This window comes from Populus euphratica, unplaced genomic scaffold (genome assembly GCF_000495115.2).
Source record: "Populus euphratica unplaced genomic scaffold, PopEup_1.0 scaffold20.1, whole genome shotgun sequence".
In the NCBI taxonomy this organism is placed as follows: domain Eukaryota; kingdom Viridiplantae; phylum Streptophyta; class Magnoliopsida; order Malpighiales; family Salicaceae; genus Populus; species Populus euphratica.
The window spans coordinates 1,513,993-1,655,881 of NW_011499854.1; the positions used below are offsets into that span (position 1 = coordinate 1,513,993).

The following is a 141,889-nucleotide window of genomic DNA, read 5'->3' on the forward strand; positions in this document are numbered from 1 at the left end:
AGGGAAAGGTTATACGACAATAGCAAGAGAAGAGTCCAAAACAGAGGGAAAAGAAAAGTACTAAAGATTCACGACAACAATAAAAGAAGCTTTCAAAGCAAAGGGTAGAGAAGAAGTTTGCATGTTAGGCTAAGATGAAGAGTCCATTGAAGAGAAGAAAAAAGAGTTTTAAAGTCCGTTAAGAATAATACAAGGTTTAACCTATTAATTAATCAACATTTCCTATTTATATATGTAGATCAATGTATAATAGTTAATGTAAAGATTACAGCACAAGAATAATAAACATTTCCTAAATATATACACAAGCATTTAATAATATACTATAATAAGAATATAAATGCAATAGGGAGTCAGATAAAAAACTGAACCTGCCCTTGAAAGATTTTTATAGTATTTTTTATAGTTTATGTAACATTTTTTTTTATCTAAGGGGCCAAAATGTATCAAAATATCTTTGACTCTTTAAGTAGACTTTTTGAGTAAAAACATTCATAATTTACTAAGAAATAACATATCTTTAACTTATAATCTAATCATGGAGTCAAAGATTCTTGAAGTAAATAAAAAAAATAACCTTCATGCTTGACTAGGCTTAAAAATGATGTTTCTAACCATTCGCTAGGCTGAACCTAAAAACCTAAAAATTATGGATCATCTTCCTATATGTAGTAGAAAAGAGACTCTAGTAAAAACAAAATACTCTAATTAATCACTAATATCTTAATTATCCTACCACTACATCTTGGTCATCAGCCAAACGTGTTTTATGCCCTTGAAGAGCATAATAGATCATGGGATTGTACTATACATGTGGTTTTTTTTTTTTAATGATCACAAATCTACTATTAGGTATGAAGTCTTTTTGGTCCTTGTTTGGTCTTGTGGTGTGTTTAGAAGCAATTGGTTGTTTCCAGATCCAGTTCAGAGATATAATATTGTTCTCTTATAATGAGCACAACTGAATTTTACTGGATTCAAATGGCTTTTAAAGATTTACGTATCTGCATATCTTTTCTTCCTATTATTCATGTGATGATCCAAGAACTATATATCTTTCTTGGTTCAAATTCATTGTTTCATGCCCTCATTAAGCATGTAAAAAAGTTGATATTCATTTCATACATGAAAAGGTTCAAAACCAAAAATGTAAAGGACCTTCATCCTCTCAGTTTTACCCTCTGCAAGACAAGCTCATGGTTTTTGAGCCCACTATTCACTTACGAGGGATGTTAGTGTAAGCATTAAATCTATATGTATATCAGCAACACCTTGATATCAGTTCCACACAATTAGCAGCCATTTGATAGCCATTTTATCTTTGTATTTAGCAAAAAGATTAAAGGAGAATAGCAAATGAAGTTGTTTGCAAGGATAAACCTAGTCTCTTTTCACCGAGAAATCAAGACGTGGTGGAATCTTTGGAGATGTTTTAACTTTAATAACCATGCAATGTACAATCCATATTAGATCTGACAAACTTATCTCCTTTGTATTCTTAATCAATATCTTTACCTCAATCTTTTAAACCAAATATTTTGATCATTTTTTTATTACTCATGAAAAGTAACTCGCAAGTTAGGTGAAGTAACAACAAAGGGTAGGTATATGAAATTAGGACAAATCAAGGTGAATGGGACTGAACAAGAAGAAATTAAGAATAAAGGGACCAAAAGCACCATCAGACATGTGTGATGAGGTCGAAAAGATGTTAGGAAGACCCCAAGTACTTTGGTAGAGAACACATCACATGGGGAGAAATACAATGAGAGCTAGATGTGTAAACTGTGCCAATCTGTCAGTGAAAAGGTTGTATTTCTTTATCCTTTAAGACTTAACGCTTACTTCCACACGCTAATTATTTGTGTTATCTCTTGTTTCCTTCTCTCATTTTATTTGTCTTAAATTTTACTTGTTCTCTTTTGCTACTCTCTCCCAACTCTTGTGGGTATTTGTCTTCATCATCCCCATCATTACCCTCCACATTACATCACATCATCATCCTCTTAATTACCTTTATAGCTCACTTCTTCTTTCTTCCCCGCCCCTCTATATCTCAATTCCATCTTCTATAAACGTTTCTTGGCTCTAAATTTCTTTTCATGTGACCCCATTTGCACTTTCTTGAATTTCCTTTTGATTTGAAAGATTTATACTCTTTTAGGCTTAGTGGGTAATGGTCTTGAAGTTTCAGAAGAATTCATGCTAGTTACACCAATAAGAACAGTTTCTGCTGCAAGAATATACAGTGCTAGTACTAATCTTGGAGCAAAACTCTGTGTAGCCAAGGAAGCAGACACAAAGGTGAATCTTGGTTTTGATGAAGATGATTAAGAGTGTAGTAGTCCTAGCACACCAAGGTCACCGGCTTATGTTTTAAAGTCACCACTGGTATGCCTTCCAGTTTCGAAGAAACCGAGGCCTCCTAAGAGGAAATTGAGTCCTCCTCCATAATGGTTCTTTAAAATTCTAGTACATGATTTAGATTCAGTTTGTATGGTGTTCATAACAAGTAATTTCAAGAATATCAGAACAACTTAAACACATATTATAAATCATGTACGTAATTATTTTAGCTAGTGTTTTTCTTGTTTTTACTGTTGTTTTATAGCTTGTATCCATTTTTTTTCCTTAGTTTATGAAAAGGTTCAAAATTGGAGTCTTCAAGGGAAGGGGGATGATGGAAAATGAATTGGCTATTACTTGTATTACTATTGTTCTCTTCAAATTGCCTTTTATTTTTTCCAATTCAAACTGTCATGAGAAGAATAACATGGTGTAAAATATAAACAAAAATCAATTATTAATTTGAAACCATTGTTTTTTAATTTTATTCTTATGTTGGATCGTGTACTGATTTACAAGTTTTAATGAACCTTTAATTAGTTAGTTGCTGACCATTTGACGTTTGAAACTTGCAAGCACTGATTCACGATCAATGACTTGACTGACATGGCTAGTTTAATTGGACCACTATGAATTCTGAGCTAATATACATACATAACTAGGACAATAGAGAGTTAATGATGCTAGCTCATGGTGATGGGTAATTTTTGAATGTTTATTTATTTTTGTTTTTAGATTTTTTAATATTTTTAGTTTAAGAAAAATATTTTAATAGTTTTGATATTTAATTTTTTTAGTTATTTTTTAACATTAATACATGAAAAAAATATGAATTTTATAATTTTTATAATAAATATATTTTTTAAACAAACACTAATACAATCACAAACACAAAAATAAACAATGTCTTACTAGGCTATACAAGTAAGGGATAAATACGTCAAAAGTGTGTGTGTGTAATTTTTCATAATTACAGTAATATTAAGGAAATTAGCTAAAAACATATATATATCCAAACTTTTATTCTTATTGGATGATGGTGTCATGGGCACCATATTTTTTAAAGATTGATTCAAGATATATCTTTTGATAAAATAATTACTATTATTCCTTTTCTCAAAAATATTAATGATAAAGAGAAAAAAATTAAAGTGTTGGTATGAAGCTTTCTATGAATTGGATCTTATGCACATGCTAATTTAAGATAGCGCTACCCTACTCAAATTTTATACGGTACAATTATTTTTTATTTTTGTAAGAACAACATTATCAATTATTAGTGTATATTTGGTAATGTGATGTAGAGTTTTTTTTTTTAAATATTGTATAGAAAATACATGAAAATAATTTTTTGATTTTTTATATCAGTATGTTAAAATCATCAAATAAACACTTAAAAATATCAATTTAATGTTTTTCAAATAACAAATAATTTTAAAAATAGGAGTCACCACAATGTCAAACTAATAATTAATTTGATGGTCCAACCATTTAGCTAAGTGATAAAGTCGCACAAATCCTAGTCTAGAAAAAGAGTTTTCAAGTTGGATAATCGGTTAAACAATTGCTCCTAGTAATCTCATACATTCTCTCTAACTAAGATAGTTGATAGTTTATACTTGGTGCTTAGTAGATCACAGCGGCTTGTGGCTAGTATATGTAAAAGATCTTCTTTGATAGAGGTACAGACTCTTTGATGTTTGAATAAGTATTTTTTTTAGAGAAAAAATACAGTAGTATTCTAGAGAGAGATGCTCTGAAAATTATCAATATTTGTTTTGAAGTTCTCATAGTGTATTTATAACCTATAAATTTTGTTTTTTGCGGAGAGAATGGACTGAAGTGTAATTTTATATTTGTGATATTTTGAGTTGTATTTCACTCATTTTATACACCTAAAAAAAAGATACACGGTAGACTATGAAAAACCTTAATACACTTAATGGTGTTGGCGGAGTGTAACTATATTTAATTAAGCCTATTTGTTGAGAAATCAATTTTGTAATGTTTTATGTAAAAATATATAGAATTAATGGTATTATATTTAAGTATAGTGCTTGAATTCATGGATGCAGCGAATCCAATCATGCTCAGGTTATGATGACAAAAATTTCCACGCTCGACATTTTTAGAAAACACTCATTAGGCTCATTCTCCTGGCTTGACAACACCTACTAGACTTGTATGCCAACTCAACACACTTAAAAATTTAGAGAAATTATACTTGATTATTTTTCTTAAATTAATATTTTTCTAATAAAAATATATTAAAATATAGTGATAAAATCTTATTCCATCACTAGCATTTATCAAATTTGATAAGTTTTGTTTAAAAGTCTTGTATGTCTGGTCCTCCACGTAAACTCGGATTCGTTGATGAGGTGGGCAAATCATGGACTTGGTTTAGCGTAGGCTTAGTAATGTTGCTTTATGCATACTTCTTTTAGAATCAAGCTAGTTTTTGACTGGATCAGATCTCTTAACAATCCACTACAAATTCTCTTAGCCCATGACCCGATTCAGTGATGGGCTTGGTCGGCTGAAAAAATATCCTTAATCTATTCAGTACTAGTAAATAATTAAATATGTCCATGCGTCGAGGTGAGGTTGTTTGCATTATTTATGTAGACTTTTGAATAAATTATAAGAAAAATGAAATTGAACCAAATTTAATTTGAAGAAAGTATTAATTTAAATACTGAGTAAATACCCAAAAATCACATCATACATGCATATGTAAAATTATCCATGGCATTAAACGCACAAGAATAAAGAACACGTAAAAAAGTAAAAGAGAAGAGACTGCAGGTCTGCAACCATATGATAAAGAACATGAGAGTGCATGCAACATGCTCTCTGCAGCAAAACATGTAAATTAGACTGTGCTGTTAAAAGGAGTATGAAGCATCCTCTCATCTATTTCTATAAATCATTATCTTTAAAATACTATTTATTATATCTACTCGTTTATTTTGAACTCATTACTTAAGTAACCAAGTTCTTAATCAGTTATAAATCTTAGATCCATTTTAAGCAGTAATGAACATATCATCAATGCACAGAGAACAAACACCACTGTCATGTCGATTTCTGAAATAATCGCAACCATTAACAGTATCGCACCGCTTTGTTATCATTTGTTTTTTGTTTTTTTATTTACGTGGAGTATCCGGACCAACTTGCGAGCACTACGACTAATCTCCACGGTCCATTAAATATCCTATAAACTTAATAAACATATAAAACATCACGAAAATAATAAACATACATATCACCACTCGAAACCATAACAATAAAAGAAGACCAGCTACTTTCATTGCTAGGTTACGCGCTGAAATGCCACTTTTCTGGACGATCATGAGAGATGATGATAAATTGAACGACAAAAAAATAGTACCGGAACTATATTATAAAAAATAGAAGGACGAAATAAAAACACTACTGCATTGCCACCTGATGACGACTGACACTCAAGCTCCACTTTTCCATGTTCAAAGTCCAAGTCCAAAAGGATGGCTATCCCCCTTATCGTGTCTCTCTCTCTCTCTCTCTCACACACACACACACACAGCAGAAAAATCTAAGGTCATTACTTGCTTGCTCTTTGCAGTATATTACAAGAAGAAGGGAAAGGAGAGACAGAATACAGCAACGGTTAATTAATGGGCATTTGTTGCAGCTGTTTAGCTCATAAACCAGCAACAACCCTAGGATTTCAAGACCCAACACCAAGCACCAATGACCATGTCAGTGCAGGTACCACCACAATAATTTTCAACTTGTTCCTACATTAATTTTAGTATTCATTGAATGTTTCGAATTGGGTTTCGTTTGGTTTTGCTCTTGCACTTCTGAAATCTGACTTGGTTTGATAGAATCCACAGTTTTGGTTTAATTTATAACGTATCGTTTGCTTATCTCATGTTTGTGGCTGTGATCAAGTCTTTCTTGTCGGTGTCCCTTCACTCTTTTACTGCTGTTATTGCCTTTTGGAAGAATTTTTTATTTTTAAAATAACAAAGTTTCATAAAATAATACTAATGGAGAATGATATGGTTTGAAAAAATATTTAAAAAATAATATATTTTCAACATAACAATATTTTTAAATATTATTTTTGTACACAGTAATTATATAGGCAATAGTTGTTATTTAGCCGTGTTTCAAAATGTAATCTAATAATTAAAAAAGAGAGAAAAGATAAGATGACAGGATTGAAGAAAGAAATAGTAAAGGAAAAAAAAAATAACAATAAGTTATCAGAGACATGTTAAGGTTCTATTTTTGATATATTTGACATCTTTAAAAAACATCATTACTAAATAATTCTAATAACACCTGAGAAGTCCACTAAATAAATTAAATTAGTTAAAAAATTTGTTCAAGATTAATTATAAATTTATTTGGTGCTATGTTAAAGTGTTGTAATAACTTGTTTGCTTCTACCATATTGCTGGGGTTTTGTTAGGGATTAATTATAACATATTTGGTATTTTTAGAAATATCTTGATGAAACAACTTAAAAAATCATCAAATGAGTTGTAATTAATTAAGGATTTTGTTCGAGGTTAGATATAAACTTATTTGGTGATTTTTTAAATTGTCGTTAAAATCATTTTGTTGATATCATTTTAATAATACCAGGGATGTAAAATTTAGAGTCTTGATGTGTTCATAATGATCCATTCTTTTTATCTTTTTTTTTCCCTACCATATCACCTTATCTTATCTTTCTTTTCTTTGTTAGTCATTGGATCTTAAATGTCATTTCTTAATTATTGAATCTTTATAAAATTTTGGATTAATTTTTATATCTGTTAATTAATTTAAATAAAAAATAACTTTTGATACAACCACATGTTATGTATAATTATTATTCTTAGTAGCCGTTGTGTGAAAATTATATTATTTTCTTAATAATTTTTTAGCCTGTATTGTTTTTCAGAAACTTTTATCATGTTAAAATATAAAACACCTCATTGTCATTGATAGTTGTGTCCAACCCTTGAAGCAATGCAAAGGTGGCATCTTTTTTTGCCTTCTCCATTGTGTTAAGACTTGAGAATATTACTAATGGAACGCAACTCTAGTTGCTTAAGTGGCAGAAAGATAAAGAAAAGGAAAAAATAGAACTCTGCTTTCTGAGTGCAAAAATGGTCACATCATTGGGGACATGTTGGCGCTTCACTTTTTATTGCTTCAAATTTGGAAAATATTGGTTGCGATTTTCTGATTATATGAGTTTGGTTTGCTTACGCAATGGTAATACATCTTTTGTAGGTGGCGATGACTTTGACAACAGCAGGTTATCTATGATAAGCACCAGCATTACAACTTGGATATCTCAACCAAGTAGCAGCTTCACAGCTATTTGGGGTAAAAATGTCCCTGAGAGCAGCCAATTCTCAGATGCAACTGGAAGTGGCGATGGGACTTTACCAAATGGGCAAAGCGCTACCAACTTGAGAGTTTTCACATTGGCACAAGTAAGAGCTGCAACATATAATTTTAGGTCCGATTTGCTGCTGGGAACAGGAGGTTTTGGCAACGTCTATAAAGGTTGGCTTAAGGAGAAGTTGCCTCCGAGGGGTATAAAGAAGACAGCCGTTGCTGTCAAGAAATCGGGTTCTTACAGCACACAGGGATTTAACGAGTGGAAGGTATATGGATTTTCAAATGTTGTATTCACTACCTTTCATACATTCGTACTGTTCTTTGTTGTGTTTGAAGATAACTAAATTCTTTCTTTGCTCAGCCTTTCAAGATCTCTTTTGGAAGAAGAATGTTAGTTCAAAGCTCCTTTTTAATACTTATCCCCTGTAAATATGTAAAATGACTTGGGACTGACAAGTTTTGTTTCTAAAAATTCTGTCTGTTAACTTCACATAATTGAACTGAAAATTCCATGATACTTGAGATTTCATATATTATGCCAAGTTGTCTTTTGAGTTGGTTACGAGATTTTTGGGGGCTAGTTCTTTCTTTTAGGCATTATAAGCTGTTTGCTTAATTACTTGTCCATGTGTTGGTGCAGGCAGAGGTGTATTTCTTAGGATTGCATTCTCATCCGAACCTAGTAAAGCTATTGGGATATTGTTTGGAAGGTGGAGATTGCGTCCTTGTCTATGAGTTCATGAAAAAAGGAAGCTTAGATTTCCATCTCTTTGGAAGTAATAGACATTTACCACTGCTTGGAAATTTTAACATTTTGCAGAACTGGAATTATTATGCACATCTAAATCTTCATTTCCTACTTGTTTTCCATGTTCGCAGAGCGCTCTGTTACACCACTTTCATGGGACATAAGGCTGAAGATTGCGATAGATGCTGCTCGAGGTCTGGCTTACTTGCACACATTGGAGAAGCCGGTGATTTACAGAGATTTCAAGTCCTCCAATATACTACTTGATGAGGTAAGTTCATATGAAGCTTGTACATTCTAAATGTTATTTCAAGACTCCACTAATGATTGAACCGATAACATTCCTTTAGCTCCAGCCTTTAGTTCTTGCCGGATCTACTGAAAATAGTTATGGGAGAATGCAACAAAAAGTTTTCTTTGAGAAAGTGTTTGTTGAAATATTCAAGACGACTCATTTCCTTCCAACTTCTTTATTTTAGTACTATAACGCGAAGCTAGCAGACTTTGGCTTGTCGTTTTGGGGTCCCTTGATTGATTCACATGTCAATACAAGAATCACAGGCACGAAGGGTTATATTGATCCTCAATATCTTGCGACAGGTGCTTATTATTCCTTCTGAACTCGACATTGATGTTGGATTATTTAAGCTAGTTTTGAAGAACTTTGATCATGACTGATTTAAATTTTTTTTTCATGAACTTGATTTCATGCTCTAATTGATAGCATGTTGGTTGGTTAGGAAATTTGCATGTAAAGAGTGATGTGTACGGGTTCGGAGTTCTAGTGGTCGAGATGCTAACTGGCTTACGAGCAGTTGACACGAAACGTCCGAGTGGGAAACAGATACTCGTTGACTGGGTGAAGCCTTATCTGAAAAATAGAAGAAAGTTGAGAAAAATAATGGACTCCCGGTTGGAAGGAAAATATCCTCCCGGAGAGGCTTCCCATATAGCTCACCTTGCTATTAAATGTCTTCAAATTGATACCCGCTTCCGACCATCAATGACAGAAATTGCTGAGACACTTGAACAGATTGATGCCATCCATATGAGACTGGGAGAGCGTAAAATTCTTTCTGGTTAACACAGCTGTTAGTAGCATTTTAGTTTTATTCTCCATCAAGTGTCAACACAGGTGAGAGATCTCTGGTATACTTTCATGAAATGTTTTGAGTTTATGTGACTAGCTGTGGCAGAAAGAGATGGGAGTGTTTGGCTGGTATTAAGGGCACATCCCTACCACGCGCACTGATACATTTTTTGGTGTTTAACGCAGTTGTTCATTTGTCTTTAGCATTGTGTTACAATTATTTCTCTCAGCCCCTGCTGGACTCGCTTGATAGAGTATTTTTAGCAAGGAATCTGTAATTATGGGAAGCCCGTCTCTACTTCATTGGAAAAGGGTTAGTGGTTCTCTAACCTAACTACAAAAAGGTATAATCAGCAGAAAGTTTGTTAATAAACCTGCCACTCTCTGTGTCCTTGCTTGCCATTTGAATCCAATCTTTTGACAGCAATGCGTATTTTCCTGGTTCTCTCTGTGAGCTAGCCCTTGTAGACACTGACAAACCCTCTTTTCACATTACGGACATTAATTATAAAAAAAAAAACCAACATTGGATAACAAGCAACCCACCAACATCGAAGGTAAAATATTGAAAAGATCAAAACACACAATTAGCGCAAAATCTGTACATTAGCTTAAATGATCTCATTGTTTTGGAAACAACAAGGCATAACCAAAAAGAGTTCAACTGCTTTGAGAAATGATTTGATCATTTTTCAAAATGGCTAGTTCTTTTCTAAAAACATCCAGAAATTCTTGGGATTCTTAAAAACTAGGTTGATAGATTATAAAAAGATCTAAACAAATGAGTATAAAATTATTTTTAAAGACTAGTTTGTTTTCTAAACTTAGGAAAATAGAAATGATATTTTAAATACTTATAAAAATCTTCTAAAGACAAAATTATGAGTGGTTTAATATTTTTTTTTAATAAGTATTGATAAAAGATTTTTTAGTAAAAAATTAAGGATAATAATTTAAGTCTAAACCTGTAAAATGATTGTATTTGGTTTTATATTTGCAAAAAATCATGTAATGGTTTGATTTTACAATTAAGAAAGACAAGTGTGTGATAATAAAATTCTTGAATAGAAGTTCAAGAAAAAAAAAAGTCAAATCTTTATAAATTTTGATGCAATCTTTCTAAATTCCCGTTTTTTAATTATTATTTATTATTTTCTCATTTTGTTGGATATTTAAGATTGCATTTTATTAAAGAAAATTTTTTAATTTATAGTTTTACTTGTCATGCTTAATTTACCCTTCAATTATGTTTATGTCAACCCCTTAATCCTAGAAATGCAAAAATAAAATTGAAAAATTACAAAAGCCTAAAATCATAAGATATTTATTTGAAAGATAATCTAAGCCACCCAAGTGGGTTTATTGAAAGCTAGAATAAATTTTAATTAAAAATTATATGAAGCTCGGAGAGTTCGCAGGTACTTGATTGAAAACGGCTCATGGCCAAAGATTTATGTAGAAATGTGGTTGAAAAACACCACATAATAAAAACCCATAAAAGGCTGGTTAGAAAATACAAAAGGCCAACAATGATGAAAGCAATTAACCTACAATGATCGATGACGCTCTCATAACAAGAAAAAAAAGAGAGAATTATATTAAACAGTAATGTTAAATTATTAGATATGTCTATGTTTATATAGTGAATATAATAAGAGACACTATGGCAACAAATTAAATCAAATTATATTCATAAATAATCTGATCTTCTTATTCTCCTCTGATTTCTGATCTTCTTATTCTCCTCTGATTACGATCTTCAAATAATCCTATCTGATTTCTTGGTTGGTTTTAATTGCTTTATAATCTTTTTTATATTATATTTTCTAATAAATCCTAAACCATTTTTTTGCAAACGATTCCGAGAATCCTCAGGTCAAGGTTTTTTTTTTTTTTTTTATGTTCTCTAGCAACAGGGATTCATAGGTTTTTAGAAAAAACAGAGCATTTTAAGTTCAAATAATGTTTTCATCAAAATCAATATTCAATGAAAATGTAACTATTTAGGTGGTGCTCAAGTGATAAAAACTTGAGACTAAGAGGTTTGCTCTCTCTGTAGTTTCAAATTCGAGTCCTTGGTTGCTCATATGATGGCCACTGGAGGCTTACATGGTCGTTAATTTCAGGGCCCGTGGGATTAGTCGTGGTGCGCGCAAGCTGACCCGGTCACCCATATTAATAAAATATATATATATATATATATATTCAATGAAAATGAGCGGAATGATGTCAATGGTTAGAAACGGACCTTCCATGAGTTGTCCAGGAGAGGAGCAGGGTCTGGTTCAGGGAATGGATCCAGGGCTAGTGCTGAAGCTGGAGATGGGGCAGTTGCAGCAGGAAGGGCTTGTGCTAGGGTTGGATTTGACTAAACACGACAGCAAGTCCCCTTAAAAGAATTGTATCTTGAACCAATGATCACACAAATGTGGACTAGGTAAAGGGCTTTTAAAAAAAAAATCATCATCAACAACGTACTTATCACCCGCTCACTTGTATTAACTATTATCTCTTCTTTTCTCTACATTATTTTGCATTAAATACTGATAATTTGTTGCTGGATTCACTGTAATTGTTCCCTGTTTATCTTCTGATGATTTCTCTTCATACGACAGATTCCTGTCACAGAATGCGTTCATTTAATCTGTATTTTTTCTCAATCAACCGGATGGAAATAAATAAATATCCATTTATGAAGTAATAGATCACACAGGAAAAAATAACTTTACGCAAGCATCCTAAATGGGATTTTGATTTGACAATTGCAGAGCTAAAGGGAAAAAAAAACATGCAGCGGAGGTTTAATCCTTATATGAAGACATCTAATAATAAAGCGAGCAGAACTATTTTAAATGTCTTTGTTCTGATGTGAGGTATGGAGGTTTAATCCTTCTAATGTATCGGCAACTTCCTTCATTGATGGCCGGGACATAGGAACTGGGTTAAGGCATCTCAGAGCAAGCATAGCCACTTCTGAAGCTTGTTTGGTTGCATACTTCCCCTGCAACCTGGGATCCATTGTATGCCTCAACTTTGTTCTATCTGATAGAATTGGCAAAGTCCATCCCAGCAGATTTTGTTTCTCAGGTGGGCGATTTTTTATCAATTGCTCGTAATCCTGTCAGCATCTCGACCAAAACTACTCCGAAACTGTACACATCGCTCTTCACATACAGTCTTCCTGACCAATCAACAAACTAAATGTCATGGCTTTGAAGTGAAGTAAGCACAGATTTTGTGATCTCTTTGAAGCAAAACATCATTGAACCATCAAGACATCCAAAGCTTAAAAGGTGCAAGAAATCAATCACCTCCAGTCTTGTATTCAGGGCCAACATAACCACGAGTGCCCAAAACATTTCCTGTTACATATTGACTGCCATCATTGGGTCCCCATTTTGCTAAGCCAAAATCTGACAACTTTGGAATATAGGACTGCATGCAGAGACTTTGATGTTAGGAATAATCTTAGGGGTGTCTTTTCAGTTTAAATTTTTTGTCTGGTCTTTTGATTGCTTTAAAATATAATTATGGATTAAAAAAAGAAGAAGAAGAAGAAGTAAGTGAACTATGAGACCTGTTGGATATCATTTCAATTTCTATCTTCATTTTTTTTTGTCTTCTTTTCATGTTTTGCTTTTGATATTTATTTTCTTAGACGATGACAATTTGTTTGGTAACAAAATGCTAGTTTTTGCATTAATTATTGAATTAGTATTTAGCACTAGTGTGATCTCCTTTTGCCATCAATGAGAGGTAGGATTATAATTTGCAGAAAAACTTAAAAAGAGAAGGCAATGTTCAAAGATAAAATAAGGTAATTTTTATCTGTTTACAGTTGGATATTCAGAAACTACACAGAACTTTACCTCATTAAGCAAAATATTTGAGGTCTTGAAGTCTCTGAAAATTACTGGCCTCTCCATTGCATGCAAATAAGACAAGGCTTGAGCCATTCCTGCAGCAATCTTTACCTTTGTTTGCCAAGGAAGTATGCGGTCTGAGCGCTCTGCACAGCACAGAGGTTTTTGATCTATGAAATTAATTACTGCATAATGAATCTCTTGAATAACTAGATTTTCAACAATGCAGACTGCAGGTTCTTACTCCCAAACAAATGGTAATTTAAACTGCCTTTCTCCATGAATTCATAGACAATAAGCAACTCTTTATCTCCTTCAGCCTGACAGTATCCTAGCAGCTTTACAATGTTAGGATGAGAAACCCTTGCTAAGAAACCGACCTCCGTCTGTACCAATAAATTTCCACAAGTTGTAAACAGTATAATTAATTATAATACGCTTACAGGAAACAATAGGAGAATTTGAAAGCTAGCAAAGTTTAGGTTCAAATACGAGGCTAAATAACCATACGTCAAAACCAAACATGCAAGGGTAAGAATAATTGAATATACCAACGCGTATAGTCGTACCAGAAATTAATAAAAGGATATCCACCTCTTTCATTGTTGATTAAGTTACTCTAACAACGATGAAAGGGTTTTCTGCCGATACTAGTTTATTTATTTATTTATTTTAAATGGATAACTAAGGCTAGATTAGAGAACTTTTTTAACCTAATTTTTACAATTTCATTCATCGTATAAGTATCTAGTCATTACTTGAATTTAATGTGTTTCATTTATAACTATAAAAAATATATTTTTATTCAAAAAATTTAAATATTTAAGTTGAGATGATATAATATTAGAATTTTATTGATTAAATAATTATAAGTTTAAATTTTATTATCTTTATTTTATATGATAAAATTAATAGTAGTGTAGTATAAGTCTCTGTATATTTTAAATTTAAAAAGATTTCACTTTTAAAATTATATGAAAAAATAATATAAACTGGATATGATGATATTCAAAAAAATAACTTCATCTATGATATCCATAGAAAATAGAAGTACTAGCCCATAAGGCCTAACTAATCTTAAAAAATACGTTAAGAGATGAGAATTGTCCATGAGCTTTTAAGGGACTTCATATCCATAGATTCTAATATCATTTAATATATATATATATATATATTAATTTTAAATTTTAAATTAATATATAAATTATATTATTTTGTAATAAATATTTCAAGTAAAAAGATTTTAAGTTTAAGATTTGTATAATCTCATCACTATCTTATATTTAATTTTAACAAATAGAATGTGGTAATAAAATTTAAATTTATTATAGCTTGATTAATAAAGTTCTAATTCTATAAGTTAAGAATCATCTCACTTTAATTTTTTTTTTTAATTTTAGATTGATATGGTATGAATATTATTTCAAATAAATAAATAGATAATATAATATAATGGAGAATTACTTGCCACTGTCGAAGTCCGTGCTTGCTGTTTGAATCCAATTTCTTGACAGCAATGCGAAGTTTCCTAATACCCTCAATCGGCAGCTTTTGGTTGAGCAAACCCTTGTAGACACTGCCAAACCCTCCCTTTGCCAGCAACATATCACTTCTAAAATTGAAGGTTGCTTCCTTCAATTGCTTCAGCGTGAAAACTATCTTAACTCTGACACAATCTTGAAAAGCTGAGAATTCAACTTCCTCCTCTTAACTCTGACACAATTTTATCTTGAAAAGCTGAGAATTCAACTTCCTCGGGGACAAATTTACCCCGAATAGTTCCCTTTGCTTGAGACATCCTTGTTGTGACATTGGTGGTGGCTATAGAGAACCAGCTGTTGCCGGAGACGTTGTTAGCCAGCGAAGATATATCACCTGAGTCCAAGTTATACAAAATGGTAAAACAGAGGCCCTGCAACATAATGACATTGATAACGAGCAAGAATAAGGACGTGGTTATGGTCAACATTCAGAAACCAACCTTCAGTGAGATTTCCAGGGGAGGTAGGAACTATGTCTGGGTCAGGTAATGGATCCAGGGCTAGTTCTGGAGCTGGAGTTGCAGCTGGGACTGTTGCAGGATCTGTAGCTGCGGCAGTTGCAGGAGCTGTAGCTGGGGCAGTTGCAGGATCTAGGCCTGCGGCTGAATTACAAGAAATGCAACTGCAGCAAATCCCCATGAAAAGAAGTCTATCTTTCTTGTATCAATAATCACAATGTCTCCGGAAAAATGAGTGAGAGAGATTCATTGATTTAGATAAGTTCATTCTCAAGCGCCGACGAAATGTCTCCCTGGCAAGATGGTAAGAAATAAGTTAAAGGGCGCGGGGTCGCACGCCACCGTTTTATAGATTGACATGGTGATTTACTTTTTAGTCCCTTTTCTTTCTTTCTTTTCTAATTACATTTTTATAAGCTCCAATTGATGAACTGTTAAAATATATTTATTAAGGAATGAAAAGATTCAAAGATAAATGATTAAACAGAAAAACACAACAAATGAGATGGTTTTTCTAAGCTTGGGCCAAAACACACTTTGATCCTCTAACTTTACAAATTATAAACTTTTAGTCCCTAAAAATTTATGAAATTTTATTTTGATCCTAAAATTTATTTTATTCATTTTTTGGTTCATGATTTGAGAGATGAAAGAGAAAATAGTTGTATTTAGATAGTAGAGAAAAAAATCACAATTGAGATTGAATCTAACTATAAAAATAAAAATAAGTGATGTCATTATCAAATAATTTTTTTTGTTAAAAAGAGTTTATCTAATGTTTTTTTTTAAAATAACTTGCTTGAAATGATAGATTTGAACCCGAAAAAAATTTTAGTTTTAAATTGATGGTAGATTTTGAGTTAATTTTTGGATTATTAAGTGCTATGAATATGTTTTACGAGGTACATGTTTATGATATTGTTTTTTGAGTTTAAAATAAGTGTTTCTTGGTCTGAAACAAATAAGTCTGATTTTTTAATAAGTAAAAATCACTAAATTTTGAGCAGAGTATGCAAGGCAAACCTTAAATTTTTCTTTTAAAAAAAGCCTAGATACGCGGATTGCTCCAAAATCACACACCTTGGGCTTTTCTAGAGGTGAAGGAGCTCTAAATCACCTAAGCTTGAGAGGCTAAGCTTTTATTAATTTTTTTTTCCTTTTGTATTGTTACCCGTTACATTTGATATTTAAAAAAAAAAAACTTTTTTTAGTTTCATTATTTAAAATTTGATTAATTATTAATTGGACAATGAAATTTGTTTAATTTTATTTTTTTAATCACTTAATATTTAGTTATTTCTTAATTTTATAAATATTTATTTTAGATTTAAAAAATTAAAAAAAAATTATTAAACCCTAATTAAAAATATAATTCAGGTCATAATTTTGACTAGTTAATTTCAGATGGGTATGAATCAAGTTTTATAATTGTTTTTTTATAAATAATTTTTAATTTATTTAATTACATATATGCATTAAATTTTTAAATCTTGTTTATATCTTTTTTATGTACAAAAATACATCATAAAAGTCTACATTTTTTTTTTTGAAATAATATATATATAGAGAGAGAGAGAGACACACTCCTTTCACTCTCTTACCCTTCTATTTGATAATGATGTCTAACAATAATAAGAATAAGAAAATGATCTACAAATAATTTTTTTTTATACAAATTGATGAAAATATAAGTGTAATAAATATGTTGAAATAGCTATCCAGATTTTTTTGGAACTTTTTGTCTTTTAGTTCTAGAAACATGTGGGAGGTTGTACTTGCGCTTGAATATTAAGCTATGTAATCTCTAAAATACTTGGGAAGGTTTCGTTTAAATATCTTGTCACACTGTCCACTTGGTAAGAAAGATCTACACTAACGTGCATCGAATTAGCAGCCTCTTTGTGTGTGATTGTTGCCTTCATTGGACAGGTGTGCATGGGAGAGATGAAGAGTGTTTGTAAACTGTGTTTTTTTAATTTTTAATTTTTTTATTATTTAATTTATTTTAATATATTTTTAAATAAAAAATACTTCTATTTTAATATGTTAATATTAGAAATAATTTTTAAAAAATAAAAAATTATTTTAATATATTTTTAAATAAAAAATACTTTAAATCATTATCATTATCACATAACAAAATATACTGGAATCACGCATGCTTGTACGGTGAGTGGTAGCAGTACAGGACTTCCACTTATAAAGAGAGTAGTGTTTAGTGTGTAAATGTGACCCACCATTAATTAATTAATTAATTAATTCTTTTTTTTCTAATTACATTTTTATAAGCTCAAATTGATGACCTGTTAAAATATATTTATTAAGGAATAAAAAGATTTAAAGATAAATGATTAAACAGAAAAACACAAAAAATGAGATGGTTTTTCTAAGCTTGGGCCTAAACATACTTTGATTCTCTAACATTGTAAATTATAAATTTTTAGTCCTTAAAAATTTATGAAATTTTATGTTGATCCCAAAATCTATTTATTTATTTTTTGATTCATGATTTGAGAAATGAAAGAGAAAATAGTTGAATTCAGATCATAGAAAAAAAAATTATAATTGAAATTGATTCTAATTATAAAAATAAGTGATGTCGTTATCAATTAATTTTTTTTATTAAAAAGAGTTTATTCAATGTGTTTTTTTTAAAAACTTGCTTGAAATGGTAGATTTGAACCTGAAAAAAAATTTGGTTTTAAGTTGGTTGTGAATTTTGAGTTAATTTTTGAATTATTAAGTGATGAATATGTTTTACAATGTCCATGTTTATAATATTTTTTTTTGAATTTAAAATGAGTGTTTCGTGGTCTGAAACAAATAAATCTGATTTTTCAATAATTAGAAATCACTAAATTTTTGACAGAGCATGCAAGGCAAACCTTAAATTTTTCTTTTAAAAAAAGTCCAGACACGTGGATTGCTTCAAAATCACACACCTTGGGCATTTCTAGAGGTGAAGGAGCTCTAAGCTTGAGAGGCTAAGCTTTTATTATTATTTTTCTTTTTGTATTGTTACCCATTACATTTGATATTTTTAAGAAAAATTTCTTCTTTTTTTAACTTTCATCACTTAAAATTTGATTAATTAATATTATTATTTGGACAATAAAATTTGCTTAGTTTAATTTTTTTAATATTTAGTTAGCTCTTAATTTTATAAATGTCTATTTTAAATTTAAAAAATTAAGAAAAATTATTGAATTCTAGTTAAAAATATAATTCAGGTTATGATTTTGACTAGTTAATTTCAGATAGGTATGAATCAAGCTTTATAATTATTTTTATATAAATAATTTTTAATTTATTTAATTATATATATTCATTAAATTTTTAAATCTTGTTTGCTTCTATTTTATGTACAAAAATACATCATAAAAGTCTACATTTTTTTTTTTGAAATAATATATATATAGAGAGAGAGAGAGACACACTCCTTTCACTCTCTTACCCTTCTATTTGATAATGATGTCTAACAATAATAAGAATAAGAAAATGATCTACAAATAATTTTTTTTTATACAAATTGATGAAAATATAAGTGTAATAAATATGTTGAAATAGCTATCCAGATTTTTTTGGAACTTTTTGTCTTTTAGTTCTAGAAACATGTGGGAGGTTGCGCTTGAATATTAATATTAAGCTATGAAAGGTTTTAGAGCTTCTCTTAAAAAAAAAAATATACCTAATAGTGTACACTCTTAAATCTTGTAATAGAAATAAAACAAAATCGTTATTGAGATCTCATGCTATAAAATTAATAAATGGCAATGAAAAATAATATCTATCAACTTATATATTTTTAAATTTTTATTCCATAAATAATGTCTTTTTATTTATTATTTAAAAAATTCATAATATCCCAAAACACATTCACAATACAAATACCTACTCTTCTTTCATTAAAAATTATCTTTAAATTTTATCTGCAGAACTCATTACGATGCAAGTTATTTATTAAAACTCCAGGGTAGACAACAATTTAAAAATAGTACTATTAATTTATAAGCATTATTATCATCCTATTTTATATATCTACACTTGTGTTATGCTGTTAGTCCACATTTGCTTCTCAAAAAAAGTTATTTTTAGGTGCTCCAATGTGGAAAAAAAAAAATTAATGGCTTGAGTTATAATCATGGTGATGTTCATTAAGTTGATTTTATTTTAATTATATAATAAAAAAAATATAACGATAGAAAATACATAAAAAATAAAACAAAACATAATAATTATGATAACTAAAAAAAAAACCTTAAAAGTATCAAATTAAATAAAAAAAACTTGACTAAAACTAAGTCAAAGTAGCATGAAAAACATATAACCTAAATAATAAAGATTGAGCCAACTTAAGTTAATTTGTCAAATATATGACTAGGTTATAAGATATAAATAACTCAATAGAAAAGAAATCAAAGGAAGTCACAAAGGTAATTTTTTTAAAAAATAAAAACTAATTCAAATGGAATTAAAAAAGAAAATTTCAATCCTTGACAAATCTAAGATTAAAGGATATAAATTGAAAAAAAAATAACAATACAAAAAATTAAAAAACCAAAAAAATTAATTAAAAAATGAGGATAAAAAATAAAAATTAAAAGAAGAGATCATATTTGATATAAAAATCAAATTAAATAAAATTTCAAAGAATAAAATGTTTTAAAAAAAATACTAGTTAAAAGAAGGAGGACTACATTTAATATAAAAAACAAATCAACTTAAATTTTAAAGACTAAAATTAAAAAGAAAAAAATAAAAACTAAAAGAATGAGATCTGAATCTAATAAAAAAATTAAAAAAAAATTAATATAAAAAGATAAAATTAAAAAAAAACTAATCAATGTGAAACAATTAAAAATTAATTAAAAAATAAGAATTATAATAAAAATAAAAATAAAATGGGAAGATGCATTTTTTTTTCCTTGGCCAACACGCGTCCTGAGGCCATAAAAGAGAAAAAAAAAAAAAAGGGGGAATAAAAATCCACCCATTGTCAAATCATCGAGAACCACCATAGACCAGCTAGCCAATGGAAACCTTGATACTTGCCGGAGATGGTGACACGAAGGTACAATGTTTTTTGCCACTGTATCACATGTCATGCGCTCCATGAATGTGACGTATCAACCCACGTGCAAGTGCTTTTTCCCAAGAGGTCTGATGTTTTTTTAATTTTATTCCTCCAAAAAAACCAAACTAACCCTTATTCACATTGTTTTAACGCAAAAACCAGGATAAAAGTTCCAAAACGCCCTTAGATGGAAGCCTATAAACTTTCGGATATAAGGGCATAAAAGTAATTATGTTATATATTAAAAACGAATTTACGAATCCTTTATAGCCTAAATACTGTTTGGAGCATGATTACATTTATTTTTTATTTATAAAAATATTAAAATAATATATTTTTTATTTTTAAAAATTATTTTTAATATTAGTATATTAAAATAATTTAAAAATATTAATTTAAAATAATTTTTAAAAAATATTTTTAAAATATAAAAATAAATAAACAATAGATAATTTTGGCCATAAAGGTTTGACCATAATTATAGTGTGCAACCAAATATAACATAATCAAAATACCCTTTACTGCAATGTTTATTTTTTTTTTTTGTTTGTAATGACTAATCTGATAAATACAAATCAACAATAAAAATTAAAAGTTTGTTTAAGAATATAGTTATAATTATTTTTTAAAATATTTTTAATTTAAAAATATATTAAAATAATATTTTTTTTATTTTAAAAAAATTATTTATAATATTAATGTATAATATTTAAAAAGATAAAATTTTTAAAAAATATTTTTAAAACAGAAATAAACAGATAAGATACCTTAAACACCAAGGATAATATATTTTTTTATCAGTGGAGGTAAAATATTTTAAAAAATAATATTAATGTATAATATTTTAAAAAATAAAATAAAAAAATAACTTTTATCACAGGAAACAAACAGATAAGACACCTCAAACACCAAGGATAATATATTTTTTTTTATCCGCGGAGGCAAAATAGTTACTTTATTACAGACATACAGAAAACAAACAGACAAGACACCTCAAACACCAAGGATAATATATTTTTTTTTATCCGCGGAGGCAAAATAGTTACTTTATTACAGAAATCCAAAATAATCTGTATGTCTACAGTGAAATAAGCAGGCCTTCAGAGTTTGTTTAAATTATTGATATTGTTATTTGTTTAAATTATTGTTGGGGAGAATTTACTTGCTTGAGATGAGAACAGAAAAGTTCTCTTCCCTATCTTTACCTTCGAAAAGTCTCCTTTTCGACTTATAAACCCCTAGAAAAACCAAACCACATCAAACAAACCAGCCTTAAAAACGAAAACCCAAATCAGAATATCGACCTGAACAACACAAGAATCATCGAAGATGGCGTATGTCGATCATGCATTCTCAATAACTGATGAGGATTTAATGGTGGAGACATCGTATGCAGTCAATAATAAGCCTCCAATTAAAGAGATTGCTCTTGCTGTTTCTCTTCTTGTTTTTGGTGTCGTTGGTATTGTTTTGGGCATTTTCATGACTTGCAACAGTGTTGGTGGTGATAGAGCTCATGGTAATTTCAATTTCTTTTTTTTTAATAGTTTTTGCCTCTCTCTGTTTTTTTTTCCTTTTCTGTTTCTAGATGTTTGAAGTTAAAGTTTTGTGCTTTTTTATTGGAGTATTGAATGCAAAATTAAAATTCCATTTTGATTTTTACCTCAATTTATAAGATTCCTGATTTCTGATTTTTTTAAGTGGGTTTTGTGATTTTTATTTATTTAACTGAAGGGTTGAATGCAAAATTAAAAAAACCCTGTTCATTTTTAGCAGAATTAAAAGATCTCTAATTTAGCTATTCAGTTTTTAAATTAGGTTCTTTGAAGACATTAAATCTTGGGGTTTGTTGTTTGGTTTTGATAGTTTTAAGAACAAAAGAAAGAAAAGATGGGTTTTTTTTAATGGCTGTAATGTGTGAAGTTTATTTTTCTTAAAAAAATAATGTGACCGAGATGCGATCTGAATTGAATTTTCGTGATCGAATCAGGGCTTTTCTTTGCAATATTGGGAGTGGTGCTGTTTATACCAGGGTTTTACTATACTAGGATTGCATATTTTGCATATAAAGGATACAAGGGCTTCTCTTTCTCCAACATACCGCCTGTTTAATTGATGATAAGCAAGATCAAAAAGTTGGGATCTTGTCCTCCACGCTTGTACATATCTTTCTCGAGTTGTGCTTCTTCTTTGATGTGCCTTCTCATGTTTTCTCTTTTTAATAATTATGTGTATTAGATGGTAGTTTTCTAAACAATTGATTTGTTATTTGATGTAACGGGTTGTTTTTTCACGTCTATTAAGGATGTAATATAGTGTTCACAATCTTTAGTTTCCATGTATTTCATGAGGCTTGAATCTTATAAAGCGTTGTACACCCAATTGGCAAATACGTATTATCTAATAGTTTTGGCTTGAGCGATCATTCACTTGTTTTTCATGATGCTCAGATCTTAGAATGGACTTATTTATGTCTCCGCAATTTATTAACACGGTACCTTTTATGTTTGAGATATGACGTTGGATGAAAGTTTTATTATAAGGTTATATAGTCTCGGAGGATGGTACATAATGAATCAGTGTTGCATTTAGAAAATTTATGGTAGAAAACCCTGTGTTTGTCGGTGTTTAAAAGTGGGAGTCTCATCTAGAAAAGTTCTATGTTTTGCTAGTATTAAGCTAAGCAAATCATATCTGTGTATGATATCTATTACGTAACTTCCTAGGACTTGGTGGCATAACGTGTTTGTCTTTCAAATCTTGATAGAATTGGGAAGGTCTAGGGTGGGATTTTCTTCAGATTCAGCAAAGCTGTAATCGTACTGTCAGTATCTCAATTCATTTTCTTCTACAGGTGGAAATTGTAAGGTCCAAAAATCAAGTTTGGAGTTGTTGTGACTCTTTATTCTGTAATAGGTTTTGAGTTCTGGTGGCACTCTAGTGTTTTATCCTTAAACCTGTAAACGGTTGGGTGTTATTTGAGATTCCCAGGAATGTCATGGTCCTCTATTTCAAGTTATTTCTGTCACTTTTTCTAATTGGGAATGCTTGTATCCTAAGTTATGCTCCTAGGATGGTAAATGATGGTCAATTCTCCACAACTGCAGGTTGGTATTATTCCATTATAGCTGCTGCACTCAATGTTTATACTAGTTGTTTCGTTAATGAGAAGTATTTTTCGCCTCTTTCCTTTAACTTGCACTGGTTTCGGCAAGCATTTGAAACCTACTCTAGCAGCGGGCAGGATTTTAACCTGCCTAACCACAATGTACATCAAAGTTCTGGTTGGTGGCATTTGCACCATGACAAGTATTGCTACTTACGCTGTGTTTTTCTGTGACCATAAAATTTGACGATGATAGCATGCACCATGCAGGTAGCTCCCCAATTATCATTTGCGTGGCTGCCCAAAAGCCATGGTAGTATGGATTTACTTTGGTTGTGACTCGACTCGGAAAATATTTAGAAGCTGACGACAAACATTGATTTTACCTTCAACTCAAAAGGGCAAAGCTCAATTTGCTGCGTCATCAATGATGTTCATGAACTCGACATATACACCAATTGATGCTCATTGCAGCGGTTCCCGCATGCTTTGGAGAAGACATGTACACCAATTGATGCTCTTTGCAGCAGTCCTCACATGCTTTGCAGAAGACAATTTACTTCGTAATTATTATAGAAAATACTAAAATGCATGCCTAAATCACTGTAAAAGGCGCAACTATAACCCCTCGCACAATTTATTTCGGATGGTTAAAGTAATTTTTTATTTGCTGTTTTGGTAATCCAACTTTTTACTCATCGTATGACTTTCTTTATGGCTAAATTGATGATCAATTACTTTTGTTATGTTATGAAAAGACAAGATTGAAAGATAAGAGGGTCAAAGGTTAGGGAAAATAGGTGGCAATTTAAAAGTTTGCATGAAAAGTTTAGTTTAGTCCTTAAAATTTCTAATTTCTAGATTTTCTATCATAAAAATCTTAGTTGATGTTGATTTTGATAAAAACAATTATCAATATTTGTATCAGTAAGTTTTATTTAATGAGATGGATTCTACTACGGTGTTGTTCGTCTTCTATCTTGTCAAAGATGATAGAAACAGGCTCTCGGAAAGATTTTTTAGTTTTAGCGTGGTTTTTGAACCAATTTTTAGCTAATTTGAGCTCATGGAAGGGTTTATTTAGGATGCGACAGTTCTAATGCTACCAACGGCATCGTTAGCTACTTGACTAGCGTCTTCATACATCACCTATATGATTTACATCATCACTGGTTTACCCAAAACATATCCATTGTTTGTGAGATTACAGAAGATATGGGGGAAGACCTACCTCTGCATCAGCACTGAAACCCTGCACAAACTTTGCCTGAATATACCATTGGATTAAAAACAAGGGAGATATAGCAATAATCATCAAGGATAACATTTGCTGCAAATGCTATAATCAAGGCTGTCAAGATTGATGATGTATTCTCAATGATCTCCAACAAGACTTCTAACTGCAAATGCTATAAGCAAGGCTTCCAAACAACGAAATTGGCTCCTCGGGCTTGTTGACGTATAGAAACCGTGTAATCGTGTTCATCGTCATGGACGCTAAGTGTTAAGGAGCGTTGGCTTCCTGTTGAAACTCCGGTAATGGATCTTCGAAAAGAATGTCTCTGGCTCAGAGAAATAGAGCCATACCTGGCAATGGACTTACCGGTGTCCAAATTCTTTTCCAACGTATTTGGATCAATATCCTGAGACTCTTTGGATTCCTTGGCTTCTTCTTGGAGGCGAATTAATTGGGAGTAGGCCCCTTCTGGATCTTTTATCAGTCATCATGGCTGCCTACAATGTTTGAAGATTTAGTTGGGGAACGATATAGAAATTTAAAGATGAAGCAGCAAGTATAGCAATACCTTTCTCTATAATTTTTCCCAAATGAACCACGCAAATGCAGCCATCCTACTCAATTGCTTGAAGCATAAGAGTTATGGTGATCGATCTAGATGTAGATTAATTGCTAAAAAACTTGTCAAAATTAAAAATAAAATAAAGAAAACTAAGTTGCTCAAGAAAACATCAAGGAAACAACATATTACTCTAAAGAAAGAGGTTTACCTCGGGCATTTGGTCAATGAATTTGGCAGCATTGGCAAGTTCAATTGCTGTTCTAGTCTCTTGATCAGGTGCATTTTCTTTTCCATATGAAATGTTTTCCTTTATGCTAGTTGCAAATAAAATAGGTTCCTGGCTGCGAGAACAATCTTCTCCCTTATCCAACGAAGCTTCAGCTTCTTTGAATTAACACCATCTGTAAGTACTTGGCCGGAATCAGGATCATAAATCTCTCAACACGACTAATAACAGTTGACTTTCCTCTTCCACTTTGTCCAACTAAAGCTGCAGTTGTGCCACTTGGATCTTGTAACGAAAATGCAGAAAAGATTAGAACATCAGGCCTGGCTGGATAGCTGAAATACACATCTTTGAGTTCAATTTCTCCTTTCACATCTTCCAATTTGATGCACTAGTGTCATAGGGATCAATCTTCGGTGTCCGATTGATTGTCTCAAAGATCTTGGATATGCTGCAGCTTGCCCTGCTGTAAAAGCAGCCATGCATGGAGAACTCTGACTCGATGACCTAGTCAATTGAAGATACCTCAAACAAATAAGGTTGTTGATTCTATCTAACTGGATATCTAACACCTTTGATTCTTCGTGTTGAGACAATTAACACTTACAATTAACTTTCAGCTCGCCTGTTATACTTTCCAATTGCATGTTTCTCCCCCGTGAAGGACACAACTTTGTAGACGCAAGAAACATAGAATGAAATTGATTCTATGATATACAAGTAAATTAATGATGTGTATGTCTTACGTTTCTTATGGCTCCAATAGTTTGCAAAACAACATTTCCAGCCTCTGCATAAGCAAATTTTCCGCAGCTTGACATTTACCATGCACTTGAGGTCTTGGATCGTTCATGGTCTGGTAGAGGAAGAGATTTGTTATATATATATATGAGTTTAATTGTTTGATTTTTTTTATGCATGTTTATCATTTATCCTGTGATGCTTTACCCTGTGATGCTTTGTTTGAATTTTTTTTATGCATGTTTATCATTCATCCTGTGATGCTTTACCCTGTGATGCTTTACTTATTCACTGAATTTATATGGTATTTAGTGGGATCAAAAGTTAATCTTGACATGTATAAGCTAACCCGAATACCCCAACTTATAAAAAAAACATAATGATAACTTTATTTTTTAATTTTATTTCTTCATGATTTATTTTCAAGTGAACATGTTTTGCAATTTATTTCTATTTGATTTTTATTGGGTTATTAGTGTTTTATAAAAATGTTATGTTATTGGGCCAATAAAATAAAATTTAAAAAATATATTATATTATATTATATTGATTTTAATAAATTTTAATTAACTGATAAAATGGTATTGGCGTAATCTCAATTAAACATAATTTTTTTAATTTAAATAATAAAAAATAATTAAATTTTATTTTAAGTTAAATAAAAAGTTAATTACAGCGAATGGTTAAATTTTATTTTTTTAAAAAAGAATTGAGGGGAAAATGCATTAAAAAGAAATTAAAGCTTGAATTGTATCTCTTGACCCGTTAAAACTTTGATATGTGTCAATGATCATTTTTATTTTATTATATTTTTATATTTAGAAGGATAAATACCCATTATTTCTTTGGAACTTCTGACCTAAATATCATATTGATGCAAATCTTATCTAGTCAAAAAGGCTAATTTAGATGTTCACAAAGCCTTTTTTCTTCAAATTCAAAGTATAAACTCTTGAAAGGTATTTTGAACCTATAAAATCTAAATGTTTTCATGTGCAAATCAAACCTAGAAAAAATAGATTGGAGACACATCAAGTTTTTAATATATTGGATATAATTAAACATATAAAAATACATTGAACATGACATATAAAATATAAAATATAAGAACATGTGGAACTATTTTTTTTATAAAACTATGTATTAAAATAAAATTTGCAATATTGATGTTTTTGTGATGCAATGCTTTTTAATGTTATTTTTGTCTTTTAAGTAAAATAAGTAACTTTTCATTTCCAAAGGCTTACATCTCATTTTTAAAGAAAAAGCTAATACACTAGTAGACGTGCTTTCATAAAAAAACTCACTATAAAAAATTAATAAATGTTTAATTTATTTGAAAAAAGCTAATATACTGTTAGAGAAAGCTAATTATGTTTAATTTTATATAATTTTATTGTAGAAAAACTATCTTTTTTTTTTCATTAATGTTTCCACATTATTTCTGTTTTTTTTTCTTCTTTTTTCTATTTCTGTAAACTAAATAAATTAGACGATTATGTTACAAATAAATTTAAATTTAAGAAGTAAATAATTAGTTATTGATATTAATTTATAATTTACTCCCTTTCCTTCTTAAGACTTCTCTCTTCACTGGTTTTTACACCTCCAAGCACCAAACCACTAAACACGCACGCAACAAACAGAGAACTAATAAGAGAAGTTGCTTCTGTAGCAACTGAAAGATGAAAATGGAGGAGCACCAAGAAAGCAGCAAGAAGAGAGCCCGCAAAAGAGAAACGAGAAAACCAATAACCGCTTCCGCTTCCGCTTCTCTCCCTTAACAGCACTACCACCGTATTCCCTCTCTTACTAGCTGCAACAACCCAACCCGCCAACACTCAAAACAACACACCCAGTAATAATTTCGAAATCCTAATCAATACACTCTTAACCAAACTACACCACTCTCTCCTTCCAAACAACCAAACATTTCCCATTTCAGTCCTCTCCTTGTTTCCTATCCTCATGAACTCCAAGTAATTATTTCCTCTCTCCTTTTAATTTGGCTTACTTTATGGAGCAGTTGGTGGGCGTTGCTGATTCTTGGAAATAATTGTTTCAGGTGTGCAGCAATTGCGTGTCGAAGTGCGGAAATTGTTGGGTTGGCTTCGCTGGTGTCAATGGAAATGAATGAACTGGTTGCTTTGGATATGGGGACAGTGAAAGGTTTGATCTTGATGATAGTGATTAGAAAAAGGAAACTTTCAGTGGCTGCTTGTGATGCCCTTTTGGACTTGTCCACTACTTTGATTGGAAGACAAAGGTTATTGAAGTTCTCAGCTTTAGAAAGGCTTGTGTGATTATTTTTAACTATGGTCTTCATTTCTTTTCAAAGGGTTTGGTTTCATATGAAGTTTGGTTTTCTTGATTGATTTAAAGTATCCCAATTTCCATTTATGATGGAAAGAAAATGGTATATCTCATTTGCTTAAAAGGTTTTATTTTTCTAAAAAAAAGGAATTTGGACTTTATTGTTTTTGTGATTTTAAGTAGTGCTGAAAATGTAAATGTTTCCATTTGTATATTGACTTAACATCCATTAGTTTTGGATTTCTTCAGGTTCCTGTATCTTCGATAAAGGTTTCTTTATATAATGAAAATGGGAGTAGTATTGCCTGTGCCAGGATAACTTTTAAAGAAGATGGAACATTCAGTGTCACTTCTTCATACTGCTATTACTTTCATTAATACTTGCAACATTGAGCACTTGGAAAAGATCCCATCGAAGCTGTCTGAAAAATTCTTGGATTCTATGAAAAGTTTGTGGGAAAAAGTGCACAATCAGATGTTACTTGGCAATGCTTGGATGTCCTTTCAAGAGAGGGATTTAAATTTGGGCAATGTTACAGTTAACAATCTGGCAGAAAGTATTTTTAACTTCTCTATTAATACCAGTGAACTTGTGATTCCTTTGCCATCTGTGTTAGTTGAAAGAAAGATCTTTGGTTGAAGAGAGCTAAGTTTTGAAAATTTCGTGTTACATCACTGTGAGCCTCTCCTTCTCATGTAAGAAGGCTGTCAGTGTCCTTAATTGAGGAAGATGACATTTTTAGTTCAATTGCACAATCGCTAAACTGAAAGAAGCATCTCCTACCTTTGTTTCATATGTACTTCAAAGTTTAGTTTCATGTGTACCTATTGCTTCAGATGAACTGAACATCTTAAGTTTCCTGGAGGAGGTGAGAAGTTAATTGGGTTGTCCTATAATCAACCAGGAGGACATATGAGTAGTAAGAACAGAGCACCCTTCAAAGAAAGAGGTGCATTTCTTTCAAAAGAAATTTGATCCATCCTGCTTTAGGAAACATGCTTTCAATGCTATGGATATTATGAAATGTGAAGAAGCATTTAAAGAGGACCATACAATAGCTCTGAGTTTTGGCTTACAAGTATTGCAGCTCTTGCAGATGGTTACAAGTATATACTGGACACCACCTAATTCTCAGGGATGGGATAGTCACTGTGATGACGATTGTGTGTTTGTATGCCAACTCTTTGGAACCAAGCAATGGACAATCTATTCACAACCAAATTTGCTGTTACCTCGTTTGTATGATCCTCTTGATAGAGAAGAATGTTTTGCGGAAGAAAATTCTTTGGCTGGACATAGAAAGCTCCTGTTGAGGGAAGGTGGCATTTTGTATATTCCAAGAGGCTTTCCTCACGAGGCATGTACACATGACGTTGGGTCTAGTGATTTAGCTAGATTTTCCTTACGTCACATCTGGTATTGAGGTGGAACCTCCTTTTGAGTAAGTAAAAGTTCATCCTTTACTTTTCTCTGCAATAGATTTGTTCGGTCTTACATGTTGAAAAATTATGTTTGCTTAGCAAATTTGTTTTTCGTCTCTAATTTGGTTGATTTATGAAATTAATGAGGTGGGGTTTATTACGCATGCACTTGCTCACAGCAGGATGACATTAATCCCTTGCACCTCTCCCCTAGAAGACAGATACACGTATGACCAGTCAATGAACTACTGATTTTTTCGGTTGATAATATTCAAGTTTATCCTCACCTACATGTCCCCCAGCAGTTACCTCTGACTGACAATATCTGCCAAGGGCCATTTATCCGTTGGAGCTAGCTAATATCCGTTTCCTCAAAACAGAATAATTAATTACTTTGTTGGGGCATTCAATTTATGGGTTGGATTCTAGGTAACTTCTGTGATGGCCTGTGAATGGCCAATGCACTCAAGAAATATGGCTTCATTAGGAGTTTTCATGAATCCTGTTGGTTTTGGGAGAAGAGAGTACTAGTTGTTTAAGGATAAGGAGTCTATTGAAGTTCACTATATTTGCTGTGATATGGAAATCTTTGGGTAGCTGAATTTAAATAACCAGTCCTTATCAAGGCAGTTATTTGCAATATGATTGTTTTTTCACCTTTTGTTCTCTTTTAAGGACTTTTGCTTCAGACGTATTTAGGAGGTTTTTTTTTCTCAGGTTAGGAGGCCCTTTTGCTTTGATTTTCTAGTTATTGTCTTCTAAGGAAAATAACTTGCAATCATAGTCACTTTTTTCTCCAATAAATTCTTTGAAAAATAATCACCAAAAAAGTTCCTTTTGTGTTTGCGGTAGTTGATGTACCTAAGATTTTATCAATGCCATTTCTCATCATATGGATTTCTTTAGTCTAGATTGAAAAGTTTTTTGACTGATTCAATTGATGTTGTTTACAAAGCTGGAAACTCAGCAGCCCATGTGGACTGGCCCATGCTATTGACAAAATTATTTAATGAAGACATTTTGTCTCTGAGACAGAGACATAGTTTTGGGCTAATGTCTCTGGAAAAGCTAACTCATGGACATGTCTTTAAAATATATATAGGGCGCACAGTAAGGCTTGTGCCAAGGATTATCTAAATGATAATGTTTGAAACTGATGTACAAGAACATTTTGAATGATTAAATTGTTTCAAAACTATATATGTGGTTAAAATTTCTTATTAATGTTTAGATTGTGTTATATTTTTTACTGCTCAAGGAAAAACTGAAACGAGGACAGATAAAATCTGGTGGTCTTTTATGCGTTAGTATTCCTGCCTGATGCTGTTCACTAATGAAATGTTTATGGCATGCCAAACTCATCAAAAACTAGGATGGATATTCTATTTGGCGTTGCTTCAGTGGAGTTTAGATGAATTGAATCATGGAATTTCAAGCTCTTGCATAGTTATTATATATGAATGTTCTAATTGACTAAATTTTATGTTCCATGTTTCCAAAATGGCATGGGAGGACATGATTATAGGATCTTATCAAAATTGGAATCTTTGATGAAATTAAGATTTATGGCTATCTTGAAGACCATTTCTCATGTGTCCTTTGCTGTATTTCACTTAATCGCAGGTGGGAGGGCTTTGCGCATGTTGCACTCCTTTGCTGGTACCGGACCCAAAAACAGCTGCATCGTGCTTCATTTGAGCCATTGTCTGGAATTCTGGATCTGATGCCTGTGACTTTATTGCATGTAATGATTGAAGTAATTGGGGCTTCTGATTCTACCTCGCGGAAAGCTTCCTTAGTTGGTGCTCATTTTTGCCTTTGGAAGCCAATGATCGGCTTAATTTGGACCAGAAAACCACATTCAACAATATTATTGATCAATTTATTAAGGCATCGAGGTTCTTGGAAGTATTCAGTTGTGTGGAAGTAGCTATTGAAACGAACAAGGATCCTTTTCATCGGAAGAGGTGGCTCAGGCTTCTCTATTAGAAGACAGAAACCATTCAAGAACATGATTGGAATTTAGCTTTCTACGAATTTCATAATTTATTTCCTTCAAGTGCTCAAGTTAAATCTAAGTTCTGTCATGAAGTGTTATTTGAGGATGTGATTGATAGCTGCAAACTACTATTCGAGAAGTACAAGAAAGCCATATATGAATGGAATGCGCTCGCTACATTGTAATGTATCTCTTTCCTCCAAATTAGATTTAGATTATCATGTTTTTTCCCCGAAAGTGTTCTGCCCTATCAGATTCGGAGGGCAGCCCATACCAGCAATTGGTTTATTGCATTTATTAAAACAAATCACAGGTATAATTGATCAGTAAAGCCTGTTGACAAAATAATGTCTGTCACTTTTTTAGTCTGTTTATATGCTACAAGTACAATTTGATTAGTAAAACCTTGAGAAAACACAAATGCCGCTCATATACTGCCAGCAGAAATATATATTCATCCTAATTGTCTTGGTATAATTAATACATCGTCAACTAGTTGATTAAAAATGAAGTACATGAATGCAGCATTTCTTCATCTGAAATCTTAAAGAAAGATATTTTAGGGTTTGGGATGCTTTGGAGTTGGAGTTGGATGAGTTGTCACGCCATGGTAATCAACGTGGTAAACAAGATCATCTAAATTATCACTGCTGCTTGGATACGCCGGTTGCCTAGAATCTTCCTTGATTGTTGCTTGCTCAGTCTTTTCATCAAGAACCTGCAATCCGCACATCCGTACTTGTTACTTTTGGAATATCAATTTAGAAATGGAACGGAGAAAAACAAGTGTCTAAAGCTATTGTGATTGTTCAAGATCTCCATGTAAAGTTGGACGGACAAGGTATTTCAATCACCAAACCGTTAGTTTTGTTGCTTCCAGGCACGCTCAAGCTAAGGATCAGAACGTGGACACTACTGTTAGGCACAACATGGTGAAGTTTGAATACCTAGAGAACATACGGACACAAGTTTGGCACGTATACAGAGCAAATGATGGCAACGTGTGCAATCAGAAGAAGATTTCTGCAATGTTGTATTTCGAAGCAAAAAGGGAAATTCAATCAAGCTTCAGATCCTACCTTGGTATTCTCATGCTCATCTCTGAAGGTGACCGATGACATCCTCTGTTCGCTCATGGATCTCTGTTCTCCCATGGATCTCCTTCCTGTGAGGAAAAACATGGAAGGGGAAGAAGAAGAACTGATGTTCTGGGAAAAGAAATAAAAAGCAGTTGTAAGCATCACCAACAAGATAAGATTTAAAAGTTTCATTATTCTTGCTAAGGACTTTTGCGTTATCTCCAGGATGAAAGAAAGTTGTGGAAGAGCAAATAAATATACACAGAAGAGCACAGAAGGCAGTGCCAAGAGATAGAGAGAGAGTCAATTATTGGTAGAGGGGCAGGGGGGACATGTTTGAGCCCATGCCTGTGATTCTGTTGCTTGTGAGATTGAAAAATACCAGAGACCATGCCAGGACGAACTTTGCAGCCTCTCCTTGATGCTATTATCACCCAAATTTACACCATTTTCCCCTGTAGGATTTGACAGTGGAATCATGGTGTTTTTTTTTTTGAAGGCTGGTAAAGCAAGGAATTCCTTTCATGAGTGTGTTCAATGTCAAACAAAACCAAGTGTGTTTGAACCATTAATCCATGTTTTGTCCTCACCATTAAGGACTCGATGTGGTCATGTCATCATCCTTTTGCTGTATTTGCTACTCTCTCCCCTACGCACCATCTTTACAAGGCATATCAACATGAATCATGAATTTGCTGTATTTTTCTTTCTGCCTCTAGGGAACTACTTTTGCTAATATTTGCTTGTCATCTCTCTCTCTCTCTCCACACACACACACACACATTCACCAACCTATTTATGTTTTGTCGTGGGAGAAATTAAAATTCAATTTTAACATAAAAAATTATATGTAATGATACAAATCTAATTATATGATCATGAAACCAATAATTAAGATTTAAATTTAATTTTAAAAAACCAAAAAAAATATGATAGAAATATGATACAATAAAAACTTGTTTCAATAAACCATTATTATTGAAATAAAATCGAATAATGTCACGAAACCAATTAGTCTTTGATAAATTAAATTCAATTTATTTAAAAATAAAAAAATATAAGAATTGCCCTCACATTTTAAACTGAAAAGTTAAGAAGTATTATTGATCAAAATGTTATCAAAACTTAGACTTACAAGAATTTAAGTAGAACAACAAAATATAAGAATTGTCCTTACATTTTAAACTGAAAATTTAAGAAGTATTATTGATCAAAATGTTGTCAAAACTTAGACTTACAAGAATTTAAGTACTTCTGATAAATTAACCTTAATATATCTATCTTTAATGGGCTGAATAGATTCACTTATAAAACTAACTCAAAATCTATACTAGTAAGCTCAGCCTTGATTCAAATAAGCATTGAATCTTAGCTGAAAACAAATTATTGACTAAACCCAAACAAGTCTTAGGCTATAATTGAAATAATAAAAATAAAATTTATAAATTAATTCCATATGCTACTATGAGAAAAGAAAATAATAATAATAATAATCTGATATAAAGTTTATTCATAGCCTACAATGTTGTCTAAAGGTTATAGAAATCAATCTGTCATTAAATATCACCATTTTTTTTTCTTGTGTAACTAGAATGAATAAAAAATTATTGTAAAAAAAGATTTTATAACATTAACGAATCATCGCCACACTTAAAATTATATTGCAGTCCATTAAAGACCATAACTAGGAATTTTTAAATTAATTTATGCATGAATTAAAAGTGTAATTTCTTAAAGATACATCCTTATATTACATAATTATAAATCTCAACTACTAATGGCTTTAAAATTCCAACTTTAAACTGATAAGTCTATTTTTAATATAATTAACAAATAATTGCCCCTACCCACTAATTAAGAAGTGATGTATAAGATGGAAAATTTTTAAACATCCTCTATATAAAATTTCAACCTTATAACCTTAATAATAGGTTTCATAAAAGGAAAGTCAGTACGTCTAAATTGAACCCAGTCCCTTTATGATACATGAAGAGATCTAGTTTTGCACAATACCATTGATCATCTTATATTCTTAAAATCTGTTTAATATGCATAGGAAGCATTTAAGATTTTAACCATTAAAAAAATAAAGGGAAAAAACAACACTCAATCTACAAAATTGATCTTATTAGTGATGGATACAAATAAAATTGATATAAAAACCCTTCAAATAAGCTCAAACAATCACCTAAAACACTAAAAAGATATATTTTTAGACCCGAGCTACCATACCCTAGCCCAATTGCAACTAAAATACATGAACTCGAGCATAATTACCCAAGCTCATACTAGACGTGTTGTTATGCTCATCCTTGCTTATTAGGCATGACCTTGCTAGGCATGCTACACCTAGTAAGAGATAAGGGTACAGGCGCCAACACTCTAATTACTTTTTTTTATATATAAATTTATTAACTTTATTCTTAAAAAGTTTTTATATCTATTAAAAAAGATATTTTATAAATGTTATTTATTATGACTTATCAAACATCATCTGTTGCTACCCTGCTCATGCTTGGTAGATATAGCCCACTACTATCAACTTTCTAGGTTTTTCATATCAAACAATCAAATATGTAGACTAGGAAAATTAAATTATTTAAACTAAAAAATTAACTAATTATTTAATATATTAATTTTATCCCTGAATAAGCTAGATTAGCATATGTAGCAATAGATCTTTAGCCAGATAATTGTTACCTCACTTAATGTGTTTCTGTCAGCGGTGGACCCTCTCAGAAACAGGAAGGCAGTAGCCTCCCCTAGGTTTTCAATTTTTGCCAATAATATATGCATTTAAGTCTTTGTACTTTTTAAAACTATTCAATTCAGTCCTTGTTTCTCAAAATTTCCTTGCACTTGGATACTTGATTTCCCTTTTTTCTCTTTCTTTTTAAAGCTAAAAAGTCTCTCTATGTGCATATATATAGATACATGGCAAACATATTAGTTGTGAAGGAATCAAATTTAATGTCCAAAGTTGATATAATTTTAGTTATATTCTTGTTTTTTTCTAAAATCTTGTTCAAGATCCGCCATTGGTTCGTGTGTTTGTGTATATAAACCAAAGATCACTCGTCCCCTTGAATATGAGAGACCTGGTCTCATTTATCTGACGTTGAACAAAGTATATGTTACACCCTTTACTTTAATAAAACAAATCAAGTAGTCTTTTTAGTTTTGAAAAATAAATAATCAGCCCCTATGCTTTTAAATTTATTCATGATTATTTCTTCAGTCATTTTATGTTCACTTTCAATTTGTTTTGTTTTTTATTTAAAAAATCAGATAATATGGAAATGTTAATAAGATGAAAAGATATTTTAAAATAAAATAATATTAAATTAAGTCGAGCCTTTGCTGGTCGAAGAAGTGATTAATTAATTTTTAAAATACCAGAACGATTTAATTACCTCATTTATAATTTATTATGTATGAGGTTGTGCACAAATACGCTCTCTTCACGTGTTCAACTTGATATATTATTTGAGTTTGTAGTTGTAATTATTTTTAAAATATTTTTTATTTTAAAATATATTAAAATAATTTTTTTATTTTTTAAAGCAATATATAAAAACAATCCAAACTATTTAAAAAAATTAATTTTAAAAAAAATTATTTTTTTTAAAATCTAACCCTCGTTTCAAAAAGCTATAAAGTCTATTTGTTTGCATGATTGCTTCTGTGTTTGAAGCAACCACAACAAAACAAAATAAATGTATGATAAAGTTAAAAACATAATTTATTTTTGGTGGTACCCACTGCATTTCATGTTTAAAACATAGGTTTTGTCGAAGTAGCTCTCGCCTGCACTGTAATCTTAATTTTATTTCTGATAATATTTCATCTAATTTTATTGTAAGCTCAAAAAATAATGAAAACTGTAGTTTTTATAGGATGAATTTTATACGTTATGGAATTGTAGATGATTTAATGAAATAATAAAAAATATTTTATATAAATTATTATTTATTTCATAATATAATAATAGTGATTAAATTTACAATATTTAAATTTAAAATTATATATATATATATATTACTTGTTTTATAACTTCAATTTAAAAAATATTTTTACCATACATATTAAACTACTTTTTATTAAATATTAATTATAATTATAATTTTAACTAAATATATATAAATATCAAATCAACCCAACTAAAAAAATTTTTATAAAATAATTTTTTAAATTATAATCATAAAAATTACCATAATACCAAATACATTCTCAAAGCGTCCCGTTCGTTTCGTTCCTCGACTAAAAGAAGTTTGGGGCTCCTCAAGCCTTTGAGAAGAATTGCTAAGATGTTGGCAAAAGCTAATGCAACGTGGCCTTTTGTAAGAGGAGAAAAATGATTGTGGAAAATACTAGTTTGTATGTCCCCGGCGTTCTGAGGGGGGAAATGTTTTTTAATGAAATAAAATATTCGGAGTTCAGGAATTTTTCAATTGAATCTTAATTAAAAAAAACATTTTATGATTGACAGCTACAAATATCATAAATAAAATAAAATATTGTTCAAAATTTATTTAGAAAAATTAAGAATAACAAAATGATTTTAATAGAATTTTCATGATTATTATTATTATTACTATTTTCTTCATATTGGATACATAATAATTGGAACAAATTATTAAAATTAAAATAATGATTTTTAATAATTAAAACAATGTTAAAGTTAAAAAGTAAATGAATGTAATAATTTTTTTTCAAAGTGCTAAAAAGACACAAAAAAAAAAAAGAAGGAAGGAAAACGGCTAGGCCTAGCACCTAAGCCCATCAATAAATGGCAAAAAATGACAGCCTCAGCACTCAAACCAGCAGCCTCTCACCTCAATCTCCCACGCTAATCAACTAAGTTACAACGCACGTTATCAAAGTGATTAAACAAATACATTAATTTGCTTCGAAACTTTATCTTTTTAGTATAATAGTATAATAGTCAAAGATAGTATCATAGTCAAAGACAAGGTTACTTCGTGTGCTCCGTGCAAGTCAAACAAAAAAAAACATAAAATAAATACTTAAATTATAAAAAATATTTTAACATTGCCATTAAACTTAATCTATAAGTATTAAATTTAAATTAAATTTTATGAAAATTATCTTAATATTACTTAGTTGACTTAACGAGTTCAAATGCTTTTGAAAAACACAATCTAGTTTGATTTTCTTTTAAAAAATAAAGATGTTATTTTTTTTAATATTAAAAAAATAATATATTGGATTAATTCAATTCAACTCAAGTTAATTTATTAAACCCATAAACCATGATATAGACTTCATTGGATTCAACAATTACATGATAAAAAAAATATAAAAAAATATAAAGTTAATTAAATATTAAAGGATAAAATTTTAAGAAGAAAACTAATAAAAAAATTCAATATAAACTTAATATTACAAGTAAAAATTAAATTAAAATAAAATAAAAAACTCAATAGCTCAAGTTGAGTACCCCAATAAACATGGACTTTTTAAAAAAACCTAGGTGAGAGGGCCATATGTTTAGCTATTTTTGTTCCTTTCTTTTGCCCTTACTTTTTTATATATAAAAAAAATGGTGATCCGTTGTTTGTTAAAATTTAGAAGTTGTGAAAAAATCAATAGAGAGATTTTATGGTAAAAAAATACTATTTTTACATAAAAATACCTCAAAAACACTAACAAACCCTAATAATTCTAAAACATCTTAAAATCACTCAAAAAACTAAAAAAAAAAAAAAATTAAACCACTCTCATTTGCCAAGGATGTTCAAATAAAAACACTTTTTTTATCTCTATATTATTTCCAAACCACTTTCTCTTCCTTATCAGAAATTCAAGGATTGAAAAGTAAATAAAATTAATTTTTAAATCAAAAATAAAAATTATCCAGGATATAAAAGGAGTTGTGTATTTTCTACTTGTTTTTTATAATTTCAGTTCTCTTTATTTTAATTTCCTATTGTCTCATAATTCTAAGCCTAATTTTATCTATTTAGTCTATATACGAATTAAAATAAAATAAATAAAAAAGAATTTCTTCTTTTAAATAAAGCTTAAATGTTCATATAAATTTAGTGGAGCATGGATTTTTTATTATATTAGGTACACCATGGATAGAATTCTAAGTTGATTTTTAATATAGTAAAAAAATCTATCAATGTTATGAATGATTTTTATTATATTATTTTTTTAATTAAAAAATATAATGTTATTTATATTTAATAAAATAAATTGAAAAAATAGATGAATCGATCAACTATGAAAGATTTGTCAATACTAATTAAATATTAAGCATATAATTTAACATTATATACCTTATTTCCAAAAATAAAAAGGATCTTGAATGATTACATGTAATTATATTAATCATAAATAGTTTACTAGTTAACACATGTCACTAGTATGTTTAATAGCATAATTGCATATATACTTTAAATTACATGCATGTTTTATTAATTAGTATTTTAAATAGAAAAACAATATTCTTGAGCAAGTCAAATTCTTTGTATAATTTTTTCCAGGAAGTGATTTTGCAAGTTGCTACAAAAAATTTAATAAGAGAAATGTTTTTCTAATATAAAAGAAAGATGAGTCAGGTCAGTATTCAGTGGGCACAAACTAGTGAAGAAGACTTTTTATTCAATTCGACTAGATTGAATGCGGGTAAAATGGGGATGATCAATATGATTATAAAGTTGTCTTATGAGTGTGGTTTTAATTATTTTTTAATATGTTTTCTTGTTAAAAAATATATCAAAATAATGTATATTTTTATTTTTTAAAATTTATTTTTAATATAGTATATCAAAACAATTTAAAAATATAAAAAACTAATTTTAAATAAAAAAATTAAATTTTAACAAATCTCTTTTAAACTATATTACTAAAAGGAGAAATGTCAGGTGAGGCGCGGGTATATAGATAACGTGAAATAACACGACTCATTGCCATCCTATGTTTACTTCCATCCAAGACTCTAATTATTTTATTGTACCAAAATAAATAAATAAATGAAAGTGTAATTTTGCCTCTTTCACCTTAAGATAAAACTGTAATTTATTTATTTATTTTTTAAAAATAGAAGTAAGGTGAAAAAATAACTAAATTACAATATAATCAGAGTAATTTTTCCTATTTAGTTATTAAAAATTAGAATGTTTTTGCACACCACTTACAAAGGAGAGAGAGAACTTCATTCTCGTCAATAATTATTTTCTACTCACAAGTTACCTCAAAAACACACCTTCAATCACTTAACCCTCCACTAATAAAACAACTAATGATGAGCACCAACTTCTATATTAAGTATAATTATTTTTAAAGTATTTTTTTATTTAAAAATATATTAAAATAATTTTTTTATTTTTTAAAAATTATTTCTAATATCAACACATAAAAATAATCTAAAAATATAAGAAAATATTAATTTAAAGTAAAGAAAAAAATAAAAAAATTTAAATTTTTTTCAAAAACATTTTTAAAACACAAAAACAAAAAGACTTCACCATTAAAATTAGCATTATATAATTTAAAGCAATTATAGCATTACATTGATAAGGAATACAAAAGTTATACATAAAAAATCACCTAATATTATAAGTTGTTTACTTGCTATTATGATTAATCGTATTTTATTAAATACTATTTGTTTAATATATATATATATATATATATATATTATGTATTTTATACCCTTTTTATAAAAAGAGCTACTATAACTGTCATCAACAATGGAATAATAACTAGGCTATGAATCTACGATACTAGAGGAATACCCATATCCCAAATTCTACACAAACAAATTTGTTTAAAAAACTATGATCAGAGTCTTTGTTTGAATAATTTCGAGGGGATAAAGTGAATTCCTCGCATTTAGGATAATAAAAAAAAAAACAAAAACCCAAAATTCAACTAAAAAGAGTTAGTCAAGCACCAAGTATTTGAAAAAATGGTGTTTTCCTTATCACATCAGCTGAGACATAGAGGGAAGATTATTACAACTTTTACCACCAGGAAGTGATAAAAGCACAACTTTAGCTGTCAAATGGAGTCCAACCCTGTGGGTTAGCTAACCCCATGACCCCTCCACTTAGGTTGAATCAAGTTTCTAATTGAACCTCTACATCGTTGATGATCTGACCTACCCTTTGAGAAGAAACAAATAATAACTTTTTTTATTATTTTATTAGAAAGAGGTAGAACCCAATCAATATACGATGTTGATTCGATGACTTCCGAATTGATAATTTAATTTCTCAATTTAAAACTATATTACAAATATCTCTATTCTTATATTTATATAACAGATATAATTAGCTTATAAAATACCTTCCTTCCATAAATATAAAACTAATATTTTTCCGATATTCTTTGTACTATATAGCTTGATGAATTGAAATCATAACTAGACAATCTATAGGTCGTATAAAAATATATATAGATTAGATTTTATCACAAGAAGATCTCTTTTATTTATAAATTATTTTCTATATAATCCATGTATAAATTATGCTTTATCAAATATATTATATTTAGTATAGTATATATCATGAGAAACCTGGATGATAGTAAGAAAAAAATATTATTATGATAATAAAATTTTTTAGAAAAATATTAAGATTTCTATATATATGTAGGGGTGGAGATGAGAGTAGAGGCCAAAATTAATATAATAAGTTATATTATTAAATAACTTATTTATTTAAAAGAAAAAATATTATATATTACATATTTAAATACTAAATAATAAAAAAATCAAAATATTTTGCAGGTCCAGCCCTGCTTGCCTGCCCCTAGTCCGCCCATATATATATATATATATATAAAGCAAAGAAATTAATAACATCACTCTTGATATTATTGAAGAAATTAAGGTGGGAAGTATACTATGTTTGCAGATGCGTAGACAATTGACCCCAAATTCAAAACAAAGAATTCTTTTGTTTTCATACGCAGGGAAATTGTTTGGAAATATACGGTCTGGGGGAGAGTAGACTCAAATCAATCAAAGTCTAAAATTAATTATCAATTAATATTTAAAACCCTGAGGAAATTAATCGCGAGGTCAAACATGATATGGAAGGAATGAAGGAAGTTTTGGTTTCCCTCAGAAAGGGTCATGCATGGCTCTAACGCACCCATTAGGACACTCTATCACCATGTTTAATTGTCATTAATTAGCACTGTAGTTATTCACAAAAAAATTATTTAAAATCATTTATATATTCCTAAATTATATCCAAAGACTTGAATATTCTTGTATAAAGTCACCTCCTAACCCCTTCTCCTCATTTGCAAATTACATTCATCATCTTCTCTTTCTCTTTTCCCTTTTCCCTTCTCTCCCTCCCCCCCCCTCTCTCTCTCTCAAACATATGGAAGAAGAAGGGTACTGTAACACAAGACTTGGGCTTGGACTAGGTGGTGAAAACTATGTGCCATGGCCACAGAAACAGAAGGAGAAGCCTGTGGTACGTCTAGACCTCTCATTTACACTCTGGCCTGATCAAGAAGATTCCAGGAATATAGATCGTCATGACAAGGCAGAGGGGACATGCTTCAAGTCTGAAGAAGATGAGGATTATGGAAATAAGAGAAGTGATCATTCCATTGATAATAGCTGCATGTATGGTACTGGTAGAAAGAAACTCAGGCTTACAAAAGACCAATCAAGCTATCTTGAGGAGAGCTTTCGAAGGCATCCCACTCTTAATCCGGTACCCTTTTTTGCTGCTCTTTATATATATTTATATCATTTTTTCCCTTCCCTTTTGTCAGACAGTTTGTGCTGCTGACAATCACTCTTGATCATTGATTAGATATCAGAAAATCAAATTATACACATGTTCTTTTAATATCATTATTGTAAGTACTTGTAAATTATAATATATAATTTTGCCTGGAAACTTTAATTTTTAGAGTTACAAATAAACCTCTCCCTGAATGAGCTTTTTTGCTTTTGCTTTTATTTATAATTTGCTATATAAATCCTTGATTCAGTTATCAAAAACATTGTTTAATTTCAATTTATTTGTCTTTTTTTTTTCCCTCTCTCGTCTTTAATTTATTCATCCAGTGACTAAATAAAGGATTCCACCTCATGCATGCAGGCTAAGAAACATGCAATCGCTGAGCAATTGAATTTAAAGCCGAGACAAGTTGAAGTCTGGTTCCAGAACAGGAGGGCAAGGTAATGATCTCCATAGCTCAGCTTGTGCATTTCAATCCTTGTTGTCATTTTTGCATTGGTTTCTTTTTGGGTATTCGGTTTCTTCTCTACAGTAATAATGGTGATAAAAATAAAAAAAATAACGTGCATGCAGGACCAAGCTGAAGCAAACAGAGGCAGACTGTGAACTCTTGAAGAAATGTTGTGAAAGTTTAAGCAATGAGAACAGGAGATTGAAGAGAGAATTGCAAGAATTAAGGTCACAAAAAACTGGACGGTCGTCGTCGTCGTCGTCATCGCACTCTCAACTTGCAAAGGATATTGGCACAATCACAAAGTGTCCTTCATGTGAGGAAAGCACCACAACTGATCAGAAAATATGTAGCCGTTTTTGACATGGTCCATAAGAGCTAGCTGGCTGGCTAGCAAGCAAGCAAGCAATTTTAATTAATTGTAAAGCGGCTATCGATGATCATGGTAGTACAAAATTAATGATTCTAGTAGGTTTATAGCTGAAATATTTCATCAACACTGCTTTATGTAAATCAATAATAATAATAATAATAATAATTATTATTATTATTATTAGTCAGACTATAAAATACTAAATAATTTGAAGTGATGAATAATTCAACAGGGGAGGGGATGCCCCAAGTCTTGTAACGATTAGGAAAGAGAGCTTGTGGTAGAAAAAATTAACAATTTGTTTGTGGAATTCTATGGGAACGTGATTCGATATCCTTCTACATGGGTTCATTTTGACCAACTACTTTTCTTACTCTATCTCTCATTTTCATATATACAATAAGACATTATTTTAGTAAGAATTAATGTTTATTCTTTACATTATCATCACTTTGTACATCCGAAAAAGATTTTTTTGATGAATGTTTTAATTGAAATGTGTATGTTTTGTTTAGAATTTAATTATAAAAAAAATTGATTTTAATATTAAGGTTAATATATATATATATATATATGTTAGGGCAATCATGACCGTTTGTGCAATGATGGGGTGGGGATGGCGGACCTCATCGATATATCTCTTTAATTTTTGTTGACTAGGTTAAAGTTTCAGTGTAAGCTTTATTTGAGAAACTTCAAATTAATATAACAAGTAATATTGAATGGCTTATCTATTTGTTTATGTGCTCCAATAAATAAAAAGATCGACGTGTATATTTAATGAAATGATGCGAGGAGGATTGATAGAAGCTTCATCTAAAAAGAAATGAATTATATATATATATACAACTTAGTTAGCGCAATAAACATATTTCTGCCATTAATTATACTTAACGAGGCAGAGTAACTGGCCAAGCCAAACTACAACAGTGTTTTTGGTCACAGTTGGGATTGATTCTTAATTAGTTATAAATAAAACGAGCAACATGAAAGAAGAAATCCATGCACTCACATAATTATGAAGTTTGACTTTAGCATTTAATTTCGCTTTATCATAATAAAGATTGCTTAATAAGTTGCTATGTCATTAATATATATATATACACACAGACACACACATAGTTGGCACCATAACGCCAACCTTATGATAAACTTCAATTAATTCTCTATCAAGTCAAGTTGTAGAATTATAGAAGCCAAGTCTTCGAAGTAAGTTTAATTGACGGACCAAAAACATTATGATAATAATATCTGCCATTTGTTTTAATTCTCCACCCTTATTGTGATTTATATTGACCGAAAAGTGTGTGTAAAAGGACTCGTGCAAGAGGAATTCCATCGGTAACACAACTCCCACCAGCATGTTTATTATCTATGAGCATACAAAGATGACGTTTATTTTTATGCTTTAAAAATATTTTTATTAAAAAAATAAAAATCCATTACTTTTTTTACTTCAATGTTTCTGTTCTAGATTATTTTAATATATTGATATAAAAAATAAATATAAAAAAATGTTATTTCAAAAGTAGCGGCTAAAAAGAAAGATCTATTTTCTTTGATTAGAAAAGGAGTGGCATGTCAACGTTTCCAGGAACCTTTTCATACCTTTCAAATTTTTTTCCATTTAGTTAGTGATGACCATTGGATGAACTCAGTCCAATCTTAACCCAGAATCACAACAATCATTTTCATTGCTTATCCGCTTGACTTTTCTTGTGGGCAAAGAATTGAAGAGGTGTACAAATAATTTTGGCAGATTGACCCAGTTAGCTGAAATTAGATTAAGATTATACGATGGACCCATGTTTTATGGTCCAAGCCAAGAAGTGGAGTTTGATGGTTGCTTACAGCTTGAAGCTAAGGCATTACTTTATGTAATCTTCTTAGAAAAAGACCTACCACAGAAGCAACCCAGAAGCAACCACATGCGTTGAAAAGGTAAGACCAGACATAGCAACCTCACCAATCATCAGCACACTTTTCTCCTATATATATATATATATATATATATATATATATATATCATAGATTCAGAAATGGTTGTCAGAAAAAAAAAATATATTCTCCATGACTTGCAAAGCCAGAGTTCACATTGCAAGTCTTGAACAATACAAAACTTGGAATTCTCCATACCTGGTGAAACTAAAATTATAAATATTTTTTTCTTTCCCCGTTGAAAATGAGGAGGGAAGATTGTTGTTTCAACTCTTGGAAAGTCAATGTTGAACGAGGGTTGCATATATTAGCTCATTCCATGCATCAGGGACACCTGGAAGACACCAATGGCTGCAGTCCTGGCGCCTTGTTGAGACCTTTATCCCAGCAGTTACGTTCTTGCCAAAGATTGAAGGATGCCCATCCTTTCGAAAATTGGTCAAACTAGTGACATTTAACAGTGTAACTGGATTCTTCATTTCCTGGATTACCTCCTCCACTATCTTCATTTTGACAGGATAGTTGTTGAGAATTGACCCCCTCAAAACTGGTTCAGTCTCCCCGTTGCATGTCCCTCCTGAATCCCAATCTCCGCCTCTGCTTATTATATAATTAATGTAGAAAAATAAATAATTGCAGTAGTTATATCTATTTCAACAAAATATTTGCTTTTCACAAGAAAAGTTTCCAAATATGGAAAGAGTTACAGAGCTGATCCATGCTACTGCTATAAATTAACAGACTCGAGGTATTAAATAAAATGAATTTTCCGCATTTTGTAAATCTGAAAGAATGCAAACATTAACAAAATATACTCTCCTCCATACCATTTAGTATTCATAATATAACCTAGGTCTAGGGATGAAAGAACGGTTAGAAGAAAATGGAAGCAAAAATGTACCTGAAATGGGCTGAGGAGTATCCACGATAGAATACTAACTGCTTTTTTGGATTTACATTTTTGTCAATCCACTTTCCCCAGGTCCTTAGAGCCCTTCTGTAAGCCTCAACTGCATCAAACTTTGGATAGAGATAGTCACCTTCTTTATAGTAATTTTTCCTGCACAATTAAGCAGTACTATATTACAAGGGAAAACAAACATTTAGATAGACAAAATAAGCACGGACATCAATTTCTGAATCGAACTATTTACCAGTATGATTTCAAACACACATTCACACCCGTCTATAAACCAACTAAAGAATCTGGATGTAAGATAGGGTTCACAAAATATATTTTCCTGCAATATGCAGGGTTCAGAATCTTTGCCAGAAGGGACTAATTTTTTTGTTTTAGAAATGGCTAATAAAAAGGGATTCCTACTCAAATATCACTGTTTCTTCTTGTTCAATACTGGATAAAAGATAAGGTTCACAAAAGGGATTTTCCAGCAATATGCAGGGTTTAGAATCTTTACTGGAAGGGACTAATTTTTTTTTGTCTTAGAAATGGCTAATAAAAAGGGATTCCTACTCAAATCTCACCATTTCTTCTTGTTCAATACTAATCTTTATTCTTCCTCCTCTTTTTTGGTTGCTATTAATAGAAAAGGGGGAAAAAAAAGACTGAAGTAGCTCTCAAAATAGAAACAGAAGAGTGTGTGCCAACTAGCTTAATTTATAAAGCGTGTCCCTATTGTCCAGAGTTAAACACCACTCACATCTTTACTAAGAAAAAAACATCTTCCTCAAAATCAATGGCAAGGATCATGGAAGACGGAGGCTTAACATTGTCATGTAACCTAGCTACTGAACCAAAACGTGCAGAGACAAGTAACAGTAAACTACATTTTTGCACTCATTGTTTTATCAATGTTCCACTTTTACCCCTATAGTTTAAAATGCCCCGATCTCACTCCTATAATTTTGACAAAGTTTTGATTTTTCCTTCTGCTATTAAATAACTAATAAAAATCTCACATTTTTGCTACTTTATTTTAGTTTTCCTTATTTTTCTCTAATTATTTCCTATCAAATTCCCACAAATGTTATAACATTTCACAAAAAACACTTACAAATATTTTTTTTTTTAAAAAAACACCCAACCAAATTCAAAAAAGCAGGTTACTTAATGGTTAGGGGTAAAATTAGAACCTTTTGAAAACACTTACAATAATGAGAATGTTTTATACTATAGGAATAAAATTGGAAGATTGATAATTTCATAGAGGCAAAAATAAAGTTTACCCGAGAAATAATATAAACATGGAAAAATACCATCCTGATATAATAACAAAGGCAGAAATTACGTGGAACTACAATTTAAAATATAACAAAAACAGCAATTCGAACATACCCACGAGCTGTCTTTCCATGAGTCCACCAGTGCCCAGTATTAAAAACCAGGATGTCAGCCCTCTTCCATCGGCCAGCTGTCTTGTCAATTACATCTATAGATAAAGTTGGATTTGAGCTTCCTTGTGCATTTATGCGCACCCCTTCTTTCACAAGGAAATGTGACCTCACAAATTCCACAGTACACTTGAAATCCTGCCCACGCAATTATTAAAATCACCAACCCTCTTCTTTTTTCTTTGGAAGAATAAACATTGTTGATATACCATAGTTACAACTAAGTCTATCTAAGTAGATTGTTGTGTATTCAGAAGGAACTTGTGGATTCCAAAATGAGAAAGAATTCACGAGTAGCACAGCTGCCTTAGAGCTACTTCCGGTTACAAAAACCACGACTTTTTTGAACCAGAAACAAATGAGAAAAAAATTGTAAAGATAATTTTTATGGAAGTATAGCAGATTTATTTCACAATACAAGCACATTCAAATTATTTTCTTGAAGAAATGGATGCTTCCCAATAAAGCCAAGGTATCATTGCAGCCACGAAGACCTTTACCACTCATCTGTAACAAGTCAGTGCTCAAGAAAGAATGCATAGACTACTTTTTTGCAATTTTTTGCTCTTTTTCTGATCCTCTATCTTCACTCAATTTAACTACTATAATATTGGCTAATGCTGTCTTCTGCCCTTTATAGATGACTAAAATATAGAAGCAGCATAACTATATAAAATCTGTAATTACCACAAATTTGAAGACATAGTAGCCTCTTCCTTTTGTTATTCTGCGGCCATGGATCTCAAACATTTTGCTCTTATCAGGCAGGCCTTCACGAAGGAGACACAACATTGATTCAAACTGATTTCGGTTCATGGAATCTCCAACCAGCATGAGCCTCTTACCTCTCAATCTTGTCAAGAAGTCTGTTGCATTAAACCTACAAGTGAAAAGCAAATGCAGAAAAGAAATGCATTTCTGATCAGTGTTGTCAAAGGCGAAAGGCGCTAAAAGACGCCAAGCCTATAAAATGCTGAAGGAGCTAGGCGCATGCCTATGCACTTGCCTGAATGAACCAAGGTGATATGCCATATATGTGTGTGTGTGTAAATACAGTATAAATCTAAAATATATACCTTCCCAATTAAGATTAGATCATTAGAAAATATAAAATACCATAACATAACATAGTCATATAAAGTTGTATTTTTCATCCTTGAAAAAAAAGATAATTTAAAGTAATAAGCAGCTAAATAGATTAAAAAGCAAACTTAAATATCATCATATCATTATTCATTAATCTTCAAAAACATCTTCATCCATGCTTTCCTCTCTTGTACTTGTGTTGTTTTCTGACTCCGACTGTTGAAAAAAGAGAGTGTGGCTGGTGTTACTCTTCTAAGGTGTCCTTCCTTGTCTGTTTTTGTTTCCCAATTTAATGATTTTTTTAATTCTTTTTTTACCCTTATCTTTGTTTTTTTATATATATATATATATAAAAAAAAATGCCCCTAAGTTGTTGCTTATTGTAAATTTAAAAAATGGAAAAATAGAACAAAACATAAATAAGGTAAGAAAAAAAAGTAAAACCCAATAGAAAAAGAATTACTTCATGCAGCTGCTAGCTTTAACGCCCCCACTCACAAGGCGGTCGCCAAGGCAGCGTTTCATTGAAATTCATAGCCTAAGGCTAATTTGCGGCCTCACCTCGCCTCGCCTAGAGTGCCTAGGTGCCTTTTGACAACATTGTTTCTGATAAATATGTAAAGTAACTGAAAAGTATTGAGGATCAGCATAAAATTCATATCACTGTAGTTAATATGTCTCCATCAAGGCAAAAATCTTTGAAACCGTTGCTTAAATAGTGTAAAAAGAAAGCAAGGATTTTCCTAGTGGCAATGAATAGTCTAACCAAATGAGCGATCAATAACACATTAACGGATGAGTCAACAAATATTTGTTTCTGATCTTATCTCTCAGACCAAAATGTCTTGCCCTGTTTCTAAGGTATTGGACTCCAGTTTCATGAACCTTGGTATAGTTCTGCTTCAATGATGGAAATACATGATAGATTGGGGAAAAAAAAGAAAAAAGAAAAAAGAAAAGAAGAAGAAGGTGCTCTTGCTTATAAAATTTCACGTTATAGAATGCATCAAAAGGAAGAAGAGAAAAAACAAGCACCTTGATAGTGAATCTCCACCTCACACACATAGATTTAGTATTCAACATTCCATACAAGCTGGAGTAACCTAGGATGTAGCAAGATCATCTTATAGCAAGCCACCAAGGTTGGGGAAGCACGCATGAGAAACATTTGGAAAGCAAATAAGGCCCAAAGACCGTAAAAAAAAAGAGTTGATTGCACGAAAAACAACTAGCAATCTTCCTTTCAATAAATACATATCACAAAGTATTCCAGGCCTAATTCTTGCAATATCTCCAAACTCATTGACATGCAATTACAATATGCACTTGCAATATATATATATGTACACAAAAAAAAAAATTAAGCCAAAAAACAGCACAAACCTTGGAAGATCACAATCATTAGGCTTCCACCGCCATTTAAGATAATCGGAATCTTTCCTTCCATTACCTTGGCAATCAAAAGCCTCGTCAACATAAGGACAAGAACCCGCTTTATAAATCGGATACTCTTCATCTTTCACCCAAGTACCCCTATAAAGATCACAACTTTTCAAGCTCTCCATCAATTTATCACCACCATTGCCACTCAAGTCCCCACCAGACTCCAAATCCACATCTAGGTCTTTCTTATTTTCACTAGACACCTCCACATTTGTTGAGTTATAAATCAAATCCTCACCAGAGTCCACACCCCCATCTGGGTCATCCTCATTTTCAGGAGACACCTCCATATTTCTCGAATCATCACCGGTTTTGGACTCAATTGTCTCATTTTGAGAAACGGGTTGGTGAATCACTGAGTCAACGGGTTCTTCTGAGGCGGGAAGGGTGAAATTAGGCAAGGAAATGTGAGAGGCAGTCGTTTGTGGAAAGAAATCTCTGTAGAAATAAAGAGTGGGCTCAAGAGCTCGTTTGTTGAAGAGGAAAATTGTTAAGAGGAAAGAGACGACGAATAATGAGGTTATTACAGTGTAACGGTGGTTGAAAGAAGAGGAATTTGCCATGTCTTTATGGTGGATTTGGAGAACATGTTCTTTTGTTTATGTTTTGGTGGGTTCGTCTACAGAGATTAAAAAAAAAGAGGAGGGAGCTGTAGCTGTAGCTTTGGAGTTGGGCAGAGAAAAAAACTTTTTTTTGTTTGGAATTTCAGAAATAAACATATATTTTTTTAAATAGTTATAGATATATTAAAATATATTTTTTATAATTTTAATTCAATTAAAAATAAGTTATTCAATTAAGAGATTCATAAGAATTTTTAAACTTACTAAAATTTAAAAAATCCTAGGTATTTATATCCAAGAATAATTTGGTCAAGCATCAAAACTTGTTAAAATTGTGGCTATGTAGTCAATATGGTTTTGGTAAGTCAACATCATGGTTAATCCTTTCTGCAATTGATCGTTTCTTCTTCTCAATATTTTCAATATTAGAGGATTCTATGTTTATTTTATTGTCAAATCTTATCCTTAAATATTAATACTTTTAATTATAATAAAAATAAAAATAATTACAAAAAAATTTAAAAAATATCAATACTAATATTTTTTACATTTATTAATTATTTTTTTAATAATATTAATTATAATAAAAGTATTAATATTTATAACACAAATAATAATATTTTTATATGAAAACTTCGAATTATATAATAAAAAATAATATTTATAACACATATTATTATATAAACACATGTAATTGAACGCGGACGCATTCAAACTCGAGCATTACATGGTGGTAGGATTGCAATAGCTAATCGAGCTTTTTACCAAAACCTAAACGTCAAGTAACACTTGGGTCTGCCTCTCACATTAGAGTTGTCCACGCGCTAAATGGTACTTTAGTGTGTCCAATCACCATGTGGCGCATGGTTTATAGCGAGGGTCCCGATTATCTTAGATCTAAGATGGACCTGATTGTTTTAAGTCTGTTATTATATATTAAGCTCAATAAATTTAACGTGACTTAATTTTATTGAGTCTTGTATGATCCAATTCTATTTAGCTCTTATGAAGGATTTTAAATATTTTAATTTTTATTATAATTAAAAATATTAATATCAAAAATATTTTATTTGTATAATAAATAGTATTTGTGTTAAAAAATATTATTATTGTTATTAAAATTTAAAACATTCATATAAAAATAGTATTATTTATGCTATAAATATTATTATTTTATTTATAATTTATAACATCAATACTAAAAATATTATGATAAATAATATTATTTTTATTATAAATAATAATACTATAATAAAAATGAAAATTGCGCTTGGGCTGCTTTTGCGGCACATGGTAATTGGGCTTTCATAACCAATCGAGTCCTTTGAAATGACTTAAGTGCTAGGTGGAGCTTGGTAAACCCCGAGCACCACCTAGCACTTGGATACACTATAACCAATTAATATACATTAAAGTCGTTCAAGTTTGAGGTGGCATTCAAGTTTGCCCCACGTAAGGGCATGGTAACCTAAATGTTAGGTGTTTTTGTGTGGATAGTATTATTACTAGGTGCTTCCTTTTTATAACTTGAAGCCTCACCAAAACTAGTACTAATTATTTTTTTAATATCAAATATATTTCAGTAAAAAAAATAACCTCACCTCCTTTTTAATATCCTTACAATTTTTTACATCAAGAATTGGGTTGTTATAACACTACTTTAATTTATACAGTGCTTTATATTTATGTAAATAATAACAAAGATAGTGAGCTCTTTTGATATATTAGGAATTTTTTTTAATGACACATATATATTTATAATTTTCTCAATTGACTCTCACTCAGCTAGTAGTGTTGGGTTCCAACTCCCGTTTCTTCGTAGTAATAATAATTGAAATATATATCTTCTACTTGTGGGCGCCACACTCTAAAATTCTGAACATTTAAATCACGCATTGAGAATTTAAAATGGTTTTTATTTAGAAATAATTTTTCTAACATTAATATATTAAAATAATTCAAAACGTAAAAAAAATAATTTTTTAAAAAATATTTAAATTTTAAACAAACAGCATTTTAGCTGCTTTGCCAAACATTTCTAAAGATATGGTACCCTAAAACTTCTATTTATTTTGTTACTAATTTTGTAAGAGAACCAAAGATAAAAGAAAAAGGAAATGAAAAGCTTTCTAAAATCTGAAGGGTATTAAACCCACAAGGAAAATTTATTAGCCTAAAATTGGGTCATTAGCCAGATTCGTGAGTTCAATTCAAACAAACAACACATCAGGATGGCTATATTTTCATCGGGGATTTTTTTTTAACCTGAGTTCATCGTTAAAAAAAACAAATAAATAAAAAAGTATGAAGTGTGTTTAATGCAGAAGGCCGGAATTAATGAAGCCTCAACTGTTCTTGTCGTCATTCCGGCAAGAGCATCAGCAAAACTAGCTAGCAGCAGTTTGTCTAACTAAAAACCCACCTAGCTAGCTATCTAGTTTTCATCATTTATTCAATCAAGCACCTGCACCCAACCAAGCAGGAATCGAATTGCTTCACAAGACAACAGGAAAACAGAACCATATGCATGGTCTAGTCAAAACAATCCATTAATATTTTTCCTTTTTTCTCGATATATTGTCAGCTTTTATTTCTTTAACCTTGCATAGCCATTGAGACCACGAGTAAAAACTACATGGAAAAGAAAAAAGAATAGAGAAATCTTAAAACTCGGTGGACTCTTGAGGGTTTTGGAGAGGTAGTTATATAAGAACAGATCTCTCTACCTTAGTCTTTCTGTTTTGGTTTTTTGAAAAAAAAAATTATTTCTTTTACACTTCCCAAGTATGTCTTCGCTCCATTGGAACTGAAAGCAATTAATAAGGTTTGGTGAAGGTTCAGGTCAAAGAGATGTTGATATGTCAAAGCTTTTCTTTACCTTTAAATCCGAGGTTTTATACATAGTTCATGTCACTTTTATCATCACCGCTCACTTTCTCTCCTTCTACAATTAAGCAGCTCAGCCATTCTTTTGATCTGTTGCTCTCAGCAGTATCTCCATTCCTTTTACCACTGAAATCCCTCTCCGGTCACTTTCCAAGTATAAAACCTCTTGTTCTTTTCAGGGTCAATTTGATCCAAAGTTTTCTTCATTGGTGCAATGAGATTATTAGTTGTTCTTGTTATGGCATCGTGCCTTACGATTTTTGCAAGTACTGGGTCTGATGCAGTGCCAAAATCAGCTTTTCTTTTTCCTGTTGATGATGCCAATAAGAGGAAAGCTTCATCACATGTGTCATCATCATCATCATCATCATCACTTGAAGCTGTCAACAAATTGATCTCTAACTCCATCAAGAACAAGAATCTTACTTTGGATCAATTGAGAGTCGTTCCTACAGGTCCAAATCCCTTACACAACAAGTAGAAATAGAGGGCGTGAAGATTCAGTCTTCCAAAGATTTTCAACTAATTACTCAATGCTTGATCAATTTGTTGCAGTGGAAATTCAGCACAGATTTTGTCTAGCAAATCCTTCATCGTTTTCTTCCTTCCTCCTCCTTCCTTTTTGTATTTTTTTTTTAGTTTGCTTACTTCAATCTCTGAAGCTCAGTTATGTAAATGGTGTCCTGCTTCTTGATCAATGTTATATCTGTGATCATACTTTGTCCAAAATCTCAGTCACAGCAAGAAATATGAAAGAGTAGTGGATAATTTCTTTGTTTTTTCTTTTTCTTTCTTTGATTAACTGCATGAGAATATCAATCATATATACAACATATATAAATGGTGTCATTCTCCTTCTTAATACACAATAATCCCACTCTCCACCAGTTGAAGTAATTACTAACTACAAAAAAATCAATTAATTAATCTTATTTACCATTTAATATTTGACCACAAGGAGTAGGTAATGGAATTTATTATGAATAACTGTTTGCATGGTTCTGGACTGGTTTGAAGTTGGAATCGGTGAAAGCAACCCTATCAGTTTCTGAAAGTATTCTGCCATTTTTGCGAGTATAAATTAGGTAAAGAATAAGATAAACGGGGGGCAATTTTTGGCAAATATATGGATGGGAAGTTGGCAAGAGAAGAGAAGATAAATATTTCTGAGGTGTGGTCCAAAGGAAAATAAGTTCTTCTGTTTCGATTCGTTGCCTTTATTTATTAGATATGTTTACTGATGAGGAAAAGAGCATTAAATTTGTGTCAGCATGAACTTAAATGCTACTTTTTTTTTCTATAATTATTTTCTTGTGGGGTGAAAGAATTTAATGGTGATTGATTACCTTGAGAAAGAAGTTCTTGAAAATCAAAGTCTATAAAGCAAGTGCTATATTGCTTTAAATTTATGGTCTTTTTATTTTATTTTATTTTTACATTTTAAAAATAAAAATTTCCAATGTCTGAAGAGAATACATTGATAAAAAAATTTTATTTGATTATATATACACACACATTAGGGTTGTTTTCCTTTGAAAAGTTCCTTCATCAAAGGAAAGGTGGGTTGATAATAACTTGCTCTAAATAGTTTTAAGGCGTGCATATTTGTTCATTACCTATAACTTAATCATTTCATATTCTTCTTCAACTTGTTTCATTGTTTTATATATATATATATATAAATTTAATTGTATATTTTATTTACTATAAATTAATTTTTTAATATTTTTATATCGTTTTAATATTTTAATGTTAAAAATAAATTTTAAAAATAAAAATTTCCAATGTCTGAAGAGAATACATTAATAAAAAAATTTTATTTGATTATATATACACACACATTAGGGTTGTTTTCCTTTGAAAAATTCCTTCATCAAAGGAAAGGTGGGTTGATAATAACTTGCAATAAAAAAATTTTATTTGATTATATATATATACACACACATTAGGGTTGTTTTTGAAAAATTCCTTCATCAAAGGAAAGGTGGGTTGATAATAACTTGCTCTAAATAGTTTTAAGGCGTGCATATTTGTTCATTACCTATAACTTAATCATTTCATATTCTTCTTCAACTTGTTTCATTGTTTTATATATATATATATATAAAACGAAATAAAATAAATTATTTAAAGAACAGTTAAATTGAGGATGATCATCCAACATGAATAAATTATTAAAAAAATTTCATTACATGAATTAATTATTTTTTTATCAATATAATTTATAAGGAGTAAATGATAATTAACTGAAGAAAATAGTTAAAAACCGCTTCGACATTGCTCTCATTTCTCCGGAATCGATTCACTAATCTTTGATGACACTCCAAGGATAATTTCAAACAATCATTGTCTCATATACAATCTCCGGCTTATCCCCGCAACAACATTACATCAAAATTAAATCTCTCTGTAGTTAAATCGTTTCTAGTACATTTATATTATTTTTTTATTGGTATTCTTTACCAGAAAAAGTTGATAATAACCCTCCATAGAACATCTCAATAACACCATTCATAAATCCGGCTGAAAAATTTCAGAGAAAAGCAACTGGCAAAGAGCTAGTTTTGTTGTATGCAGAAAAAGAAGAGGAGCAAGGCAAAACTCCAAAAGGAAGTGACAAACCCTGCGGCAGAGGGCAAAGTGCTCAGAGTAAATACAATGAAACAAGGCCTACCCTATCAAACAACAGTTCAAATTAAAAGCAAAGCCTAGCCATCAGCTAAATGCTAGGGAGCTGAGAAGCACTGCAGACCTAAACACTGTTCTGATTAATGAACACTGCACTTTGGAACAATAACATTCGAGCTTGCCAAGAGTTGGTTTTTTCACCACCTGTTATGACTTCTTCAGCTGTCTCTCACTATTATGAATTATCATATGGTGTAAATCTGCACTCTTGCTTGACGAGGGATCTAGACTTTCAATTGGATCGGATATTTCGTGTCTGAGTTTTTAAGGATCCAATTTGGCTTGATCAAACCCGATAAGGTCAAATGTCTTGTAAGAAAAACTTTGGAAGTTCTAATAAAAATAATCGACTCGATGAGCTAGCATTTCAGGCCCTGTTTTGGATCATTTCCAGGTCGGTTCTACAACTATGACTATTATAAATTCTATAACAGCCAATTCAAATATATCACTTCTTTCCCTCTACAACAAATGGTAAACGCAGGCATTCCACATCTGGGACTAATTTGAGCGCTATAATTTCAAATTTCAGCCCTGCACCATTAATTTTGTTTGTTATCTTTACAAAACATTGATAAAAAAGTAAGATGCCAGGCTCCACTGTGCCCAAAAGTACTCCTTATGGACTATCATGACCAAATTTCATCATCTGCCAACTTCCTAGCTTATCAGAAGCCTAAACAAGCACCTAATGTAGCTTGTATTCATGACTAGGTTCAAAGAAATAAAGCAGGATAACAGTAAAATATGATTCTATTGTAGTGATCTTGAAGAAGTTTACTCATGTTTGACAAATTCATGGCTCTTGTAAGAAAGTTTGTAACAGGTTGTTGAATCCTCCCAAAGAAGAGAAAAGACCTAGTGATTAAAAAAAAAAAAAAACCCTAATAAGTACCAGTAGGAATTATATTGGCAAAGTCTACCTGGCTGCATCTATTGTTCAATGCAGATAAAATCTTCCTAGTGCAGCTACAATGCTATATATGCTCCTTTTCTACTCGGACCTATATTTCAAGTTAAATTTTCATCAGAAATTACATTACAAAAGAGCTATATCTAATGATTCTATCTTTTCATTTCTCCAATTAAATCAACCTCAATTTTGTGGCCCGGGCAACGAAGGGGACTCGGTCCACAGAGGAGAAAGAAAAGCCTCAGATATGGTTATCCCATGAGAGGTTGCCATCTTTTTTACGACTTCTTTGCAAGAAGACTGGCCTCATAGGTGTTCCAACCATTTCAACTTTGCATGTTAACTGGGCAACAATTCTTGACATAGGAGGTCTCAGGTTTGCAAGAGGCTGAAGGCATAAGAAAGCTACGTGGATTACTTGCAAGACATCTTTCTCCACAATTCCATGTTCTAGCAATTTCGGATCTACCAGATCCATCACACTTGACCCCTCATATAATTTCCATGCCTGAGAAAATAAATATTATTGAAGTCAATAGAAAAAGGTCTGAATGAAAATATTAAAATTTTCAGAAGAGAAGGGATATTGTGGAAAGGTAATGGCATGTACATATTCAGGAAGGTACTGCATTTCTGATGGTAAACTAAGATCTGTGTTTTTCCTGCTGCTGATAATTTCAAGCACAAGCACTCCAAAGCTATATATGTCTGCTTTTTCGGACAATTCTCCTTTCATGGCATACTCAGGAGCTGTATAGCCTCTGAACAGGAGAGAGTGGAAAGTTAAGAAGAGAATATGTTGAAAGCCAATCAATGGCTCATAGGGTGCTTTCTTTCATTTGGACTCCTATATTTGTAGAATACTTACAAAGTTCCAGCGAATGCAGTGCTGAGATATGCTTGATCTTCAGGTAAGAACCTAGCCAGCCCAAAATCACTAATCCTAGGCTGGAACTTATCGTCAAGAAGAATGTTGCTTGCTTTGATATCTCTGTGAACAATTCTGAGGTGTGAATCCTCATGCAGATATTGCAGTCCTCGAGCAATGCCTAATATTATTTGGAATCTGGTGTTCCAGTCCAGGAATTTATCACTATTTCCTGCAGCAGAGGACAATGAAAGAACATTTTAAAGTTCACTGGAAGTTTTAAAAATTATCATCTTGTTTCATAATCAAATGTAAGACGAGACGGTACCGTGTACTATGAGGTCCAAGCTTCTATTCTTCATGTATTCATACACAAGTAACCTTTGTGGACCATCTGAGCAGCATCCTAGAAGTCGAACCAAGTTCTTCTGTTGGATGCTCGTAATCATCTTTACCTCCGAAAGAAATTCTGATTCTCCTTGCTGAGATTTGTCAAGAGACAATTTTTTTACCGCAACCAGCCTACCATCATGTAACTTCCCCTATGAAACAAGAGGATGAATCACAAAAGCTGCAAGTACCAGAACGTGAACTAAAGTCTTGCTTATGAAATTCAGACTCTGACACAGACTTGCCAGAAAAGACATTTTGGTTTACAAAATGTACCCGATAGACAGGCCCAAATCCACCTCTTCCGAGTAGATTACCAGGATGAAAATTCTTAGTTGCTTTCTTCAATGTCCGAAAGTCGAAATAGTTTATTGTTTGCAGATTGCCACTCCAGAAATCCTTGGTTTCTGTCATTAGATGCAAATTATGAAAAAATAGAACTTCGATTGACTTGGTAATAATAAACAGTAATCAGAAATTATATGACCTGTCAGACTTCTATTTTTTTTCAGGAATTTCTTCAATTTTTCTGTCTTGTTGAATTTCCAGAAGTACAATACAAGGATGAGCAGTATTATGAGCACAGTCATCCCGCCAATGACAAATAGTAAGGTTGAAGAATTCCCTGATGAGGGGCTCTGTCTATGTAGCGCGTTGGGTGCTGGAGTAGTCACTGCATTCGATAATGGATTAGAAGGCCTACTTCTATCTGAAAATTTATGGTCAAAACACATACTGAATACATGTCACAGGAATATTTATCAAGAACAAAAAGAATCCATTGAAATGACCACTTAACCCAGCTGTTCTAATCCATATTTTGTTGCCAAGAAATAAAAACAAGTCTTCCCTACATCCAAATGATGTCAATAGCAATTCATGTCTACTCTTCCAAACTTTTTAGGTCACTGCATTTCATTATTAGAAGGCAGGTAAGCTACCCTAAACTTCTGACGAGACACATCGCGCTCAACGCACCCTAATAAGACCTTACAGGCTTCCTTAGTTGCCTAAACGTGATCATAACACAGAAGACAAGAGAAATATAATTAGCGAAGAACTTACCTTCTACTGCTCGGCGTGCCATTCTTAACCGTCGAGAATTCAATGCAGAAAGAAAGAACAATAATTTTCTTGTTCTTTTTCCTTTTCTTTTGTTTAGTAAGCTCGAAAGTTCCAAAGGTAACATAAGAAGAATCGGAGGAAGGGAAAATGGGACAAAGGAAACTGTCTTGTGTAAAATGAAACTTTGGGGACAACGAGAAAGATCCAAATGTTAACATAGTGAACATTCCTCTCAACGTCTTTGTTACTGTTAGTGCAATGGCAGGCATATCTATGACTTTGGCAACTCAACCGACGGTTTACTTATTACTGTTATTATTATTTTCAGTTAAGGGTATATGTTAGCTTCTGCAAACCAAAATAAAATCCACCATCAATCAAATTTTAGAATCCATCAACTTGTATTCACAAGAAATTATATTCTGATAACATCCCCTGATAAGCAAATCTGGACGTGAAGATATTATACACGGTAATCTTCTAACGATAGTCCGCCCGAAATTCATATGTGCCTAGCATTACAACGTCGGTACGGATTACACTGCCAATGACAATAAGAGAATTCCCACGGCAGAGCACCGTTATGATGGACTATCTCGTAATAGAAAAGTCTTCAACGTACCATCAATTGATGAATCTCTCCACTAAAAAAGGGATAGGAAAAACGAGGAATGATCAGGAGGCAGCCAGACGCTGTTGCCTAATGGAACTCTAAAAGGAAACCAGCGTCAATCAATACATTTGATGCCAGAAAAGGAGGATAGTTGATCAACTGGCTGGTGAATAGCGAGAGCCCAGAGAGATTTCTGAAGGTAGGGGTTGAGATGGAACCCCTGGTCAGGAATGAAATTGAGGATTGCTTGAGTTTTTTAGATGCATTCTTAGAATACCATCAAATAAATAAAGAAGATCGGGAGAAACAATCGTTCATCATAGATGTAGAAACTCTCTGCTATCGGGTAATGTTGTTCGGATTGAAAAACACATAATTAATTTCATTATATTATTTTCTTAATTGTTAAGAGTTCAATTAATACGATAAAAATTGGTATAGTTTTTATATGAATGTTGGTTCGGGCTGAATTTTTGTTAGATAACTCTGAAAGCTTAATTATATAGAGGAAGTTGGTTTACCAATTGTTTTCATTTTCATGCTTAAATTCAAAATTTTATTAATTTTACTCGTTGTATTTTATTCTTTTTATTTAGATTAATTTCAATTTAACTAGAATTTTACTAATTACAATACTTTTTTTATTTTCACACGACCTCTTATAGTCTATCTTTTTAAAAAAGAGATAAGTGAAAAAAGAATTACCTTTAGAAATTTATCAAAGTTTTCTTTATAAATGTGTTCTCAATTTTGATGTAATTCCTTTCTTTGATGTTAATCTTTTGAAGAAGAGATTCATTAATTGGTTCTTAGAGTTGGAGGCTTATTTATATTTCAACAAGATTTCTTTTTATCAAAAAATAGAACTTATCGTGTACAAACTTACTTATAATACTAAAAAATAGTGGTTAGAAGTTTTAGAATATAAAAATTGCACGGATAAGCCTTTAATTTTATCATGAAAATTTTTTAGAAAATCATTAATTTTAGAGTTTGTACAAGGGGAAAAATCTATTTTTACAGTTCAAAGAATATCTAAAAACAACAAATCAATGACATAAAACGCTAACGTTGCTTTCCAATTGCAAGTCATAGGCCAGTAACTCGAGCTCATGTTTAAGACGTACAAGGATATGAAAAATGAGGTGAATTAAATAAAGCAACAAAATAATAAGGTTGATAGTTGAGGAAATATGGTCGTAGGGCCATACAGAATATCAGATTTGATTCTGAAAAGTTTATTAACAAAAACATAGATAAAAGTGAAGACGACTATGATCTTGCATCTATTAGCCCATCAAGTTTCGACCAAATAGAGTTAAGAGGAATATGAATTTCCATGGCATGGGGAATTATAAAGATGTGGGTGGGGACTTGGACTCCATTAACTAAAAATTACTGACTTCCATGATAAAATCAATCCCAAAGCTTATTTGGAATAAGAGAAAAAAATAGATTGAATTTTTTTATTGTTGTAGCTATTCTAAACAAAAGAATGTGAAATTGATCGTCATTAAGTTTATAAAGCATGCATTGATTTGGTAGGATTACATTATAATCAGTAGGAGAAGGAATGAGAAGCGACCCGTTCAAACTTAGAAAGAGATAAAAGTCTTAATGGAGAGATGATTTGTACCAAACCATTATTACAAAGATTTATATATGAAGCTATAAGGTTTAGATTAAGGTTATAAAGTCAGTAGATGATAATCATAAAGAGATGAAGATAGCAATTATTCAAACCATTGTTGTTGAGGATAGAGAAGCCACCATAACTAGATTTCTTAATGGGTTGTATCGGGACATTACCAATATTGTTTACAACACTATGTGGAGCTAGAGGACATCATTCACATGGCTACAAAAGTAGAAAGACAACTTATAAATGAACATGTTCAGCCAACTTTAATTCGGGTTCATTATCATCTTAGAAGTTGAATCTAAAAAGAAAAGGTACTCTTCAGCCAAGGTCTTTTGTTCTTTTCAAAATCAAACCACCAAAGTCTAAAGTTGATGTCCCTGCTGATGTCAAAAGTAAATTTGAAACTCAACCTAAATGTATTCATGATGTTAAATGTTTCAAGTGTTAGGAATATAAATATTATGCTCATGGATCATTTTTTCTTGTCAAGGTAGCTGATGAATAATACTTAATACCCATAAAAAAATCTTTTATTATGAGTTTAGGGACTTTCTGATACTTAAATAAATATCATCTAAGAGAAAGTGCAATCATTTTTTAGAGAAGTACACGAAGAATAAATATACCACAAGAAGTGAAAAGAATAAAGGACTTGTTAAAGAAATTCTCCAATTTCTTTTACATATCCCAACATGTTTATTTTTAAAAAAAAAAATTGTTAAAAAAATAGGTGAAATATATCTAATTCATTAGATTAATATTAGAGTCTAAGATTACTTAGAGTTTAAAAAGATCATAGGGTCAATGCTTAATTAAGCACGAAGATGGAGATTTGACAAACCGTCAAATCTAAGTATATTTAAGTTCAGTGTTTAGATAATATCATGCATAATATATTTAGTAGCTTGTCAAATATATATATATTAGCTGAATTTAAAATCACCTCATTATCACCCTATTTGGATAAGAAACATGCTAAGAATAAATATATCATAAAAAGTGAGAAAAAAAGAAGGGAGATTTTCTGATCTCTTTTCATATTCCATAATACTTATCATATTTTTTTAGAAAAGAGTTTAAAAGGTGAGTAAAATATCTATATTTTATTATAGTAAAATATCTTTGTCTTATTGAATAATTATAAAGCCTAAGATTCTTCAAAGTATTTTAAAAAAAATATTATAGACCTGAAAATAATAAGTCTGGTAGCTTGCAGACACATGCATGTCTATGGTTAGAGTTGTCCGGTGAGGCTTATGGGAATGCTCGGAAAACTGAGAAGTTTTAGCATCAAAAGGATCCCGAGTGTGGAAATTGTGTAGGCTGATGCATTGGCTAGGTTGCATCTACAATGTGTGCAGTACGCGCAAAGCCAGTGATTATGTCTATAAAAGGTACATTGCACACCATGCCTGCACACACTAGAATAATAATAAAAACATAGATATTCATATGGGAAAAGAGAATTGACTTGACCGTCGGAGGGGCTGATCCGAAATCAACCTTCGATTTGGCGGGGGAATCTGCAACACCAATATTCAATAAATCCACTCTTAGAACCGCAAATGCTGGTGTGAAGGTCAACATATTGATTGCTATGTCTGTAAGACTGTCCATATGAATTTACTGATATAACCTTTATTATTAAGAAATTAAATAATTGCATCAAACGATGTCCTTCAAGATCCCCAGATTCAATGATTATTTGTCAAGTTTTGATTGTCTTTGGCATTTTATGATTATTTTTCTTATGAATTTCAATGGATTGAAATTCATGGAATCTTTTTCGTGGGGTTGAGCTCTTTGTGTGACTTTTTGGGACATCAAGATTCAACCATCATCGTCATTCTGTACACCTTCTTGCCGACGCCCATCAACTGTTCACTCCGAACAGGCCTCGCCCTTACTTTGACCGCAATTGGACTGGCCTAGGTACGAAATAGCTGCTACATATTTCTTTTATTTCCTTTCCTCTTTCTTAAATTAGTATATAAGACAAATTTAATCTTATTTTTATGTAGGATTAATGGGCATCTTTCTCGTGGAATTTTACAGCATTATGCAGTGGCAATTCATTAAGCAGAATAACGTTGTTATTGCTGTACCATAGCATTATTTCTTATTAATATTCCTCTTCAAAATATTTGCTAAAAGCTTTTCTTTTTATAGTGTAGCGAGAGAGGTGTGCGTGTTTCATGTAAAATCTGCTTTAAAAAAAGGATATACATATTCTGCTACTAATTTGATTTAGAATTTAAAAATACGTTTTTGCTACCATTAATTTACGTACGGCAAGACATTTTATTGGTCGAGATTCAAGAAAAGAATATAAAGGGCATCACAATCTTTTTTTATTATTATTTTACAAAACGAGAATGATGCGTCGATGTTGAGAGTAATTACAAGCTCTATGTTTTGCTTCATGCCATTGAGCATTCCGGAGGCGGTCCTTGTGGGAATCGCTTGGCATCAGTGCAATAGTTATAAATCATGTAGTTCTTTTGCACCCATTTTATTCTTCCTTGGCCTGTGCTACCCAGCGACTGTGATAGCCAAGAGTTACTGGAGGAGCCAGAGGAGGAGCAAGAGGAGGAACCAGAGGCCCAAATGCATGCTTGAGCATTAAAGTTCCTGTAAGAAGCTGTAAACGGTGCTTGGCTCCAATCGGTTTTGATAAGACCTCCTCTTGTAGCCCAATCATCTGCATTCCAGAGGCTTGAGTATATCCACATTGGTTGGCTCTTTGGGTATGGGATGCCCTTTGATTCCATATTCTTGAACTCTCTAATTGGAGTCCCATCCACAGAGAAGCTGAAAAGTACAGGAAGATGTGTTAGCTAGGAAATATAAATCTATAATTTCACTGTACCAAGTAATAAAAACTCTCTTTTTTTCGCAAATGTTTTTGGGGACTCACACGATGCTAAGAGGATTCCAAAGAACGGAATAGGTGTGGAAGTCTTTGGTGGGGTCGAACCAAAGATAGAATTGCTGCTCTCTGTTTCCTTTTCCTTGAGTGAAGACGTTGGTGTGAAGAATATAAGGGTCTCCACTAAGGTTACCAAGGAACTCAAAATCTATTTCATCATGCGCTGATCCCAAAGAAGATAGCTGCACCATCCACAATAGTTAGTTTATCCTTCTCTCCAAGAAATCTTAGATTCGAACGTCTTCTTCATAACAACACACACACATGAAGAACGATTTTTTTTATTAAAAAAAACTCACATAGTAAGCGGTGACAGTTCCGGCAGAGTTTCCAGGCACCAACTTTAGTTGCATATCGATTTTCCCAAACAAGTATTGGTTCTTGGACTTGAACCCTGAACCAGAGGTTTTGTCAAGAGAGAGTGTAAGAAGTTGGCCATTTTGAAGGACTTTAGCACGGCCATCACCCCATGTAGTGTCAAATTGCTGGTTGAAGTTACCAGCAGCCATGGCAACTGCCATAAATAAAAAACTTACTATAGTAAAACAAGTAAACATAGGAGAGAAAGTCATGGTTTGTTGAAGGAAAAAGGGACAAGCTTAAGAAAGACAGGACAAGGTAATAGTTGAACGATTTTGCATGTAAATGTTAAGGCTATATATAGTGGAAAGAATTGCTAGAATTTAGAAGTGCATGTAGCGAGCTAGCTAGGCAAAAACAATGGATGCTTTAGAGTTGTTGGGAAATTATGCAGGCGTGCTACCAAAATTGACTTGGCTTCAGGTAGGGGACCTGACAGCTAATGGAAATGACGTCCCTCAGGTTAATATCTTGGGAACATAGATTTTTTTTTTTTTTTAAATCTACGCGGTAGTGATTTATCGGTGGCTGTAATAGTTTTTATTTTTATTTTTTAAAGTTACTTTTAAGTTATTTTATATTTAAAAAATATTAAACTAATATTTTAAAAAAGCTTGTTGTTTTTAATGGTTATGATATGTTAATATTAAAAAATTAAAGAAATGTAAAAAAAATATTATTTTAATGTATTTTTAATTAAAAAATTAAAAAATACTTTTTTAAAAAAATTTCACTGTATTACCTTGCAAACACCTAGTTTTTTCCTTAATTATAGACGACAGTGTCATGAAGTATCCTTAATTAATTATTCCTGTTAAAATGATCTTATTTTATCTTGTTAATTCTTTAAATTGTCTCGATTAGATTTAAATAAGTAAATCAAAACTTAGTTATATCAACATGATTTCACTAGATCAATATTTATTATGATTTAATTTAAGATTTTATTCAAATTAACCTTTAATTAAACAACTGTCTTTCGATGATAAGAGTTCAATCCCTGCTAGCTGTCTCATATAAATCTTTGTACTATCCGAGTAGTTAGAGGTCCTCAAGCTTTAATGCCATATATTTCAACCCTGAAAAGAGAAGGTCCCATGCCTTTACGTCCTTGTAAATAATAATTAAAAAAAAAAATTATATTATAGCAGGCGAAAGCTATAGCGAGTTCATACCTTTTCAAACTCGTAGCTGGAAACTTATGAAAACATTAACAAGGACGTAGCTAATAAGATAATTAATGAGCTGGCAAGATGATCCTTTAATTATATTTTATTTGATTACAGTGGATTAATCATGGTCAAGAACACTTCTCTCCCCGTATTATTTATTATATAGAAGGTGTTTGGTAGTCTAAATACTTTTATTTTTTAAAGTGTTTTTTTATTAAAAATATTTTTAAAACTAATATTAGGATGAACAAAACACGTGTAACTTGGGATGAAGTGGAAAGAATCAGAAATAATTCAAAATTCAAGAGTTCTTGGTGGATAAATGTCGTTCCTAAGTTCAATAATTGTCGCCAACGCCGGTCTAACACAGGTCAAACGCTGCTTTCGTGCAAGGCTGGTGTTTATCAACCAGGACAGGCCATGATGAAGGATGATACCTAATGCTGGAAAAACGCCCTTCTGGAAATTGACACTGAAAAATGTTCCATTCTTATCTGTTCAAACTCGAGCGATAAATTATAGAGGATCGAATGCAGCTTCCAGATGCTTGGAGCTACAAGAAACAAAAATCAAAGACACAAAAGTCTATAGCAAATTTGACTTCTTTCAAGCGTTGTAATGGCAATTATAATCGTCCGGACAATTGAGGCATTGACCTTTCTTCGAACACCAAACTTCAAACAGCTGTAGAGGCCTAAACAGTCTCTCGGAGGGAGTTTTCGAAACAGCTGTGTGTGGGCCTAACAGTGTTTTCGAGGGAGTTTTCCACTCTGTGTTTATCTTTCTTTCTTTCAGTTCGTGCGATTGCTTGAAGAATATTCTCATCACCAGATTTTATTTAATTTTGTGGTGATTAAAAAAGTTCTTGAAAGAATATCAATGATTTAAATTTTAGAGTAAAATATGTATCTCTTAGTCAAAATTCTCTTTATGCATTTCTTTTTTTTATTTGATGAAGACATGAATTTCTTTCTTTTATAAACAACATGGTTTTCTTGAATAAAAACTTAAAATAATAAAAATAAGAATTCATAAGAATTTAAAATGATTTAAATTTAAAAGACAATTTAAGGTCTTGAGACTGGAGTACAGGTCCTAAGAATCCCATAAATTGTAAGTTAGCCAGGCACATAGACTCGTCAAAACAAGGCCATAGAAATACCAAAATTGCTAACAACATGGCCCAATCTAACTGCATGCCATCTAACAATCATGACTCCACTTTATTATTTACCGTCGAATTATTTTTTTAATATAAAAAAACTATTCAATTATTAATAATATGTTTTCTAAAAAACAAAAAATATTAATCATGAATTCAACATGTAAGGTATACTGAATAATATATTTTTAAAATATTGTTATGATGTATATTAAATGCTATATATTTTTTTAAATATTGAAACTTGTTATATTAGATTGACTTGAATTAACCTATTAATTTATAAATTAAGTCATGATAATTTGATAATTCTATAAAAAATAAAAAATAAATCAAAATAAATTATAAAATTTAATTTTTAATTAAAAAAACCACCCCCACCGCTTAGCATATCCTCCTCCAGAAGCAGATGGAAATAGAATAGAAGATCAAGAAAAGGGGCCCTTAAAAATGCCTATAAAAATTGTAACATATAGGAAAAAAGGGGCTTTTTTCCTATGAAGTACCAAGCTTGGATTTATACTGGGACTTGCATTGGATAAGTGATGGACAAAAATAAAGTAAGAAAGAAGGACTTGGAATCCTTAAGTAGATAATTAACGGATCATGATAATAAAAAAAATGGTGTCATGAATTGACAGGTTTTTGTTTAATAATAAGCTCAATTATAGAAGCGAAGAAATGATAAAGCATCCTGTCGTTTCATTTAGATAAAGACATCTAATTTAAATTCTAAAGGAAAACAAATATATCCACGAAATTTAAGACAACAAATGCCATATTGGAGTGGGGTTGGGGGGGCTCTCAATCCCCGTCACTAGAATGATGTTCCATGGCTGCAGAATTCACTCTTTGAAGATTTTCTTTCCAGCTAAATCTTAGTGTATGACTATGTGAAAGACTTCATATTACATATGTTCTTTTCAAAGCTGTAGGTCTAGGTTGGTGACTGCTCTATAAAATAAGTCTTTTGTTGATACACGAACCATTTCATATTTAAATTAGTAAATAAAGAAATTGAGTGCATGTAGAGAATGTGTATTGAAGAGATTGTTTTAGTTTGTAGTTCTAGTCCTCAGGACTTGGAACTTCTTACCCACACGGTGACTAGGTCCTTGAATTTCCTTAAGAAAAAGAATTGATTATGGTGTTGGTTATATTATTGGAGGCGAAATTGATGAGTGACTATGCGAGAAAATACCCATTGACAAAAAAAAATGATGCTTGATCTGTGTAGAAAAATATCATGTGCATGAAGAGTTTAAATGCATGATTCTTGAGGGAAAAACAACATAGAAGTGTATGCCAGGATATCATTGGACAACCCAAGAAGAGTCAAGGCTCAAGTTTCTAACTTTCTGATCGATTAGCAAGCCCAAAAACCAACAAGTAAGCCGCTTGCAATCTTTAAACGGCATGTGAAGCCAATTCTAGCCTTCAACAATGACGTTCTGAGATATCATATTTTATTGAAATCTTTCCAATGATATTGGAATGTTGTCACCGGCGTTCAGCCTCATCATTCCATTTTTCTTTCTGTTTCATTCCATTTTTCTTTCTGTTTCATTCCATTTTTCTTTCTGTTTCATTCCATTTTTCTTTCTGTTTCATTCCATTTTTCTTTCTGTTTCATTCCATTTTTCTTTCTGTTTCATTCCATTTTTCTTTCTGTTTCATTCCATTTTTCTTTCTGTTTCATTCCATTTTTCTTTCTGTTTCATTCCATTTTTCTTTCTGTTTCATTCCATTTTTCTTTCTGTTTCATTCCATTTTTCTTTCTGTTTCATTCCATTTTTCTTTCTGTTTCATTCCATTTTTCTTTCTGTTTCATTCCATTTTTCTTTCTGTTTCATTCCATTTTTCTTTCTGTTTCATTCCATTTTTCTTTCTGTTTCATTCCATTTTTCTTTCTGTTTCATTCCATTTTTCTTTCTGTTTCATTCCATTTTTCTTTCTGTTTCATTCCATTTTTCTTTCTGTTTCATTCCATTTTTCTTTCTGTTTCATTCCATTTTTCTTTCTGTTTCATTCCATTTTTCTTTCTGTTTCATTCCATTTTTCTTTCTGTTTCATTCCATTTTTCTTTCTGTTTCATTCCATTTTTCTTTCTGTTCTTTCTTTCCCTTTGTTTTTATATGCGAGTTCATTCTCTCCTTCTTTGTTCCTAGGTATTGGATTTCGTTGTTTCTGTTGCTAGCCATCAGATTTGCATGAAAATTTTACATGAGTTGACTTGGAATATATAAGAATGTTTTTGTTTTTGCTTATGTTTTTATAGTTGTTGTGAAGTGCAATTCTCCACAGCAGACAAAACACACGAGCAAAAGCAGCAAAAGCATGAATCTATTGTTTTTGCTCGTGTTTTTTTACTGTGAAGGTTATACCTCATAACAAATATGCAAATATATAAGCAAAAACAAACACACCCTAAGTGATGGCATTTGCTACTGCTTTCCTGTGGAAGAAGCGACGCTTTACAGCCGGATCATTCAAAGCAATATATTAAAAAATCAATCAAAATACTTTTATAAAAAATAATTGATGGCTGCATTTTTATTTTTTAAAGTAGAGGTCCTTGTGGTTCAATGACAATCACATTAAACCTTGTATTTTCAATAAATAAATAAATTGGATCCTTGGGATTTTGAATCTGGGACAAAGTTAGTCATTCCTACAATTTTGTTAAAAAAAAAAGAAAAAATCCCTTGATCAAAATCATTAGCTTAAAGTGGACACCTGGAACATGCTGATGCATTATGTGTTTAAGGCTAATTTTGTTTATTTCAAAGTTTAAATTGACTCCGATGGAAGATAAGGAACATTAGTCATCCTATTTTTATTGTTCTGGCTGTGTGTGGGATGTTGTGAATTGTTAATGCACCTGCATGAAGAATTATTTAGTCGCTGCTGTTTGAAGAACTTCAGACGGGCCCTATTGCTGGTTTTAAAATGCAGAATCGCTTTCCCCTCCCCCCTGACTATTTTTGTTTTATTCTTCAACCCATGATCTTTACTTGTAAGGTCTGTGAGACAAGATCTATCAAGACAGTTTGTCGTGAATCAGACGAAAAAGTTGTCGTGGTGGCGCGGTGTGGTGGTTGCAATAACCTGCACCTGATTGCAGACCATCTTAGATGTTTTGGACAACCTGGAAGCGTTAAGGAGGAAATCCTGGCTGCTCGTGAGGAGGAGGTGAATTTAGTGGCAATAAGAGTGGAGTGGAAGTTGGCTTTAGGCACCTTTTCCCTTTTGAGTTGAACACTAATCAAAGACTTTATTACAAAACTTAGATCCCAAGTCTCAAAATCTCTTGTTAGAAACAATTATTCTTTTAACATTTTAGAATCTTAATTTCATTCAATGAGATCTCAGACTCAATTCTTTTATACTCATCACAATGTAATATAATGTAGTGTACAGAACCATACGTTTTAAGGTTTAAAATTTATAATATATATATTTAAAGGTTATTGAACGCTTGATTATTTTCTCAGTTGTCAACAGAAAAGTATCATCTCTTAATAGAAAGATAGGGAAAAAAAAAAAAAAAAAGGAAACAGATGCACTGATAAGGACAATAATGTACCTCCCAACTTCAACTTTCCCTGGAAGTCATCTCATTTTTCTGCTTAGAATAGCCACAGCAAATTAAGCTTTAGATAGAATCAGATCGCACGTAGTTCATCTTCGAATCAGAAGAAAGAAGAAGAACAATGACTTCCTCTTTTCCAAGCTGTTCACGAGTGTCCTTAAACAAACCAAAGCACAAGAAATCATCATCTGTTGAATCGCAACAATGACCAGCAAAACTCCTCGGTACTTGAAATTTGAAGAAAGTGATAGATTCCAATTCCTCAGCAGAAATGATTTCCTGCAACGAAGATCTACTCATCCAAATTCTCATAAGATTACCGGCAAAACTTAAGATTACCGGCAAAACTCCTATCAGACTCAAATATATATCCAAACACTGGCTTTCTATCATCTCCAGTCATCAATTCTCTAGCCTCTACGCGCTCCAAAATCCAAGCAAAAAAAAAATTCAGGCGTAATCTTGCGGAAATCACTTGAAGAATTCCAATCCCTCTCTTTTGAAAATCCCAATAATTCCAGATCCCTTCCTCCCTTCACTTCTCTTGATTGAGTTCACAAAGGGCCCTGCTGGCGTCGAGATTTTGCAGTCTAGCAACGGGTTGCTTCTCTGTTCAAGGTCATCTAAAATGGGCACAACTTGTTGGCACTATATCTATTACCGTTTAGGATTGGATTGTGCTTTCCATGGCTACGTGCTACGTTTTGGTTTGAAGTTTGCAGGGGCAAGGATGCTGCTCTCGGCTTAAATTGCCCTGCAAAACAAGTCTGAAGACAACATAAATCCATTAGACATAAATCCATTAAAAAATTTAATGAAAAAAAGAAGATATATTACTGTTAAACATATATCCAATAAACATATTTTGTGATTTCTTTGGATTATATGATGTCTGAAAACAACATCGTGAATCCATTAATTTAGCGTTGAAAATGGAATTGAAATCTTTAAATTGATCACCAATAATGGAACTCTTAAAATATATAATGATTCCATAATTATTGTTCAATAGTTAAAAAAAAAAAACTATTGAATAATTAGAGAGAGCACAAAAATTACACACACGTATACAAATATACATATTAGCGGGGTGATATTGGGTTCTAATATGCTTTCTATTATAATAATTAGGAAGAGAAGCTTGGGCGGGATGATGTACAAGATTGCACGTATTTTATATGCCCGGTTTGGTTCACATGTAATTTTCTTTTATTTACAAGATTACAAACGAACTAAAGACGACTTATGTTGGATACTTCTAGTAATTAATTAACAATTAGTAGTGGAAATCGTTGTTGCTCTTCTCCTCGTAAATTATTATTGTAATAATATTTATTTTTTTAGTGTTACATTTTTTAAAAAATAGATTTTATATTTTATTTTGATTTATTTTTTATAAAATTATTTTAATTTCACAATACAAATCACAGTTTTTATAAATTAATCTAATTAACTTGAATTTTTTTTTTAATTTCATCTTTCACTATTTAAGTTGATTGTGAATTAAATTTTATAATTTATTTTAATTTTTTTTCTATAAGGTTATCTTAATCTCATGAATTAAGTCAAAGGTTTGACGGATTCAATTGAATTGACTCAAGTCTTTTTTGTTTTTTTTTTAAATATTTTTTAATTTCATCTTTTAGTTTTTGATTAATTAGGAATTGAGTTTCATAACAAGTTAATTGAAGTTGACTCAGGTTTTTTTATCTCTTTTTTTCTAGTTGATTTTTTAAAAAATTATTTTTAATATTAGGTTGATTGATAATTGAGTTTTAATATGTCTTTTATTTTTATTTTTTTCTATGAGTTTATTACAATCCTGTGGTTTATGTCATAAATTTTATATACCAACTTGAGTTAATCTAAATCAATTAAATATAATTTTATCTCAATATTATTTTTTTAAAATATCATCTTGAAATCTTTTCAGTCAAATTATTTTTTTATTATCTAAATTACCTTCAAACTTACTACATCAATGGTATTGTATTAAATCAATTTTTATATAATTATTTTTTAATATATATTATATATATATTAATAACAACTAAATATTTTTTTAAAAAAATAATACCATCCTAGGGAAAACTACCCTTAACTAAATTGCGATGGTTATCCTATTTGACTCAATATGATGGTTGATTTTCTTGCCTTTTCTTTCAATATCCTTCAGGTACCCTTTTCAAATCAAAACTACCTTATAAAAATATCGGATTTTCAAATCAAAATGACGTTAAGTGGCATCAATTACTAAAGACTATTTTTCTGACAATCTAATCACAAATGGCATGAGTAATTAGAGTAGTTTCTTGATATCTACCAGCAAATCATGAATTTAATTCTTAACTAATGTCAAAAATTAAATTTGTTACTTTCTAAAACAATTATTATTATTTTAACTTTATTGTGCTGATTAGATTGATCTATTTTCATATTAATGGATTAGATATTATAAAGGTGTTCGTACACATAATAAATATTATTTTTTAAAATATTTTTTATTTAAAAATATATTATAATAATTTTTTAATTTTTCAAATAATTATTATTATAATTACTGTCTAGTATTACAATTTATTCATACGGTTAGCAAGTTTTTAACATATTTATTTTTATGGTAGATATTATATTTTAAAATATTTTTTAAATTATTTTTTATTTAAAAATATATTAGATGTTTTTTTAAGTTTTGTCTATTGTTTTAATATACTCATATTAAAAATAAAAAAATATTTAAAATAGATTTAAAAAAAAAATTAAAAATATTATACACCACGCTGATAAACACATGCATGAATTACCTTGTAGTGGTAGAATTGCCGACCGAACACACGGAGAGGGGGCCACTTTAGAAATTCTAAAAACCGCACGCATTTATGTATGTTCTATGCAAGAAACTCAAAGATATTTGGCTTCCTTAATCACAAAGATACATCAAACCACATATAATATGAGATCGAACTCTTTGCAGTGAGTCTAATTTTATTCCACGAAGAGAGAGGGAAAAGGGACAAACAAAGAAAGGAGGGGAGGTTGAAATTCTTAAGACAGAAACATCTCATCCAAGCTAAAAGTATCCAAAGAAAGAGGAAAAAGAAAAAGAAAGGTGAAAACAAGATTCTTCTCCGTCTGACAGATTCCAGATTTCTAGGCGTAAGTTTCTATGTTTCATGAATTCTTTTTATTTTTTCATTTTCATTGGTTTTCTCTCATTCCCAATTCGTCCCCTCAGGTTTTTTGCCCTTTCTCTCTTTGAATCTAATAAAATAAAGATTTCTTCTTCTTCTTGAATTAGATTCAGATTGAGAGCACCCCAATTCTTTATTTTTCAAGAAAAAAAGCCCCCCCAATTTCTTTATTTAATATGATTTAGCAAGCAACCCCTTTTGTTGAATTCTCTCTCCCATTTTTATTTATTTCTTGTAAAAATGTTCTCTTTTTAATTCTCTGAAAAGAAGAGAGCAAGAAAAGGAATCTTTTCAGATTTGGTCTAATTACTATATGCTTTTTTAGCATGGCATTGAAGTTTTTATTTGAATTTTAATCGGTGTTTATGATTTAGATTTCTATTTATTCAAACAAGTTCATTTCTTTTTCATTGAATTCCAATTCTGTTTTTTTCTTTTTTTTAAATAAAAAATAAACTCAGGGACTTTTTAGTTTGTCAATTCATTTCAGACAATACTTCACTTTGATTTATGATAGTTTAAAGAAAACATAGTTTTTAGTTTCCCATTTATGTTAAATCACAATTTTTCTTTTACCACCCTATTTTAATTGTTGTCTGTTCTTATGCAGGTTTTTTTGTCTCTCTCTCTCTCCCCCTCAACGTTGCAATAGCAAAACATAGTAAAGAGAGGAGAGTGGGAGAATGGAGTATGTGAGCAGCAGTTCGATTTGGGATGGAGTGTATTACCACCCACATCTGTTTGGAGGACTAATGCTAACAGCTGCTTTGCTTGGATTATCAACTAGCTATTTTGGTGGACTTGGGTACTCTTATTTGCCTTATATGTGGTCTGATCTGGGAGTTTTTTATAAAAAGAAGAGCGAGAAGAAGCGAATTCGGGTTTACATGGATGGTTGTTTTGATCTTATGCATTATGGACATGCCAATGCTTTGAGGCAAGCCAAGGCTTTAGGAGATGAATTGGTGGTTGGTGTTGTTAGTGATGAGGAGATTGTTGCCAACAAGGGCCCTCCTGTTTTATCTATGGAAGAGAGGTATTTTAATGCAGTGCTCCTTTCTTTTTTTTAAAAAAAAAAATTCCTCTTTTTTTTTGGTTTTGAAATGGCTAGACGTTGTTAATTACCATGCATTTTATTTAATTATGTGGAATTAATTTGCAAAACCTTGCTGATCAAGAAATGGAACTGGTCAAATTGTACGAGTTAGATTGCATTTGTGCTATGTACTTCTTGAGGGCCACAGACCAGTTCATTCAAAAATCTCTTTTGTGTCTATTTAATTATAATTGCAATGGACAATAAAACATGAATAAGATGAAATATCCGTAGTTAGGCTAACTTTTAATGGCAATACATTAACTGGACTGTATATGTTCCACGTGATCATTCTTCCCAGGCTGGCCCTTGTCAGTGGATTGAAGTGGGTGGATGAAGTCATAGCCAATGCTCCTTATGCCATTACAGAGAAATTCATGAACAGTCTCTTCAATGAGCATAAAATTGATTATATCATACATGGCGATGATCCTTGCTTGCTTCCTGATGGAACTGATGCCTATGCCTTGGCCAAGAAAGCTGGGCGTTATAAGCAGATCAAACGAACAGAAGGTGTCTCCAGCACAGATATCGTAGGTACTATTACTTCTCTTGAACAATCTCTGCAGTTATTGGAAGAAAATTAAATGTTGACTAGTTTGAAAAAGAAAAAGAAAAAGATAATACAATTGCAACAATATGTTTGGGGCTATCTATGAATAAGCTCCATTTTAATTTGAGTTGAGGGCATCTCATCAGTTCAAGTGTTTGATATATATATCCCACTCTCCCCTTCGTATCATTATGATCATGTCAATTGTACTGGAGACTTGAACTCATTTCATCATCATTTTCACCAACAAAGATAACTTTCTTGTTTTATTTTTGCTTCTAATTGCTGCTCTACTTATTTGAATGTAGAGAGAATACTTTCTTCTTTGAAGGATGCAGAAGCTTGTGAAAATCATGATAATACATCATCTTTGCCTGGTGATGATCATAAAGGAAGTCAATCCAACAGTTCCTGTATATCTCAATTTTTACCAACATCCTGGAGAATTGTACAATTTTCAAATGGCAAGGTATCACTTGTTTGTTTTTCTGAATTATATTGTCAAGGCAGTAAAGCATGAATTTGTGACCACAAACTGGAAATAATTATATGTGGTGTATTTGATCTTCCTATCCAAATTTACTTATGGTATATGTTTCATACCTGCATTTCTTGTTTGGAACTGAAAGGGAAATTAAGGTGTTAATCAGATATCTTGTGCATGATTTAAGGGCATAAAATAAATTTTTTCTTGCTTTCATGAGTGTATGTGGATCTTATTTCCATAAGTAACATTGTTGTATGTAATATTAGGGACCTGGACCAAATGCTCGTGTTGTCTACATTGATGGAGCGTTTGATCTCTTCCATGCAGGACATGTAGAGGTATTATCAATTATCTGCAATTTACGGTCAACCTTTTTTGCAATGATTCTTGCAGTTTCAAATTCACAAGGAAAATGTTGTGATTGTATCTCCTTGTTGCCATGCCAAAACTCCAATATACTTAATAATTTTCTAGACTGGTTCTATTATACATTGGCTTAATGCATTTTAACATGGCACTATCAGAGTTGATCCAATCAGGTCTGAATCCAGCAGAATGGTTTGTCAAAAGCTTTCAACAAATTTAATGTCACCATCATGGCTGTTGGGTGATGAAGCTCTATCAGATTCATTACTTTTTTTTGGCATGTGATTGGCTAGCTTGTATCTCTCAAGACTCTAAAGATTGATTCCCTTGGTGGTTATCCAAGTGGATGCGTGATGCACACATTAATAGTATATGTCATTTACAAAATGTGGCTGTTTCCTTTATTGCTAAAGGTCAACCATCTATGAAAATTTGTTGAGAAATTTTTTTCTCAGATTCTCAGGAGTGCTAGGCAGCTTGGAGATTTTCTGCTGGTTGGGGTCCACACTGACCAGATTGTAAGGTATATCGACTTGCTGCTTGATTTTACTTGTATACACTGTTCTTACCACACTTGATATTGGCAATGGTTTGCACCATGGATGTTTGATTGCTCTGCATAAGACTGTATCTGCACTTCTGCTGTGTCAATATAGCAAAATACAATGTAACTTAATGTTGTTTTGTGCAGTGAACACAGAGGGAAAGGTCACCCAATTATGCATCTCCATGAACGTAGTCTTAGCGTTCTGGCTTGCAGCTATGTTGATGAAGTTATCATTGGTGCGCCTTGGGAAGTTACCAGAGACATGGTGTGTTAATTGTTTCTATTTACTTCCTCTAGAGTGTTCTAAGTATTAGAGCCACTAGGATGTGCATACTCTTTGGCTAAAGCATGCAACTGACCTTAGTTTTGGCACAAATAATGGTTTATTGTTAATGCATCACTTGCACATGCACATGCACACAGAGATGGTGCTGATGCATGCCAGATGCAGAAAATTGATTTAGTGTTGGAATTTTGAACCTCTAGGGATTTGATTCTTGGTTATAAGGACATGATTTTACTGTGTAATTGCTTTATTAGTTGAAAGATTCAGGTTGATACTTCTACAGATAACTATTGAATATATGCTTGCTTTTAGTAAGTTTGTAAATTTAGAACCTAAATAACTCGTGTGCTGAGCTCATGAACACAAGTGGTATATTTTTGGAATCATGAAAATCAGCTTCAAATTAACTAAGGTAAATGGCATGATTTCGATTGTGGATTTTGAACTCTATCCATAGGAAGTGCTCCTAAGGAATAGCATAAACCAAATTGCTGTATTCAGCCAAAATTTGCTCCTTCCTTCTCTAGAGTAGTTTCAATTCATTGATCAAACAACTTCCACCTTAGGTTTCAAATCTCCTCCACCTTGCCGGATTTCTGTTAATAGCAGATGCATTTTTGAATCGTGTATCAAGATATGAAGCATGACTGACTAACAGTAATTTGGATGATCATTGTTGTATGATATCTAGTTCCAAAAAAATCATAAGGTCTTTCTTTATTTGCTTGATCAGGTCACAACTTTTAACATCTCCTTGGTTGTGCATGGGACAGTAGCAGAGAGCAACTCCTTGTTGGCTGTAAGCTAAATTCTTTGATTTCTCAGATGGACTCACTCATCTTTTCTCACTTTTCACGCAACTTAGTGTGCGCGTTGAGGGACTGGGAAATTGAAGAAAATATTTTTCTTTATGCAGGGTGAACCTGATCCATATGCAGTTCCAAAGAGCATGGGAATTTTCTGGATGCTTGACAGCCCTAAAAATACAACGACCACTTCAGTGGCCCAAAGGATAGTTGCCAATCACGAGGCTTACTTGGTATTCCTTGGTTTCTTATCATTGCTGTCCTTGAATGAGTTCAACGTGATTCTGTTTTTCGTTCTGGATTCACTTACCATTCATGCATTTTTGGACTGTCAACTGTCAACTAATCTTCGCACCCCCACGCATTTTTAAGAAATGGTCAGAGAAAAATTAATCAAACGTCATTGGATCCTTGCTAAATTCACTCGGCGTAACTCACCAGTTTGACTCGTAATGTGAGCGATAGGATGGGCCTGTCTAGTGCGACCCACCCATCCAATGGCTCACATCATTCAGCGGGTCAAACTGTTGAGATACAATCAGTTGCAAGGGATTTTCAAGTTTCGTTCAACCGTGAATGAGTTATCATTCGATTTCTTTGTTCTTTCCATCTGCTATTTGAGTTTTAGATCCAATGTCCTTGATTGTTTTCCTCAAGCATTCTACCTTTTAGGATGTTTTGTTGATAATTAACTGCTCCTCAATAAAGCTATGGAAGAGTTCTAACCTTTCTTATACCTCTCAAATAGTTCTTTTTAACAATTTTATGATAGTATCATTGTAACCACAGCTCGCTGCATCATTCTGTGATGTTTTGCTTGCAATTAATCGTCATCTTGAATGCAGAAACGCAATGCCAAGAAGACAGAAAGTGAGAAGAAGTACTACGCAGAGAAAGTACATGTGTCAGGAGACTAAGCAGAGGGATAGTTCCACCGTAGCTGGTTTCGTACAGTTATTTATGCAGTGCACCTCAACCATCATAGAGACGTCCAATCGTTTAATATACATGACAGTCCCATCATTTTTGTTTTGGAAGTTGGGAACACAATTGGGAACACAATTAGATCGACGTAAAAGACCCTCCGGAGAGGCCTTGGACGGGTCATTATATTTTATTCGTCACTTGTTGTAACTTACTTTCAGAATAGAACCGAACCCCCAATAATGTCACTGTTTAAACAGTTAATCACGTCAGGCCTTCCCATCTTTCAAGTTTTAAGCAAATTCATTTTGAAGTTTGAGCTCTTCTGGTTCAGTCGATTACTCGCAGAATCAAAATGGGGGAGGAACTGTTTAAGTGAATTGGATTTGCTTAAAGAGTCGATGCTTTACTCTGGTTTTAACTTGAAAACAAAACAAGCAAAGTGAACAAGACGTGATAAGCCACCATTGAAGAAACATTAACTGGAAGAAATCAAGAATTTCCGAAGCATTCACCATTTTACTATTTCATCTAAACTTTCTTCTTCCAATGAGCTTCTCATCTTGAAAAAGAAACCCTCAAGAGTCTTGTCATGCAGGGAAGTCTCTGTCTCCAAAGAACCATAACAAAATAGGGTTCCCAAAAATAGCCAAGAAAACCAGAGCAACCCTTTCGAGTAGTCTCCCCACTCCATCATATATACATTCTACATTCCCCAATTTCTGACCCTACTTCCATTGCATTCCAGATGAAAAACACTAGCAAAAAATGGAGGCAGATGATAAAACAAGCAAGCCTTCTTTACTGGAACCAAGTAATAGGAGTTGGGTTGGCATTTTGAGCAATCTGTGGCATCATGCAATAATGTTGCTGGGACCACTGAGAAAGGCCATCGCTCCCTGCTCTTATTCCACCAAAGTTGCTGGGACCACTGAGAAAAGCCATCGCTCCCTGCTCTTATTCCACCAAATCCAAATGCCTGGTTCCCTTGTGCTTGCCCTTGCCCTACACTTTCACTATAATTGTTAGTATCATTGTCTTCTTCAATGTCCATTCTTGCCTCTCCCATTTCCTCAAAATCCATCAACTCGACAACACCCTTAGTTTGCGGAGCACTAGCATTATGATCCATCATTGCAATAGCATGCTGAGCATGAGAAGGAACCCAAGGCACCACAGCCATGCTATAATCCCTTCTTGCTCCTGCTGCTGCTGCTTCTTCGTCAGGAGGTTTTACTTGACCAGATTGGCTTGACCATAGAAACTGACCTGCAAACACACAAATTATCTAATTTTAGCGACAACCCATCAATTTTTAACCATCAAATTCCACTTACAGACAAAAGCCCATCAAAGAAATTGGCTGAATCACTTACTTTTGAAGCCTGACATGATGTTGGAATCAAGAGAAACAGAGAAATCATTAGGAGAATGATGAAGCATGTGCAGGTTATTAACAGGCTTGAATAAAACAATGGCCCTCTCTTCATTATCAGAAATTGATGATGATGATGGCGGCGGCTTGATCAATTCCTCAATTTGCACTCCCTTGTTCTTTTTATTAATAAAACTACCGGTCCCTTCTTCTTCTTCAACAAACCCAACTGGCACCGTTGATCCCTCTTCTTCCTCTATTATTGGCGGTAAATCAGCACCCTAACATAAAAACAACACAAAACCCACGATTATTCTAGCAAAGAATCTCGAATTCTCAAAACAAAAGGAGAGGATAGTAAGTACCAGTACAAGACGGCGAATCTTACGAGCAGGAGCGGAGAGGGAAAAATCAGAGAAATCTTCACTGACTTCATCTACTTCTTTTCTCTTCAACATCTTCATTGAACTGTCCAAACTGCTAGATGTTTTGTTCCGTTCCTATGTTTCTTCTATTTTATTTTACTTTGGGTGGTTATATGAAAAGAGGTGGGGAGAGGAGAAGGGTGGAGATGTTTCTATGAGTTTCTGGAGGGATCCAGAGAGCACAACTGATAATTGAGAAAGAAAGAAAGAAAGCACCGGTTTTTTGTTTTATTTACGGTTTTGCCACTGCTTCTTCTTCTTCTTCTATTGCCCTCCTCTCTTTTTTTTATTTATTTTTTAATATGGTAGGGCATGCAGAGGAGAGTATAATAGCATAGTTTACTTGATGCATCTAAAACAACACCAGCTCTACTCGCTCAGAGGGGAAGACACGTTCGTCAGTGTGGAGAAGATAATAAATGACGGGGGAAAATTACATCAGTATCCTATAATTTAGGATATTTTTCATTTACCCATTATAGTTCATAAAATTACAATTTAGGTATAAACCCTCGTATGAATCCCCCATGAATCCCACAGCCTAATCTCGACCTCTACTACTTGTACATGAGGTGCTGAAAATTTATTTTAGTGAACATGACTGAATTGATAAATTAATTTTAAAGAATAATTAGTTTTTTAATTTACATTTTTAAATCATTTTGATTTATAGGATGTTAAAAATATTTTTTTAAATAAAATTATATTTTTAAATCATTTTGATTTACAGATATTAAAAATATTTTTTTAAAATAAAATTATTTTGATATATAAAAAAAGAACACTTTAAATTACAACTCCAATCAAATTTCCAAACACTATCTAAACCTGTAATCAAGAGTCTTGAAACCCACTTTACCAGGGAGGATGCATATAACCCATAAATTATCAGGGGAGCCCCTCGAATTATGTTCATGGTCGAATAAGAAGAGCAGCAACCATTAGCAATTTTAGAAACAGTAAATAAATTCAAGCGCTAAACAAACAACTTAAAGCATAAATGATTAAACTCATACAGGTTGGTGGCAACCTCCAGAATGATTCCCGTCAACATGATCTGCTGTGAAGAAATCACACGCTTATTACGATGAAAATTATACACAACTTTCATACTCCCACCTCTAAACCATATCTATACATTATGCTTCCAGCATCTAGGGGAAACATTTATTGCCCCAACTATATCTGAAATCCTTGTAAGCTTCTTTTCTTCAACTTTCAACGGTTCTTTTCCCGCTTCCATACAATATGAATTATACACATTGTTGGTTCCAGGTTGAGACAGTTAAGCATTGCCGTTGGGAGAGAGTACGAGGATGATGGAAGTATAACTAAGCATAGGGTATAGATTGGCCTCAAGGAAGTGAGAATACTGTTTAACTGCGAGGTCTCTTTCTGGGACGTCACTAGAAAGGAAATCAAACGGTGCAGGCTTGCCAGAATCTACCAGGGGCTCCCATCTGTATCCTGGCCGTTCTGGCAGTGTAATGGTAACCGCCAAATGGCTAGCATTGAAGGCAATGTAGATCTCGCCCTTCACCGAGTCAATCTGGCTCAAAGCATATCAAGAAGTGATAAATCATATAAACCAAGGGTCCTGAACTGACAATAAAATAAAAGAAAAGGGAACCATTAATGCATAAATTAGTTTGAGAATGCAAAGTGGCAAGAGGGTGTATGCAGAAGATTGAGGATCAATGGCAGAGACAGTAATAAAAAAAAATCCACTCATTCTGGGACAGAACCAGCTATAATTAATGTGGAAAACCTTGCGAGACTTGGAATTATTTCAGCAAGTCTTCCCTTATTTCATCTTCCTCCTGTGTCCTCAGTACTGTTTGTTATGCATGAGTCCCATCTTTGGGCTCTATTAAGTTCAACTTAAAATCATGAAGCACGCATTTGTTGGTTATGCCAGCACTCAAAAAGGTCACAAGTTTTGAATGCATAGCCACTCCTAATATTTCCTTTTTCTTGCTTAATCACATGCCCAGAAAGTATAACAACAAGAAGTGGCATGCTAGTTGCAGTGAGAAAGCATACCAGTGTAAAGGCCACAAAACGGCTTGTTTCTGACCAATCTGGTGTACCAGGAGCATGACCATGCCATTGCAGCCTCTCTGCTGTTGGGAAGTCATTCAAGCCAAGGGACTCACATTCACTGCAAGTTGACTACTCATAAATGAATCTGGGGAGAGAAACGAGTGAAAAGAAAGGAAAATGCATAACTAGAGTTCACATCAAGGATATACTCACTGGCGGAACTTGGTCACGAGGCGGCAAAATCTAAAGAAGTCTGATGAGGATTCTTCCTTCTTATCCCAGCGGAAGTAGTTAATCTGCATAGTAGTGGACAAATAGTGAACATAATCAACAGTAAGCTTTGATAGGGGATATGAGCATCTAAGTAGTGGTTGGGTGTAGAAAGTTACATAGTTATCATGGCAATACGTGTTGTTGTTTCCCCCTTTTGTGTGACCATATTCATCACCCATGTATATCATTGGAACACCCTGGTCAGATAAGAGAAATGTCAATTGCTAAACCATCAGGCTAAAAGATATGTAAATGCAAGAACAAGAGTAGAATTTGAGCCTTACTTGTGAAACCATGAGACACAGGAAGAAATTTCTCATTTGTCGTTTTCGCAATTTCTTCACTGAAATGCTGGCAAATTCACCCTCCTATGTAATCATTTTGATGAAACAAAATGAATCCACATAAACCATGCGCTTTAATAGTCTAATGCAAGTACTAGGAAAAACAACAATTGTCATCACAAAACCTGAGAACGGGAGTATGAGTAGCAGCAAGAGTTGTCTTGCAATATTTAACCATTTTGTCATGTTGCTCACTTACTACAGCAAGAAATGAATGCTTAATTCAATGCAAATGAACAAGTGTACAAGTTAGATAAATTATAATGGTCTCTATGTGCCCTAAACCTCATATACTTGTGCATTCCAGATAAATTACATATGACATGGCCCAAACAAAACCCAAGTACAAGCATAGAGTACTTAGTTTTTTTTATTTTTTATTTTTTCAAGATAAAAAGCAGAGTTTTTTTGTTAGTGTTAATACCTGCCCACAATTCCAGCTATTGTTATGATTTTCTCCATCATTGTTGTCTTCACCATTTGCCAAGTTATGCTTCTCGTTATATGTCACTAAATCAGCCAAAGTAAAACCATCATGTGCACATACAAAGTTGATGCTGTTCCATGGTTTCCTTCCTCCTTCCTGATCCATCGACTCATTTAGAAACCACAAAGTACAATGTTGCGGAATAGAGTTTCAAAATAACATGCTCAAATGGATCATAGAACAGAGTATGCTCCAGGAATTAGAATCTATCTTGTGTTACATCAAGTATCCATGTCAGACTAGTCCATATTTAGTAGAGTTCCCTATGAACAGTCCAGCAAGTATATCATTATATACCAGTCAAGTACGGAGAGTGCATTAAATGGTCTGGTAACTAAACCAAGACTATATGAGTGCAGGTACACATTACGAAATTGGTTACATGAAGAGGACACTTGAAATAAAAGGTCAAGAAGTAGTAGTTAATTACAGTTCAGTCATTCTCCTTTCATGTCATATAATAATATTCGCATACACAATTTCATTATATAAATCATTTTTGAGACAATAAATAGTGCACTGCAAATTTGTCATTTAGAGAGTACAAAGGCAAAAAAGTAATTGCACAAATTAAAAAAAAAAAAAAAGGTTCATACCAGTAAACAAGATTAATGCTGTCCAATAAAAGGTTAACAGAGATGAGAACTGAACAAAGAGAGACTAAAGACACACCTGGTATAAATTCGGGCTCCCACAGAGGCATTCAGCAAAAGCCCCAGAAAAACCATCTGTTCCCTTAATGAACTGCCGCACAATGTCTCGATACTAGAAAAAGAAACAGATTGTAAATCAAAACAAGCAAAAACTTGATAGAGATAGAAATGAAAATGCTAAAGTTAAAGTTGCTGAACTTTTTTCCTCTTAATAACAAGGTGAAAGAAATGGAAGGGGTATAATAGACTGCCTATGTATTTTGGTTATACATGCAGCATCGCATTGAGAACCTTGAGTCACCAATTGGAATGATAGAATTGACAATTTTAAATTCACACTTACCTTCCCATTCCATTCTGACCAAATACACCAATGGGGAAACATCCCAACTTGATACAATCCTCCCGCATCCCATGCTTCAGCTATAAGCTATCCAAGACATTTTGCGAGAATTTAAATTGATGTTGTGAGCTTAACTGATCTGAGCACACTTCCTGGGGAGCATGGAGAAAGAAATAAAAAAAAACATGTACCTTAACATCACGGAGTATGGGATCATTACTCATCATGTCAATCAATGGAGGGCTGCTGAGAGGAGTGCCAGTTGTCAGCAAGTCACCTTCTATGGGACTCCCGAATACATTAACTGCATCCCAGAGACTGGTTAAGAGGAAAAAAACAAACTCATCAACATAAAAATTGAAATGTCCAGTCTTCAACACAAGTGAACAAGAACAGGGTCTACAGTGAAAAAATAGGTACAACCTGCTACTTCTAGTCATAATAGAAGCAAGGTCAAAGCGGAAGCCATCTACATGCATCTCTGTCACCCAATATCTGCAAGACGAAAATGAAATAGTGAGACCTGCTCATACCACAGTAAAGAAGAAGAATTGCATTTAAAGAATAACAAACATAGAAAAACCAATAGTGTAAGCAAGGCAACCAAAAAAGGCAACCAATCAAGAATGACAGAAGGAAATAATAGTGTAAGCAAGGCAACCAATCAAGAATGACAGAAGGAATAACGATAAAGCATACACATGTTTAACAACTGGCATACAGTCCTTTCACCCATAGAAACAGGATGAGGGACAAAACAAAGAGACCCTCAAGATATGCCATTTCATGAAGCATTGCCAGCATTTAAATGCATTAATAACATCCACAGCATTATCAACTGAAATAAGTAAAAAAATAACTTTGGATTTTAGGAAATTCCTTTAATTGATGATCCGAGGCTATTTTAATGGCCTCATGGACCATCAGCCATCCGAATTTATTCAACAGCAAACCTCATTAAGAGAAAAAAAAATTCTTAAGAATGCTTCACCACAAAAACCTCATGTGAAATGAAAACCTTCCACTTACCTTTGTGATGGGTATTTACAAAGCTGAAGGTACACTTAAGCACAACATTTTCATGGAGCCTAGACACAAAGCGCAACGAACAAGTAACATGTGATCCAAGTAACTCACAGTTTTAAACCATGACCTTTTCTTATGTCGAAACTAAATTCATAAGGTGCAATCAAGAAACATAACAAAGCTGATAAATATCTCCTTCTAGTTAGTCCATTTTGCTTTACAGATTAGCCAGAAATTCAGAATAGAAAGCTCATGTGCTTCTACCTTAAGCAGTCCAATATAAATTGACGCACAATAGGATGGTTGCAATTGAATGTGTTGCCACAACCTGAATAATTATAGAACTCTCCCTGAAACACCATAAAGTAAAACTTAGCTCATGATAAATCACAATAATAATGTGTTAGATAAAAGATATCACAAATTCTATCTTTTGAAAAGCATCCAAATTCTTATACTCCTTTTTCTCATTAGTTTTCTTCAAACTATCAGGTTTCGCCATGTTGTGACAGAGACAACATAAAAACTCATAAGCGGGACATGGAGACAGAACAGGTATCCATAAAGCCAATACAGTATAATAAAGTCAAAAAAAAAAAAATATGGGCCACAAAGCAATGTTGTGATACCATTTCAGCATATTTTCAATTTATTGTTAGATATTTAAAAACAGAATAAAAAGTAATGGCTTCTTATTTAAGTGATGAACTGAAGAAGTATTGATTGCACCATAAATCTTAACAAATATGAATACAGAAAAACTTGGGATATTAGAAACATGTTTTTCTCCCACAAGATGAAATTAACATATAGCAGCAATATGTTGGTATGTTTCGTTAAATATTTTGGACCAGAATTGAATTGCTACAATATCAAGAACTATACCTTAGGAGCAAGCATGTAATAGATACTGTTATCAACTCCTCTGAAAGACAGAATGGGACCTTTCTCATTTCCTTCTGCTGTGTGATTGAAAACAACGTCCATGAACACCTGCTTGAGTAAAATTAGAAACTAATATTTGATAAACTCACCAAAGACATGCTTTATCATATATCATAACGCAGCAAGTTGTCACCTCAATTCCTCGTTTATGTGCTTCTCTAACAAGAAGCTTGAATTCATTAATTGCATCTTGGCCACAGTTCCTTGTGCCAGCAGATGAGTATCTTGTCATAGGCGAAAAGTAATTGATGGTAGAATATCCCCAAAAATTAACCCTGTAGAAGAACTGTTGGTAAGCATCATATGAAATGTAAAGCATCATTATGCTGTTCCTCAAACATCGTCAATCATCAATACTGTCATTTTATTTTCCAATAGGTGAAAGAAAAGGAAAGAGAGAGAGATAGCAAAAAAATTACAAACAGGAGAATAAGGTGGACATCTCTAGGGTCGCAATAATTTATCATTTTTAAAAAACTGAAAAATCTTTGACAAGTAAGCATTCATAGGCTACAAGCAGTCAAAGAAGCACATTGTTAAAGATCTTGATGAACTCCAAATATGAAATTTGCCATACAAGGACTCGCTTACGAGCTGTTTAGTTATATAAAATGTAACATAGATCTTCTAGTAAACACTCATGAGCTAATAATCTTCAATAGTATCCCAAAGAAAGTCATTGACAAGAAGGAAATTATCATACTTGTAGTCACCCAAGACAGAATTGTAACTGTAGTACTCAAGCTCATTGAATTCATGGCATGGCATTAACTCTATGCAGTTGACACCAAGTTCCTGAAAAATCAGTAAATGGTTAATAAAAGCATGCAGCTATAGATTACTCATAATTGCACTATTTCCAGTGGTGCAAGTAAAACAAACACAGCTTCAGCAAGAAAATACACAGTTAAACATATCTGAAGGAACATACACAAGGTAAAATTCAAAATGCACTAAAAGAAGAATTTTGGGGTCCATTAATTGTAATCCCCAAAACAACAAAAATGAGGATTTTGTGCAACTATGAACAACATTTTTTCTTAAAACAAACGCAGAGAACTGCTTGTGAGATAAAACATACGAGTTTGAAACATACCTTCAAATGATCAAGCTTCTCCACTACACCAAGGTATGTACCAGGGAATTCGGTCCTGCTTGATTCATGCTGTGTAAACCCTCGAACATGCATTTCATATATTATTAGATCTCTTTGTGGATACTTTAATGGTGAATCTCCCTCCCAATCAAACTGAAATCAATGGCCAAATGCTTTAACTAAACTTAGGGCAATAGTCAAATAAACAAGGAACAGGTAGCAAAATACAATTGGAAGCCATTTTCAAATTTAGCAGATTCCCTGCCTGCGAGTGTATAATAATACAATTCCTTGCTAATTTCTTTGTAAACTGACTAGTTATTTAAGGGATAATGCTTGGTAGTCCCTTTTGAGTAAATAAGGCATCAAATTTACGCACACATTAAGTAAGAGAATTATGCCTCAAGTACCTTGTTTTCTGCAGTAGGTATCATGCAGGCCATTTGAGGCCATCGATTATCATCATGCCCCAAAACACCAAACTCCCCTCTGCTAATAACTGACTAGACAAATGAATAGAGTATCAGAGCTCACAGCATTTGCTTATACCTACACTAAAAGGAAAACTTTATGAACAACGCCAGATGATGAAAACGGTAACGGAAGAAACTAACTTTTGCATAAGGGTCCAATACGATCTTAGAAGGATCATAGTAAAGTCCCACTTCAGGAGAAAAGTTCCCATCAAACTTGTACCCATATAGCATATCTTTAAAGTCTCCTTTCAAAAGCACATGCCAAACATCTCCAGTCTTGTTGGTCAAAGGATCAAGAAAAATCTGCTCAGTCACTCTATTCTGCATCAGCAAATGGCCATAAAAATAATCATTCGAGGTACCCTCAATGAGAAGCTTATTAAGCATGAAACTACCAGACAAAACAACTAAAAGAAAAATGACAACCACAATCATTCTTCACCATTATAATATACCCTCCACTATTTATTCACAGCAAAAACTCTTAAAAACGTTAACCTTAAACCAAGAAAACAATCGAGGACCAAATGAGCGTTTCCTATTCCATAAAAATGTGAACTTCAAAGTAAACGATAAACCTATAATCAAGAATCGAAATGGGTCTTCAACTCAATCAAAAAGTATGAACTTAAACAAACAACAAAACTACTACTACAATCATTCTTCACCATTATAATATAGCCTCTACTATTCATTTACAGCAAAAACGCATTAAAAACATGAACTTCAAACCAAGAAAGCAATCGAGAATCAAAAGGGCGTTTCCTATTCCATAAAAATGTGAAATTCAAAGTAAACGATAAACCTATAATCAAGAATCGAAATGGGTTTCAACTCCAACAAAAAGTATGAACTTTAAACAGAACTCTACTACAATCATTCTTCACTGTTATAAAAATAGCCTCTAGTATTCATTCACAGCGAAAACTCATTAAAAATCGTGAACTTCAAAACAAAAAAGCAATCAAGGATCAAATGGGTGGTTTCCAACTCCATAAAAATGGGAACTATAAAGCATATGATAGAGCTACAATCAAGAATCAATTCAACTTCATAAAAACGTGAACATTAAACCCAATGATAAAGCTACAATTAAAAACTAAAATGGGTCTTCAACTCTGCTAAAAATATGAACTTTAGACAAACAACATAGCTGCTACCGAAAACCAAAAAAGGGTTTTGAATATCAATCAACCTCAGGCAAATCAGAGAGTGAAATCAAGCAAAGAGTAGCAGAAACTGCGTTGGCAGAAAATATAGCAAAATTGACACCACCATCACGAACTGTTGCACCAAATGGTGCAGGATGGCCTTCAAACACCTGAATTTTTTTCAATTGAGGCTCCTCCTCCTCCACCACTACTACAGCTGTATCCACTCCTTCACTTGCTGCTTTAATGGGAATCGATGCTGTTGAATTACTAAAAATGTTACTGCCAATTGTTTCTAAATTGGAAGTGGTAACTCTTTTTGGAGGATAGAATTTTGGGGTATTTTGGAAATGGGAAATGAATTTGGGGAGTTGTAGTGAGTGTGAAGGAGAGTGAACTAAGTTCATGTTTTGCAGTTTGAGGGGGGATAGAAAGCGGTTGCTGCTAATTACTGGTACATGATCATGAGCGGCAAGAAGTGGTACATCTTGGTGATGGTAAGCGGTGTGTGTTTGTTCGATGGGGACACAGAATGTCATATATATCTGATCTTAGACATGTGGAGTACCTACTGTTTATGGCATTTTCAGTTGCCTTCGGAAAACTGATTCACATGATCTGGTAAACTATATTTTGTGTCTTCGCGACGATGCTAGAATAATTTTTCGCGCAAGAAATAATGTTTGTGTATCAAAAGCATGATTTGTTTTAAAAAAATCTGCATCTGGTGTTATAGATGATATCGATCAAATAAACTAGTTTTATTTTAATTAACTAAAAAAATATATTACATAAATCATATTTATATAAAAAAAATGATGAGAAAAACTTGGAGAAAAATATTTTTAAAAAAAATAATAAATGGTACATCTTAATTCACAGCTTCTTAGACATGAAAGAATGAAATGTGGTAAAAAAATAAAAAAAAATTGATTTTAATAAACCTAAATTAGTATAATAAATAAAGTTAGCATAATAAATATCTAACTTCAATAATCAAGATTGATTCAACCCATGATATTCCACAAAACTTGTAGTCTAAATTATAATATTAAAAAAACTAATTAAATAATAAAAATCTTTAAAAAAAAATATATTTTTTTATATTTTTTTCTAGTTATCATAATAGCGGCGGAGTTCTAGAGTGTGAGGTATACAATGAGTTGCATGCTGCTACATCATGTGTCATATATTTTTAAAAAAAATCTTAAAGCAAACAATGTAAAAATAAAATTCTTGAATGGATGATGCATCATTTATTTCTAAAAAAAAAAAAAACAAGCATGATTATAAGCATCCAAACCCAAAGACACCCAGTCTTTTTGGTTGAGGCGGGATATATGGCTTGACCTATCAATATCTAGTTTTTTTTATTAATTTTATTATTTAATATTAGGTTTTCATTGATTTTTTTTTTATTATTCTTTAACATTGGTTTGATTTGTCATTCGCTCTCAAAACAAAAATAAAAAAACAAGCTAAAGTTTGGGCTTTTTTTGTTAGGGTTAGGCATGTTGGTTTGACCCATCACCACCTGACTTGTTTTTTTTCTTTGTTTTTTATATAAATTTATTTTTTAATTTTATCCTTTAACATTGAATTTTTATTGATTTTCTTACTGATTTTTTCTAATTTTATCGATATAGGCTTTATAATTTATTTTAGTTTACTTTTTGTAATTGACAACAATCTCAAATAAAAATCTTGGAATTTGATGGGTGTTTAATTTTACGAGCTTATAATTTATCATTACATAATTAAGTAAAAAATAATTAATAATTTTTTTTATTAAACCCGGTGGAGTTCACAATCCAAATAACAAATTTAGTTGGTTCAGTTATGAAACTTGGATTGATTTAATATATTATTGTGATAATAGCTTTTTAAAAAAAGCTTGTCATCTTGGATTTTTTTTTGTGATGTCTAACCATGTTTTTATTATCATCCAGATTATTTTAGGGTCTATCAAATCAAGTAAGCCTCGAGGGATAATTACCAAATAGATTGATTATGTTTATGCATTTCAAAGACCTTATTTCTTTTCACTGTTAAGCATAGATATAAAACTTAATAAATCTTGGTTTTACTTAATAAATCAATTTGATAATTCATCAATCCAGGACTTGGTTAGGTTGGTTTTCTTTTAAATCTTCATGAAATTTTTCAATTTGACTTGGTAGATGAGCATGGTAACCCGTCAACTTAAAACTTAGACGGGTCAAATTTGATTTTAAATAATCTTTAAAGCTTACTTAATCAAATTCAAGTGATTCAATGAGTACATCGAATATCCAAATGACTAAGTTACATTAAAGTGAGATACAATCATGGTATTAAGTATAAAGCTAAAGCATGTAAGGTTTTTTATTATAGTCATTTTTGTTATGCACTCTCTTACAAATAAATATGGAATGAAATAATCAATTTTTACAAAAAGAATCAATTTGATACTCAAAATTATGTTTTACATAATTAAGCTATTTTAAGCTAAAATTTACACTTAATTGCATTTTTTTTAAGAAGATTGGATTGAAAGTGAGAAGACCAAAATGAATATATCAGATAACATAGATGGTGGTTTTGAATTTCATACAAAAGCTTACTTTAGTCCCCCTATTTTTTTTGGTTTGTAAGTGGTTGGTCCTTTTAGTTTTTATAAATTCAATTTTGGTATCAAAATTCATTTAATTTTTCAATCATTTTTTGTTAAAGGAGAGAGAAGCTTGTTGAATTCCAGCTTAAAGAGAAATTAGTTGTTTATAATTATTTCAACCATCAAAATTATTAAAATTGGTGTTAATAAATTATATTTGGCGAGGAGAGTCTTTAAATGGTGGTTTTAAACCTTGATTTTATCTAAAAAAACAGATCTAAGTTGAGGAAGAGGAAATTCATTCGATTTGATTTTGTGATTTGAGTTATTTATTGGAGTTATTGGGTTGCTAAATTAGTTTCTACATGTTTTGGGACTGGTTTTTAACTTTAAATAGGTTGAAAACAAGTTTAGTGAGTTAAAAACTCATAGTCCTAATTTTTTAATCACCGTAATAGTAGATGAAATCTAAGCTAGGAAATGATGCATCATCTTTGTTTTTTTATAAAAAAAATAAAAAAGGGTGAATGATTTTTAAATGAGAAAAAAGACAAGCCCAATGGTCTATCCATCTAGGCTATTCATTTTAGAGGCCTAGTGGGCTGGGCCATATAAAAGCATTGTTGGGCTTTTTGTTTACCCTTTTCTTAGATACAGGAAAAAAATATTTTATCTAGTTAGTTTCATTACTTGGATGACGAGTTTCACAAGTTAAGCCATGACATCCAGTCTATTGTTTTTTTTTCTTATTCAATGCATTTTTAGTACCTCAGTTTTTTTTAAATAAATGCAATTTTGCCCTTTATTATTGATGATATATATTTTTTAATTAACTTAAAATTAAAAAAATTAGTGTTTCACCCTTTATTATCAACGATTTGCTTTTGTTATCTCAGTCTCATGTGTTTGTCATGTTTGTTTTTCTTTTTAGAAAATACTTCATTAAAAAATACTATATTCACTTTAATTTCATGTAAATATATTAAATAAAAATAATTTATTAAATAAAAAATTTATTGAATCTAATGGCGTGCATGACTTGCATCGAGAGTTTGATTGTTTGACTCAAGTTTATTTATGTTTTTTTAATTAATTTTATTTTTTAATATTAAATTAATTCAAGATTTAATTTTTTAATTTGTTTTTTTTTTCAAAATTATACCCGCAACTTTCGCATGTTAACCTGTAATGACCTAAATTGATCCAATGTATTATATTCTCAATGCTAGATAAAAATATCATTTAATATGCAGTTAATTTTAAATTTATAGATAAAATATGTTTATTTTTTTAAAAGACATGTTACTAATACCTTTTTTTTTGTCATCTTTCTTACCCAATAGGCTAGCCTACGTATCATTTTGATGACAATGAGTTTCATTTCATAAAGGTAGTTTGATCTAAATGCTTTTTTTCCTCTCCTTACTTGAGAAAGTAGATCTAACCACATGAATTATTTTAGCTTTAGATGAATTTTGTTTTTTTGAGATTTTTTTTGTGGCCATGGATAAGTTTATCAAGATGTTTACGACGTTTTCTAAGTGTTTAAGGGTTAAAATTAGGTTTTCAATTGAAAAAAATCAAACCCTTAATTTTCCAACAATAATAGAAATCAAATGACACATTATTTATTTTTTTAAGAAAAAATAGTCCTATCCTTTAAGAAATTAGAAAAAAAAGATACACTCAAGTGTGTTAGCTAGGTTAAAAGATCACACACATGAGTTTTTTTTAATACTCAAGCTCACATTATTAGGCTTTTTTTTTTTTACTATTTCATATATGGTTTAAAAAATAATAAAACAAATCATTAAATCCAACCCTTATTCATGTAGTAGTTTGATAGATTGATTTGTGACATCCAATTTATTATTTAATTATTATTTATTTTTTTCCCTCAATATTTTTTTAAATATAATTTCATCTTTAGTTATTGTTAATTTATTTATGACATCCAATTTATTATTTAATTATTTAATTTTTTTGTCCCTCAATTTTTTTTAAATATAATTTCATCTTTAGTTATTGTTAATTTTTGTTTTAATTTAACTTGAACTTAAAAGAATAAAATTTTATAAGTTGTTGCCCATGGCCTTTGCTATCTCGATTCCATGTGTTTTTTATGAATTTTTTATTTTTAAAAAACATATTGTTTCACATAAAAATGTCATGTTTTATATTATTATATAATTAAATAAAAAATAATCTATATAATAAAAAAATTATTGAATTAAGTAATGTACATAACTTTAACTGGGGGTTTGTTTAGTTAATTTAACTTCATTATATTTAACTGGAGGTTTGTTTAGTTAATTTAACTTCATTATATTTTTTTTAATTAAATGTTATTTTTCATTAATTTTATTTGATAATATTAAGTTGAAATTAAACTTTTTTAAAAAAAATTCAAATCATCCTCACAAGCTCTGAAGTCAACCCAAATTTATCAAATTAACCAAAATAAATTAAATATTTTTACATTTGATCAAAATATTATTCATTTCATATTTAAATGTTTGTTTTTAGAAAACACTTTAAACATTTTTTTAGCTCAATTTTTTTTTTATATTATAACCGGCGTCGTATTGCGTTACACTGGGCAATTTCTTTACAAATGTTGTTAAACTCGTTTCATGTTTAAATTACAACTTCAAACTTTTAAAACGACGCCCTTTAAAATGAAAAATATGAATCCCTAGCTTCCCCTCATTGGCAGCCACCACGCACAATGAGATGAATCCCTAGTTCCCTTCAGTTCTTCACTAGCCTAGAACACTTTGCGAATCTGCTTCCAGCTACTACTATCGACTACTGACCTTCAATCTTCGACATTTTAACCACGTCCACCACTGAAGGCAACAACTGATCCAACCACCATTGTTGACTGGAACGCACTCTCTTTCCAGGTAATTCATCATCTTCTTCTTCTCTTTTTATATAATAGTTATATAATCATACTAAGATTTGGTTAGGGGGTTGAATGTTATTCGGCTTTGTTTAATTTAAACCCCCCTATATATATAACTAAATAAATAAGATGGAAAAACAAGTAATTGAAAAGCTAGGAGAGAAAACTAGTAAGACTGTGCGGTGGCCTTGTGTCCCTATCTGTTCCATGTGCTTAATGCTGGTGTTGAAAGGAAAACTCGTTTGAGTATAGCACTACTCTTAACTTAGTGAGCAGTATAGATTTTTATGATGATAAATTATCAGGAGAGATTCCTAAGGAAATAACAAGCCTTGGAGGATTGCAATTTCTAAATGACTTATAATTCACTGGAAAAGAAAAATTCCATGACACACACACACACACCTGGTATGCAATTTTATATCACCAATTCCAAAGATACATTTGTAATTTGAAACATATGATATACCTTTTTAGTCTTTGCAATAACATAATAGGAGTAATAAAAAAATAGTAAAACTTTTAGCAGTATAGTCCACATAAGTTACCAAACTAAGTTTTTTTTCCTTTCTGTCTGTTAATCATTCTGAAGAAATGTGCTGCATTGCATATAATAAGGAAAAAGTGGGAGGGGGCCTTTTTTTATTCCGTTGGTCGTAGCTTATTAATGGTCCTTACTATGTTTCAGACAATTAGTTGCAGCCAATCAATTACCCTATAGCTATGTTTATGATAATCAGATCTTAATTTTTTGAGTTTTTTTTCCTTTCAAATTAGCATAGTCAACAACTTATTTGGGTAAAAAGCACAAAAGGAGAAAAAATTGGGCAATAGCACATCTCTTTTGTTGCACTGGTCTCACTGGTGCAAAAAAAAAAAAAAATTCCCTAACCATGCCAGTACAACTGCTGCAATAAATATTTTGTTGCGGTAATCATGCTAGCGCAACAAATATTTTTTATTTGTTGTGTTAGTGGAACTCTCGCAACAAAATTTATTAGTTGCAGTGTTAGGACTGGCACAACCTTTGAAACCGATTTATTTTTGACAGATCGGTCTATTCCCCTCATTTCTCTCCTCGACCTCCTTCTTTACCTAAACAACCCCTTCCGTCTCTCTCCACCTTGAGCTTCCTCCACCCCGTTGCCTCCTTCCGCCAAAAAATGTGCCCTTGTATCATAAGTGGGGAAAACAAAATGGTTAAAACAAGAATTCGTGTATTGAGCAGATGCTATAGATCAAAGATTGACATGAGTTTGAAGATTCAACTTTCATGCAAGGCTGGTCTAAAGCCTATCTCTAACAGTTAAGGCACAATTTTCCATCATAAATAGTTTTCATTCAAAAAATGCAATTACATTACTGGTTTTGTTTGTCCCCACTACAAATCACTAATCATTAAAAATGGTAAAAGGACATTGTATTTTGTCCTCTTTTTTTTTTTGTACTTGTTCTTTGGGGCATAGAATTCATAGAGGGATAATATTCCTGTCAACATCGTTGCTCTGATTTGGAAATGCTGAAAGAAGGAAAGTTGAAACTTTGTGCGATGGTTGATGCTGACCCCAGAGGTGTTGACATTTAGCAAGCTTCTTTATCTAAGGCGTTGTTTGGGTGTGGCATTTTCTAATCACAATTTCATGAATACATCTCTACTCACAATTTTATGAACATGCTATCATGCCTAAGCCCTAAGGTGAGAAATCCACTATTATGCTAATGAGTCATGATACGGTTGATTAAGTACTTGTAGACCAAGTTTATCTTTATAATTTTTTGATGCAAAAGCTTGTTGTTGTGAATCATCATCAATTAATTTAGCTACTTGGTCCTATGAGGTTCATTTGTGTTGTTTTTGCTTTCTAATTGGTGTACTTTAACAATTATTTGGGTAACTCCATGCTAACTAAGATTTACAATCAAGATTTCAAGAGACATCTTTTGTATGGAAATTTTTGCATTTTTAAGTTTTATAAGCACAAATCAAACAAAAACCTCAGATGTTTTTCACTATCTATGCATGTATTTATTTTGATGGGATCCATTATTGATTTATAAAATGACAGTACTATCTGTTTGTAAGCTCTATAGTGCATTTCAATTGATTTGATTAGTTTGATCCTTTTAAAAGTAATGGATAATTGCCAAATTATAGCAAATGCATGTCCCATCCATCAATTAGGATTTGTAAATGTAATGAAATATCAAAAAAGGAATAAGTTCCCAATTAAATTATAAAATACTTTATAATTTATGTCTTTAATTTTGTTGTGATAAAAGGACACTTCAGCAATTAAAATTTGAGGGTTTACTTATAAGTTGTTCAAATTCTAAAGAAGTTAAAGAAGGTTCGTTCCAAATTTTCAATCAGGACCTGACCATGTGGATGCCTTGACTTTAGCAAGGGAAACTCAGACAAAAATCTCACTGCCTGTTTATGATAGTCATAGCTCGTTAGCCCATTCTGCTTGCTTGGGGGGAAGTCCAGTCCCTCTCAAGCATTTTGTAACAAGAAGCTGCAAAGAAAGGAACCCCTAAACTAAACCCTCTGGGAGTTGATTTCACTTATCAACCAGAACTATACCTCTCTACAACCTAATAAGTCACCCACTGTCTTTATAATTCAATTGCAGCTTTTCATTTTCTTTGAGATTTATTTGTTTTGTGCTCTTTCTGTGCTTGATTGACAGTTTGTTTGTTGGAAAAAATGCCGTTGGGATTGATAACCGGGATAGGGAGGGCAATGAGAAGGAAGCGAACGTCATCGTTGGACATTCTCTCATCAAAACGTGCTCCCCGGACTTACTACAAGGGAAAGAATTGCAAGCCCACTGGTTTTCACACTCGTAAAGGTCCTATTTCACTTTGTACTTTTATTTAATTATGATTTTTTAGTGAACTCACCAAGTATTTGATAAAATGCTTCTTTCTGTATTTGGAAACTATAATCCCAATTCTGTAGTGTTTATTTTATTTTATTATTATTATGCTGAATCATAGGCTTTAAGTGGTAACGTGTGAGTTAAAATGCTCCAACCTTGCTGCTCGCATCTCAACTCTGTTTTGTATAAGCAATTGTATATCATTCAGATTGTTATTTCTGTTCTTTGAGTTATTGATCAAATGATGCTTAACACATTCAAAATGGTTAAATGAGAATATTAGATATGTAGACTTAGCTATATGACTTGACTGTTTTATTTGAACTGCCTTGATTTTTTAAAATGCTGTCGATGTATGAATTATGAATCTATGATTTATCATTTCCTAAATGGTTAAATGAGAATAACTTGTTGCAGGTGGGTATGTTGTTTTACCGGAGAAACTGCCCAACTATGTAGTCCCTGATTTGACTGACTTCAAGGTAATCTTATTTCACCATTGTCATTTGTCTGAAGTTGCATTTTTTTTTTGGGATGATGCACTTGCATCAAGTATCAAAATAGCATTGCTAATAAGGTGGCAATATCTGGTGTTCTGAGAGTATGTTACTCTCTTTAAATTTCTCAGGTCATAATTTTGTTAGGATATAAGTTTTGCAAATACTTGCATGGAAGTATAAGATGGTAATCCTTTACTACCATATGAAGTTAAAACTGTAGGTTTCCTACCAATCCCTTATGTTTGTTGGAATAGTCGTTGTCATGTCAATTTTTATTGTTGGTTTCGATATGAAATGTCATGTTTTTCCATGATATCTTAGTAGGTATTGGTGTGCTTTTGAATTCTCTAGGATGTATTCTTGTGACCATGGTTCTTGATTGGGGAAGTTGTTTCATAACAAGGAAAAAATGGAAAGTGGAAACTTTGATGATCAACTTTTTAGTTGACAGTCAAATTACAATTCCATCACTTGTATGATATCTTGGTAGTTTCAAGGTTCTGCTCTCCATAGGAAACGAAAGATGAGAGACAGAGCATTGTATGATACGTTGCCTTTGTAAGCAGAAGGGTCTGTATTCATTCTGCTAGTTCTGTGGTCAGCATTTATACTAGAAAAAATAGGGCCATATTTCACATATAATGCATAACATCCACACCTAAAAACTGCATATATTCCCCTTGATAAGATTGTTTTTGGAGATAAGTTTTGCATATATCACTGACTGGGATTTGTCTTTTTTATTTTCAGCTCAAACCATACGTGTCTCAATGTCCAACGGAGGTTAAGACAACTGAAGCATCTGAACTTGCTAAGAAGAGCTGAATATTTGATCTTTTACAATGTTGTCTAGCTGCCCATTTGCTGTTCTCAACTCAAACTGGAAGTAATGTTGTGGTGGCATTGTGAAGAGTACTTGAAAATGGTGTTTCTCATTCCTGTTGAACTAATGAGAGTTCTAAGTTGCTTATTCAAGTCTATTGCTGGAAAATCTATGATGGTACAAGTAATGTCCATTGTTTGAACCTGTAAAGATCCAGTGTCGTGATTTTGATATTATAATGAGCAGGCAATTATGAAACGTCGAGCCCTTCAACAAGACAAAAAGAGTATTCAAAAGTGTGGAAAGTTATTTTTTTCCCTGCCGACCCTTTATGGTGTTCTTGATAGGAGGTAACGAATTGTATTTTTTTTTAAGGTTTTTAGTGGGTGTCCATGGTTAACCTATCCGAACGTTCCACCACCTTGCGGCCACCAAGCTAAAGGATATAGATATTGAGTGATGGGAAAGTTTAACAAATTCATCACTTACCAAAAACCAAATTCATTTCCTTCCAAGTCGTTTAATTTATGTGCTCGACAGTGATAATTTGAAAAAAACAGAACTCTAGGTATTTAAAATGTTGTACTCCTCACACGTATTGTTGCCTTTCTGTTTAATGTTTCTCAATAAATGGGTTGCATTGCATATAACAAGGGAAGAGGGGGAGAGGGAGAGGGAGGAGGAGGGGGCCATTTTTTTATTTATTTGGCCAGTCCTAGCTTAGGTAATGCTCCTTCTATGTTTCACACAATTAGTTGCAACAAATCAGCTACCCTTTAGCTATATTTATGGCGATAGGATCTTAATTTCTTCTCGTGGTGGGAGTACTCCACACAATACTCCTTCAATGGCTCAGACCTCTCAGGCTTCAATTCATATGTCAAATGGTGAAGAGTAAAAACATATTTGGGAGGGATCATTATAGAGAAGCTTCTAGACTTAGTTGGGATGTAAAAAAATAAAATTAGTGCTCTGAGATTAAGTTTTTATGCCAAGCAGCATTAAGCTAGAAGTAAAGGATAAGTGTAACAAGGCTGCAAATATCCCCTGAATACTCATCATCAAATGATCTTGAGTCTTCAAGGGAATGCTGAATAAAAAAAAAAGGGATATAGAGAAATGTAAGTTGATTTTAACCCATTTAGTTCACAACAATGGGAGCATGGATAGAGAATATATAGACAATCACATGATAAATTTGATAACAATATAGACATTACTAAAATATAGATGTTCCCGTGGAAAAAGATAAAAACAATGTAATAAAGGAACTAAGAGTAAAATCATTATTATGTCGAAATAATTAATTGAGAGTAATGGAAAACAAATAAAAATTGCAACGGAAGAGGCATATCTCATGCCAAGAACATCTCTAGTGCTCAAAAGTCTTTTTAAAATTATTAACAAACAAAATAGTAGTAGAACAATATAATATTGATATAGTAAAATGATTGATTGATGCATGTTTATCATTTAATATGATTAACTTTTTTTTATTATTAACATAAAATAGATATTATAACAACCACATTTCTTAGTTATAAAAGATCAAACTTTTAATTTTTTTCATGGTTATTACTTGAGAAAGGTTGTTAATAAAGTGAAGGTTTATTTTGAGAGTTATTGAGAAACTAATAAAAAGATTAGTTGCACACAAATGTTTAATGGGTGGCCAACTTCAAAAGAGAACTTTAATTAACTTTTGTCATATATTATCCTAAAATAATAATATTTTTTAAATATATGAATGCATTAGATACCTCAAATACTACTTAGTTGTTACATAAGATGTTTAGAGATGTTGTTTTGTATATTAAGATGAAAAACATTATATACATGATGACTGATAATGCTTTGAATTATAATATTATTGTCAAGTTGTTGATGAAAAACTTTCCATCAATGTTTTAGTCCTTTTGCATTGCTCATTATTTCAAACTTATACTCTAGGATATTGAAAAATTGTATTCAGTTAGTTTTATTATTAAACATATTTCTAGTAATACAAAATATGCTTGCAATCATCATTATCATTTGTTTTTTTATGCGAAAATTTATTTGAGAGAAACAAATACTTTATCCAACTCCCACTAGTTTTCCATTAGTTTTCCACTAATTTCATTACCCTGAACAACATTTTAACCCATAAACATGATTTTAGAACTATGACAACATCTATAAAAAGAGGTTTCTTTACTTATGTTAAAGAGATCAAAATTAAAAAATTTGTTAAAAATGTGTTTAACACTATTTTTCAGCAAGAATGTGTTTTTCAACAAAAATATGTAATAATTGTATAAATGATTGAATCTTTAATTCAAGTATCATAAATTTTTAACAATGATAATAGATCTTTAATAGAATATTTGAATGAGACTATTCATTCTACAAAAAAAGAAATATTAAAAAGGTTACAAAAGAGATAGGTTAAGGGTATAATCTTTCATAGACATTATCAATAATTTGATATAATCTTTCATAGACATTATCAATAATTAGTGAGATGAAAAACTATTTATGAAACTTTAAGCAGTTCGATTATGGTTGAATTTACGCTTTCAATATGATACAAATCTAATAAATAAATATGGAATATCATATATAGACTTCTAGATATAATTGAGAAATATGCATACGAAAATCCAATATTATAAAGAAAGCTTACAAGTGATATGACATTTTTTAGGAATGCAAAACATGATTTTGATCAAGAGTCTACAATAAATAATCACTTCCTTTTGCCTTTAGGTGTATTATTATTCTTTTATATAATTCTAATAAAGGTTTTGTTACACATTACTTTCATTTTATAAGGTAATATTTAGTTATTGTATTAGGATAGAAAAAACAAAAATAATTAAGATAGAGAAGACAAGATAGAGTATGAGATTTAAAGAAGACAAAATAGAGTTGGAGATGAAAATAAAGTTGTGTTTGGTAATTGTGTATAAAATAAAGTAACCATCTTCGTATCATTTTAATTAATACTAGACAAGATAAAATAAAATACGTAAAATTATGTTTTATTCTTGATTTATATTACCATCAAACTTGACATATTTGAAACAATAATTAAAGATTTTATTTTTTACTTTAGTTTATATTGAGTATTGAGAATATTTTTTTAACTAATTTATATAATTGACTTCTAAATCTATAAGAAAAATAATAATAAAATTATAATCATTATTCATGGCTAAGAAGAAAATATATTAAAATTCTTAATCTATGATTGCTGAATAAAATATTTTAGAGGACACTGATTATCGCGGCAATACATTTCTTCCTATATACATGAAAATTTAAGTTGGAAGAAAGCAAAAGTAATGCAATATAAAATAATAGTAGATTTGCATGTTAATGGTTTTGTATACATTGATGATGCAAAAACTTTTAGTGTGTTAATACACTAAAAGATAATATTAATTTAAGAAAATCATCATTGATTAATCTTTGAAGATACATCTGCAGGCAATGTTTAATGTACAACCAATTTTCTTTCAAGTTTCTCAATAAATGTCAACATAAATCTTTACTTCATGAACAATTATTGTCATGTAATAACCACATAATATGAAAATTTGGTCCTTTACAGCTAAGAAACATAATTGTTATAACATCTATGATATGTTAATAATAAACATATTTAACATTATTAAATGGCACACATGTATTAACAATTTATTTCATTATAATAAGATCACATAGTTTAGCTATTATTTTGTTTTGCTATCCATTTTTAAGAGACTTCTGAGTACTATAAGGTGTTCTAGACACGTTACCTTAATATGCATTAGATTTGGTGCAAGAGATCATTTTTTTTCCCTTTCTCTCTTCACCTTTGAATTTCTTGTTAGTCTATTCAAAAAATCAAACACGCCCCTGCAATTTATTTCCCCTTCATATTTGATCCATTTCCTTTTGATTACTATATTTTTATATTTTGAATAAGCTATGAGATTACAAATGTTTTTCAATTTCATCTCTTTTAATTTTTAATCTTTCAAATTTGGTTATGATTCTTTATCATTTTATTCTTATTTTTAATAAGCTATAAAATTACATTTTTTCCCTTTAATTTCACACCCTTTTACTTTTATATTTTAAAATTTGATCCTCATTCTTTTATTGATATATTTTTTTCATTGACAAGTTTTTTAAATTGGTTTTTCTTTTTCAAGATCTCATCATTCAAAACTAATTAGTTGGAAAATAAACTTTTTGATTGAACATAGTTCAAGGATTTCACGAGTTGTGAATTTTAAAGATTATATCAGGTTTAGGAGGTTAACCTGAGTTGACTTCTTATTTTTTTTTAAAAAATCTAATATTTTTTTTACCCTTTTTCTTAGAACTTTGCTTTATTATATTTTATAGTTTCTTTTCTATGAAATTAACCCAAATTCATGGCCAAAGTTATCGGTTTCAAGAGTTAATATGGATTAACTTTTTTTGGGACCTTTTTAAAATTGAATTATTTCAATTTCTACCTTTAAGATTTGATTTATTATAAATTAGTCTTCATGCTTTTTCTTTATTTTCTTTTTATTGGGTATAATGATCATTTTTTTTAATATAATTTTATCCTCTAAGGACTTTTTTCCTATCAAATTTGATCACTATTATTTTTATTGCTATTTTTTTATTTGACAAGTTTTTTAAATTGATATTTTTCACGACTTCATTCTTTAAAATTAAATTAGTTGGGAATTAAACTTTTTGATTAAACCTGGTTCAAGGGATTTATAATTTCTATGGTCATGGGGTTTATAGGTTGACTCATATTTTCTTTCATTGCTTTTTAAATTAATTTTTTTTTGTACTTCAACATTAAGTTATTTGATAATCGAGGTTCATGATATAATTCAATTTGATTTTGAACACATTTACTTGGTATCACGACTAGGTCAGAGATTTTGTATCTTGTTTACTTTTTATTTTTCTATTTGTGGAGTAATCAAGTTCTTATTTGACTTATTAGGAATTGATATCCAAACTTTTTTTTCTGTGATTGTTTTATGAAATTATTTCTATCTCATGTTCATGGTTGCAGAGTTTATGTCTTAACTCGGTTGAACCACTATTTTTTCTCTCTTTTTTTTCTTCATTATTGAGTTGTTTTATAATCCGGATTAGCTCAAATCAAGTTCTTTTAACTTCTTTTTCACTGTTATTTTATTTATTTATTTATTTATTGTTGATGTAGCTTTTTTCTTATATTTTTAAATTACCAATTGAACCAATGACTTAGATCTCTTTCCTTTTAGCATTCTTTTTTCATGTTGAAAAGTTTTTTTGTCTAACTCGTGGCAGAGCACAACCTATAAATCTAGTCTACTCGTGGGGGTGCGAAATGAAGGAGGAATATTTTTTTCATTTTTTTTTTTGCCTTATTTTCTTCTCAATTTTATCCTTAGATTTTCTTTAATGGTTGTTCGAGTTGTCTTTAAACTAGCCAAGTCAACTAGATCATATCAAAGCAACTTTCATATGACGAGCTGGGAGGTTTTTTTTGTCATTTTCATCATTTTAAAAATTTTTGTTCTTAATTTTTTCTTATGAATTAACCGCCTTTAAAACGCCAAGTCAATTGGTTCATGTCAATGCAACTTTTACATAATTTAGTTTTAAAGTTGTCATAAGTTTTTTGTTTTTGGTCAATTTTATCCTTTTTTTATCAATTTTATTCTCCAACTTTATTTTAAAAGTCGACCAAGTTGCTTTTGAATTGATCAAGTTGACTAGTAGACTACTAAAATTAATTTCTTTTAGAAAAACCTTTTTATTTTGTCCCAAATCAATATACAAATTCGTAGTTGTATCCCAAATTTATAACTTTTATCAATTTGATCCTAATTGTTTCAAAATATTATCAATCATTTATTACTATTCTATTGATGTTCATCATTATTTTTGCCAATCTTTCTTTGAACTATTTGGATCACATTAATAAAATTTATATCTTTTGAGAATGAGTATATAGGTTTAGGATTAGATTAAGACTAGTTAATTGGCTCGTGCTTTGTTATGGGCTGAAAGATTTTTTTTTATAAAAAATATGCATATGTTTTTTGCTATGAAGGAAAAAACTTAATCATATATCAAAAAACTAATGTATATATCTAATTAAATAAATTATGAATTATATATGTAAATAAATAAATAAAATTTGTTAACGATAACTAAAGATTAAATTAAAAGGTTAAGAGATAGATGCACATCAAGATAATGGATCATTAACTCATTTGTGTTTTTTAACTTCGTATTTTATAAATTAAATTTTATTTAACCAAAAAATAATAAAAGTAAACATGCTAGCAAATACTTGGGTTGGGTGGCCCAATGCTCAAGCATAAGAATACAATGGGCTATACTTACAAGACTTTTTTTATTGAACAAATAATTTTTTTGAAAAAAAAATACAAATTCCATCATCTTCTTTTTCAGAAATGAACCACTAGAGAGGTGGTTGAAAAATCAAGCAAATAGTTTTCTACACCAAAAAATCATTTTTTCAATCCATTTTAGCCTAAAAACTCTTTTAAACTCTTAAAAACCCTATATATTAGTTTGAAAAATCCCCATTTCATTTAAAAAACATATAATTAAACTGAAAAAATTAATTCTCCTCAACCTAATCTAGTTTTCCGATAATATAAATGATAAAAAAACATTTCAAATATAACTTTTCTTATCCAATGAAACTCATCGACACCAATAACAGTTTTTGATTGCTAATATATGACAATAAAAGACTTTCTCTCTTCTTTATTATTTTTTTATGACCTTTTCTTTTCTTTTTTGTGACAATGAAACAGATATTAATAGTTTACTAATTTGCGTTGTGCTATGAATTATATCGATTTTTTTAATGTAAAAAATAATATTCAAGCCACTAGAAACCATCTAGTATAGTTATAAAATCTATCCAACATATCAAATCTTTAAATCTCTTGATTTGACTCTTTACCTAGTCCAGGTTTAAAATCAACCCATGTGGGAGTAGATTCTATATGACCAAATAGATTTGATAAGTCCAAAAATAACCAAAATGATTGGTAAAAAGTATGGTTTGACTTTAAAATTAATTTCAAGATGATATTTTTTAATATTAAGATAATAATATATTGAATCAATCCGAGTTTTTACGGTTTAATGCATCAAAACCGTGACTTGGATAATGTACTCCACTAGGTTTACCAAATTTGTTTATTACGACTTTTTTATTTAATAATATGATAACAAAATTAGACACATACTAAAATTAAGCACTACCTAAATGTTATATTATTTGTTCGAGATGTGATAACTTTATAAAAAATAAATTAAAATAAATTTTGAAAACCAATTTAAGAGCAACTAAATGTAGAAGGATGAATTAAAATAAATAAAAAAAATTAATCAAAAGCATAAAAAAGAGGGTAAAATTAAAAAGAAAAAAGAAAAAAGGGCTAGCTCTTTTACTACTCATAAGAATAGTGAAAGGCTGGCTTACGCTATGCTATGGGTCGTATCAAAAATATTTTAAACATTAAAAAAAAAAATCAAAGTGATAGGAAAATATTTGACATTCTTGTTAAACCTGAGTCAAATTATCAACTTTGAAATCTCCTTATCCAACTTTTTATATAGCTTGAGTTTAAAATTAGCATGCCTTAGAGTTGCATTGAAATAACCTAATCAACCTTATAAGTCAAAAAACAACTCAGATAACTAGTAAAAAAGTAGTTTCACTTAAAAAATTAAGATAATGTTTTTAAAATATTGAGATAGTGATATATTTGATCGATTTGAGCTTTATAACTTAACTTATTAAACCCATGATGTGGGTCATAAACTTTACTAAGTTTAATAATTTTATTTTTTAATAATTTTTTATTTAATTATATAATAATAAAAATAAATGATTATAAAATTAAAAACTAATAAAATATAATAATATTTATTTAAAATTACAATAATCTTACGGGCAGGTGCTTGAATGCACATGTAAATAATAAAACACTAGTTGGGGTTTTATCCGGTATCTTTTAGTATAGTAAAGAATAATTGAAGAATTTTATGTAAACACCATCAATCAATATTAAATACACTTTTATAAAACACAATGGTACTTTAATACCAAAGACAGTTTGAATCTTATAGCAAAAACAGTCTGATTATGCTTATGCTCAATCAACATTAAAAAAAAATACATTTTAAAAAACAATTTTTAAAGGTTTTTCATTATTTTAAGTTTCAAAGGATTGTTGTTTTCTAATTAAATTAGCAGTAGTTTCGCAAATCTGAGTGGGGTCTCTTGAACGTCTGTCACCATACTGTTTTCTTTATCAGCAATTTGGAGATTGAGCTTTATAGCCAGATTGTGCTTGGAATGGAAAATGGAAGATTTCTTAAAATCTTTGCAGATTGGTATATTCTCCCTTTGAATCTCAATGAGATCAGTAACCATTTCAGGTACAAAACCAATCTAATGAAGACAAAAGGAGTACAAAAATCGCAACCAAATTGGTATGGAAATAATCATTCAATCAACAACTATCTACTCAAAAGAAAGCAAGAAACTTTTCAAAATTAATTGCATCACCTATTATAGTATAATGGAAATTAAATAGATAGCTAATGTGGGCCTAACTTTTTTTTTTTTATCATAAAAAATATCAAAATAATATAATTTTTTTTAAAAAAAATAGATTAAGATTCTGGATATTGAGTTGGATGAGGTTTATAAACTTTGTTAATTTAATAACATGATTAAAAATTAATATATTAATATCAAATAAAAAATAACAATTTAATACAAAAGTTTAGGTGTATATTATACACACACACAATATTCATAAAACATCTAAGCTCCAATTTGTTTTTTTTACTAGAAAGAAAAAAGTTTAGGTGGAGAAATTTTATAACTGGATTAAATTTTAATTAATTTAATAATATGATAAAAATATAAGAAAACAATAAAAAAATAAAAAATAAGGTCGAACAATAAAATTAAAAAAATATTTCAATCCGTATTAACTTTTCAAATTGCATGAACAAAATATATATATTTATATATAAAATACTATGCAAGATTTTATATATTAAAAATCTTATAAAAAATTAATTATTTAAAAAAAGATCAATCTATATAAAAATAAAAATAAAAACTCATAAATAAATTTTACCAACCTCTTTAAAAATAAAACATACCCATTATTATAAAAAAATAATTGAGATGGTTACAGAAAAACCACTCTAATCCATGATATATTGTGAGAAAGAATGAACAATAAAAAAAATGTTGATTTCTTTAAAGTAATTAAGAGATGGATTGAGATGGTTGCTTACGATGGTAACTGGAGACTTACATGATTGTTAATTTTAAAATTCATAAAATTAATTATGGTACGCGTAAACTGGTCCGAATACCTACATTAATTTAAAAAAAGAAAAAGGGATTGAGAGGGAACAAGATATAGAGGCATTGGATTAGCGATTAAAGTCTCACAAGGTCGGAGCAACCAAGTTTCGAATCTCCAAATTCAAAAATACTATATATGAAAAAAAGAGAGTAAAATATCAGCAACTGAAAATTAAGAAAAAAAAAAAGAAGAAGCAGCAATCACAATTAATCACATGAAAATTTTATTAATATAAATCATCATCATCATGAGCAAAACATCACTCTTAACAAAGCAATGCCCACAAAATCCTAAGAGATAAGCTTTGGCATCATCAAAACAAATAGAAGCCTACTTGCTAGAAAAACTCCAGACATTAGTGAGGAAGGAAAAAGCTTCAACAACATCTCATTGAAACCCATCAAACACTGTTTGAAAGATGGGCACAAGGATGGTCATAGCCCAAAAAACTCCATAATTTTGGAAAAAGGAAAATGAGATCCTAGTCTTAAAAAAAGGACCCTCACACTGTCATACCCTAGCTTTCTCTAACAATGGAGTAAAAACATTAGTTGTTTCCTTGCAAGAATCAAAACCCACTTCACAAGAAACAATCTTGAAATAATCCTCTAAACCAAACCTACCAAATCTAGTCTCGTCTTTATCTAACAACCTTAAAACCTCTTCAAAAAACTCAACCTCACAAAGCAAAACAAGTCCTCCATTACATTTAAACCCAAACTCCTCTTCTGTTTTCTTTAACAAACCTACAAAAACAGGCATGTGTAGAAACCTTGTAGGAATCAAGAACCTCTTTTCTTGCATCCCAACATAAACTGCAAGATACCCAGCTGGTGGTGTTTTCTTGGTTAGAGCCCCCGATTTTTGATGGCTTCTTCTCAGGGTTCCAAGACTCCTTAGCTTCCAACGGTGCATGAATAACTTGAACCTGACAATCTGACCGATCTTGTTTACCTTCATTGTCGCTGGATTTGCCAATGAGGAGAGGGTTGGCGTGATAGATAAAGTGAGAGTAGTTCGTATTCGAAGTGGAAAAAGAGAGTGCCAGAGACGAGTGAAATGCTCATTGGTATAAATTTAACAGGACTTGGCTTTAATTTCTATGACTGATTTGCCCTTCTTAATTTTCTTTATATGTTTTGTAGGGCTTGATTAGTCAAATCCTCGAAAAAGGAGTTTCGGTATTTCACTCTTTATTTATATATTATTTACTGGTATTTAGTGGAATATTTATTTTATTTGGAAGCTGAGTTAATTTGATATTAGATAAATTAACAAGGTAGATTTGGATTAATTCTGAAATTAAATCAGAAGCATGATTCATGATTGTCAAAAAAAAAGCACAAGGGTCACGAAAAGTCTTGTCAAAAAAAAGCACAAGGGTCACGAAAAGTCTCCATGGTGAGTGGAGCCAGCCCAAGGTTTGAAAGAAATTGGGTTAAAATCACGTGGAAAAGGAGATTTTATACCATCTAAGAAATATTCATTTAGTCCTTGTATTCCTGAACTGATTAAGCTCATCCTTGCACTTGTATAGTCATCTAAAAAAGTATTGAAAATAAAAGTCGAAGAAGGAAGCTTGTTCTTCATAATTTCACGTTAGATAGATGTGTAGTCACTTTTCTGCATTGCAAAGTTAGCAGAGATCATCTTTTTGCTCAAATGTACAAATTGGGTGGTAAGGAAAAATCATGTTCAACTTTTCTCATGCTTGAAGAGTGGATTCTCCTTGAAGTGATTTCATGTCAAGGGCAACGAACTCATGATGTCCTTGTTAGCTTTCATGTAAAGTAGAGAAAAAAGAGAGGGTAAAAGGTCAAATGCTGTCGGCTATCAATCTTGCAAAATGCGGTTGATACGATTAGTCATTTATTATTGATTACGTGCTTTGGTGTCAATGACACTTCAAATTGCTTCCATTTGATTACATCAAAGCTTAGCGACGCTTTAATTTTGGTTAGTAATATAGTCACCTCTGCCGCCAATTAAAGTTATTTTTCGTCCTTAAATTTCACTTTTCCTCCAAAAACGAAAGGTATTAACTGTGTGGATGCAAGTCATTTCGTCCAAATTTGTTCAGGCAATCTCTCTGTCGTATTGTGGCAGCCCAAATAATAAAAAAAAGAAATTATCTCCGAGTAAGTAAAAAACTCGAAAACAATGAGTGGAGTTTCTTGGCCTAGAGAAAATGAGGTAAAACTCTTGATTTTTTTGTTACAACGTGTGTTATTTCTCGATGGGGTTGCTTAAATTTGTCTGAATTTTTTTTTTTTTTTATAATTTAGCTTGATCCAATCGGAACTTTTTATGGGATTTATTTTTATGTTATTGAAATCTTGATTTGAGATATATAATTTAGCTTGATCCAATCGGAACTTTTTATGGGATTTATTTTTATGTTATTGAAATCTTGATTTGAGACAATGGTTTTTATGGTGTGGCATTTTTTGACTGAAAGATGCTGGCTTTTCACTCATTCCAACTTTCATTTGTTTTCTGTTGTATTGTTTTGATTTTTTTGAATGTTTTTGTTTTGCAGCTAAACGAAATAAAGGAGATTGTTTCTGCAATGGCTGGAAGAGGTCCTGAAGAAGTGAGAGTTGTGGTCTCTCCTTATCGGATTTGTCCACTTGGTGCTCACATTGATCATCAGGTTCTGTTTAATATACTGTTCTTAGTATTTTCACGGTGTTGCGATTGAAAATCAACATCAATAAGTTTTATCAATACTGGAAAAGATTGAAATTTGTTCTGCAATTCAATGCTAGCAGGGTGGAACTGTTTCGGCTATGACAATAAATAAAGGAATACTTCTGGGGTTTATTCCTTCTGATGATACTGAGGTAAAATCTTCCGATGGCATTCTCAGTCTATGACTTTATGAACTAGTGAGGGTTGATTGGGGATTGAGTCGGGAAATTGTATCTCTCTATGGCATTTATTTTGGAATGCAGTAGATCATAACGACAGTATCTAGGATTAACATTTCCTGTGATGATTTTGTAAATAGTATGGGGCGTAGAGTTCCAAAGATCACCTAGGCATTTGGCAATAAAGGTTTGAAACCCTTCAATAACATGATTGTTTTTCGTATCACACATCATAAGACCAAGATGCAAATGTGTTCCAAATGGGCATATGTTGTGGCTGAGAGTTCAAGCCACCAAGTGTTAGGGGGGCTGATTAGAGCAGCAGGCCGTTGTTTTTTAACCTGTACCACTGTAGATTCTGTGCCTTGCTTGTAGGGTCTTGCAATATTTGAGTCTTTACGTGCACAAATCTCAACTCAATAACTGTTGAGATTGGAGTAGAAAATTTTAGTTTTGTCCCCTCAGTTGCCAAAGAATATTGCTTTTGGCTATTGATGATGAGTAACCTAAGGGAAAATATGATGTCTACATAAGATCATGGTAATGGGGGAGCCTGTGACTTGAATTGTTCTTAGTTAAATGATTAGATTAAGGTGGGATGACACAGCATTTTGCTTTCTTAAGTTTGTTGTAATTGGATCTAGCTTATCAGATTGGGACAGCATTATCAATTTCTCCATCTGAAAGCTTCAAAAGTGTTTTGATGCTTTGCCCATGCAATTATCATCACATTCCTTTTCCTTAGCTGCTCTCAATGTCATTTTTCTCTTACTGCCCTTTCAACACTTGGTGTAGGTTATACTGCGATCAGGACAGTTCAAAGGAGAAGTAAGGTTCAGGTGTGGTTATTGTTCTTGTAATCACTTTTCATTTTCTGATGCATCTATAGCCCATTGCAGTAGCTAAAGCTTCTTAATTTACATTTTAACATCAGGTTTTTGCCATTCGTATGACACATGTCCTTGATTCAAACATATTTTGCCTATGAAAAGAGTTAATTCAACACTTCCAAGCTAGATGAGAGTAAAATAGTTTGTACATGTTCAAGAATGAAATTGGTTTACAAATTTTCATTTGCTTCTCCACAACGTAAATTTCTGACAGATATATGGAAATATCCATGATGGTACTTCAATGTACTTGACATGCATGATGTAATATAAGGGACTGCTAGATAAACACATACAAGAGGAATCCATCTCCTTAAAGAGAAGAAAGTGCCTTCCCATCTATCATTCTCAAGGGGACCTGCTCCACCATCAGGCCATCAAAAGCAACAGAATGTGTGTTTGTCTTTAGTTTGCATCTTGTGATTCAGTGACAATATACATTTGACTTATTCTTTCACTAAATACTGCTAGTGTATGAACATCTTTTGTGAGTTTATTATGTACTCCAGGGCTTCCAGAGTAACATGGTGAAATCATCAAACTGCCTTTGCCATTCAAATTTAATTGAATGTAAAAAAATTTATGGTTAGAAATTGTAGTTTACAACTTTATTTGCGTGTGTTCATCCAAGTACTTGCAAAATTTTCAATCACAGGCAAGTGGATTTTTAATTGCATCCCATTGCATTTCTTAGTAGCCTTACTCTGAATGATTTATATCTTGTATCATGCCTTGGGTTTATAGCGTTGATGAAGTTCAGCAACCCAGACCCATTAGGAAAAAAGGAGAGCCCCATGCAACTGATTCCCCAAAACTACAGGAAGCAGATAACTGGGGAAATTTTGCTAGAGGAGCTGTCTATGCACTACAGAGCAGGGGGATCTCTCTTACTCAGGTTTGAATATTTTGCTTTTGTACTCCATTAACTTCCATCAAATTCCAAATTAGGTTTCTAGGGTATTCACATTGTCCAAGCTAATCATTTTAGGTTGCTCATGTAGGCTCTCTTTTACATAGTTTATCAGAGAATCATAACATTCAGGCTCTATCAATAGCCATCATCATCTCATTAATTGATTTATAATTTCATAATTTCATACGAGGATTTCTTTTTTGTGCCCCCCCTCCCCCCCCCAATTATTATTAGTATTATTATTAATGTTGCTGCCGCTGCTGCTTTTGTTCTTGTTGAAAAGAAGATTAAGGTAGTGCTTTCATTGTATTTATTTATTATTTATTTCTGTCATTTTAGGTTTCATTGTATTTATTTATTATTTATTTCTTTTGCTTTTAACTTTTCTTTTATTGAACGTAGTGGTAAAGTTTAGAGGAGTTCTTTGTTTGTTTTGGATTTGAAAATGACAGCTAATAGTAAAATCTTAAAGAAATGACCTTGAGCTATTGATTGCTGACGATCCTGTTTGACACCTCCACTCTCACCACCATCCTGTAAATTCTCTAACTCCTTCCAGATAAGCCCAGGATTCCTTAAAGAGCTTTCATGAAATGAAGACCTTTCCAGGCCTCCTCAGTGAACCAACCATCCAGAAGAGGATAGGTAAACCAAGGATTGAAGGGGAAATGGCAGGAGGCATAATAAAAGAAAAAAAAGAAGGGACACGAAAATGGTTGAATAAAATAAAGATCAGAAAATTCCTTATGTGAAGCATACTGATTTTAGGGGAAAAACATTTTCTACTATTAAACATTAACAAATTGAAAGTTGCAATGATCTTTGAAGTTGTGCAATATTTGAAGAGTGATCTGGTCTGTGTGTACAGAGGAATTTTCTTTGACAACTTGTTTAAAATAATAGGGGGTCATTTATTGGCCTCATTGTGGTGTTCTCTTCCAGTATTTCTACAGGAGTTACAATCGCAAACATTCATCAGTATCAGCTAGCTGTTTTACTTTAATGCTTTTCTGGGGGCGTCTTATTCTTCATTTTGTAATTTATTTCCTTTTGTTCCCAATAAAATACTCTGAACAAATACTTGTTTTATATAAACATTCTGACTTAGCCATTAGTACAGGCTAAAATGCAGGGAGATGTGCCTTTTTATCTCTTGTAAGATTTTATATATTTCATTAACACAAAATGACTTCTAAAACACCACAGGGCATCACAGGATACATATGTGGTTCTGAAGGTCTTGACAGTTCAGGCCTTAGCTCTTCTGCCGCTGTAAGTGTGGTTTTAATTCTTTGCCTTTGATGCCAGTTGCTTCTATACCTTCCCATGTTATCTTTTCTTCCTCTTCCTTCAATGTATTATCTCCCACTAGCATTTTGAGGCGTTATCTTCTTCTTCCCTATCCCTGTCAAGAACTTCCCAGTTTTTGCTCATGATATATCTGTATTGGTATATTTGACAGGCTGGAGTTGCATACCTGCTGGCTTTTGAAACTGCAAATAAGTTGACCATGACTCCCACTGAAAATATTGAATATGATAGGTAGGTTTCTGTAATACTAGTATCTGCTAATTGATTTGTTGCATGTATGTCTTGTTGCTGACTGGAGCATAGCCTTAATGAACTTTGAATTTGGTGAACCAATTGACATCTACCTTGACTTGACATCTCATTATAACTCAGCCAGCTAATCAAAGTAGAGAAAACTTTAGTTGCTTTTTAGTGGCTCTCTCCTTCAGTTTTGATTGGATTAGGCACTATGAGGTCCAAAATTTTGCACCCTCATCTTTGTCCATATTTTTTTTTCAAGATTCTAGTGGCTCCTTTGTGTCTATCTTTCAGTTGTCATAGTATCCTAGTATTTTCATTATCATATCTGGGGGAAAAAGAGTGATGAATATAATTTAAGAAACTATTTCTATAACCAGAGAAATAGCATTGAGAAAAATAAATGACTGTCGCTATATACCATGCAGCATCTTTTAAGAATTTTGGCTTGATAGTTGATGTTGCATTCTATGAAACAGCTCTAGACCAGGACCCTTTAACTTCCTGAAAGAAGCATCTCTTTCATGGGTGTGTACGGCCTTCTGCCTGCTATATCCTTGTGTATACCTCCTAAATGTAGGAATATCCCTATCCTTCGTGATATGAATGAATGTTTGTCAAGTACTGATTGTTGCTTACTCCATACTAACTCAGCTGCTCTGATTTAGATGCGATAGACTCTCTGAGCCATCAAAGCACCTCAGTTCTTTCAAAGTTTTAGGCCTCTACAAATCTTACTATTCTGAACTTACAGGTTGATTGAAAATGAATATTTGGGTCTGAAAAATGGCATATTGGATCAATCGGCAATATTGCTTTCAAGCCATGGTTTCCTTACACACATGAACTGCAAGGTAATGATTGGATACATGTGCCTGTATTCTATATCTTTAAGCAACACACCCTCTAAATTTTCAGATTGCAGAATGAAATTTTATTTCTGTGATTTTAACTACATTTTCCCTGTTTATCTGATGGGCTTGTTGTAAGTTGAGCATCATTTAATTTCATGGCTTCATACCACCTTCATAATAGCAAATGGTAGTTGTAAATTGAACCAAGTCTTGTTTACCACAGCAAGTGCCTTGTGTAAATGATCATGTGGTGCATTTCTACATAGTTAAAATTAATCCTAAAAAAATTTATATAATAGATCTGAACTCAAATGCATCCTCGTTAAGGTTTCATCAATATGTCTTGCTATTTTAGTTTGGTGTTTTGAGAACCTCTACAGTCACTGAATCCCATATTATTTTCTGCATTACGGAGATGGACATTTTTCTTGAATGATTATTTTGCCTCTGTTGCAACAATTATTCTTTGCAGATTTTGTTTATGACTAACTAATGTCATTACTTAGTTTACCTGAATTTGCAAAAGCACATTGCTAGCTGCTTTCTTTGAAAAAAATGTCATTTTGCGCTCTTTCTTTATTTGATACCAACACATTGTAGCATTTGTCTTGTTCAATTGATAGACTAAAGAACACAAGCTTGTTCCTTCACCAAAGCAAGGCGACTTCCATAAATCCTACAAAATATTATTGGCATTCTCAGGCTTGAGGAATGCCTTGACTAACAGCCCTGGATATAATCTTCGTGTGGTAGAGTGCCATGAGGCTGCTAGAATTCTTCTCAAGTATGATTCTTTTCGCTTCTGAGATTAAATGGCTCTTTTAATATTGTGTCTACATTTTGTTCGTGCGTAAGGTGATTGTATACCCTGTTTCAAACCTTCCAAGACCATGATGCTGGAGGACTAGTAATACAATACAGGGGAAAAAGAAGAAAATGAATGGTAGAGGACTAGTAAACACAATACATAGAAAATTTGTTTCAGGAAAAATATACAAATGAAGTTATGTCTTTTGGGATTTTTAATTTTTTACTCTGTATCCTATTTGTGATTCCCCCCCCCCTTTCCCCCTTTAGTGGCTAAAGCAGCTCCGGTCTGGGATTCAACATTGTTCCTTTTATATTTATTAGTTGTGTTTGGTTCCTATGCAGGAGGACCATCTATGTATCAAGTCAATTTGTTGTTGAAGAACAAAAACTTGAATTTTTTTAGTTATTAGGAAACTTGAATTTTTTAGTTATTAGGAATTCTGTTAGTTAGGAATTTTTAGTTTGATTTCCTAAAAGTAGTTTTGTTTAGGACTTGTTTTATTCATAGTTTATAATTTCTTTTGCTAATCTGGTGCCTATATGAAAACACCTACCATATCTTTCGGGATGTTTCTTGAATTCAGGCAGTTATGACATGACTTTACCTCTGCAAATGTGATCTAATAGGAATGCTTGTGTTTGGAATGGGCTTCTTGAAATCTAGTTGACATAGTATCTCCTAATTGATTATTATTGTTTTTCCTTTGTTCCTTTACTGCAAACACTTCTTGATTACCTTTACATTATCAAGAAAAAATACTTTTCTTTCTAACATATGTTCATGGATTAACTAGTCACTTTTCCCAAAGAGTTCAGTCTCTTGCTCACCAGGTTATGTTGAAATTCATTAAACACGACCTCCCAATTTCCTGTGAAGGTTTTTTTTTTTTTACTTTGTTAAATATGAATTTAACAAGATGATATGAACATGCAATTCCTCTTCTTTCATGCTTATTGTTTTTGTGTTATTGTTATCTGATTAACAGAGCCTCTGGAAATGACAACCTGGAGCCTCGTCTTTGCAATGGCTAGCATCTTGACTCTTTTTTTTCCATTTTGAATTCGATTCTTCTTTATTTTCTTGCATTGTAACTTTGATTGCCATCCTCTTTTTTCTAACAGTTGATCCAGAGGCATATGAGGCTCACAAGGTAATTGAATTAGAGTTGACTATTTTTGTGCATAAATTTTTTTCATTCATCAAGTTGTCAAAGATAATGATTTTAAAGCATGTTTTATCACACAAGTGTAAGTGCCGTTGCTCCAATTCATCTGGTTCCAATTTTTTCCATGTTTCTTGGCTGTTGCATTTTGACTTCAAGCTGAATGCAGACTGCCAATCATTTTACTTGATTGATTCATGTTCAATACAGCTGAAATAAAATGACCTGGCAAAAGTGTGGAGGTGTAAGATGAAAGTGAATTTTCTGTCACACATATACATGACAGATGAGCTTTGTTTGTTGCTGAAAGGAAAAGAACATTTAGGTTAAAAATGACCCTTTTCCATTTTATAGTTTAATGTTGAATAAAACATGTAGAAATTTTGATCAGATGTGATAATTGAAATTCAGATTTCTGCCTCCTTTTTACATTAGCTGATTTTGTGATTCCTTCCAGTTATCAATATGTTTACATATTTCATCATAAATTTTCTCATGTGCATGTAGTTCCCTTGTTTTTTTTTCCTTGATAATCAATGTATAAGAAGAGACTAATACATTCTTACAAAAAGTAATCCAGTATAACAGTTTGTAGATAGATTTGTGTCTAATCTGTGTTTCTCTGTGTCTGCAGGGCTTATTAGAACCCAATCTAGCGAAAAGGGCAGAACACTATTTCTCAGAGAATATGCGGGTTATGAAAGGTACTGCTCCATCGACTTGCTTTCATAAATTCATAGCAAGCATATTCCTTTTTTCATATTCACCTTTTAATTTTGTGCTAAATCATAGCTAGTTAACCTAATAAATATCTCAGGTCTTGAAGCTTGGGCTTCTGGCAACTTGGAAGATTTTGGAAAGCTCATCTCAGCCTCTGGTTTAAGTTCTATTCAGAACTATGAATGTGGTATGACCTGAAATAATTTTTGGGTTTTAGATGTCTTGTCTGCCAATCCCAAAGCCACCTTTTTTCTGAACAAAAAATGAAAAAAAGGAAAGAATTGTTTGGTAATAAGAATATTATCAAATTGAATCATTTATTTATTTATTTTTAATTATCCAAGTCATGCATTTAACTTTCTAGATGCACTGTTGAGAGCAGTTTGTCAGAACTGGCCTTTTAGGCTGGAATAACTTTTAAGCATTAACTCATATAGCAGGAAAAAAATGTTCTATCCTGAAGGGTTAAGGATGGAATATGATACAGATGGAATGTCACAAAATCACTAGTGTTGGTTTTATTAAGAAAGGATTCCTTGACCTTTGAGGGTACCTTGACTCAAAGGAAATGAAAAGAATCTATCTTAGTTAATGATCTGAAGTTTTAATATTTAAGTAGTAGAACTTAGCAAATTGAATTCCACTCATTACAATTCATACTTTGTTTAGGTTGTGAGCCACTGAAACAACTGTATGAGATTCTTCTGAGGGCACCTGGTGTATATGGAACTCGTTTCAGTGGTGCTGGATTTAGAGGTTGTTGTCTTGCATTTGTAGATGCTAATCTAGCAGAAGAAGCTGTTACTTTTGTTACAGAAGAATATCGTAAAGCCCAACCTAAACATGCTAGTCAAATCTTCACACAGAAGGCTGCATTGATATGCGACGCAGGTGACTGTGCTCGCGTAATATGACCTGAGTTAGTTTTTTGGCAATTTAATGCCATGCTTCCATTTATTCATTGTTAGCATGCAACTTTGTTTCATTTATACAATTCGTTATTTGGCTCCTTCTCCTTTAATGTACGAGGTTTCAGTATTGCATGTTTGTTTGCAGCAGATATTGAGTGTGTTCTGCCACACAATATAAGCATTTCATTTTTCTTTAATGTTTTGGGTGAATACATAGATATTTGATTTAGTCCATAATGTGTGTTTATAGTGCTGAAAATGCTGATGGTAGTCAGTGGGTAATTAGCTGAAGCCAGGCATCATTGCAGAAAGCTTGGAATTTAAGAAATTAAAGCTTTTCCATATCATGGTTGCTTGCATATCCGAGGGGTACTGATATTTCTAGCAGGAGGCATGTGTGAGGTTCACCACAGGTGAAGCATATCAGTCGCTTTTGAACTTTTTAGCATGACATCACATACCATTATGTGCTGGAGATGCAATGAATAATTTGACCTAGTTTGAGAAGGATTCAAAACAGAGAAACCATCAATGTCCCCTCGCTTTTCTAGACTCACCTGATATTTTATTTTCCATGCGAAGAATTCTGTGGACGTTCCTTTTTTGTGGTTGTCCTAAACCCCAAATCTTGAGATTTATAAGCCCCACGCTCTATGTAGTGAATAAAGCATTGGAAAATATTGAATATGAGATAGTGAACTAGTTACATGACCCGCGTGACGCTGTGGGTAAATTTATTTTATATAAAAAATATTAAAAAAATTAAGATTTAAAAGTATTAGGTTTTTTTGCAAAGTTATATCAAAGAATCTTGGGTTTGGATTTGGTTGTAATATCTGACTTAAAAGTAATATTTATAATATTAATAATAACATTAAACTTTCATGACTCAAGTTTAAGTGGTTTTGATTATAATACCAAATATAATAACATTGGATATAGGTCTGACTATAAGATCATGTCATAAAAATATGATAATTAAATAGATTAATTAAAAAAAACCATCAGAAAAAAAAACTAATGAGAAAAAAGAAAAAAAATCAAAATCAATTTGGTTAACTTGTCAAATCAAGTTATCCTGTCAAACCTGGAATTCATGTCATGAAATTGTGATAACTAAATAGAAAAAATTAATATTGATGAACTAATTTTTTTAAAAAAAGATTAATTAAAAAGAAAAAAGCAAAGAGAAAAATACTTATAGGAAGGAAAAAACTAATAAAGAAAAAGAAAAAAAATCTGAATCAACTAGGTTAAACCATCAAACTCGGGATCCGTGTCATGAAAGTCCGATAACTAAACAGAAAAACTTTAATATTAAGAAACTATAAAAAAAAAATAAACTAAAGGCATAAGCTTTTTCACTATGGATTGCACCATGCTATTCATGGTAAAAGACCTAAAAACAAAAAAACAAAAACAAAAGCATATGCTATGGGTTAATTTTTTTTCTTGCATAAAAAATATAAAAAAATATTATGATCTAAGAGTGTTAGGTCTTTCTGTAGATATATACCCAAAAACCTTGGGTCTAGCTGCAACACTTGACCCAAGAATATTATTTATAATATTAATAGTAATATTAAACTTATATGATTTAAGTTTAGATGAGTCTGGTTGCAACACTAGACCCTGGAGTATTAGATGTGGATTTGGTTATAAGTTCGTGTTATAAAAGTATGATAATTAAATAAATTAATTTAAAAAAAAACCAATAGGAAGAAAAAACTAATGAAGAAAAAAAATGAATTAACTGGGTTAACCTGTCAAACCCGGAATTCGTGTCATGAAAGTTTGATAACTAGATAGAATAAAATAATTAACAGGTTTACGCAAAATTAACTGGATTAACCCTCAAACCAAGTTAACCCGTCAAGCCCGGGATACGTGTTATGAAAGTTTGATAATTAAATAAAAAAATTAACATTAACAAACTAAACTAAATAAAAAAATTAATTAAAAAAAAATTCAGGGTAACTCATCAAATTAGGCTAACCTATCAAATCCGGGATCAAATAAAAAAATTCATTAAAAAAAACAAAAAAATTAAAAAACAAACAATTTATCATTTCATTTAATTTTTAGTATATATTATAATATAATAATAATTATTATTATTGTATAATTATTATTATAATATAATAATTAAAGATGGGAAAGTGATTATAATATAATATAATATAATATAATTATAATTATAATATAATATAATAATTATAATAATGTAATATATTAAAAATGAAAAAGTGAAAGGCGTGGGAAAGCTACAGTAGTTTTCCCGCGCCTTTTAGTATATTGTTAATAAAGCATTGGAAAATATTGAATATGAGACCTCAAGAATATACCACTGAGCCGCTTTTGTGGGTCTATTACCTGTTGTATTTTATGAGACCACTTCGACATTCTCGATGAACAACTAATTTGGTATATTTTCGTTTTCTACTTTTGTTTTTATTTTTTTTGAAAACAAACATGAAAACTTGGTTTTTGGTTTTTGTTCTTTAAAGAATAAAATGAGCAACAAATTTTGGAAGCTTACGAAACCAAAAAATTGGTTTTCAAAACTAGTTTTTTATAATATAAAAACGCGTTCTTGAAATAAATCAGTTCTTGAAACATGGGCTTAAATCATGCCTGGGTTCGAACCGAGACTTGATGTAGGGCTACCAGGGTGCAGTCTAGAACCGGGTTTGGGATACCCAGGTTTCATTTGGGACTAGGTCCAAGCCCCAAGGGTTCAGGTTGCTAGCAAATCAGTCAAGACTACCTCCATTTTCTAAAAAAACAACACTAGAATAAAACACAAACTAACCAAATAAAATTTCAATTTCTTAAAAAAAAACTTAAAAAAATAAAATGCCGAAAACAAAGAACAGAAAAAGGAGAAATGATATTAAACAACCTCTTAGTCAGTGGATTATACAAATAACCATTGGATTATTGGGATGGACTTGTGTTGGGCTTTAATTCAACATTTCTAATGATGGTTTGAAGTCTAGTTTTGAGTCTTAATTCAACTGACAACTCTCATTATCTCAAAGAAAATCCAATATTAGTTTTCAAACAACCCGAAAATGCTCAATGTTGTGGGCTTCCTGTACAAATAATTAAAAAATAAAATGAATTTTTTTTTTTTTAGATTAACGTGGATGTCCGGGCCAGCTTACAAGCACCATGACTAATTCTACAGGTCCTGAAGTTAACGACCATATAAGCTTCCGGTAGCCATCATAATAAAACGAACACTTTGATAATATTAGTTAAGGGTGACTACTGCTATGCCGTCGACATAGTTAAATTTTTCTAACATAAAAAAAAATGTTAAGGCTACACCAATAATTTTTTTAAAAAAAATAAAAATTTAAGAGCCCAATCATTAACTTGACTGAGTTTAATAAGCTAGCTTAGTTTAGTAATATGATTAAAAAAAGCATTTATAGTAAATAAAACAAACAATTTTTTTGTTTTACAATAATTACATGTAAAAACAAAATGTTAATATCATGCTTGGGAGAAAAAGAAAGAAAAGCTCATTGAAGACTTATCATTTCTTCATCTTAGACATCACCCCATCATTAGAAAAAGCTCATTGAGGCGATTCTAACATCGTTGTAAAAGCTTGCACGATGACATTGAATAAATGCTAAATGATAAAAGTTAAAAAACATTAACCTAAAAAAGAAAAAAAACAAGTGAAATTGGGTGAACCACCTAAACATGTGCTAATTTCTCAAATCCATAACCCATGAAATCTTAGACTCGGGTTGAGTTAAGAAGCTCAATTCTCAACCAATTTAATATTGATGGAAAAAATAAAAAAATCATTTTAAAAATTAGCCAAATAATACTCAACAAAGAACGACAAATAAAAATACCCGAAATAATCCAAGTTATTTTAAAAATTAGTGAAAAAATCCATAGTTCTTTAACTTGTCTCGGAGTAAATTTTGGTCACAAGTCAAGTAGGTTAACTCAGGCTAACCTAGGTCAACTAATTTTTTTTATTTTATAAAAAAGTAAAAATAACATCATTTTGAGAATTTTTTTTAAAAAAAAATCAACAAGTTTTGATTGAGTTTTAACTTGATTTTTCCTAAGTTGACCTAGATTTTTGACCAAGTCATATTGAGCTAATATTCCTTTATTTTTGTTGAAACACGACCTGGCCTCTGCCTCAAGTCACTCGGGTTATATGTCAACATGTTGGATCAGGTTAGGTTTTAAAATAATGAAAAATTTCATAGAAAGTAAATAAATAAAAATAATGAAATTCAGTCTTTAATTGAATGTTAAAGGATGAAACTGAAAAAATAAATTTTAAAAAATAAAAAAAACTCGAACAAACCTCCTAGACCTAGGTTAATCTTTAAAACTTGTAACTTATAAAATTTTAGACTCAAGCTTAATTAAAAAACTCAATTTCTAACCAATTTAATATTAAAAGATAAAATGAAAAAATCAATTTAAAAAATTTTTCAAAGTAAAGAAAAAAGAATAATAAAATAAGGATCAAATCTAAAAGGAAAAAAAACTTAAGAATGATGAAATTATATAAAAAAAATCAATTTAAATAATTATATAAAGTAAAAAAAATAACAACTAAAATAATAATAACCAAATTTAAAAGATGAAAAAATTGAATGGGTGTGAAATTGGAAAGAAATATAATTTTATAAATTCTTCAAAATAAAACAAATAATCATAAAAAAAGTTGAGATGAAATCTAATAAAAAAATAAAATGAAGGGCTGTTTTGAAATTTTAATGGCTAAGGCGCAAAAACTAAGGAGAAAAAAAAAGAAAAAACTCATTGTTGCCAAAACAGAAGCTCGTTGGTTATACACTCCACCAGATCATATAAAGACCATTGAGAAAATTTAAGCACCCCTGCGACAGGTAATGTTTGGTTACAGGATAACATCAAATGCTTTGCTTATTTGGTTTCATGTGTAGTGCATGAACCCATAAATGTTTTTTATATAATATTTAATATTTATTAAAATATAAAAATATCTCTACATCAACTTAATAATAATAAAAAAATCAGGATAAAAGTATGAAAAAGCCAACGGAAGATAGTTGTGTAGATTTTGCTTTTAAGAGTAATTAAATATTTTTATTGTTAAAAAAAATGAAAAGACTACAAAGTTCTTGGAATGTATTTTTTATATTTCAAAGGTAACTAAGTTATTTTACTTTGTAAAAAAATAAAATAAAAAGACTAATCTATCTCTATATAATTTAAAAATGAAAATTGTATAATAATAATAAAAAAAGATTAAATTACTTTCAACATGTAGTCGGAAAGTTTTATCATTAAAGGTGTTTTTCTCCCAACTTTTTTTAATTATGCAACTTCTCACATTTTATTATTGATTGGAGTGGTGATTTTTTATTATTATTTTAGTAATCAGTTTTTTTTCAATTTTTTTTTGTTTTATTTTTTAATATTTTTTCAGTTCAAAGATTTTTTTATGTATTTTATTGAATAATAAAAGTTTTGATAAGATTTAAAGCTCGATTAAAAGTTAATTTAGTGAGATATGATTTTAATTTGTACTATTAAGACATAATTAAAAGAATAAGGATGATACTAAGAAACAAAAACAAATGATGTCCCATCTCAAACTCATGCATAAAAGTTACATTTACTCCCTATATTCTATGTGGACTTTGTTTAAGATCCTTTTAGTTTTTAAAATTTTAGTTTTGATCTAAAAATTTATTTTGCTCTTTTCTTAATTCCCGTTTCAAGTAAAAAGAGAGAAAATTACCACAAAAATGGTGAAAGAGAGAAATTTATCAGTTTATTATATTCTAACAATATAAAAATCAATCTTTATATTAGTAGGTTTTATTTAATAAAAAATATTCAATAATATAAAAGTCAATCTTTATGTTAGCAGGTTTTATTTGATAATTTTTTTTATTAAAGTGTTTTTAGCTTTTATTTTTTTTTTTAAAATAGATTGAAGCTGAGAATTAGTTTTTTTTACTAATTTAATTTTATATTATTTAATTGATTTAGGGGTGTTTTAGTTGAGAAATTGGTTTATTGACATTCTAATATTGTTCTGAGGTGAAAAAACTTTGAAAAATTGCCTTTTGGGTTCCAAAAACCACAAATCTAAAATTTTTATTATCTCTCCAATCATAATGATTTAGACAAGTGATACATCGACCATCCATTTCAAAACAGGAAAAAAAGAACTAGATGCGTGGATCTACACTGGCTGACCCTACCAGATCTAAGGTTAGGGCTATTATTGTAAATGCCTTTATGTTTTTTCATACAAGTTAAATTTAAATTCATGAATTTAAACTAAATAGCTAAAGATATATTTAGGATATATTTTCTTAGACACCCTTAAAATTTCACTTTGTATTTTCACAAGATTATGGCATTTTTTTATAATATCATCAAACACTATTTTCGAACAATATCTCATGATTTTTTTAAAACGTTCTCCTTAAATTTTATTCATATTCTTTTGTGCGCATGTCAATGTTTCTTATTATATAATCAAATAAAAAACATACTCCAAAAAATTTCATTTGCCAACACGTGAGGGTTGTGTTGTTCTTACATTTTCTAGGAACATATAATTACAATTTGGTCTTCTTTTTTTTTTTTTTGCTTACCTGCTATATTTTAGAAACTTACAATTTCCTTCCAGGTTTTTAAAACTGAAATGGACATTATTTGGTTTCTCTTTCAAGCCTTGGACTTAAGGTTGAGTGATGAAAGCACCTAACTTTTCAAGAGATGGTTATTTTATTTTATTTTATTATACTGTAACCATGGTTGATTTGTCTCTACATTTTTTTTTAATTATTATTAGTTGATGTTGATGGGTTTTGCGCTTATTTTTCTCAGCAAGGATGATGGAAAAAAGAGGAAGGTTATTTATCTAGCCTGGGTGTGAGAAGTTTGATTCTTTCAAATTAAAGAGGACAACGATGAACAATAAAAAATTGCAAAACCCTAATTAAATTTAGGGTCGCAACTGCTGTGTACATTTTCACAAGGAGATTGCGTCCATCTTCAATTTTTATTATAGGAAAATGGTTGTGATATTAGGATCACGCATGTTTGAATGATAAATAAGAAACCCGGTCGGAGCAGCAGACTGATCTCGGACCCAAGCGATCTAGGATCGTGGCTAGTTTTTAAATAGGCAAAATCTTGGCTGGATAAATCTGGGGAAAGGTTTAATAACTATGGTTGGGTTGAATGACTCTAGCTTGAACATGTTATCAGAAATCTACTGTTTGTATTCTTCCACTTAATAATTCTATATTGTAAACTTAATCATCTTGGAGTGCATATGGAAATGATAGGTTCTCAGCTGGCTACAGCTGCAAACAACAACTTGAACCTGACAACTTGTGCAAAGATTCATGGTTTGGATTGGTCGGAAGGTGGAGTTAACATGTGAAAATTTATCCTCATTCTCTGTGGAAGGCTTAAGAAATTCAGCATCAATGGCTGTAAAGCATGGAAGCTATCCTAGCTTTTTAAAAAATAACAAGTGGGAGGGCTCTGACAAATACCTCCTTTCAGGCAATTAGCTAGTTTCCATGAGAGGACATTAAACAATGTTCGTTTTTGTAATTAGCTTTGATTAGTGACTGGGCTGGAACTTAGGAATGCACTCCATGCCCCTTTATTGTATAAATCATGAGTGAAGTCGCATGATTTTGTGTGGATTGCAATCCCGAATGGTAGATGGTCCCATATTTTATGAAGGTATTTTTTGGGACTGTACTTCAATCATTTTTTTTATTTTAAATTAATTTTTTAATGTGTTTGGATATTTTTATTTGTTGATATGAATAATAAATTTTTTAAAATAAAAAAAATATTATTTTAATATATTTTTAAATAAAAAAACTTCTAAAAAATAATCTTTACAATCCTCCTAATCAAGTCATAATAAATTTTGCATCAATACATGTGCCAAGTAGTTGATCTCCGGTTTGGAGGGGGGCCGTGAAATCACGGGTCATTGCCCATTTTCTTAGAACTAGGACTTAGGAGCCCGTTGGTGAAAAAACAAAAGGGAATTTTTTTTTTCATGAACTGCTGGAATGATGAACAATTAGTTGCAACTCGATAAATTTTCTGTGCTGGCACGATGGTTCGAAAATTTTTTAAGTGAAACAAAAGAGAAAATATTATTAATGGTTTTTAGAGTAATTTTTTTAATCATTATTAAATTCAAAACTTAAAGTATACATTTAATAAAAATAAATTAAGAATTATGTATGCTAATGAATATTATAAAGAAATTTTCATGTTAACTAAAAACTATATCATAAAGTTAAGAAATCGATATATATTAAAGTATTTAATCTTGTGAAGTGGAGATCCCTTTAACTTTTCTTTTTAATTATATGCTATAATTTTATCTGTTAATGTATGTTAATGATTTTTTTTTAATAATGATTTACATTTTTGTAATATTATGTTAGTTTTGTATTATTTTTGTGTTTTAATAAATAATAAATATTAAAATAATATGTAATCGTCAATAAGTAAGCAACCTCATGTTTTTTAGAAAATGTTTAGAAGGCCATTTGATTATCAAAAGTTGCCTTCACTAGTGTTAGAATCATTATAGCACTCCTTTTATGATGAAGCAACCCGTGTTCCAATTTTCCCTTTAATTTAATGTAGATAATCATTTTTTTTCTTTTTCTTCTTCTTTTTTTCTTTTAAATTTTCATATTAGCCTCTTAAAAATTTCATTTAATTCACTAATTCTTTATATTTATTCTCTATTCACATTATTATATTTTTTTTTATCTTGAATAATGTATAAAGTTATAGTGTCTTTTCAATTTCATTCCCTTTTAATTTTTTATTTTTCAAATTCGGTTTTTATTCTCTTCATTGCTATTTGTTTGATGTCAGAGTATTTTTTTTAATTGATTTTATTTTACAATTTCTCTCTCTTTTTTAATTAAATTTGATTTTTATTCTTTTGATTACTATTTTTTTTACTTTGACATATTTTTTAAATTAAAAATTTTAAATTACTTGGTAATAAGGCTTCTTTATTCAACTCAGGTTCAAGGTTTCATATGTTTCGTGTTTTAAATATTTGATCATGTTTATGAGATTTGCTCATATTTGATTGGTATTTTTATTTTTTTAAGCTAATTTCTTTTATGTTTTATTCTTTAGTATTTATTCAATTAGAAATTGAGTTTTTTTTTTTCAACTTGCTTTCTATAAAAATTTTTGCTGGTCTTGAAAATGACCCAATTATACTGAGTATTTTTATTTATTGTTATTTGTTGGATTTTTTTGGCTAATTCTTTTAATTGATTTTTTTCTTCAATATTTCAAATAATTTTTTAAAATAATTTATAAGATTAGGATTTCTTTTCTATTTCATCCTTTTTAATTTTTTTTATCTTTCAAATTTAGTTTCAATTATTTTGATTACTATTTATTTTATTTGAAATAAATTTTTAAATTTATTTTCTTTCTCTAAGATTTTTCACTGATTTTAAAAATGACTCTTGTTTTCTTGAATTTTTTTATTTATTGTTTTTTATTTGATTTATTTGGGCTAATAAAATTAAATTGGTTATGAATTAAGCTTCTTGATTCAATTCAGATCTATAATTTAATAGACTGTAGGTTTGAGATCTTTGCCTAGTTTAGAAGGTTGTTCTAAAATTTCTTGATTTTTATTTTTTTTAAGCTAATGTGTTTTAAATTTTATTACTCAATATTTATATCATTAGTAATTAAGCTTCATTTTTTTTTCTTTATTTGTTTTCTATATGTTTTAAACATTTATTTTTAGGTTTCGATTTTTTAAATTAGTCTATATATCAACCTTCTTTTCTTCGTCGGTACATGTCTACAGTCATAATCTATATATATATATATATATATATATAACTCTTTTTTTAAACATGTTGGCATAAATGGCCTTTTTTTTATTAAAAAAATGTTATGGCCATCTGCGGGCCACAAATTAATATTTATCTAATCTAAATTGTGAATGTAGATTAGATGAGTATCCAATATATTCGTTTAAAATCATCCTTAATGTGGACTCTTACACATATCTGATAATCATCTTTGCACTTCCTCAATTAATTTATACAAATAAATTTTAGAATATAACGTGAAAGAAACAATCAAAAACACAATTTTTACCATTTTGGAGGAGAGTTAGTTGAAAGAGCATGATCACAGGAGATGGACCCTACAACCAATCCACAATTTGTTCCAATTATAAACCATCTCATTTGATCAGAAGTGAGAACATGAACAATGCTCCAAAAGCGTATCACGAGCCATCCCAAGACAAGCTGATCCTTCACTTTCTTCAGTTTCTCAATATATTTTAATCTTAATTTTCTACGTTTCTTCCTTATTCTGCCCATATATTATTCTCTGCCTCTTAAGCAAAACCAAGCTTCATTTTTTTTCCAGTCCTAAAAACAATGGCTATGGAGTACCAGTTCTATTCATTGAAGTTAGCTCTTCTCGTTTCTTGTTCCCTACTTGTCCTTCCCTTTTCATCTTTTTATGTCCAAGCACTCAACATTGGAGTTCAGACGGCTGATTCTGCTATCTCCCTGGTTTGGTCGTTCGATCATCTCTCAAACTATTACATAAGCCTCATTGTAATAAATATTTGAAAATTTCTTTGTTTTCCTTAGGACAAAGATTGTAGTAGGAAATGTGAGTCAGAGTACTGCTCAGGTATGCAAATTCTTTTCTTTCCAAGAAGTTACTGATAATTCCGCCCAAAGGCAGGTGGAACTGTAAGATTGGGCAGACACAATCACTTCATGAGCATTTTAGAATTATCCAGATTTTTTTTTATGTTCGTGTTTAGTTATACATTTCATTGTATTTTAACTAGAATGGTGATCAATATATACTTGAGATTTATACGTTTTGTTCTATGGTCAAACTTTCGTTGATTTATGTGAATGGCAGTGCCTCCATTTTTGAGATATGGCAAGTATTGTGGGCTTCTATACAGTGGATGCCCAGGAGAGAAGCCTTGTGATGGCCTTGATGCTTGTTGCATGAAGCATGATGCCTGTATCCAATCAAAGAACAGTAAGTACTCTTCCATGATATCTGATTTATCTAGCAGGAATATGTATTTTGGTATAAAGCAAAGTTTAGCTACTACTTTTTGGCTAGTAGTTGTGATTTAGCAACTGGGATAACATGGTGATTAGTGTCGATGGAGGTATATATATAGAAAATAAGTTCAAAGTGGAAGCCCGATTTTATAGATGGAAACACCATTAGAGCAGGGATATGGGGCAACTATGAATTTGGTTGCCTGTGGTGTGTGTAACTGCTAGGAGATTTGCTGTTTCGTGTTGCTTGTGACTGTAGAACTAATAAATTTTGTTTTTGTCTGTTGATGGTGCAATATTGCAGATAGCTATCTAAGTCAAGAGTGCAGCCAAAACTTCATCAGTTGTATGAGCAATTTCAAAATAGGTGCGCGGACGTTCAAGGGAAACAAATGCAGGGCTGATGAAGTTATTCATGTTATATCTGTAGTCATGGAAGCTGCTTTGCTTGCCGGAAGAGCACTTCATAAGCCATAAGACAGAATTAATATTCCTGTTGTCTTTTCATTGCTATTTTTTTTATATATAAAAAAAAACAGAATAAATTTGGCGTTTCCTTTCCATACATACTGCTAGAAGCTGTGCATGCAAACTTAAAAGGGCCATTAGGCATGTTAATCACCCGTTTATTTCAATGCTTTCTCAATTGACTTGTGCTCTCACGGGTGGCCATAGCATCTAACTTTCTTTTATCTCTTAATTATAAAAATTATTTGTCCATTACCTGCAGACAGAAATAGAAATTGAAAACTAATTCAAGAGAATTAGTTTATTTTTGGGTGTTTTATTTCCTTCAGAAAGAAAACAAGAGGGAAATCTGAAATTAGTTTTAAATTACTTTTTTTAATTACACAAAAGAGATTTAAATACAAGACTTTAGGAGAAGAAAGGGGGACATTAATGCTAGTTGAGTCCTTACAAAGTTATCCATATATCAAATGAGTCCTTACAAAAATAAACTATCAGATGAGTCCTCCAAGTATTTATCACTTTCAACTATACCCCTCAGTCCAGATTTGTTCATGCATCTCATCTGAAGTTTAAGTTTTATATATGCAGTAAAAACGATGCCATTTTAGTATATTTGAAGGTTTTTTAGTGTTGTTTGTTAACCATTTTGACGATTTTAAACAAAAGGGTATAATTGATAACATCTAAACTTTAGAGATCCAATTGAAGTTCTTATTTTTTTTTTTTTTTGTTCTTTTGAGAATTCAATTGAAGCTCACTATATAAGTTGAGGGACTAATTTCAGATCTGCCCAAACACTATTTGAGCGACTGCACAACTGCACTAGTATAAAATACCATTACTTTATTTGGAAAATAAATTTGTAATTAATAATTAAAGCACGGAATCAAGATTCGACCTTGATACAAGTTTTATAACTTTTAGGTATTTGCTTATTTGTAAAGCCTAACATCTGAAAAGTAAATAAAGAAATCTATATTAGTTAAGTAAGATGGTTATAAAAAAAAATAAACATTCTATTTTTTTTCATTCACACAAATAAATATACGTTCTCTTAAAAATGAGAAATTCTCATTTTGATCATTGAATTTTTTCCCTCCTCGACTAGGTCCTTTTGTGGCTAAATGAACTTCCAATTGACTCTGATTTGTTAACCAAGTTAGGACTGAAAGATGAAGAGTCAAAGTGGAAAAGGTGAGAAAAGTAGGTGGCAACTTCCAAGTTTGCATAAAAAGTTTACTTTCATCCTCATATTTACTAATTTCTTTTTTGAGGTTCATTTGGCTTTTGAAATTTTAATTTTGGTTCAAAGTTTCATTATTTTACTTTTCTCAATTGAAAAAGAAGAGAGAAATGATAAATTTTAACGATTGAGAAAAAAAGTTTTGATTAATACTGATTTAACCCATAAAAAGATTAATTTTAGTTTTAATTTTGATTTAAAGTTTTATTGTTTTACTTTCTAAATTGAAGAGGAGAGAGAAATGATAAATTTTAACAACTGAGAAAGAAAATTTTGATTAACACTGATTTAACTTATGAAAAAAGATCAATTTTAGTTTCAATAGGTATCATTCGATAAGAAAAGTCTCATCTAGATATTTTTTAGATTTTTTATTGCCTATATAGGAGATCCAAGTTTAAAAAGTTTCATAGATTCAATTTGATTTTGAATTTTTAAACCAATATTTGAGTTATTTGATGTCATAAATAACTTTACAAAAATCCATGAAATGTTTTATAGATATTTTGAGTTAAAAATAAGTTAAAAGTTAGTTTTTGGACATCAAATACTCTTGCACCACTTTCTAGCTAATAAAAGTTGCTTATTAAATAAAGTCAAAGAGTTTATATTTTTAAAAGAATTATAAACCAATGTAGTTTTTTTTGTTAATTATAACAGGATAAATTATTTTTATATAACTTAACCTTTTTTTTAAAAAAAACACATAGGTATTTTTTTAAATTTATTTTCTATAATGTTATTTTGATTTTTTTTTCATATATAATGGTTTGGTTGTTAATCTAGGTTAACTTGAGTGTTTTTTATTATTTTTTAAATTATTTTTTATTTTTTATTTTTACATTGTATTTGTTAATGAGCTTGTACTATTTATCTTGTTTTACATGGGTTGTTATTTTTGTTTTTTTTTTTAAATTATTATTTTTTATTTTATTTTTTTAATATTTAATTGATTGTTGCATTCTATATGATTATTATAATTTTATGAACTGTAAATTCTTCAGATTAACAATTGATCCAAATCCAATATAACACCGTCCTAGGACAGTATCCAAGAGTATTTTCTTGGCAGATAGGTTAATGCACTGATTCCAACAATGGAATAATGTGTCAGAGGTTTGGAAAGGAGCAGAAGGGAAAGAGGTGGAGAGGGGGAGAGAGAGAGAGAGAGAGAGAGAGAATCTATTAATTCATCATTTGTACTTCATTATAGCTGGCAATCGGTTACAAATAACACCAAATATGCTAACTAAGAGTAGCTAATAGTACCTCATGCTTAAGCCAACATGTGATCGTTCTCTTAACTTGATATAAATAACAACTTGGTAAATGGTGCGTTTTACATGAGTAAACAGTGCGTTTTTGAGATAGCCCTACAATTCCTTCAACAGTCATGTAATCCAAATGTCTTGATTCCTTCTTCCCCTGTTACTCATCTCATCTTCGCAAGACCTGTGACATAGAGTTTAAATTATGTTTCGACTCGTTGTCTTATCAATCAAAAACTGTATAATATGCTTGTTAATGTTTAATAATAATTGTTTCAAGTTACTCTTTTTTTATTTTTCTAGTAATTGGTGGGGTGATTGTGTTAATAGCCCAGCATAAATCATCTTAGAGGGTGGGATGATATTGGTTAGATTACTTTTTTTTTAAACTAGCCCTTAAAAAGCAAAGAGCTTTTTGTAGATTATAGCTTAGGAAGTTTGAGGCCGTTTTGATTTCGGAATCCTTAGAGAGTCTTCTCCAGATCAAGTAGCATGTCATCAATGTTGATTGGCATTTGGCTGGCCAGACACTGATTGTTGTTTTCTGAAATCTGAAGTAGCTATAATCTTCTTTTCTGTGCTCTTGTCTACTTCTATGTAATATTATGATGGTAGAATGCCTAATTGCTGCAGTGTTGTAATTATTTCTTAAGCATACCAGTAAGTATTTCACTGCGATGCATTTAACCACCACTGCGTGCCTACTGCCATGCTTCTTGGAGATAACAATATTGACTCTTCCTTTGGGATTGGGATGCAGCATCTTCCCACTTGAAATCCCACTTGTAGCAGCAACAGCAGATGGCGATATTAGCTCCTTATCTTCGGTTTACTAGACGGATATATGTCTGGTACCTATAAGAAACGCTATAGGATCTGTCAGGCACAGTTGCAGATAACGCAAGATAAGGACCACAATTGAAGGGGAAGAAGCTTACCGACGATGAGGTTTACAAGTTGCTCTAGCTTGCGAACCTTGATTCTTCCTTTCACAAAAAGATTATGTAACAAATCTAATAATTGAGGTTTTATTGAATTAAAAGAAATTAACTACAAAGATATAATTAAAAAAAAATATAAAAATAGTTTCTATAATCCCAAAATTCTACTTGACTAGCACTTAAATAGAAAAGAAATTCAAACAAATTTAAATTTAAAAGATACTAATCTACTAACTTCGAATTTAATGAGTTATCTGTCGGGCAAGATCAAAGAGTTGCACTTGCTAGGACTCTAGCGAATGAACCCGAGGTAATGCCTATTGAAATGCACGGACATTCTTGGCGATTTGAATGAGTTGCTTTGCATCGTGTTTTCATGCATCGAATCCTCTGTTATTCCATGTGTTTTAAAAGGTTTTGCTGCTGGATGAGCCAACCGGTGCATTGGATTCACTATCACACAAAACATAGAGGATGTTCTTCTGAAATTAAAGCAACAACAAAGGCTGCCAGTTATTATGGTCTCTCGCAGCGTCAAACAAACTCAGAGGAATGCTGATGTGGTTTGCCTCCTGATGAATTATCTGAAGCCAAGCATCCCATGGCACAAAGGTTCCTTGAACTCAGTTCTTAAGACTTGTCTTTTGTTTTATGCTCTTTCCTGATGCTTTAATTCAGGCGATTTGCCTATAAATGATACGATAACTAGCAATGCTAGTACCATCCCTTTTCCTTTAAATACTGACGATCATGTTGAAACTATCAAAACATGTTTCTTTTAATTGCTTTTTGATGGATAATATCTTACCAAGTAGTGAATTTAGTTGGGATAAAATGTTGAACCGGATTTTGACCAGGATACAGTGCATAGCAAGTAGCAGAAGTCTTAGGAATTCAGTTGAAAACATACCACAAGGGCTCAAACCAAAGTTTTACAGTCTGGATTATCCAGAAAGAGAAACTTGAAGGGTCAGCATTCCATTGACCGTAGTTTTCAAAATTTCCAAGGACAAAAGGTTCACTCACCAGGATCCAAGAGCTATGACTCTTCACATATATCAGCACGACATGCCAACCACAAAATCACTAATAATTAATCTTACTGGAAAAGTGCGTGCTCAACTGAGTTCAATCCCCAAGTTCTCCATTTTCCAAAAGTTAGAAACTTTCTTTTTACAGTTTTCTCCCCTGCAAGGTTTTAGGTTCAGAACTCAACCCCCAGTCTGATTCTGAATGGCAAGTGCTTTCTCAATATGGACGTGCAAAAATATTCGTGTTCTTAGTTGAAGAAATGTTGATGGTACTACATATATAGATAGCCAAGGTCCAAGAATTTACCTATAAACTTAAGAATATGTAACCAAAGAAGAAAACTTGAGTGGTTGTAAAATACTGTAATTTGTATAATTCTGGTGAACTGTATTCCTAAGAGCACAAATGTTTCGGAAAGCGTATACCCCATTTCCCTTTTCTCAATGAGCAAAAACTAAACTAAATACAAGTACCCTACCCCTCAATTATTTCCGTATCCTTTTGTGCTGTGGTAATTAGAACTTGATTTAATGAAGTAAACGAAGCTGTAGTAGTAGTTGGAGAGTTGTTACACCAAAAGAAAGACCTCAAAGAAGAAGGCCCTTGGTTTTGCTTGCTGGTGGGTTTTGAAATTGAGGTCACTGCTGCTGATGCTGCTGCCATTTGCTGTCGATTGGATTCAATAAACATATTCCACATCACTTCCACATCTTTATACCCACACATTTGTACATCATCTTGCAACTTCAACCAACCACTAGCACTCCTACTAGTCACACCACCCCTGCCACCTCCTGAACCTGCTTAATCATAAAACAATGACATCAACATCAATTCTCGTATTAGACTACAATCATGGGTTCAAGCAAGTTACATTTCCATCTACAATGGACAAGACTCTGGTGCAGTAAAAGGAAATAAACAATGATAAGAAGTAAAAACAAACCAGCTTTGTGAAACTTGACTCTTGAAGAGATAGCAAACCATGCTTTCCTCATCTTATGCCACCAATTCATATTAGCCTCTTGTGCTATCCCTCACTAACAGATCTCCAAAAGCAGCAGGGGTTAAACAGTTCCACTCGTATAATACTCAATCCAGGAGGATCAGGAGGAGGAGGAGGAGGGGGAGGTTAAAAGCCCACGCGGCAAAAAGTGCACCGAAATCCATAACACGTTTCTTGATGACCGTGCCAGGCGTCTCATCCTCTATAACATTATATATAGTCCATGAAGAGTCATGGAACATCGCCCTTTGCCTTGCCTTGTTAACTTCCAATTTTAACTCTCCTTTTCTCTTTTGGCTGCTTCCCATTAAATGATGGCTAGTGTACTTTCTTTGGCAACGTTTGGCGCAAAAACTGTAAGAGCACACCATCGTAAATGCATATTGTTTTTGAAAAACGAACCAAAGAAAGAAAAATGGTTGCAACCTTTAGTCAACAACAACTTGGTCCCTAATATCTTAAACATCTGATAACTGGTTCCTATGTTCTATCAATTTCTTTGGAATGTCACTGCTTTATCTATCGGCGATGAACAAGTTATGTCGTGATCAGTCGTTTAAAGGAAAGGAGCCACTGTCTTACTGGTTTATGCATGAGGCTCTGCTAAATTTTTTAATGGATGGAAATTGAACCTTAATAGAGGGGTGCTAATCGAGAGGAAAAAGAAGCACAAGGGACTACAATAGAAACAATTTAAAGCTGTGGACCAAATAACCAAGAGAAAGAATCACAGGCTAACAAGCTTACGTTGTCTAATAATAAATGAGCTGCCGTTACATTCATCTATCTACCCTTGAACAGGATTGTCAAACGAGAGGGGGTTAGCTTGTAAGGATTATTTTGACTGCCTTTAATGAAAAGGGACTTCTCTATTGATGGAAACATAAGAAATTAAAATAAAGAAGCAATATTTTAATATATTAAAATATATAGTTTACTTGGATTCGGCTCTCCTCGAGCTAACACAGAACGATAATTTTTTATTCTCTTGGATAGTAGGAATTCCTTCTTCGTAGCACACAGAAACCTTTCAAAAAGCTATATATATATATTATGCGTGGATACAATTAATTAATTTTTTTAAATTTAGTCAATTACAATCTTTGATTGATCTATAATACAATAATTAGTCTATAAGAAGATTTATTTCTTAAGTAAAGATTAATGATTGTACTTACAATCGCATTTGGATAATTCAAAAGATTGCCATGTGTGGGGTAACGAGAATTTCTACCATTTTTTAACGGTAGGAAATAATTCTTCGATAACACAATCCATCATCACGTTTGTAAAACCTAAACCATATGTTGATTTTTTTATATTAATGGTTTTACAATATTCCTTATAGAGAAAATAATCTTTATAATTCAAACCAATGATTTGAACTTCACCAACGTAATAAATCATGTTAATATTCTCAAAACCCTAATTATGACTTACCGTACGAGGTATAAATTCAACTTTAAAGCCCTGTGATTTGAGACTTTATAGAACACAGTGTATGAAGGGCTCATATCAAGAAGAAATGTTGTACAAACAAATTATAAATTCTTCAAAAATATCGTATAAACCGATACCCATAGTTTAGAGATCGAAATGCTGTACCAGAATAAATAATACAATAATACTGCTAATGGTAATGATGCCCATTTAACAACAATATTAAGGAAATAATCATAGCAAATTATTGTTCCAAAAGAAAGAAAGAGGCTTCTATCCCTTCCCAATCACTCATCTGCAATTTTAACAATCTGCTTCCCAACATTATGACCGTGAAATAGTCAAGTGAAAGCTGAAGGGATGGTCTCCAGAGCAACAGATATGTCCTCTAACACCTTAATCTTACCATCAAGGGCGGAGCAGGATTTTTTTCTGTCCTAAACTAAGAAATAAATACATATAAATTATTTTTTAAAATTAATTATTTAATCAGATATATAAATTTATTAAATTAATAATAAAATTTTAATTCAAATACATAACATAAAATATAAAAAAATAAAATTTAAAGTATATAAAATTTAAAATAAAAATTAAGTACATAAAATTCAAAATAAAAATAAATTATATTATTAAAGTTGCACTTTTCGATATTTTGTAGAATAAAATTTATATATGATCAAATCTGAATCAATATCTTAAACAAACTCTCATTTAATGTAAATCACTATAGAATCTGCTAAGAACTCTTCTTTTATTTTATTACAAAATATAGTTTTAACATATTTTATAACTGAAAATGTTCGTTTTGTAGTAGCAGTGGAAACAAACAAAATCAAAATAAAACGAATCAACTTGTCAATCAAATGATGATGCTACGACTTATTTGTTTAAGCTAATCTTCGATATAATTCAAAACTAGTAAATATATTCTAAAAGCTCTTATGATAAATCACACTAATCTGAATGTTCTAGTTAAAATCTTAAATAATACATTTCTTGTTCATTGAAATCTTCAGAATGAAATTTTTCAGCAAACTTGTAAATAGCATCAACTTTCAATGATTTAAAGTTATCCTTAGATTTTAAATTAGATCTAAATACATGAAGTTTCACTATCCTATCACTAAATCTAGAATTTAATTCTTCCAATTAAAAATTTATTATTAAATTAAATATATCATAATAATAGTATTAATAAACTATCATTGCACCTATGTTGACATGAACAACCTATAACTTTTTTATACAAAGCATATATAAGTGATATATGGACTCTCTACATGCATCAAAAATACACATCTAACCCTATCATTATTCTACTAATAATTTAAATTTTTTTATTAAAATATTTGCATAAATATTTATTGAAATCTTCAGAATAAAATTTTTCAGCAAACTTGTAAATAGTATCAACTTTCAATGATTTAAAGTTGTCCTTAGATTTTAAATCAGATCTAAATACATGGAGTTTCACTATCCCATCACTAAATCTAGAATTTAATTCTTCCAACTAAAAATCTATTATTAGATTAAATATATCATAATAATAATGTTAGTAAACTATTATTGCACCTATGTTGACATGAACAACCTATAACCTTTTTATACAAAATATATATAAGTGGTATATAGACTCTCTACATACATAAAAAATGCATACCTAACTCCATCATTACTCTACTAATAATTAAAAATTTTTTTATTAAAATATTTGCATAAATTTATAATATTATCATCATAAATTAAATTTATTTTAATTTTAACCTTTATTTTTAACAATTAATAATTTCAACTATCTTTACATCAACAAAATTATTCAACATTGGCTTCTTAGCCCATCAATTATAACATGTTTATCAACTCCCAGTTATGTCCTTATTCTTGGCATTCTTTCTTTGGCTGCAATCAAAAAGTGGCCCCCATCATTCACGAGTTTGATATTCTTTGGCATAGACACTCCTGGTGGCTTAATTCTAAACACCAAACCTGTAATCTTAATGTATGCTGAAATCTGGGTGAAATCTCCAGCTGCTTCAATTGCAGTCTTGAGGTCAACCTGTGAATTTCCTGCGAAGATTGTCCCATTGCCAATTGCCACAGGAAGTCATCGCCATCGATGGCAATTGCCCTAGAAGCAGACACTAAAATTTCCTTGTGCTGAAAACCTACAAAAATCTGCCAACCCTTCGGTTCATGTTCGCCTGTATTAATTATCGTTGCCAAAGTTTTGAACACCCATGCCTGCGTGGATGCATTCTTTATCTTTGGATATTCTTTTTCACGAGATGTGAAAGAATAGGTTAGAAAGATGTATTAATTTTTTTTTTGTTACCTGGGCTACAGCCCACCTTAGCCTTCTAAAAGGCTCTGCCCTTGCTTACGACTAAGGATATAATCAATTGTTGTAGTTATAAAATATGAATGAAGGTTCGAGTGATCAGTGCCAATGAATCCATGGATTTTAATCCTCTTGTATATATTGTCTATCGTATTCGGTGCTGCTCGTTTTCCACCATCTGTATACCCAGCAAATACCGCGCATGCTGCTACTCTACCGAGCTTGTTCATACTAGCAATTGCTGCTTCTAGCATTTCTGCCCCAACATTGTCAAAATATATATCGATGCCGTCAGGGAAGTACCTGTGAAGTGTGGGAATAAAAAGGCAATCACATGGGAAAAAATTAAATCCTTTATATATATATATAGCTTAACTCGAAAAGCTGATTTAAAGCTCTATAATATAATGCTGATAACATAGCTAAGTAGAGGTCAAAGTGCACTTTCAGAGGCTCATTTCTAGGGTTTTTTTTGCAGTCTATAATATAATGTTGATTAGTGATTTTTTATTCATGATTCATCCATTTCCCTTGTCGACGTTAATATTGGAATAATTTAAAACTATGTGTTTGCTTTATTTTATGTTTTAGTATTTTTGGTCAACTAAATCATACTATTCAATCAACTTAATATAAATCTTTGAGCATCGATTATCATTTGATCAAATTGAATTTTGTGACTAACCTACCATTATTTTTCATTTAATTATTATTAGTTACCATTTTTTTATTTTATTATTTCGAAAGTTGTTAGGAAATTATATAAATTATATCCTGAAAACTTAATTTAAGTTATTGAATTAAAATTATCCTTTTATATAATATGAAAACCTTGATAACTAAACAGTCTAGAGAAGATGTGTTAAAAAATTATATAAATCATATATTAGAATCTCATCTAATAACTTAAA

General features: G+C 31.3%; 14 protein-coding genes, 2 long non-coding RNA genes and 2 pseudogenes across 22 annotated transcripts in view; 9 read left to right on the forward strand and 9 right to left on the reverse strand.

Moving 5' to 3' along the window:
- The first annotated feature begins 5,707 nt into the window (after nt 1-5,707).
- LOC105122578 (probable serine/threonine-protein kinase Cx32, chloroplastic) lies at nt 5,708-9,947 on the forward strand. Of its 3 annotated transcripts, XR_841713.1 has the most exons (7): nt 5,708-6,102; nt 7,627-8,006; nt 8,381-8,516; nt 8,620-8,759; nt 8,968-9,088; nt 9,229-9,623; nt 9,765-9,947. XR_841713.1 is itself a non-coding variant. In XM_011021789.1 (6 exons), the coding sequence occupies exons 1-6, from the start codon at nt 6,009-6,011 to the stop codon at nt 9,570-9,572; spliced, it is 1,215 nt and encodes a 404-aa protein (XP_011020091.1). In that variant the 5' UTR covers nt 5,708-6,008; the 3' UTR covers nt 9,573-9,845. The 3 variants fall into 3 exon arrangements, 2 of the variants coding, with proteins under 2 accessions (XP_011020091.1, XP_011020092.1); XM_011021789.1 differs by having other exon boundaries at nt 9,229-9,845; XM_011021790.1 differs by having other exon boundaries at nt 6,008-6,092; nt 9,229-9,845.
- A 2,298-nt stretch (nt 9,948-12,245) lies between these two features.
- LOC105122579 (probable serine/threonine-protein kinase Cx32, chloroplastic) lies at nt 12,246-15,732 on the reverse strand (annotated as a pseudogene).
- A 5,926-nt stretch (nt 15,733-21,658) lies between these two features.
- On the forward strand, nt 21,659-22,939 carry LOC105122580 (transmembrane protein 230-like). Its single transcript, XM_011021792.1, has 2 exons — nt 21,659-22,033; nt 22,505-22,939. Exons 1-2 carry the CDS (start codon nt 21,844-21,846, stop codon nt 22,624-22,626), a joined length of 312 nt encoding a protein of 103 aa, XP_011020094.1. The 5' UTR covers nt 21,659-21,843; the 3' UTR covers nt 22,627-22,939.
- Nucleotides 22,940-27,966: 5,027 nt separating this feature from the next.
- Nucleotides 27,967-32,349, forward strand: LOC105122581 (uncharacterized). Its single transcript, XR_841714.1, has 4 exons — nt 27,967-28,365; nt 28,452-28,652; nt 28,949-30,141; nt 31,745-32,349. It is a non-coding gene; the product is annotated as an uncharacterized LOC105122581 (long non-coding RNA).
- Nucleotides 32,350-32,456: 107 nt separating this feature from the next.
- Nucleotides 32,457-33,842, reverse strand: LOC105122582 (uncharacterized). The gene is made up of 2 exons (XM_011021793.1): nt 33,200-33,842; nt 32,457-32,838 (listed from the first exon to the last, which is right to left on the reverse strand). Exons 1-2 carry the CDS (start codon nt 33,389-33,391, stop codon nt 32,680-32,682), a joined length of 351 nt encoding a protein of 116 aa, XP_011020095.1. The 5' UTR covers nt 33,392-33,842; the 3' UTR covers nt 32,457-32,679.
- Nucleotides 33,843-42,507: 8,665 nt separating this feature from the next.
- On the forward strand, nt 42,508-44,069 carry LOC105122584 (homeobox-leucine zipper protein HAT14-like). The gene is made up of 3 exons (XM_011021795.1): nt 42,508-42,906; nt 43,300-43,379; nt 43,513-44,069. Exons 1-3 carry the CDS (start codon nt 42,565-42,567, stop codon nt 43,751-43,753), a joined length of 663 nt encoding a protein of 220 aa, XP_011020097.1. The 5' UTR covers nt 42,508-42,564; the 3' UTR covers nt 43,754-44,069.
- A 1,444-nt stretch (nt 44,070-45,513) lies between these two features.
- Nucleotides 45,514-51,215, reverse strand: LOC105122583 (protein trichome birefringence-like 5). 2 transcript variants are annotated; one of them, XR_841715.1, is made up of 6 exons: nt 50,523-51,215; nt 48,741-48,933; nt 47,998-48,191; nt 46,603-46,761; nt 45,900-46,298; nt 45,514-45,751 (listed from the first exon to the last, which is right to left on the reverse strand). XR_841715.1 is itself a non-coding variant. In XM_011021794.1 (5 exons), the coding sequence occupies exons 1-5, from the start codon at nt 51,143-51,145 to the stop codon at nt 45,983-45,985; spliced, it is 1,485 nt and encodes a 494-aa protein (XP_011020096.1). In that variant the 5' UTR covers nt 51,146-51,215; the 3' UTR covers nt 45,773-45,982. The 2 variants fall into 2 exon arrangements, 1 of the variants encoding a protein (XP_011020096.1); XM_011021794.1 differs by lacking the exon at nt 45,514-45,751 and having other exon boundaries at nt 45,773-46,298.
- A 6,658-nt stretch (nt 51,216-57,873) lies between these two features.
- Nucleotides 57,874-59,977, reverse strand: LOC105122771 (probable LRR receptor-like serine/threonine-protein kinase At1g56140). Its single transcript, XM_011022059.1, has 7 exons — nt 59,956-59,977; nt 59,378-59,599; nt 59,167-59,297; nt 58,829-59,042; nt 58,501-58,732; nt 58,243-58,393; nt 57,874-58,140 (listed from the first exon to the last, which is right to left on the reverse strand). Exons 1-7 carry the CDS (start codon nt 59,975-59,977, stop codon nt 57,874-57,876), a joined length of 1,239 nt encoding a protein of 412 aa, XP_011020361.1.
- A 4,529-nt stretch (nt 59,978-64,506) lies between these two features.
- LOC105122585 (probable xyloglucan endotransglucosylase/hydrolase protein 23) lies at nt 64,507-65,837 on the reverse strand. Its single transcript, XM_011021796.1, has 3 exons — nt 65,439-65,837; nt 65,128-65,321; nt 64,507-65,021 (listed from the first exon to the last, which is right to left on the reverse strand). Exons 1-3 carry the CDS (start codon nt 65,709-65,711, stop codon nt 64,631-64,633), a joined length of 858 nt encoding a protein of 285 aa, XP_011020098.1. The 5' UTR covers nt 65,712-65,837; the 3' UTR covers nt 64,507-64,630.
- Nucleotides 65,838-74,313: 8,476 nt separating this feature from the next.
- Nucleotides 74,314-79,994, forward strand: LOC105122586 (ethanolamine-phosphate cytidylyltransferase-like). The gene is made up of 10 exons (XM_011021797.1): nt 74,314-74,581; nt 75,227-75,652; nt 76,014-76,249; nt 76,574-76,734; nt 77,019-77,090; nt 77,574-77,641; nt 77,810-77,930; nt 78,685-78,750; nt 78,868-78,990; nt 79,603-79,994. The coding sequence occupies exons 2-10, from the start codon at nt 75,300-75,302 to the stop codon at nt 79,672-79,674; spliced, it is 1,272 nt and encodes a 423-aa protein (XP_011020099.1). The 5' UTR covers nt 74,314-74,581; nt 75,227-75,299; the 3' UTR covers nt 79,675-79,994.
- A 150-nt stretch (nt 79,995-80,144) lies between these two features.
- LOC105122588 (uncharacterized) lies at nt 80,145-81,769 on the reverse strand. Its single transcript, XM_011021798.1, has 4 exons — nt 81,422-81,769; nt 81,058-81,337; nt 80,600-80,950; nt 80,145-80,544 (listed from the first exon to the last, which is right to left on the reverse strand). The coding sequence occupies exons 1-4, from the start codon at nt 81,518-81,520 to the stop codon at nt 80,483-80,485; spliced, it is 792 nt and encodes a 263-aa protein (XP_011020100.1). The 5' UTR covers nt 81,521-81,769; the 3' UTR covers nt 80,145-80,482.
- Nucleotides 81,770-82,445: 676 nt separating this feature from the next.
- On the reverse strand, nt 82,446-91,015 carry LOC105122589 (isoamylase 1, chloroplastic-like). 3 transcript variants are annotated; one of them, XM_011021800.1, is made up of 18 exons: nt 90,363-91,013; nt 89,306-89,488; nt 89,102-89,194; nt 88,692-88,844; nt 88,299-88,390; nt 87,729-87,870; nt 87,536-87,643; nt 86,915-87,000; nt 86,048-86,119; nt 85,816-85,942; nt 85,625-85,711; nt 85,301-85,393; nt 84,566-84,724; nt 84,082-84,165; nt 83,914-83,994; nt 83,738-83,820; nt 83,525-83,642; nt 82,446-83,030 (listed from the first exon to the last, which is right to left on the reverse strand). In XM_011021800.1, the coding sequence occupies exons 1-18, from the start codon at nt 90,855-90,857 to the stop codon at nt 82,767-82,769; spliced, it is 2,520 nt and encodes an 839-aa protein (XP_011020102.1). In that variant the 5' UTR covers nt 90,858-91,013; the 3' UTR covers nt 82,446-82,766. The 3 variants fall into 3 exon arrangements, with proteins under 3 accessions (XP_011020102.1, XP_011020101.1, XP_011020104.1); XM_011021799.1 differs by having other exon boundaries at nt 83,738-83,994; nt 90,363-91,015; XM_011021802.1 differs by lacking the exon at nt 82,446-83,030 and having other exon boundaries at nt 83,555-83,653; nt 90,363-91,015.
- A 4,534-nt stretch (nt 91,016-95,549) lies between these two features.
- On the forward strand, nt 95,550-100,346 carry LOC105122590 (39S ribosomal protein L41-B, mitochondrial-like). Its single transcript, XM_011021803.1, has 4 exons — nt 95,550-95,817; nt 98,510-98,671; nt 99,119-99,183; nt 99,952-100,346. The coding sequence occupies exons 2-4, from the start codon at nt 98,527-98,529 to the stop codon at nt 100,024-100,026; spliced, it is 285 nt and encodes a 94-aa protein (XP_011020105.1). The 5' UTR covers nt 95,550-95,817; nt 98,510-98,526; the 3' UTR covers nt 100,027-100,346.
- Nucleotides 100,347-111,337: 10,991 nt separating this feature from the next.
- GALAK (galacturonic acid kinase) lies at nt 111,338-120,307 on the forward strand. The gene is made up of 14 exons (XM_011021804.1): nt 111,338-111,624; nt 111,971-112,084; nt 112,203-112,274; nt 113,097-113,140; nt 113,936-114,086; nt 115,311-115,376; nt 115,567-115,646; nt 116,407-116,506; nt 117,130-117,290; nt 118,303-118,343; nt 118,439-118,467; nt 119,114-119,183; nt 119,297-119,386; nt 119,869-120,307. The coding sequence occupies exons 1-14, from the start codon at nt 111,592-111,594 to the stop codon at nt 120,111-120,113; spliced, it is 1,296 nt and encodes a 431-aa protein (XP_011020106.1). The 5' UTR covers nt 111,338-111,591; the 3' UTR covers nt 120,114-120,307.
- Nucleotides 120,308-130,411: 10,104 nt separating this feature from the next.
- On the forward strand, nt 130,412-131,792 carry LOC105122592 (phospholipase A2-alpha-like). Of its 2 annotated transcripts, XM_011021806.1 has the most exons (5): nt 130,412-130,547; nt 130,578-130,717; nt 130,799-130,841; nt 131,082-131,207; nt 131,541-131,792. In XM_011021806.1, exons 2-5 carry the CDS (start codon nt 130,580-130,582, stop codon nt 131,711-131,713), a joined length of 480 nt encoding a protein of 159 aa, XP_011020108.1. In that variant the 5' UTR covers nt 130,412-130,547; nt 130,578-130,579; the 3' UTR covers nt 131,714-131,792. The 2 variants fall into 2 exon arrangements, with proteins under 2 accessions (XP_011020108.1, XP_011020107.1); XM_011021805.1 differs by having other exon boundaries at nt 130,412-130,717.
- A 3,025-nt stretch (nt 131,793-134,817) lies between these two features.
- LOC105122598 (uncharacterized) overlaps nt 134,818-141,889 on the forward strand; it is a 19,841-nt gene continuing 12,769 nt past the window's right edge. Inside the window, exon 1 of the long non-coding RNA XR_841718.1 lies at nt 134,818-134,829. This is a non-coding gene — a long non-coding RNA (uncharacterized LOC105122598). The remainder of the gene's footprint in view (nt 134,830-141,889) is intronic.
- On the reverse strand, nt 136,545-137,384 carry LOC105122597 (uncharacterized). Its single transcript, XM_011021810.1, has 2 exons — nt 137,138-137,384; nt 136,545-136,991 (listed from the first exon to the last, which is right to left on the reverse strand). The coding sequence occupies exons 1-2, from the start codon at nt 137,205-137,207 to the stop codon at nt 136,666-136,668; spliced, it is 396 nt and encodes a 131-aa protein (XP_011020112.1). The 5' UTR covers nt 137,208-137,384; the 3' UTR covers nt 136,545-136,665.
- The window catches only part of LOC105122596 (NADP-dependent alkenal double bond reductase P1-like), a 6,304-nt pseudogene continuing 3,339 nt past the window's right edge, over nt 138,925-141,889 (reverse strand).

Excerpts from the sequence above, each read along its gene's own strand:
- LOC105122578 (XM_011021789.1), top strand. The coding sequence starts at position 6,009 with ATGGGCATTTGTTGCAGCTGTTTAGCTCATAAACCAGCAACAACCCTA. Across the intron at positions 6,103-7,626 it reads CAATGACCATGTCAGTGCAG|GTGGCGATGACTTTGACAAC; the intron begins GTACCACCACAA and ends CATCTTTTGTAG. Across the intron at positions 8,007-8,380 it reads AGGGATTTAACGAGTGGAAG|GCAGAGGTGTATTTCTTAGG; the intron begins GTATATGGATTT and ends GTGTTGGTGCAG.
- LOC105122586 (XM_011021797.1), top strand. The coding sequence starts at position 75,300 with ATGGAGTATGTGAGCAGCAGTTCGATTTGGGATGGAGTGTATTACCAC. Across the intron at positions 76,735-77,018 it reads TACAATTTTCAAATGGCAAG|GGACCTGGACCAAATGCTCG; the intron begins GTATCACTTGTT and ends ATGTAATATTAG. Across the intron at positions 77,642-77,809 it reads CACACTGACCAGATTGTAAG|TGAACACAGAGGGAAAGGTC; the intron begins GTATATCGACTT and ends TGTTTTGTGCAG.
- LOC105122588 (XM_011021798.1), bottom strand. The coding sequence starts at position 81,520 with ATGAAGATGTTGAAGAGAAAAGAAGTAGATGAAGTCAGTGAAGATTTC. Across the intron at positions 80,951-81,057 it reads CATCATGTCAGGCTTCAAAA|GTCAGTTTCTATGGTCAAGC; the intron begins GTAAGTGATTCA and ends GTGTGTTTGCAG. Across the intron at positions 80,545-80,599 it reads TTCTCAGTGGTCCCAGCAAC|ATTGCATGATGCCACAGATT; the intron begins TTTGGTGGAATA and ends CCCAGCAACATT.
- LOC105122580 (XM_011021792.1), top strand. The coding sequence starts at position 21,844 with ATGGCGTATGTCGATCATGCATTCTCAATAACTGATGAGGATTTAATG. Across the intron at positions 22,034-22,504 it reads TGGTGGTGATAGAGCTCATG|GGCTTTTCTTTGCAATATTG; the intron begins GTAATTTCAATT and ends TGATCGAATCAG.
- LOC105122592 (XM_011021805.1), top strand. The coding sequence starts at position 130,580 with ATGGCTATGGAGTACCAGTTCTATTCATTGAAGTTAGCTCTTCTCGTT. Across the intron at positions 130,718-130,798 it reads CTGATTCTGCTATCTCCCTG|GACAAAGATTGTAGTAGGAA; the intron begins GTTTGGTCGTTC and ends TGTTTTCCTTAG. Across the intron at positions 130,842-131,081 it reads TGAGTCAGAGTACTGCTCAG|TGCCTCCATTTTTGAGATAT; the intron begins GTATGCAAATTC and ends TGTGAATGGCAG.
- LOC105122771 (XM_011022059.1), bottom strand. The coding sequence starts at position 59,977 with ATGGCACGCCGAGCAGTAGAAG. Across the intron at positions 59,600-59,955 it reads GGCACGCCGAGCAGTAGAAG|ATAGAAGTAGGCCTTCTAAT; the intron begins GTAAGTTCTTCG and ends ATAAATTTTCAG. Across the intron at positions 59,298-59,377 it reads AAAAAATAGAAGTCTGACAG|AAACCAAGGATTTCTGGAGT; the intron begins GTCATATAATTT and ends ATCTAATGACAG.
- LOC105122584 (XM_011021795.1), top strand. The coding sequence starts at position 42,565 with ATGGAAGAAGAAGGGTACTGTAACACAAGACTTGGGCTTGGACTAGGT. Across the intron at positions 42,907-43,299 it reads GGCATCCCACTCTTAATCCG|GCTAAGAAACATGCAATCGC; the intron begins GTACCCTTTTTT and ends TCATGCATGCAG. Across the intron at positions 43,380-43,512 it reads TTCCAGAACAGGAGGGCAAG|GACCAAGCTGAAGCAAACAG; the intron begins GTAATGATCTCC and ends ACGTGCATGCAG.
- LOC105122589 (XM_011021799.1), bottom strand. The coding sequence starts at position 90,857 with ATGACATTCTGTGTCCCCATCGAACAAACACACACCGCTTACCATCAC. Across the intron at positions 85,943-86,047 it reads ATTATGACTAGAAGTAGCAG|TCTCTGGGATGCAGTTAATG; the intron begins GTTGTACCTATT and ends CCTCTTAACCAG. Across the intron at positions 83,643-83,737 it reads CTCGTGACCAAGTTCCGCCA|TGAATGTGAGTCCCTTGGCT; the intron begins GTGAGTATATCC and ends GTCAACTTGCAG.
- GALAK (XM_011021804.1), top strand. The coding sequence starts at position 111,592 with ATGAGTGGAGTTTCTTGGCCTAGAGAAAATGAG. Across the intron at positions 112,085-112,202 it reads GTGCTCACATTGATCATCAG|GGTGGAACTGTTTCGGCTAT; the intron begins GTTCTGTTTAAT and ends CAATGCTAGCAG. Across the intron at positions 119,387-119,868 it reads TATTCAGAACTATGAATGTG|GTTGTGAGCCACTGAAACAA; the intron begins GTATGACCTGAA and ends TACTTTGTTTAG.
- LOC105122583 (XM_011021794.1), bottom strand. The coding sequence starts at position 51,145 with ATGGCAAATTCCTCTTCTTTCAACCACCGTTACACTGTAATAACCTCA. Across the intron at positions 48,934-50,522 it reads AATGATTGTGATCTTCCAAG|GTTTAATGCAACAGACTTCT; the intron begins GTTTGTGCTGTT and ends TTTCACTTGTAG. Across the intron at positions 46,762-47,997 it reads CATGGAAAGACAGCTCGTGG|GAAAAATTACTATAAAGAAG; the intron begins GTATGTTCGAAT and ends TTAATTGTGCAG.
- LOC105122590 (XM_011021803.1), top strand. The coding sequence starts at position 98,527 with ATGCCGTTGGGATTGATAACCGGGATAGGGAGGGCAATGAGAAGGAAG. Across the intron at positions 98,672-99,118 it reads TGGTTTTCACACTCGTAAAG|GTGGGTATGTTGTTTTACCG; the intron begins GTCCTATTTCAC and ends AACTTGTTGCAG. Across the intron at positions 99,184-99,951 it reads CTGATTTGACTGACTTCAAG|CTCAAACCATACGTGTCTCA; the intron begins GTAATCTTATTT and ends TTTTATTTTCAG.
- LOC105122585 (XM_011021796.1), bottom strand. The coding sequence starts at position 65,711 with ATGACTTTCTCTCCTATGTTTACTTGTTTTACTATAGTAAGTTTTTTA. Across the intron at positions 65,322-65,438 it reads GAACTGTCACCGCTTACTAT|CTATCTTCTTTGGGATCAGC; the intron begins GTGAGTTTTTTT and ends TGGATGGTGCAG. Across the intron at positions 65,022-65,127 it reads TGGAATCCTCTTAGCATCGT|CTTCTCTGTGGATGGGACTC; the intron begins GTGAGTCCCCAA and ends TGTACTTTTCAG.
- LOC105122597 (XM_011021810.1), bottom strand. The coding sequence starts at position 137,207 with ATGAATTGGTGGCATAAGATGAGGAAAGCATGGTTTGCTATCTCTTCA. Across the intron at positions 136,992-137,137 it reads AGTCAAGTTTCACAAAGCTG|GTTCAGGAGGTGGCAGGGGT; the intron begins GTTTGTTTTTAC and ends ATGATTAAGCAG.
- LOC105122582 (XM_011021793.1), bottom strand. The coding sequence starts at position 33,391 with ATGAAACTTTTAAATCTTATCTTGTTGGTGATGCTTACAACTGCTTTT. Across the intron at positions 32,839-33,199 it reads ATGAGCATGAGAATACCAAG|GTTCTTGATGAAAAGACTGA; the intron begins GTAGGATCTGAA and ends TGCGGATTGCAG.